At 44.0% G+C, this 144179-nt stretch overlaps 2 protein-coding genes across 3 annotated transcripts in view; one reads left to right on the top strand and one right to left on the bottom strand.

Annotated features, from left to right (window-relative positions):
- Positions 1–39397, top strand: part of CD3E (CD3 epsilon subunit of T-cell receptor complex) — a 53097-nt gene extending 13700 nt beyond the window's left edge. The window contains exons 2-7 of the mRNA XM_077456890.1: positions 8659–8685; positions 10109–10135; positions 14617–14814; positions 18249–18404; positions 29451–29494; positions 36051–39397. Coding sequence (XP_077313016.1) covers positions 8659–8685; positions 10109–10135; positions 14617–14814; positions 18249–18404; positions 29451–29494; positions 36051–36107 — 509 coding nt within the window. The 3' untranslated portion in view covers positions 36108–39397. The remainder of the gene's footprint in view (positions 1–8658; positions 8686–10108; positions 10136–14616; positions 14815–18248; positions 18405–29450; positions 29495–36050) is intronic.
- A 29695-nt stretch (positions 39398–69092) lies between these two features.
- On the bottom strand, positions 69093–135377 carry LOC143933825 (T-cell surface glycoprotein CD3 gamma chain-like). Of its 2 annotated transcripts, XM_077456888.1 has the most exons (7): positions 135209–135377; positions 128675–128689; positions 121866–121880; positions 103840–104046; positions 102355–102486; positions 75095–75138; positions 69093–69322 (listed from the first exon to the last, which is right to left on the bottom strand). In XM_077456888.1, exons 1-7 carry the CDS (start codon positions 135276–135278, stop codon positions 69257–69259), a joined length of 549 nt encoding a protein of 182 aa, XP_077313014.1. In that variant the 5' UTR covers positions 135279–135377; the 3' UTR covers positions 69093–69256. The 2 variants fall into 2 exon arrangements, with proteins under 2 accessions (XP_077313014.1, XP_077313015.1); XM_077456889.1 differs by lacking the exon at positions 128675–128689 and having other exon boundaries at positions 135209–135376.
- Between the last annotated feature and the right edge of the window lie 8802 nt (positions 135378–144179).

Genomic DNA, 144179 nt, shown 5'->3' with positions numbered 1-144179 from the left:
TCATCCTCCTGTCCTAGATTCTTACATTCTGAAGCCTGTTTAATTCATAGAAGTTGTAGTATAGTTTCCATGAATGGAGTAGCTTGGTAGAAAGGGTGCACATTGGCTGTTTTGAAGATTATGGAAAATGGAGTGTATGTGTGTGGCAAGGGAGGGCAGCTTCATTGAATGCCTGGCAAATTGTTATCTGCAAGTAAAAGCAGGTTTAGTGCCACTTGATAAAAACATGTGTTGCTTCAAAATCTACCTTAAAAGAATTGTTGTTTTTAAGTGGTATGATTCAAATAATACTACATTGGGGGGCTGCTTCTCTCTATCAGACAAGTTGATTGTAAATAAAAGAAAAATATCAGCTGTCAAGGCACACTGTCACTATGTCTGTCCCTGAAAATGCTGTTCCATAGCATCCTTATATTCAAAAAATTGAGAAATTGTTTGAAACAAAATTACATCTTTTATAGAAAAAAAAAAAAAGTAAAAAAAAAATCACAATCTCACAAGTAAAGAATGGCCTTGGGGCATCTGGAACAGAATCTTGATTTAATGAAACCTGCTAAAAAAAAAAGGCATAAAGTTGGTTCTGATGGACAGAGATAAGTATGACTTTGTTGCAGAACAATACAAATTACTGTGTTTTGGAAGAAGATCCCACAAGAAGGCGCGGTTTGGAATTAGAAGGTTCCTAATAAAAGCCATGGGTTTAAAAATAATATTAAAAGAGGAATTCAAATGCTTGTCAAATAGGAATACAAAAATAGTGACATTTTATGCTCTACCCAAGTTGACTAAAAATCAGGAAACACCACTATGTTGCCCTACCTATAGTATCTCAAAATCAAAATTTTATGTAGAATACTGATAAATACAAAGACACAATTCTTTGACTATTTGTGAAAACTGTACTATCGTATGTAGACTTCAGTGGTTCTGTAAAGAGGTTATCTATAAGGGAATATTATTTTTTGGCAAGCCTAAATGTAGAGGTGTTATATCAGAATTATTGAACACAAACTGGGTCTAAAGCTGGCCATACACTGACCGAAATTTGGCTAGTCCAGCAGGGACCAGCTGAAATTCAATCAGCATGTGGGCTTTCCCACTTGACAGAAGTAGTTTTTTTAATTGACTTCTGTGGAACGGACATGTTGGAAAAATTTCCATCGATCAGAGCGCAGGCTCTAATCACTGTATTCTGACTGTCAGAATACTTTGATCAGAGCCTGCGCTCTGAGCGATTGAAATTTTTCCAACATGTCCCTTCCACAGAAGTCAATTAAAAAATGACTTCTGTGGGTAGGGTAGGTGTGTGCCACTGTAGGATGCCCTGTTTGGCTGGGGGAAAAAAAAAATATAACAGTGTATGGCCAACTTTAAAGAGGTCTTCTGCCCTCCTCTTCAAAAATTTTAAGTCCGCAGCTAAAAATACTGTAACTGCTGACTTTTAATAGGACACTTACTTGTCCAGTGTTCCTTTGATGTCGGCACCCCAGCCGATTTTGGCTTCACAGCCGGCTCCCTACTGTGCACTGCACTTTCCAATTGGCCCGGTGGCATAGGAAGGAGGGGGCGAACATCCGAGGGACAGCGCGGTGGTGCCGTCTCCTGAAAGTGGGGAAGGGTACCTGTCAAAAACAGGTAACTGTCCTCCCCTCCCCCCTGAAAGGTGCCAAATGTTGCACCAGAGGGGGGGGGACAGATAAGCAGAAGTTCCACTTTTGGGTAGAACGCCACTTTAAAGATGACTCCAGCAATTGTTGTGACATGAGTGTGATGACATGCATGGGCGTTGTGATGTGACACACACAATAACGTAATGACATACGTAATATGAAAACATAACATGCACATAACATAATAACTTAGTGGTACATATGAGGCTCCTTCAACACTCTCTTATTATGTGGAGAATTGTGAGCTCTTGTTGTCAGTAAATAGTTAGTAAATAAAAGTGTGAAATGCAAATGGTACACAGTGTCAAATACAAGAATTCTTTTTTTTAAATATATAATATAGGGTTAATATTGGTTTTAACTTTGATGGGGATAGACACGCATAAGAGTAATGTGTGTCATACCCCACGTACAGAGAAATAAAAATATATTGCTGCTACCAATATACAAACTAGGCAGGCGCCTAGGGTGCACTGCCGCCTAGGGCGCAGCTGGGTTTCTCTACTCACTATAGTAGATATAATAACCTCTGATGGGTGCTACTGGCTGGGATGAAGCATGCACATCAAGGGGGTACAGGGGATGCCACTGCTGCATGTAACTCAGGCAGGTGGCAGCAGCTCCTTAGGCACAGCACTGATATGTCCAGACGGAATGGAAGCAAATATGCCCTGCGTGCCTCTATCAGTATGGTGTGATTAAATCCCCATATTTTTTGAAAATGTTCAGTAATATTTTGTTCTGTTTATATGGTCTTATGGCTGTACCATCTTTAACCAGTTCCCGACCAGTGCACGCCGGTGTACGTCTGCAGAATGGCACGGGCAGGCATATTGGCGTACAGATACGTCCAATCTTTAATGCCGCCCTGCCATCGCGAGCACGCTGCGGCCGGCTGCTCGGGCCCCCGGTGAGTCCGGTCGCGGGTCCCGCGGACTCGATCGCTGCAGACATACCCGCGATCTTCTCACGGGGCGGCTGAACGGAGAGATGCTGTTGTAAACAGGTGTAAAACATGTGATTGGAGCAGGGATCAGTGTTCACTAAATGAAAGCCCAGCCCCCAACAGTTAGTAACACACCCCTAGGAACACTTAACCCCTACACTGCCACCCACTGGTTATCCCCTACACTGCCACCCACTGGTTAACCCCTTCACTGCCAGTGTCATTTACACAGGAATCACTGCATTTATATAGCAGTGATTGCTGTATAAATGACAATGGTCCCAAAAATGTCCAATGTGTCCGCCATAATGTCGCAGTCACAATAAAAATAGCTGATCGCCGCCATTACTAGTAAAAAATATATATTTTTACCAAAAATATGTAGAAGAATACGTATTGGCCTAAACTGAGGGAAAAAAATGTTTTTTTTTATATATTATTGGGGGATATTTATTATAACAAAAAGTAAAAAAAAATATTTTTTTTCAAAATTGTCGCTCTATTTTTGTTTATAGCGCAAAAAATAAAAACCGTCGAGGTGATCAAATACCACCAAAAGAAAGCTCTATTTGTGGGAAAAAAAGGACATCAATTTTGTTTGGGAGCCACGTCACATGACCTCGCAATTGTCAGTTAAATCCGCGCAGTGCCAAATCGCAAAAAGTGGTCTGGTCTTTGCCCAGCAAAATGGTCCGGGGCTGAAGTGGTTAATGCATCTTTAGGGTGTACCCCCCAAATCTTTGCTTGTCTATCAGTAACCTGTCTCTCCCTGGTGATCGACCCAGTACAGCCAGCAGCCTCCTGTGTCACAGGCCGTGCTCCCTCCCAACCTGCCCTGTACAGCAGCAGCATGATCTAGTCTATTGGAGTAGTGGGCACTCTCGGGTCGGTGCCTGGTGACAGCTGGAGGTGGGGTTTGTTCCTGGCAGTGTCGTCCAATGCAGCAGAGTAGAGAGTGAGTGAGTGAAGAACATTGACATATATATTGTATAGTATCTGATCTGTCCTCACATGTATGATGTCATCATACCGAGTACATGGTCTCCTCTTCCCCTTCCCCCTCCTCTTCCCCTTTTCCTCCTCTCCTCCCTTCTCCCCGCTCCTCCCTTCCTCTCCCACCCACCTCCTCCTCCCGCTTTCCCCCGCCTCCCCTCTCTCCACTCCTCCCTTTCTCTCCCCCCTCCTCTTCCCCCTCTACCCCTCTCCGCTTCCTGTTCTCCCCCTCTCCTCTTCCTCCTTTCTTCCCTTCTGCCCACTCCTCCCTTCCTCTCCCCTCCCCCCTCTTCTTTTCCTCCCCCTCTCCTCCCCTCCTCTCCCTCCTCTTCCTCTCTTCTACCCTCTCCTCTCCCACCACTTCCTCTCCTCTCCCTCCTCCTCCTCTCACTCCCTACCTCCTCCTCCCCATCAGTACATAGCGCACCCCGCACTCTTTATGCAGCACACCCCACAACCCTGCACTCTGTACCTAGCACACCCCGCAACCCTGCACTCTTTATGCAGTGCACCCCTCAGCCCTGCACTTTGTACATGGCATACCCCGCAACTCAGTACTCAGTACTTAGTGCACCCTGCAACCCTGCACTTAGTATGTAGCGCATCCTGCACTCTTTATATAGTAAAAGAACGTCATAAAAAAAATGCAGACCCCTGCAGAGACAGAGGGGTGATGGTGGATGTGGTATACTTGGATTTTGCAAAAGCGTTTGACATAGTTCCCCACACAGGGCTCATGTGTAAGATAAAGTCTACAGGCTTGGAAAGATCAGTTTGTAAATGGATAGAAAACTGGCTAAAAGACAGAATTCGGAGAGTAGTGGTTAGTGATTCTTATCTGAATGGTCTATGGTTATCAGCGGTGTACCCCAAGGTTCAGTACTGGGACCCTTACTTTTTAATATCTTTATAAAAGATACTGGTTCTGGGATTAAAAGGTAACATTTCTACCTTTGCAGATGAAACTATGCAGTGGAATAAGGTCCTTACAGGATGTCTCCAATTTACAAGCCAGCCTCAAAGCTCTGTCTAATTGGACGACTATGTGGCAGATGAGGTTTTATGTTCATAAATGTAAAGTTATGCACTTGGGGGCTAAGAATATGCATGCATCGTACATACTAGGGGGAGCACAACAGGAGCAATCCATTGTGGAGAAGGATCTGGGGGTTTCGGTAGATCATAAGCTCAATAATAGCATGCAATGCCAAGCTGCGGTTTCCAAAGCAAGCAAAGTCTTTTCTTGTATTAAGAGAGGTATGGACTCCAGAGAGGGAGATATCATTTTGCCCCTGTTCAAATCATTAGTCACCCACCTGGAATTTTCAGTTCAGTTTTGGGAACCAGTTCTCAAAAAGGATATTGGGGAACTGGAAAAAGTGCAGAGAAGGACAACCAAACTGATAAGAGGCATGGAGAAGCTCAGCTATGAGGAAAGATTAGAGGAACTGAATTTATTCACTCTTGAGAAGAGGAGAATAAGGGGGGATATGATCAACATGTACAAATATATAAGGGGTCCATATAGTGAACTTGGTGTTGAGTTATTCACTTTATGGTTAACACTAAGGGGAAAGGGGGTACTCTTAATGTCTAGAGTAAAAGAGATTTCATCTCCAAATAAGGAAAGGCTTCTTCACAGTAAGAGCTGTGAAAATGTGGAATAGATTCCCTTCAGAGTTGGTTCTGGCCAGCTCAGCAGATTGCTTTAAGAAAGGCCTCGATTCTTTCCTAAATGAACATAATTGTCAGGGCTGGCTTAACCCTTCCTTCTCTGGGCTGGCTGCTCAGCTGTCGGCTAATTGCCAGCTCTCATCTCTCTCCACAGTTACACATCTGTTCCTGATCTTGCTCGTCTGACCTGCCTACTTAAAGCTGTCCAGCTCACTTCATCTCTGCCTTTGGCTTGGTCACATCACAAGAAACCATCTCCTGAGTAAAGACTGGCTTGCTGGCATGCCTTCTGGCTCCTTATCCTGTTTGCTGTTGCTCCACTTGGATCCCTGACTTCTGACCTGGCTGATTATCCAATCTGGTTATTGAACTCTGGACTGGCTGACTCTGGCTATGCTTTGACTACACTTACTCTACTTACCTTTTTATTTTTTATTAATAAACAAGTGTGATTTATTTGTACTTCTGTCTCGGTCTGATTCATGGTTTCTGACAGTAGGCGAAGGCCATGAATTCAGAAGATACAGTCAATCCACTCGTTGGTAATATTTTTTCCAGATTGGATGAGCAAGATCCTTCCAAGTCGGAGTCGGTTCCGGTTCCTATGATTCCTCCTGATTGTATCTTGGCTACGGTTCGCACCAGTCTTACTTTTCCTTTGGGTGACAAAATTCTTGCTGCGCAGGTCCATGCTCCTCCTGAGAAACCTTGTGACCGCTGCTTTGTTCCAGAGAGTCTCTGTACTGCCGTGCTCCAGACTTGCCATTCTCCCAAGGCAGCTGGCCATCCTGGGAAGAATCAACTCATTTGGGCCATTTCCCAACAATTCTGGTGGCCTGGTCTAAGGGCTGATGTTACTGCCTTTGTAGCTGCCTGTTCCGTGTGTGCTCAGAGTAAGACTCCACGACACCTTCCAGTGGGCCTCCTACAACCCATACCCAATGGAGAGAGGCCCTGGACCCACCTGTCAATGGATTTCATTGTGGAGTTGCCCAACTCCTAAGGCAACACTGTTATCCTTATGGTGGTTGACTGGTTCTCAAAGATGTGTCATTGTAATCCACTTAAGAAATTGCCTACCACAAAAGAACTGGCTTCCATTTTTGCTTGGGAAATCTTTCGCTTACATGGGCTGCCCAAGGTAATTGTCTTGGGCAGGAGCAGTCAGTTTGTCTCCTGGTTCTGGCGAGCCTTTAGTGCACAGTTGGGAATCCAGCTTGCTTTCTCTTCTGCGTATCACCCGCAGTCTAATGGGGCTGCAGAGCGAGCCAATCAGTCCTGGGAGCAATTCCTATGTTGCTATATTTCTGACCACCATAACAACTGGTCAGACCTATTATCTTGGGCAGAGTTTGCTCACAACAGTGCCTTGAATTCTCCCTCCCGATTGTCTTCATTTATGGCGAATTATGGTTTCCAACCTTCCATGTTGTCTGACTTGTTTGTTCCGCAGAGTATTCCTGCATTAGAGGAGCATCTCCGTGGTCTTTGTTCCACTTGGGTACAAGTCAAGGAGGCTTTGCGTCTTGCTAATGATAGGTACACACTCCATGCTGACCGCAGACGCCTGCCTGCGCCTTCCTACCAGATTGGGGACAGGGTCTGGCTGTCATCTCGCAACCTCCGGCTTTGTGTTTCCTCACTGAAGTTTGCAACTCGGTTTATTGGGCCTTTCCGTATCCTTCGCAGGATTAAACCAGTGGCTTACGCGTTGGACCTTCCTCCTAGTATGCGCATCTCAAATGTGGATTTACCACCTTGGTGACACATCCTCACCCTATTCAGATTGAGAACCATGAGGAGTATGAGGTACAATCCATTGTTAACTCCCGTAGGTTCCGTGGTCAATTGCAGTACCTGGTGTATTGGAAAGAGTACGGTCCGGAGGAACGCTCCTGGGTTTCATCCTCGGACGTACATGCCCCTGTCCTCCTCCACATGTTCCTTAGACGTTTTCCCCTCAAGCCCGGTGGCCCTCCAAAGGAGAGGGGTCTTTAAGGAGGGGGTACTGTCAGGGCTGGCTTAGCCCTTCCTTCTCTGGGCTGGCTGCTCAGCTGTCGGCTAATTGCCAGCTCTCATCTCTCTCCACAGTTACACATCTGTTCCTGATCTTGCTCGTCTGACCTGCCTACTTAAAGCTGTCCAGCTCACGTCATCTCTGCCTTCGGCTTGGTCACATCACAAGAAACCATCTCCTGAGTAAAGACTGGCTTGCTGGCATGCCTTATGGCTCCTTATCCTGTTTGCTGTTGCTCCACTTGGATCCCTGACTTCTGGCCTGGCTGATTACCCAATCTGGTTATTGAACTCTGGACTGGCTGACTACTCGATCTGGTTACTGGACTCTGGGTATGCTTTGACTACACTTACTCTATTCACCTTTTTATTTTTTATTAATAAACAAGTGTGATTTAATTGTACTTCTGTCTCGGTCTGATTCGTGGTTTCTGTCAATAATTTAACTTGGTACTAACATTTATAGGTAAAGTTGATCCAGGGAAAATCCGACTTCCTCTCGGGGGATCAGGAAGGAACTTTTTCCTCTGCTGTAACAAATTGGATCTTTCTTTTCTGTTTTTTTTTTGCCTTCCTCTGGATAAACTGTTGGTATAGGATTGGGTATATAGGATTGTATGATATATTTTTTTTTTTATGGTTGATGGACTTGTGTCTTTTTTCAACCTAACTATGTAACTATATAACATGTCTGCAGTTTCTGACAGTCTCTTTGGAGCATGTCTGCAGTCTCTGACCTTCTCTTGGAGCATGTCTGCAGTCTCTGACCATCTTTTGTATGATATCTGCAGTTTCTGACCATCTCTTGTATCATGTCTGTAGTCTCTGATCATCTCCTGTATTAGATCCATTCCTCTGCAGTCCCCCTCTGATGAAATACACACCCCATTACAGCAACTGCTGCCCCCCCCCCCCCCCAGAGAAAAAAAACACAAACACATAGAGGTCAAGCCATCTTCCCCCCAGCCCCTCAGAGATGCAGAGACCCCAAGGGTAGCACTAACATAGCTCTACTGACATGTCACATGTGCAGCTCTAGTAGGCAGGCTGGAGTGATCTCCTCCAAGGCTCCTTCATGTCTGCCTGCTCCCGGAGTCCTGCCCAATTACTGTTGCGAGCCGTGCATCCCCCAGTGAGAGAAACATATTGAAATAAGCTTTACTTTTTCTACTATTTTGAATTGTCATTTCTCTATTCTGTTCTGGAAAACTCACAAATGTATTTTTTTGTGTGCTTTATGTAACCCATTTTATTTCAGTAAAAATAAAAAGGTAAATGTGAAAATATGAAAATAAAACAACTGAATGTCAATGTGTTTGCATTGGAAATAAACAAATACATTTTTTGTCCATGTTTCAGATATGTCAGCTGCAGAAGATAATTCAGGTAAGGTGAAATTATATATATATATTCTTTTTTTCTATTTACATTTTTTTAATTATATATCAAAAAATATGCTTTTCCTGGCTTTTTTATTTAATTTTGGATAGAATAAGGGATTTCTTTTGCTATCTGTGTCAAATTGGAGCGAGTTCTCTTCACTTCTTGTCCCATAGTCAAAAAAGGAAATGAGAGGTAGATCACTCAAAAGTAAGAGAATCCCTGTTGTCACCAGGGCCACCAGAACTAGTGTCCCCATTGAAAGATTTGCCCTTTATTCCTGTTCTGGTGACAACCCAAAATGTGAGATGAGAGAGGGAGAATCTCCCCAACGCTCCAATTAAAGTGGTATTAAAGGCTAAGTTCACCTTTTTGGGCAGAAATTGTGCAGAGCTTATAAGATCAGATTGCATAGTGTATGTCCATCTTTATACAAGTGCATAGGATGGAGTAAATAGATACACTCAGCTGTCAGGCTCCATCCAAATCTCCACATAGCGGGCGCTCACATTTCCACATGCATTTTTTTGGGGCTTTTTTGGAGAGCTTCAGCTTGTCATGCATAGGGCAGCCATTCACTTGAATAGGCTGCCCTACATGTGGCAATTGCCCCAAAAACGCTCCAGAATTTGTTTGAGTGGAGAGTGGTGTGTTGGGAGGTATGTAAGAGCACTTTAGTTATGGGGCTACAGAAATACTAAAGTAAACAAGAAATGATGCAGTGTATTGCAGAAAAAAATGTCAGAATTATAGAGTGTATGGTATGTAGCAGCAGGGCGCTCTTTGAGCAGTATGTCAGTGCAGGCAGTCAGTGCAGGGCAGTATGTCAGTGCAGGGCAGTATGTCAGTGCAGGGCTGTCAATGCAGGGTAGTATGTCAGTGCAGGGCTGTCAATGCCGGGCAGTATGTCAGTGCAGGGCAGTCAGCCCCCCCTCCGATGAAATACACACCCCATTGCAGCAACTGCTGCCCCCCCCCCCCCCCCCCCCGAGAAAAAAAACACAAACACATAGAGGTCAAGCCATATTCCCCCCAGCCCCTCAGAGATGCAGAGACCCCAAGGGTAGCACTAACATAGCTCTACTGACATGTCACATGTGCAGCTGCAGTAGGCAGGCTGGAGTGATCTCCTCCAAGGCTCCTTCACGTCTGCCTGCTCCCGGAGTCCTGCCCAATTACTGTTGCGAGCCGTGCATCCCCCAGTGAGAGAAACATATTGAAATAAGCTTTACTTTTTCTACTATCTTGAATTGTCATTTCTCTATTCTGTTCTGGAAAACTCACAAATGTATTTTTTTGTGTGCTTTATGTAACCCATTTTATTTCAGTAAAAATAAAAAGGTAAATGTGAAAATATGAAAATAAAACAACTGAATGTCAATGTGTTTGCATTGGAAATAAACAAATACATTTTTTGTCCATGTTTCAGATATGTCAGCTGCAGAAGATAATTCAGGTAAGGTGAAATTATATATATATATTCTTTTTTTCTATTTACATTTTTTTAATTATATATCAAAAAATATGCTTTTCCTGGCTTTTTTATTTAATTTTGGATAGAATAAGGGATTTCTTTTGCTATCTGTGTCAAATTGGAGCGAGTTCTCTTCACTTCTTGTCCCATAGTCAAAAAAGGAAATGAGAGGTAGATCACTCAAAAGTAAGAGAATCCCTGTTGTCACCAGGGCCACCAGAACTAGTGTCCCCATTGAAAGATTTGCCCTTTATTCCTGTTCTGGTGACAACCCAAAATGTGAGATGAGAGAGGGAGAATCTCCCTAACGCTCCAATTAAAATGGTATTAAAGGCTAAGTTCACCTTTTTGGGCAGAAATTGTGCAGAGCTTATAAGATCAGATTGCATAGTGTATGTCCATCTTTATACAAGTGCATAGGATGGAGTATATAGAGACACTCAGCTGTCAGGCTCCATCCAAATCTCCACATAGCGGGTGCTCACATTTCCACATGCATTTTTTTGTGGCGTTTTTGGAGCGCTTCAGCTTGTCATGCATAGGGCAGCCATTCACTTGAATAGGCTGCCCTACATGTGGCAATTAGCCCCAAAGAAGCTCCAGAGTTTGTATGAGTGGAGAGCGGTGTGTTTTTACTGACGTTTTTGTTGCATTTGCAGCACATTTTTTGCACAGCAAACGCATGCTTGCTACCCGTGCTTGGGGTGCCTTTAACATTTAATGATAACACAAGCAAGATGCGCATTTACAGCACGTTTCTGAAACACATGTTTTCTGTGCAGTTTGCCATGCGTTCGGAAACACACAAATGTAAATGGAGCCTCATTGTTCTTGTGTAAACACACCAATTTCACTTTCGGGCCCCATTCACGCCAAGCGTAGTGGGAGTGCATGTTTTTTGGCACGTTTTTCCCGTGACACGCATAGTGCAGCTCATCGATTTCAATGGGCTGCCCTACACGTGGCAAAGTAGCTCATGGGACATTTTGCCATGTTAAAGTCTACATGTTTTTTACTGAGAGTCTGCGGCATTTGTTGCTAGTTTTTTCACGTACCAAAATGTGTGTTTGCTTCTGTGTTTGGTGTGCTGTTAAAGAGTTACTAAACCCACAACAGTAAAATCAGTCTGTATATGCAGTAATGCATGCTTGTTATACTCACTGTGGAACCAAAGGGGTTAATCATCTGCATTGTGTATAAAGGCCGTTTGATCCTGTCTTCTCTGATCCTCCTCTTATTTAACTGACTCCAACCCATCTACTGGTAGAACAGAGCGTTAGGAGTCTGGAGTCAGGCTGCACATGCTCAGTTTGGTGTGCATTGCTAGAGAGTTTTTTTATTTCTTGGGAGAGTGCATGTAATCAGCACAGGGCCAATCCTCACTTTCCAGACAGAGGATCAGGGGAGAATAAAAACTCCTCTTACAAGCCTTAAGCAGATACTGATACAAGTCACAAGAATTCTCTAATTGCCGATAATAAAAAGGTATTTAGCAGTTTATATTTACTAAAACTATTGCATTTCCATGTTCTGTGTACTGTGGAGGACCAGATATAGTGAATGCAGGGTCCTGGGTTTAGTAACACTTTAAGAATTAATGGCACTGAAAGTACAACTAGGTCATTTTAGGTGTATAAATGTGGTCATACACTATACAATTTGATTGTACAATTTCTGTGCTATCTCCTTTAGATTTACCAAAATGATATAATAGGAGGACACACCATCTATCCAATTACTCTGTATCCAATTAGGCAGGCTCTTGCACTACATAGCTTATGGCAGATCTAAAGGGGATTGTGCAATCAGATTGTATAGTGTATGGGGAGCTTTACAGACTTCCAGGACACACTTCTGTTTTTAATACTACAGCTCTGCTCCACGCAAGCAGTGATCGCTCAGCTCCTGAACACTCTATCAAATGAGCGATTGGCGCAAGAATACTGTAAGGTGCAAAACGAGGAAGACCCTGGAAGACCCTGGCTGTGCATATAGTGAGTCTGCATAGGTGTTAGGAAGGGGACATTTTTAATACTTTAACGTGGAGCTAGAGGGAAACAAAAGCTGAAAGTTTATTACTATTTTAAAGCCTTCCATACATGGATCAAAATTTGGCCAGTTCAGCAGGTACTAGTCAAATTTCAGTCCATGTATGGGTACCCAATCTACTGATCGACTTTTGTACAACCATCCTGTCGGATTTTTGCTGCTCAAGCTGGCTATAGCCGGCAGAGCTGATCAGAGTATTCTGATGGTGGGGAAGCCTCCCTGCTGTCAGACTACAATAGCTCAGCGGGAGGATTTCCCCATCTACATGAGTGTGTGGATGGGAGAATTTTTTTTTTGTTCCTCTCCCCGGTTGACTCATCTATATGGGCTGCTTTCGTTTCAGCACCCTGTGCCCCAAGGCCAACCTTTCCCGATTTTTTTTTCAACACAGAGGACCCTTGAAATAACTTTCCAGTCTCAGGGAACCTCAACTAAACCCCTACTAAAAATGTCTATATCTACAACTCATGATACATTAGTGTGATGGTCAGATGGAAGAATGTTCTGTATACTTGTGGTCACTGGGAAGAATTACCCCCTTACAGATAGCTAAAAGATCAGTGGTGTCAGAGGGAACTTATCTAAGAGGCAGAAATTGCTCATAGCTCAAGGGACCCCTAGCCACCTCTGGAGGAACCCGAGTTCTTTGGAATCCTGTTTGAGAAACCCTGTTGTAGGCTAAAATTCTAATTCACAGTCCCAATGCACCTATCGTGGCTGCTTTACCAGTCGATGACCGGACTTCACATTTTGTGTGTAGCACGCTGATGTTTAGGCAGGGTTGCTATTATGTTTATTTGCCAAGTTATAGTTGCCTTGGCCAACAGTTAGGAGGCCAATAGATTTCACCCTAATTCTGGAATTGCTGCACTTCTCTTTTCTGTCGCTAGATGGCCAGGTATATGGTGACATTGGATAAGACAAGGGCATTGCAAGGACAGATTAGGAATGAATGGGGTGTCCTAGCCAATGGGCAGGGACTTTATTGGGTCCCTTAGCCTGCCGGGAGAACCTATTTATTTGGGTGGAGTCAGGTGATCGGGGTTCTGTGCCACCCAGACGGCTGTCTGGGTGGACGTGTGTTGTATTGCCCCGGGCTGCTAGGCCAGAAACCTAAGGCCTATCCTGGGAACATCTGCCTGCTAGGCTGTCTGAGGGCCTATCCAGAAGCAGGAAAGCAGCGTAGGGTTGGGACTGCGGGCTTGTAGTCCAACCAGAAGTAATGGTTCTGCAGACTGGGGGAACTAGTCATGGTCGGAGGTAGAAGGAAAGCTGTTGCCAATAAGGGACCATCCACCTTGCTACCAGAGACCATTGTGAGTAAGTTGAGGCCAGTACCAGAGTAGGCTTCTCGCCAGCCGGAGACGGCGAAGAAGTGAGAAAACTTTAGCATGTGCCTAGTCAGGGACCCAGCGGGACAGCAGAGGTGATGCTTGTGGAGTTCCAAGCCAGGGATCTAATTTGTCAGCAGGGGTGAAGCTTGAAGAGTTCCTGTGAGTGCCAAGCCAGTGACCCAGCAGCGAGGCAGGGGGGACGCTTGAGGAAGATACCGAGTGCTACAGTGAAAGAACTCAGGGATACAGTGGCTAGTGGATCTGAAGTCTAGTGAGGGAGACTGGGAGCTCATTGAGTGAAGACCCGCCGTGAGTGAGTGTGGGGTAAAGACAACTTTTCGTGTTGCAGATAGTTGGATACCTTTACCGTTAGTAACAGCTACAAGATTGTTGCCATACAAGCTTCAAGATTGTTGCCATAGGAGACAGCGGTCCTACCTATACAGAAGTGGTGTCCAGCTGGATGCCTTCACCTGTACAGCTGTCTACCTATAGAAGTCTTGGAGTCTGCTAATTATCTTTGCATCTACCTAAGGGTGTCCTGGCCCTAACCCTCTCTCCCACAGTTCTGTTTAAGAGACAATAAATCTCTTTGCATTCAAAAAGTGTCTGGCGCCCACCTGTTCATCTTGCACCCACCATGCCTTGTAACCCACTCTACACTAAAGGATGTCAGCTCTCCCTTACTATGGAGGTAACCATTAAGACAAAGGAGACCCGAGACAATGCTATATGTGGAACATATAAAATAGCTTTGCTCATCTTAGTTTTGGAGGACAAATTAGACTCGCCATATCCCTGTATCCCTTCATGGGACATGGAAGAGAAATACTAAAGTCTGCAGTAAAAAGGAAGTATCCACGACTGGATACTTCCCAATCTTAAACTGATGAAAAATGTTGATCCCCACAAAATACTTTGAAGTTGTACAAATGCTTATATGTCATACAATAATTACAAATACCCTATGTGCAAACTATGTCAGTTGTGTCATATCATTCTACTGAACATGCTTCCATATTGTTCTTAGTCTATATTAATTCCAATCTGCCATTTTGCAAACTCTTGTTTATATTATAGATAAATATAAATTTACGGTGGAAATCTCTGGGCCTTCGGTTAAGATCATTTGCCCTGAACATAATGGCAAGGTGACAAAAAAGGGAAAATCTGGAGACCTTTCTACTAATGGAGAATATACAAAGAACCCATTTTCAGCAGATGATAATGGGGAGTATTACTGTGATGACAACAAGCATCTCTACCTTAAGGCATATGGTGAGTATCAAAAGGTTTTTAAATATGTCCCTTCCAGCTTTCCTGCCTTCCTATATTTTATAACATTAGAATTCTTGCTCAGAGAAAGCCAAAGACACTTGACTCCAGCTATGTATCCCAGAGCTAAGCCATCTATCTAGCGCAAAGCCCTGATCCAAGTTAAAAAAAAAAAAAGATGCCCCAGGATGTGCAAAATCAAAAAGTGGCTTTGGATGGACTGGACTGTTGAACAGCTGAATCTTCAAAACGTACCCTGTCAACTCTCGAACTGGACTGTTGGTAAAATTTTGTTTAATCAGCGCTGCAGCCATTAGAGTCCCCGCTGTCAGAATACAATAGCACAGCGGGGAGGATTCCTCCTTAAACTTGCTTGTGTGGATGGGGAAATCAGCTTAAGTTTTTTTTTTTCAATCAACCAACCAACAGAGTCCACTATGGCCAGCTTTAGGCTGCATGGACACTGGGCCTAAAAATACTCCAGTTCCCTTGGCAGAAAGAAAATGCTCATATAGAGCATTTTTGTACAGGAGTTTAGGAGAGCTTAGGAGAATTTTCTGCTTGAAAGCTCAAATCAAAATGCAAACCAGAAGTTTTTTTTTTTCTTCTGCCTCTAAACGCTGAGATTAAAATATGCCTCTAATCATCCTAATGTGCACGGATAAGGATAGGATAACACTGATCTGCTTCTACAGGCAAAACACAAAACTCCCGAAGAAGCAGTGATTTTTAAAGTAGTTGTAAACCCTTAGGCCACGTACACACGGGTGGATTGTCTGCCCAACTAAGTTCGGCAGACAATCCGACAGACAGTCCGTTCAAAATTAGCATGAACGGACTTGACCACACACGATGAGCAGACAGTCCGCTGAAAGCGTGCGTGATGACGTGTACAGCATGTACGACGGGGCTAGAAAAACGACGTCCTATACACTGCAATGCAACCTTCGGCCGCGTAAACCCTTTCTGAGCATGCGCCATACTTAGTCCGTCCAACTTGCCTACACACGAGCGGACTGTCCGCTGAAACCAAGTTTGGACGGACAAAACCAAGTTTGAACGGACTGTCTTACGGAAATTCCGTAAGACTTTGTTCGTCAGACTGTCCGCTGAAAAAGTCCGCTGAAGCCCACACACGAGCGGACTGTCCGCTGAAACACTGTTCAGCGGACTAAGTTGGGCAGACAGTCCGCCCGTGTGTACGCGGCCTCACACACCACTTTTCCCTACAGGTATAATAAGGCTTACCTGTAGGTACAGGAAATGTCTTCTAAACCTGCGCGGTTTAGGCGATATTTACCATATATGCTTGCACCAACGTCATTGTGTCCTTTCTAAAGGGCCCATGGCGTGACTGTCGGCTCCCGCACACATGCGCGGGAGTGACATAACGTGACTCTGGTCAGTCACAGAGCCGGAGTCCACGGCCCCGAAAGGAAGAGGGGTGAAGATGGACGTAGCCACCAGCGGGGATATTGCGGGGCTTTGTTTGCAGGTAAGTGCAACATAATGGGCTAGTATGCGATGCATACTAGCCCATTATGCTTTTACTTTGCAGGGAAAAGAAGCCAGTGTACATGGAGCCTTAGATTAGACAAAGTGTGGCTTAAACGTGTAAGCATGGTTGACCTACAAGATGCTTGATCTTAAAAATGAAATGTCATACAAAGTGTAGTGCAGAGCACTGATAATTGCATTTCTTTTGGCACAAGCAACATATTATATTATATGAGTGAGGTGCAGCGCTTGTATAGAAGTCCACAAGAAATAAATCAAGGAGACGTTGTTCAACACAGTTCACAAGTTGGTCAGCAGAAGGTGAAACATAGAGGAAACCATCACCGGCACCCAATCGCACTGCTGCTTAAGCTCCTTATTGGACCCCAGTGTTGCCAACCACCAGTATTTCTACTGGTAGCCAGTAAAATATGGGCACTTTTCTCCTACCAGTAAATGCCAGGCAAATAAAAAGGTTGACAGTAAAAAAATATGGCTGTGACACTTGGCCGAGAACCATCCGGGTGCCTGCTACACTGTGTTCGCACTGTGCCTGCAGTGTGACACGTGAAGTCATGGTGCAAGGAAACAGAGCAGCCGGAGCCTCATGTGCAGGTCTACAGAACGGGAGGAAGACAAGCCAGGAGTGGACTGAAGGGACCACCTGGCGTGCAGAGAGACTGTCACTGTGACTCAGAAGGTGACGTATCATGTTGGTGAGGTGCCATCATCATCTGTGCTGCTGCACACTGCTGTCAGTGTCACTATGAGAGTCAATTTCATGTGTGTGTGTGCGCCTGCCCATTTTAATTTCTTGCCCTCTCGATTCCTGTCCCTGAGCTACTTATTTGCTAAATCGAAAATAAAATAAGAAATATGCTTTTGCCTTAATATCTACCTTACTTTGCTAATTGCATATTGTACTTGTTTGTAGCCTAAAAACTGAAATTTGCAGTTAAAACTGCCATTTTGTAACTTTTGGATATGCCAGTGTAAACGTGGCTGTGCCAGTAAATTTTGGGTGCCGTGTCAGTAAATTTAAGTCTTGTAGGTTGGCAACACTGGTGGACCCTCATTACAAGGGCCACATAAGTATGTAAATGAAACAGGAAGCCCATCAATCTCCACACATACTGATCTTGGGACAGCTCACCGGAATATGGATACACCAGCTCCAGGTAACAGCTTTCCTTTTCCAACATTCCAATAGTGGTCACCACAAGTAATTCATCCCATGTAGATAAAAGGAGATAAACCTCATGGTGCAGTATATCAACCAACGTTTTATTGTAAGTAAAACAGGAGATAAACTCACATGCTCCAAGTAAAAAAAAAACTTGTGTTTGCATAAGCATCCAGCAGTCTCACCAACAAGATAGCCACCATGTCCCAGCATACAGCATCGTCACATTGCCAATTTCTCTCTACGTCCTTTTGTCGTAGAATTACATAGTCAGGAGCGAAACTACGTAGGGAGGAGTCGGTGTGTGGCGCTGCTGTATGCTGGGATGTGGCGACCATCTTGCAAGTCAAGCTGCTCCAGAGCTTAGTAAATGAGCAGAAGCTCTGCTGACTTCAATCATCCATTCATGTGCAAGCAAAAATGCTGTTTTTTTTTTCCCCTGCATGTGATTGGGTATTCTTTGCAAAGTGAAGCTTTACCTCATTTATTAAGCTCTGGAGCAACTGCACGTGGAGAGTGCAACTGCACTTTGCAAAGTGCACAGCCTATTTGCCTTTAGTATATCAACCCCAAAGTGTTGCCTATAAAGAATACCCTGTCGGGAGCTCAAGTCTTGCACTTTAATACATGTTGAGTTTGTGTCAGGGATTGTTATCCAGTCTTTTCTAATCTACATGTGGACTTTCCAAATTATGGAAATTGTGGCAGGGTTGGCAGTGTAACCTATCCTGAACTAACGTTCTCCATTTCCTTGCAGTATGTGAAAACTGCATAGAGGTCTCCATTCTTCTGCTAGCTGGTATCCTGATAGCTGATTGCCTGGTGACACTTGGTGCAGCTTTTTTCATTTATTTTGGATTCAAGAGAAAATCTGTTAGAAGCAGCGAGATGGCACCCGGAGGCCGAAACAGAGGTATAATATACCAATATGCTAATGGTTGACTTTGGTAACATCGTCAATGTATAGAAGTTTTTATCTTTTTCTGGTAAATTTACTTTTTTTTTATTTATTTTTTATTGTATTTGTTTAATTTAGAACACTGCAAGTTTAGAAGGATTTTATGTAACAAAGCTAATGCATATGTATTTGTTTATGTACAGTATCTCACCTTAGGAAGCAGTGCTTATATAATTCAAAACTGTAAAATTCCAGAATATTGTACAAAATGAATGACACAATACCAGGAGAATATAAAGATCTTGGGGGCGTGTCTGAGATGGCAAAGGGAGCAGACGTGTCTGTCTGAGCTCCCTGAGACCGGCATATTAATCCTGTTCTTTTGGAGGTGCAGGATACTGGAGGCAGGCACCTGATTATCCCACCGGGCCGAGGCTCTGCAGGGGGAATTTGGCCGGCTGGAGATCCTTGAAACGAATGGCGGCGGGCCTCGCTGACTAGGTCGAAGCCGTGGGCTCGCCTGGGAATCCATGACCGCAGCCTCACGGGGGCCAGCGCGGAACCTGTTTGAACGCCTGGAGCGAGCAAGGGACGATTCCTTCCGGCCCTCATCTGCTCCTGCTGCCCTTAAGAATATCCGAGAGGGGGATTAAGTCGCCTGGGACCCGAGGAAGGACGGCGGGGCTGGGCCTTGCAGACTAGGCCCGTGGACTTGCCTGAAATCCCTGCCCGCAGCCTTGCAGAGTCAGTACGGATCCCGCCTGCACACCTGTGAAAAAAGAAGGGCAAGTATATTGAACTACTTCTTACTGCCCCATCCTGCTCCTGCTGCCCTTCAGGGTGATTGAGGCGGAATACGCAGGTGGAGACCCCGGGGAGAGGCAGCGGTACCGGGCCTGGTGTACTGGGCCGTAGCCACGAACCCCCCCTGTAAATCTGCCTGTGATCTTGTGGGGTGGCCTGGGGGACCCCTGGAACGTCTGATAGGGTGTATTTAGCGGGTGCCCCCTGCCCCTCTCTACTCCTGATACCCTTCCTGGGGTATGCAAAAGAGGAAGAGCCAGGCCCGGTCCAGGAAAAAGGCTGGGAAGCGCGTCAATTTTTTTAACAGGGCCCACCCACGGCTTTGCCTAGGACTCCTGCCCGGATGGAGAACCAGGCTGAAGATCCCGATAAAATGCCTGCCACAGCGGCCGATTTTAAGGCAGTTCTGCAGGCCATAACCACCCTTTATTAGGAAGCCATGGTTTATTAGGAAGGACTTTGATGCCTTTCGTGGTAGAATGACTGAGGTGGAGCAGAGGGTCTCCAAGGCGGAGAATACAGTACGTAACCATGGGGCCGACATATGCGCACTTAAGGCCAGGGTTAAGACGCTTGAATCCCGTGCAAAAGATGCAGAAAACCGCAACAGAAGGAATTATTTGCATATCCTGGGACTCCCGGAGGGGACGGAGGGCACAAACCCTATGGCTTTTGCTGAACACTTATTACAACAGCTACTCCCTACGGCCCGTTTCTCTCAATTTTTTACTGTGGAAAGGGCCCATTGCATACCCACCACCAGGGGACCTCAGGGAGCAACACCCCGCACCTTTATCTTTAAACTTCTTCATATCCGGGACAGAGATATTGTGATGAGAGAATCCAGGGCACAGGGTAAACTCCGCTTTGAAAATGCTAAAATTCTAATCTTCCTGGATTACTCGTTGTAAACCCAGAAGCAACGGAAATCTTTTGATGCTGTTAGAGTGAGGCTTCGATCCCACCATATTAAATACAGCATGCTCTTCCCAGCCAGGCTGAGAGTGGAGGATGGGGAGTCCACGCGGTTCTTCACTTCCCCAGAGGAAGCCTCCGGATGGATCGACACTCTTCCGCTCAGATAAGTGGCCTGCTGGATGGCCCGGATGAATGGACTACTGTCCTACACCCTTTTTTCTTTATCTTGCACGTGCCTTTTTTTTCCCCCTTTCTTGGCCTGGGCCCTTATACTGGGTCCGGATACCCCCCACATATTGCAGCTTTCCGCTTCTGAATCCAGAAGGCCGGGAGGCTAAGCTTTGGATTATCCTTTGAGACCCTACTGCTGGAAAGATGGTTCCTGGGACACATTCTGGTTCTTTCCTCCTCCCTTACCTTTCCCCATCCGGGACCCAGACCCCTCTCCCTGGCCCAGGGGGTCAGCACCTACTTGGAAAATACTACTACTACTACTACTATGTTGGGTAACTCGGCTTATAACTGCCAAAGCTGTTGATGGCCCTAGAGACGTGCCTCTATTATATATTAGCCTGAGTGGGGCCCTTTGGCCCAGATCATCCACTGAGTACCGCTACATGCCTACACTTCTGGCCACCCTATCTTCTCTCCCTTGGTAGTGGTTGAAATGATCTGACCTATTCTGCAACGTTAACGTTTAAGACTGTACCCCCAGCAACTGCTGGGAGCCTGCGCCCGTTTTTCTTTTTTCTAATCAGGTCTTCAGCAAGAGACTAGATGTAACATCTACCTGCTGGACTGTAGATGCCGTTTTGTCCCCCGTGACAGGCGTGATCGCCTTGGTTCTAAGTTGGGATCCTAAGCCTCCCCAAGGTTTGGGCTGGGGGTGGCGGAATGGGGGGTGGGGGTGTTACTACAAGAAACCCACTTGACGGGCAGTAAACTTCTGAGCCTTAGGCCCTGAGTGGGACATCAATACCATTCCACATATACTAATTACTCTAGAGGGGTCAGCATCCTTGTTCTTAAATCCCTGCCATTTAGGCTGTTGGCATTGGAATTAGACCTGGAGGGTCGATTTGTTATACTCCATGCCATGGTAGATCGATTGGAGTTGGTGGTGGTGGGATTATACCTGCCCCCGCCAGCCTCCATGAGGTTACTTAATCAGATTATCTCTAGGATCGCCACTTACGCTACGTATAATGTTGTGATAATGGGATATTTTAATCTGGCCCCGGATCCTGGGCTGGACTGACTCTCGCCTGGAGCAGGCTCATCTTCGATGCTGCCCGTCTGGGTGGAAGCCTCTAACCTTACTGATGTCTAGAGATGGCGTAACCCCTCTGGAAGGGCATATACATGCCACTCAGCCTCACACAAAACCCTCTCGAGCATAGACCTTGCCTACGCGGGGGGGGGGGGGGGTCTGTCTTGCCCAGGGTCAGGGATATAGCCATTTTCCCCCGTGGCACTTCCAATCATGCCGCGCTTGCTTTGCAGCTGGCCATATCCAATGCACTGGGGGGAGAGTTTGTGGAGATTGTCCAGGTTCTGGTTGTCTGATTCCAGAATATCTGAGCCGTATAGGTATGAGGCGATAAAGTATTGGCGGGAGTTGGATCAGTCGATATTTCCAATCACATCCTGGGATGCTTTTAAGGCCTTTAGTAGGGGTAGCTTGCAGTCCCATATATGTAAGATCCGTTGGGATCTAAGGGAGGAGACCTGAAAGGCAGAGGAAAGAGTGACAGCACTGGAGGAGGAGTATTCCGGGTCTGGGGCTCCGAGAGCGTACTCTAATTTCCAGACAGCGCCGAGGGATGTCATGTTGTTGCGAACATCTGCCACAAAAACTAAATTCCTACATCACTCCCAAAGAATCTTTGAGCACGGGGAAAAGACCCCTGTGCTGGCATGACTGGCGAGGGGAAAGCTCCTCCTGGTGACTATCTCGAGTATATGCGATTCGGATGGTATGACGCTGACAGATCCCTCCTACATTAATGGTAGATTTGCGGAGTTTTACCGTGACCTATATGGTTCCCGACTGAGGTGCACAGACGAAGAACTGACGACATACCTTGACAGGGGGAGCTTCCCTGCTTAACCTCCACATTTAGAGAGGCTTTAGATGGCCCTATACGACTGGAGGAGTTACAGAAGGCAGTGGCCTCCCTACAAAATAGCAAAACGCCAGGCCCAGATGGCATACCTGCTGAATTCTTTAAAACTTATGTGGAGGAAATACTACCATTGTTTAAATTAGTGCTGCAAAAAGCTATGGAGGGGGAGCTGCTGCCCCCTACAATGGCTGAGGCAGTTATACTGGTCATCCTTAAACCTGGAAAGCCCCCTGAGCAGTGTTCCTCGTACCGCCCAATCTCCCTCGTTAACGTAGATGTCAAGCTGTTGGCTAAGGTGTTGGCCAGTCGATTGAACACTGTGATCACGGGGCTGGTCCACGCAGATCATTTATGCCAGGCAGAGGGACCGACATAAACATTCGGCATCTTCTTACACATCTCGCCAGAGTGAGTGGGGGCAGCTTGGAGGTTAACTCCTCTCTAGATGCCGAAAAGGCTTTTGACTCGGTTGAGTGGCGCTACCTCGGGGCAGTCCTACACAAATTCAGGTTTGGCCCTCGTTATATCAGCTGGGTCCAGATGCTATACCGCAATCCCACTGCCCGTATACGAACTAGTAATACATTGTCTGTGCCGTTTCCGCTGTCCAGGGGTACCAGACAGGGCTGCCCACTATCCCCTGGACTATTTGCTCTAGCCATTGAACCCATGGCAGTCCACATTAGATCCGCCCCTTTAGTCAAGGGAATCCAAGTTGGGGTGATAACAGATAAAATATCCATATATGCCGATGATATCCTCCTCTTTCTTCAGGACATCTTCTCCCTCCTGCCAGCGCTCCAAATCATAGATGAATTCGGAGCATTTTCGGGCATTAAAGTTAACTGGGGGAAATCAATTCTTTTCTCACTACATGCATCGGGTCATCAACCGCCAACAGGTACTCCTTTAAACTGGGCATTTGAGTTTAAGTATCTAGGAATTAGGATTGGGACCCCACTATCCTCATACTATGAGTTGAATCTTGAACCCCTGCTAAAAAGCTTCTCACAGAAATGTGTGGCCTGGAGGACACTCCCCCTCTCCCCAGTGGGTAGGGTAAACTTAGTTAAGATGGTCTATCTCCCCAAATTCCTATACCTTTTTTCGCAAGATCCCCCCGGCCTCATTCTTCGCCAGAATAAAAAGTATAATATCTTCCTTTGTTTGGAATGGAAGACTCCCGCGGCTGGCTATTGCCACCTTCCGGTGCCGGTTAGCCAGGGAGGCCTGACCCTGCTGGACTTTCAGATCTACTTCTGGGCGGCCGTTCTGGTGACGGTCAGATGGTGGTTCTCGCAGCCACGGGACAACCCAGCAGTGACCTTGGAGTCAGCCATAATGGGCTCCTAGTCCTCCCTCTGCAACGTGGTATTCAGGGGATCAAGGTCTCACCCTGGCATCACAGAGCTGATGTGCACAACCATTAAAGTATGAAATAAAGCCAGGGTGCGCTTTGGTTCCCCCCGGAAACATTCTCTCCCCACATCCCTCTCTGGGACAACCTATCACACATGAATACAGTTCCGGATCCCCAGATCTGGGCAAAGAAGGGTAGAACCAAGTTGAAACGTATAGTTTCGGGGGGTAAGCTGAGAACCTTTTCCGATCTTAAAAGTGCACACTCACTGCCGGGGTGGATGCTATTTCGTTATTATCAGCTTCTCCATGCATATAGGGAACAGTTCCCGACACAGCTTATATTGAAATTGGACTTGGTGGAGGGACTACTTACTGCCAGGATCATAGAGAAACCCCTCTCCTCCCTATATTTCCACTTATCTACAGCCCCACAGAAGAAACTTGAAAAAACCCTGGTAAAGTGGAAGCTAGGTATAACAGACCTGACAGAGGAGGAGTGGGAGTCATGTGTATCTTCCTTTGTCACTAACATGATCTCGGCCAGAGACCGATTTATGCAGGTTAAGTTCCTTCACGGAGCCTATTACACTCCTAGGAGGTTGACAATCATGAACCCTAGCAACTCAGTGGTCTGCTCTAGATGTGATTGTGGCTCCGCCTCATTCTTGCATATGACATGGTCATGTCCCTGCCTTAGGGAATATTGGTCAGAGATAGCTGATACCCTGGATCGGGTTACCGCCCTGGAACTGGAAACAGACCCCAAAATTATGCTTCTAAATGTTTTTGATTCCAGAGTAAGGGGTAAATATACTAGGTTGTTTCTGAGCTACGCTACCTTTTATGCCTGCAGAGAGATATTCCTACATTGGAAGGACACTGTGCCTCCCAGGGTGTCCTCATGGCGCCTAACACTGAATTCGGTGTTGCCACTGTATAAGCTTCCCTATGCCAATCGAAACTGCCCTGGCAAATTTAACAAAATATGGTCAGGATGGATAGATGCCTGGGGCACAGAACTGGTGGGTAGGGATGAGTTTGGTGTTCGAGTCGAACGCATGTTCGACTCGAACACCGTCTGTTCACCCGTTCGGCGAATACCGAGACTTATGGGCCGTTCACGCCAAATTCGTGTGGGGCTCACGGCCCACAATGCACTGCGCCATTGCAGTGCATTGCTGGCTCATGATTGGCCAATCATGCACTCTGAACCCGCATGCTTGGCCAATCACAGCGCCGGCAGCGAAGAGAGCCATAATTGGCCACAGGCAGGATGCCTGTGGCCAATTATAGCTCAGGGAGGTTTAGTACACGCCCCACACTATATTAGGCTGCCAGCACGGTGGCCTTGTGTAGTGTGTTTCGGCATACAGGGAGAGAAGGATAGTCAGGGACAGTGTGTTCCTTTCTCAGGCATCTGCAGCAGTTAAAGTGGGTGTTGTATGCCTCCAGCACAGTATACACCTGTATCTACCGTTTATTGCTGGTGTTCTCTAATACAGGCATCTGCAGGAGTTAGTGGGTGTTGTGTGCCTCCAGCACAGTATACACCTGTATCTATCCTTTTTTCTGTGTTCTCTAATACAGGCATCTGCAGGAGTTAGTGGGTGTTGTGTGCCTCCAGCACAGTATACACCTGTATCTATCCTTTTTTCTGTGTTCTCTAATACAGGCATCTGCAGGAGTTAAAGTGGGTGTTGTGTGCCTCCAGCACAGTATACACCTGTATCTACCTTTATTGCTGGTGTTCTCTAATAGAGGCATCTGCAGGAGTTAGTGGGTGTTGTGTGCCTCTAGCACAGTATACACCTGTATCTACCCTTTATTGCTGGTGTTCTCTAATACAGGCATCTGCAGGAGTTAGTGGGTGTTGTGTGCCTCCAGCACAGTATACACCTGTAGCTACCCTTTATTGTTGGTGTTCTCTAATACAGGCATCTGCAGCCTTTACTGCCTTTAGCCTTTGTTGTGTGCCTCCAGCACAATATACACTACCCAATTGCTGGTTTTCCCATTTCCCTGCAGGCCGTTACTATGTCTGGAAGGCCAACAAGGAGAGGCAGACAGTCGCGAGCCAATAAAAGCAGGCTCTGTGTCTAGAGACAACAGTGCTGGTCATGGACGCGGTGCATCGTCATCAGCACGTGGCCATGGGACACGCTTGTCCTTATTTTCAGCAGCTGGACGTGTTGAGCCGCATCATGCCTTCCCTAGACCCACCATATCCTCCTGAGGAGTCCCCCGAACTGTTTGAGCACAGTGTTGGGTACATGCTCTATCAGGATGCCCAGCGTTTTGAAGGCTCTGATGATGATACCCAGCTAGAGGAAGGCAGTAGCGTGAGCGCAGAGAGAGGGGATGCTCAAGAAGGACAGCAATCTGGCAGTCATGTTCCACCAGCTGCAGCATAGTGGCAGGTTTGCTCCAGTGATGAAGGCAGGATGCCTTTTGGAGGCCAGCTTAAGGGCAGCACACCGACTAAATCACACCGCAGAGCTCCACCTGTGCAGGGCGCTGCCTCTGCACGTTATTCCAAAAGTTCTTTGGTGTGGGCCTTTTTTTGAGACCAGTACATCAGATCGCACCGCTGCTATTTGCAACATATGTCTCAAGCATATCTCGTCACAGCCAAGTACTTGCAGGCACTCTGCTAGCAGTACACCCACATCCGATTGTAGCAGGCAAATTTCCCTGCCCCAGCTGCTGGACCGTCGAAAGAAGTTCACTCCCAGCCATCCACATGCCCAGCAGTTGAATGCTAGCTTGGTCAAATTGCTAGCACTTCAACTGCTGCCTTTTCAGTTGGTAGACTCGGCCCCCTTCTGTGAGTTTGTCCAATATGCGGTTCCTCAGTGGTAGGTCCCCAAACGCCACTTTTTCTCACGGAAGGCGATTCCGGCTCTCTACCGGCATGTGGAAGGCAATGTCCATGCCTCGCTGGACAGGGAGGTCAGTGGTAAGGTGCATATTACTGCTGACTCATGGTCCAGCAGGCATGGACAGGGACGTTACCTATCTTTCACGGCCCATTGGGTCACTCTTCTGGCAGCTGGGAAGGATGCAGGACAAGGTGCAGTAGTGTTGGAGGTTGTTCCGCCACCACGCCTCCAAAATGCTACTACTGGTTGTGACACACCTCTCTCCTCCACCCCCTCCTCTTCTTTTTCCTCCATGGCCTCTTCCAGTGCTCTGTCCTCGGAACCAGCGGTGCTCCGTAGGCGTTCAAGGGGCTACGCAAGTACGCAGGCAAAAAGATGCCATGCCGTGCTTGCGCTAGTTTGTTTGTGTGACAGGAGCCACACTGAGGCAGATATTTTGTCAGCTCTGCAGGGGCAGGCCGAGAGGTGGTTGATACCACGCCAGCTTAAGCCAGGAATGGTGGTTTGCGACAATGGCACCAACCTCCTCTCCGCCCTCCGACAGGGACAACTGACCCATGTGCCCTGTGTGGCTTACGTCCTTAACCTGGTGGTGCAGCGGTTCTTGGGCAGGTACCCGGGCTTACAGGATGTCCTGATTTACAGTCCCAAGAAACCCGTGCACTTCTACGTGGCTGGGAGGAGGTGGCTGCGGATCATGTTGTCCTTAGTGACCCAGGGGACGCCAGACCGAATGCCTCAGCTAACCTACGCTGCATGGCTGGTGGCTTTGTAACCGATCACAGGGTGCACCTGTCCAGCGACTCGGTTGAACGACTGACCTTCATAAAGATGAATCAGTCTTGGATCACCACCAGCTACCAAGTACCTGAAGCTGATGTAACCGATTAATTGGTAAAAGACTGCCTATGCCGATGCTGAGTGACTGTCCTGTTATGCTGACTAACTATCCTCTTGCTCCTCAATGATCCTGCGAATATCTTGGAAGAACATTTTTGGTTCTGGGTGATGCCACCAACCCATTTTTTCAGCCCCTGTTTAACAGGGGCGTGTAATTAAAATTTTTGATGCAATGCTTTGCAGCAGGGCTCATTCCTGCACTCCAACTAGAGTATATGGGAGAGGTTGCAGTGTCGTGGCACCAGCACCAGTACCTAAGGCCCAATTTTTCAGCCCCTGTTTAACAGAGGCATGTAATTACAATTTTTGATGCAATGCTTTGCAGCAGGGCTCATTCCTGCACTCCAACTAGAGTATCTGGGAGAGGTTGCAGTGTCGTGGCACCAGCAAGCAGTGCCTAAGGCCCAATTTTTCAGCCCCTGTTTAACAGGGGCATGTAATTACAATTCTTGATATAATATTTCACAGCAGGGCCCGTTCCTGCGCCCACCGAGAGTAACTGTGAGGACTTATAGTGTTGTGGCACCAGCACCACCACCACAACCACCAAAATCCCAATTTTTCTACCACTGTTCAACAATAGCATGTAATTACAATTCTTGATATAATCGTTCACAGCAGGGCATTCCAGCGCCCACCAAGAGTCACTTTGAGGGCTTACAGTGTTGTGGCAACACCAACACCTTAGGCCCCCATTTCTGCAGAGCATATAGGGCAGGCACCTACTTTCAAACATCCAACTTACAAACGTCTCTTACTTGCAAACGGAAGGAGACAACAGGAAGTGAGATGAAAAAAGACGGACGGCAAAAAAAATTATACAGGGGTGATAACCCTTCCCTATGTTTTCCAAAAAGCTGAAAAAAATATTTTTGGACTGGAGCTACACTTTAAAAATTTGCCAGTTCAAAATTACAAACAGATTCTACTTAACACAACAAACCTACACAGTCCCTGTCTTGTTTGCACTGCCTGTATACTGTTGTTCTGAGTATATAGGGCCAGGGGGCCCCACGCCTTTCCTATTTTTAATTTGGGTACAAGTTCCCCTTGATATCTGTACAAGACCCAAACAGGCTGGTAATGGGCAGGGGGGCTACCCATGCCATTTTCCTCAATGATTTTCATCTGTATTGCTGGAAGCAGATATTACATTAAAACCGCAAGCAGTTTTAAATTACTCTTTTTCTGTTAAATGTCATTTTGTGCAGGGACTGTTCTAAACACTGGAAACACATGGCACTTCACAGGCATACTATAGACACCCCCAGGCACCATATTTAAAGGAATATTTCACTTTTTTTTTTCACGTTAATCGTCATTAAAATCAGTGCTCCTTAAATTTTTGGCATTGGCCCATGTCCCCTGGGGCAGGAGCCGGGTCCCCAAACCCTTTTTAGGACAATATCTTGCATATTAGCCATTAAAATTAGCACTTTTTATTTTGAACGTTTGAGTCCCATAGACTTCAACGGGGTTCTAAAGTTTGCACAAATTTTAAGTCCGTTCGAAAGTTCTGGTGCAAACCGAACCGGGGGGGGGGTGTTTGGCTCATCCCTACTGGTGGGTAATCATTAAAATGTTACTGCTGGTCCTACCTCGAAATAGGACACCACTGATACGATTTATTGAGTGCATACTCACTGTTTATGGTATGTGAACTTCATACAGCATATGTGGCCCCGCCTTTGCTCCCCTCCCCCCCTCCCCCCTTTTTCCCTGCGTCCCACCCCTTCCTTCTTTCAACCCATATCCTGTCCTCACTATACCCCCCCCCTTTTTCCCTTGAATCTCCTTCCTTGGTACTGCTGAAATCGAATGTCTCCAACCCATATCCTACTGTATTGTAACTTAAAAGCTGGCACATCTTTCTCCGGCCTAAATGTGCAGCCCATCCACCATGTGGCAATTCATGTAACAATCTTCTGTGAAAAACTGTGTATATGCATCGCTTGTACTGTAAAAATTAATAAAAATTATTCTTGTAAAAAAATAAAATAATATAAAGCTCTTGCAACATCAGATCTTATATTGAAAATAACACAACTTTGTTTCTTTTTGCTGTTTATCAGGGAATAAAGAGCGCCCCCCACCTGTTCCTCACCCTGATTATGAGGTAAGTTGTGTTGGGGGTATTTGACAACTAATTGTCAAGAAGACAGCAGGTGGATCAAGCCTGCTTTTTTTTTTTTTATTACTCGATGCTTGGATCTAGCCTGCATTTTTTTACTGTGCACTATTAGAACCTTGGGCACCGTGCAGGCCAGCTGCTGGTATCAACTGATGAAATTATAGGCTGATAAGGGGGGCATTGGGCACCTGAGGACGTCCTTGTGTACCCCTCCTCAGTCCCTCTCCCTCACTGAGTTCACATTGCCTGAATGAGGGAGATAAACTAAGGGAGAAAAGAAATACTAGAATACTAGTATGCACTAATGTGCAAAGGTACAATGCATTCATAAAGTATTCAGACCCCCTTCACTTTTTTCAGTTTTGTTATGTTGCAGCCTTATGCTACAGTTGTTTATTTTTATTTTATTATATTATTAATCTACACTCAGTACCCCATAATGACAAAGTGAAAACAGAATTGATAGAAATGTTTGCAAATGTATGAAAGAAGAAAAAATGAAATATCACATTGGCATAAATATTCAGACCCTTTGCAACAACACTTGAAATTTAGCTCAGATGCCTCTCATTTCTCTTGATCATTGCGGAGATGTTTCTACACCTTAATTGGAGTCCACCTGTGGTAAAACACTTATATTTATTGGACATGATTTGGAAAGGCACACGCCTCTCTATAAAAGGCCTCATAACTTATAATGCACAGTAGCTTCCATAATTCTCAAATGGAAGAATTTTGGCACAACCAGGACTCTTCCAAGAGCTAGTCGTCCGGCCAAACTGACAAATCGGTGGGAAAATGGCCTTAGTAAAAGAGGTGACCAAGAACCTGATGGTCACTCTGACTAAGCTCCAGAGATCCTGTGTGGAGATGGGACAAAGTTTCAGAAAGACAACGATTACTGCAGCCCTCCATCGATTTGGACTTTATAGCAGAGTCTCTCTGTCTCATAGACAGAAGCCTCTCCTCAGTGCAAAACACATGAAAGCCTGCTTGAAGTTTGCAAAAAAGAACCTGAAGTTCTCTCAGATCCCTCAGATTGAATTGTTTGGCCTTAATTCTAAATGTTATATCTGGAGGAAACCAGGCACCGCTCATCACATGCCCAATATTATTCCAACAGTGAAGCATTGTGGTGGTAGTATCATGCTGTGGGGGTGTTTTGCAGCAGCTGGGACTGGAAGACAAGTCAGGTTTGAGGGAAAGCTGAATGGAGCAAAGTACAGAGATATCCTCAATGAAAACCTGTTCCACAGCTCTCAGGACATCAGACTGGGCTGAAGGTTCATCTTCTAACATAACAACAATCCTAAGCACATAGCCAAGACAACACAGGAGACAACACAGGAGTGGTTTAGGGACAACTCTGTGAGGCCCTTTCATACTGCAATTTTCTTCTTTAAGCTTGTAGCTCCAATACGCTCAGGAAGCCAAATTCAATTCATTTCAATAATCTCTGTTCAAATATGAGCATTCTGTCGCCTTAAGCAAAACGCCTGTCTCTCAAAAAAGTACATGAGCTTCTTTTTGGTAGATTAGATTACATTTTGGGCCCCATAGACTTCAATAGAAAGGTCTGAAAATGAGGTTTGTCAAGCATTTTCTGCTCAAACAGCAGTTCTCCACCCCTACTCCCCCCTCTCCTCCCTGCTTTCTATTGGCTGAACAAAAAATGCCTGAAGCTGTAAAATGCTTGTATTACACTTCCAACACTGCTCAAAAACTCTCAAATAAAAACACCAGAAAGTCCCTCAGGTGTGAACAGAGCCTGATTGTCTTAGAGTGGCCCAGCCAGAGCCCTCAGTTGAACCCCACTGAACATCTCTAGCCAACCTAACTGAGCTTGAGAGGATTTGCAAAGAAGAATGGCAGAAAATCCCCCAATTTAGGTGTGTAAAACTTGTTGCGTCATACCTAATAAGACTTGAGGATAGAATTGCTCCCAAATGTACAGTTGCAATAAAAAGTATGTGAACCCTTTTGGAATGATATGGATTTCTGCACAAATTGGTCATAAAATGTGATCTGATCTTCATCTAAGTCACAAGAATAGACAATCACAGTCTGCTTAAACTGTTGCAACTGTACTTCAAAATGGTACTGAGTAAAGGGTTTGAATACTTAAATAAAATGTGTTTTTCAGTTTTTTCTTTTTAATAAATTCAGACATTTCTAAAATTCTGTTTCCACATAACGTAACAAAACAGGTAAGTATAACATGTTTATTTAAAAAAAAAAAAAAACGAGACTTTACAATAACTTTAAACTTTTTATAAAGGTTTTCCTTGCATAAAGTGATTGTAAAGGCTTATTTAAAAAATAAATAAACATATAAACATGTTAAACTTCCCTCCTCCGTGCAGTTGGTTTTGCACAGAGCAGCCTGGATCCTCCTCTTCTCAGGTCCCTCTTACCTGCTCCTGGCCCCTCCCTCCTATTGAGTGCCCCCCATAGTCAGCAGCTTCCTATGGGGGCACTGAAGCCAAGCCACAGCTCCGTGTCCATTCAGACTTGATCCAGCCCAGCCCCTCTCTTCCCTGTTTAGCTGACTGGCTTTGATTGACAGCCGCAGGAGCCAATAGCACCGCTGCCGTTTCTCAGCCAATCAGGAGGAGTGTCCTGGACAGCTTTGACATTCATCAACATCGCTAGAGAGAGATGGGGCTCAGGTAAGTAAATAGAGGGTGCTGGGGAGGTTGCTACACACAAAAGGTTTTTTATATTAATGTATCCCCCGCCCCCTTACACTTACCTGAGTTTTCATTCGATCCAACACTGTGGCTGCAGCCGCTCTCCCCTCACTTCCTGGTCTCAACGTTTGCTGAGGCAATGGGGGCCACTGGCTGCTGTCAATCAATAAGTTCACTGAGCACTATGATAAACCGCATGCAAGTATGGAAAAACTGTCAGCAGCATAGGATCTGACCACATGCCTATATTTACTCATTGGAGATAAGAGACAAGGCAAAAAACAGGCTTCTTTATTTATTCAACCTAGGTAGATAAAAAAGACAAAGGACACACACAGCTTCAGGACAGACAGTAAATGTCTTTCACACAGTGACGGCCTGTCCATAAGGCATCCCTCTAATCCATGTCTCCAGCCCCTAATCTACATGCAGGGCACCGGATGCATGGATTCCAATGTTTTCTTTTTGTTTAATATTCACTATTGTCTTCCTGATTCTCCTCTTGGCCAATCGGGTAGCGGATCCTGAGACCCGATTAGCCGAGAGGAGAAGCTATCGTATTGGCTGCCAAGGAGGAGGAGGAGAGGCAGGGGAAACCGCAGTGAAGCTTAGGAGGAGGAGACACAGGGGGAAGCCGATGAGGAGGAATTGCTGCCCGTGACCTAGATGGGGTAAGTGTAGTACTGTTGGGCTGGTGATCGAGCAACGGTGGGGTGCGACCAACCAACCAGGTGGGGGGGTTGGTGATCAGTTTTGTCCCCCCCCCAAAAAATGGAGCACCAGCTGCTACTGGTTTCACACATCAGCGCTTAATCATTATCCTTTCACTGATAAGAACAGTGTACCGCTGTTCAGGGCCATCTTTAATATTGACTGGACCCGGGGAAAACATTTTCTTGGGCCCCCTCTTACATGCAATTTTTGCTCTGAGACATACAATAAATAGCAGCTAGACTCCAAATCAGTTTACTGATTCAGGCCAGGCAGTGATTGCGATTGGTTGCCAGAGGTTACAGTGTATCATTACCGCTCACTGACTGGCTGCTAGATGTTACAGCACACATTATGGCTCACTGTTATTTTCTAGAGGTTACAGCACATGACTTCTGCTTGTTTATTGGTTGCTAGAGATTACTGTACATCAATACTGCTCACTGATTGATTGCTAAAAGTTACTAAACATCTATACCACTCACTAATTGGTTGTTAGAGGTTACTGCACATTATTACTGCTCACTGATTGGTTGCAAGAGGTTAGTGCACAGCATTACTGCTCACTGATTGGTTGATAATGGTTACAGCACATCATCTCCTGGCTGCCTGCCTGCGTATTCACATGCACCAAAATTCAGGGTGCAATGGCACCATGTTATTTTGAAGAAGGGTTCCACCTCCAATTTGCTTACTTTTACAGGCAGATGTTAGGCTTAATGACCACGATTGTAGGCAGGACTTTCAAGCATGATCCTTTACTTCTCCAGTGGGCAGCATTCACCAGAACTAATGGTGGATGTGACCTCAGGGGGGCATGATTTACATATGAATGCCTCCTCTATTTACATATGAATGCCGCAACTCACGACTATTTACATGTGAACACAGGGTCTGCAGGAGAGTCATATGTACATGGCAATAGGGCAGAGCTGGGCAGCAGCAGCAGAAGTTTACACTGAGACATCGGGACACAGCACGGGACTAAAACTTCAGGGGATAAGGGGATTTAAACTGGGATAGTTGGAAAGTATAAGGCAGCTGCTTTGGGCCCCACTACAATGAAGGGGCACAGGGCAGCTGCCCCTTTTTCCCTGCCTTAAAAACGGCCCTGCCGCTGTTTCTCCTCCTCCAGCTCTTATGCAGGGGGAATGCGATCACTTATTTAAGAAAAAGAGAGAAAAGTGTTAATAATTTTTTTCTTTTATATCTATACACAAATGTTTTGCCTTTTATTTCTATTTTAAACAGAATGGGTTGTTTCAAGGTGAGAGTTTACATAACCTTCAACAGAGATAATTTAACTTCCTTTTTATTTTCACTTTTTTTTTATTTAAATGTTTTTAATGGCTGTTTTATATCTTTTTAATATTTATATAAAGTCTTTATAATACAAATAAATATTATAGTACATAAGGTGCATACAACATACTGGTTTTGTACAGCATTCTGTTTTTATTTAAAATGGTCCTCACATGAAAATTACACTTATTTCCCACCACTGAATAAAAAACGCTGGTTAAAACCTTAAAAAAGCTGCCTTCTGAGAAAGCTGAGGATTCCACATCACATAAACCCTGACAAAGGTTCTAATGTTCCTTATGTAGCACCCTCTGGTGTGCTGCTAGCATTAGTGCAGGCAAATTTAAGTTATGACTCATGGTTAGTTTGCGAGTCAGAAACTGGGACAGGGTTACTGCAGGTCAGGTGGATAGCTCCACGGAGTCAGCTCTATTGTACCTCCCCCTGGATCTAGAAGTTTAGAGAAGCTTCTAGAAGTTAGTAGACAGAGGCAAAGAGGGCTAATCTGCATACTTGGCCAATCCCTAAGCAGAATGTCCTGGTAGGGTGGCTGAGTCAGTCCTTAAATACAGTGGAGCCTGGCCAGCAGGAGATTCAGGTGAAAGATGGAGTGTTGAGAAGACTGTCGGTGGCCTATGAGGGACCCTTAGATCTGGCAGGGGGGGGGGGATTTCTGCTTCCAGCCTGGGGCTCGGGCTGGCTTGGGAAGATTCTGACAGCATTACGGTTTGGAAGGGAATCTTGCCTAAGAATCAGCAGGCAGCAAAGAGGACAGAGTGCGTGCATCGGCACACCCAGGGATTTACAAGGGGAGGGACTGCAACATGCAGCAAGCTTTCAGAAAGACAGCACTGTGCTTAACCCTTTCTACCCCTTGCCCTGGGAAATCTTCAGAGCAGTCAGGTGGGCTGGTGGACAAGCAACCAAGAGGGATGCTAGTTCCTGCAGGCAGTAGAGATGGGAGCTGTTCTAAAGTGGAGAGGTGATACACCTGTATGCAGATTGTCACATTCTGTGCTATTTCCAAAAAGGGGCTGAGAGCTCCTAGTCCTCAAGGGACTTTTGCTTTTTTGATCACTAAAGACTGTTGGCTTCCAGGAAGGAGAACAGTCCAGGATTTTGTACTTAGGCCGCGTACACACGGGCGGACTGTTCGCCCAACTTTGTCCGCTGAACAGTGTTTCAGCGGACAGTCCGCTCGTGTGTGGGCTTCAGCGGACAGTTTCAGCGGACAGTCTGACGAACAAAGTTTTTCGGAATTTCCGTAAGACAGTCCGCTGAAACTTGGTTTCAGCGGACAGTCCGCTCGTGTGTAGGCTTGTTCGACAAACTAAGTTTCGCGCATGCTCAGAAAGGATTTACACGGCGAAGGTTGCATTGCAGTGTATTGGACGTCGTATTTCTCGTCCCGTCGTACGTGCCGTTCACGTCATCGCGCACGCTTTCAGCGGACTGTCGTTCATCGTGTGTGGTCAAGTCCGTTCATGCAAATTTTGAGCGGACTGTTTGTCGGATTGTTTGACGAACAAAGTTGGGCGAACAGTCCGCCCGTGTGTACGCGGCCTTAGGAAGGAAGTTGAACCTATTCATTGTTCCCATCAAGTTGGGCATCCCATACCCCTTTACCCCATCCAAGTTATTACCAGTAATAAAACAACAAAAATAAGCTCAGAGATTGTATTCATGTGGCTGGATGCAAGTGAAAATGCTGCTGTCTGGCTGTGCAGGAGTAGAACAACCAGATGCTATTAGTCCTACTATCCAAAACAAAATATTTTTTTGCTTAAGGTGCACTTAAGTACAGTTAGAATGAACATTCTGTTTTTTTTTTCTTGCAGCCTTTACAAAAAAGAGGACAAGTGGTATATGATGGGCTGAACAAAAATTTCAAATAAGTGTACAGTACAGTACTATACACAATCTTGCAAAAATCCTTGAACTGTCTTTTTACATAGAGTTAAGTTAACAGAACATTATGTTAGATATTCTTAACAAGGAATGACAATGACAAGTGTGGTATTCATGCTAAATGAAAAAAAAAAAAAGATTTTTATATTTATTATATAATCAGTTTACAGATTTGCTTTTAAACAAGTATATGTATCCATAAAAAGTAAGAAAGAAAAAAAAATATGCTAGTGTGTAAAAGAAATGAATATATTTTCTGCTAATATGTTTTTTGCTGTACATCTTTTCTAAAATATGCAGTAGTGTCTTTGTGCGCCCATACCTAGGTCACTCATACACCGTACCTAGAATCCCCCTTCCCTGATCCCATCCCGGCTCAGTAATGTAGTGCCCCTGCAAACATTATTCCCTACTATCCCCAGACAATGGCTTTCCACCATTGGCCATCTTTGTTATTCTTGACACTGTTTCTTGAATAGGCCTGGAAGTATTTCTAATTAGTTTCCGCTACATCATATCGCAGGACAGCTGTTTCCATGGATGTGTTGTTGCCAATTACTTTAATCTAAGGGCAGAGTGCAGGGACACTACCAAATTACCACCATATTTGTTAAGGGCATGCATCAGCCACCTAGGGGAATCAATCTCATTGCCAAATTGTACACTTCCATATTATAGAAGGGTGATGATAAAGACTTCTACTCTATTTTCTCAAAACTAACCATAACTAACTAAGGCCAACTTTGGGAAATATCTGTTCAGTGCAAATTTAAAAGTTGGAATGCAAAGGAAGAAATCCAAATACATCCTCTTAAAATCCCACCACCTATACACCATGTATAGGTAAAGAACAGTCAGTCTCAAAGGGGGACTCTGGGCTAGTATAAAATGTACCTGTGTAGTGCCCCACTCTTCCATTCCTACATATATTATATAATACAGTATGTATCATAAATAAGGTTTTTCTCCAATTCAACATGAGACTAAGACGTTCTATAGTAAGATATATATACACTGAGCAAAGTGAAACTCAACACTTTTGTGTTTGCCCCTATTTATCATGAGCTGAACTAAAAGAGCTACAACTTTTTCTATGTACACAAAAGGCCTATTTCTTTCAAATATATTTACAAATCTGTCTAATTCTGTGTTAGTAAGCACTTCGCCTTTGCCGAGATAATCTATCCACCTCACATGTATGGCATATCAAGATGCTGATTAGACAGCATTATTATTGCACAGGTGTGCCTTAGGTTGGCCACAATAACCATGCTGTCTAATCAGCATCTTGATATGACACACCTGTGAGGTGGATGGATTATTCCAGTAAATGAGAAGTGCTCACTAAAACAGCTTAAGGGTCCTTTCACAGGGATGATCTGTTCAGGTCCGCCTGTCAGTCTTTCAGGCGGACCTGAACGGATGCTCCATAGAGCTGTATGGAGCGTCGGATGTCAGCGGTTACATGTCTGCTGACATCCGAGCCGCTCCGACCCGAAAAAGTGTGACGGAGGAAAAAGCTATTTTTCCATCCGTCATCAGATCGGGTGATGATGGACACTGTGGTCCGTCGTCACCCGATCTCCCATAGGGGAGAGTGGCGCTGTGACAGGTCCGTCCCTGCGCAGTGTGCAGAGAAGGACCTGTCCTCTGCCTGCTCAGCATAGATTGCTCCGGCGATCCCCGATGTGCAAGCGGATATCCACGGGGCGGGTCAGTGATGAAAGGATCCTTAGACAGATTTGTGAACAATATTTGAGAGAAATATGCCGTTTCTGTACAAAGAAAAAGTCATAGATCTTTGCGTTCAGCTCATGATAAATAGGGGCAAACACAAAAGTGTTTAGTTTATAATTATAGTATTGTGACGGTCCGGGGTGATTAGGTTCAAGTGGTGCATGCAGTTTTCCATAAACGTGCCACTCCAGACTTGCGTTTTTAGGTCATGGAAGCCCACTTTTATTTAAGGCCGGGTTCACACCGCTGCGATGCGGGAACGCCGCGAATCCGCGGTGTTTTCCCGCATCGCACGACTCCCGCCGGCAGTTCACACTGCCCTATGCGAACGGCTGGGAGTGTCAATGATATGTTAATGACACCCCCAGATCCGATCGCATATCGCAGTGCGATCTGCCGACTCGCACAGGAATCGGATCGCATGGTGTGAACGCCCATGCGATCCGATTCTGCTGCGGACCAAAAAAAGGGTCCTGTGCGAGTTTGCTGCGGGAGCGATGCGAATTCAGCCATACTATGTGTATGGCTGAACTCGCATCGCTACGGAGATCCGACGTGATTTGCACTGCAGTGCGGTGCGAATTACGTCCGGATCTCCCGTTCGCAGTGGTGTGAACCCGGCCTAAAGGAAATGAAAAAGTTCAAACAAACAGTAATCTTCCCTCGCAGGGGGTTCCACCATCACTGTATAAACAAACGATAGCTTCCTGGCTTAATCACTGTCAGCTTCGTGCTGCTTTAGTCACAGGCTACACCTGCCTGCTTCAGACATACACACAGACTCATCTGCAGTCTTTCCACAACCAAATCCGTCGAATTTTGCCCGTCGGATTTTGTCCGTCGTATCTTGTCTGAAACTGTTGCATACACACGGTCGGACTAAGTTGTCGAAAAATCCGATCATTCAGAACGTGATGACGTAATTTCGTTACGATGGGACTACGTTCAGGCTAGTAGCCAATAGCTTTGATGTAGGAATTTGATCTGAGCATGCGTGGCACTTAGTCCGATCAAAATTCTCTACACATGATCGGAGTATGTCCGATCGAACCAGTTGGTCGGGAAATATTTCCAACATGTTGGAAAATTGGGTCCGACGGATATTCCGACGGAATCAGTCCGATGCATACCACACATAGTCGGATTATCCGACGACAAGGTCCGATAGGACACATTCCGACGGATTCTTCGACCGTGTGTACAAGGGCTTAGACTCCGAGACCTCCTATTTCTTTCTTCTGGAGCCGTCTCCTACTGGAACCCTCCTGGCCAGACTTCCTGTCTGCTGGGCGGAACTGTCTCCAAGTTTGAGCACTGACTTCTTTTCCTGGCATGTTTATGAACCAAACCCACAGGTGTGCAATTAGTATTCCTGCCAAAATCAGGCATATACTGCTTATATGCACCTGTGACATGGGGTCGTATCTCCACAGTATGTATGTTTTTTTTCTATTTTTGTCTCTTTTCTTTGTCTATAGATATCTTGTATTTGTAATATGCTTTTGAAAATATAAAATAAAGATTTATAAATATAAAAAAATGTGCTTCCTAATATTTGCTTGTAAAGCATATCATGTCTTCTTTATTTCAAATTTGTGCCTTCTTTGTTTGCTGACCTGCTTAAGAAAGAAAGAAACTTGAGGGCCCCTGTAAAACATCTGCAAAACTTTCTAAATCACATACTAGCACTAAAACTCTTAAAGTAGAACAATGGCCTATCGGTTAAAAAAAAAAAAATGTGCTGCAGCAATTAATTATAGGTTCATCTGAATTTAGGGCTGGTTCACACTATGAATCACACAGGATCACAAAGTTATTGTTTAGACCAGGGGTCGGCAAACTTTGAGAGGTGGAGATCTACCATGACAACATGGAAGACAGCAAAGATCACCAGGGTGACACAGTTATTTTTTTTAAGTCGACTAGCAAGTCCTCAGAAGTCAGTAGTTGGCAGGGCAGTATACAGAGGTCATTTGTAGGTAAGATAGTAGTGTACAGCGGTCAGTAGTATGTAGGGCAGTCAGTGTACAGAGGTCAGTAGTATGTAGAGCAGTGTACAGAGATCAGTAGGACACATGACAGGAGTGAGCAGGACAGGAGTTAGCAGAGCAGAGAACAGGGCGGAGGACAAGGGGTAAGCAAGGCAGTGTTAAGGAAGGGGGGTGTCAGGAAGGCACAGTACAGAGGGGTCAGGAAGGCCTGGTACAGAGAGGTTTCAGAAGAGCCCAGTTCTTGGGTGTCTGGAGGGCATAGCGCAGGGGGGTCTGTAGGGTATGGAACTGGGGAGTCAGGAGGTCTAGGGGGTCAGGAGGGCACAGTACTGGAGGGTCAGGTAGGCACAGTACTGGGGAGTCAGGAGAGCATGGTACTGGAGGGTCAGGGTTTAAGAGGGCACAGAACTTGAGATTAAGAAGGTACAGTCCTGGGGGGGTCCAGAGGGGTGACTTGGAGAGCATAGTACAGGGGGGCCATAAGGGCATGGGACTGGGGGGTCTGGAGGGCACACTACAGGGGGTTCTGCAGGGCATGGTATAGGGGGTCTGGAGGGTATGGAACAGGGGCTTCAGGAGGGCATGGTACTGGGGGGTCTGGAGGGCACACCATAGAGGTGTCAGGAGGGTACACTACAGAGGTGTCAGGAGAACATGGTACTGGGGTCAGGAGGGTACACAGAGGGGTCAGCAAGGCATGGTACTGGGGGTCAAGTGGGTCAAACAAGTGTTTTTTTTAAGGCAGAGCAGTGCAGGGAAGCTGCTGTGGCAGAGCTATCTGTTTTGGTGAGCTCATTCCTGCCAGTCCTCCTCTCTCGGTAGATGTCACCCACAAGCATTGGTCACACCATATGGGAGTTTGGTCACACCATATGGCCATACAGTGCCCCTGTTATATGGGTCCTGACCAGACCCCTTGGAATGGTGCACCCCCTCATCCCACTCCAGTACTTCTAATCTGTGTCCACCTGTGTTATAGGAGTCCTTTTAGTTTTCCCATAAATAGGAGTGTATTTCTCCCATGGTTAAGAAGTGGGATCTTCCATTCTATGGTTAGTGTAGGACCCACTGTAAATGGGGTATTTTGACGCAGTAGTGGGCTTAAGCACTGTATGGCCATATGGTCTGACCAAATCCCCATATTTGCTTATGTAGCACTGACCCCCAAAGGAGCTACTAATTTTAATTCTTTTAGGTCTACCGTTACCTCACTGTTCCACCTTGTCCGTCACATTGGTCCCATTGGAAAGTTGTTCACAGATGTCAGCTTCAAACACTTAGTCTTTTTCTTCCAAGGCTTTTATTAACAAAATCAAATAAAGGGATGGAGGGTTAGGGGAGATTCAGGTACCTTGCATTGCGGATCACAGGTACTTCTTTGATCCAGAGGACAACTTCCACAAACTGGATCTAGCAACCACCGAATAGGCCTCTCTCACTGACCTAGCAGCCAGTGCGATGCTCGGTCATAGTCTCTGCCACAGACTTGAAGAGTACAGTAGAATCGTTGCACAATCCTCTGCCACAGGATTGTGTAACCAATAACTTTTGCAAAGTCAAAATACAGTCACACAGTATCAGTTTCTTTCAGCCAAGCCGGCAATACTGTGAGGTAGATGACCCGGGATGCGTCCTCCAATTGTGTCTTCAGGCTCTTCTTGAGATACCAGCCTTGTTGCTCAGTCCTTTCCAAAAAAAGTCCTCCCCTGGTTTCTCCAATTGCTCGGCTTCTCCCCACAGGCAAGACAGCACAGGACCACCCCTGGACCAGTAGGCCCCATAACTCCTGGGTCTACCTTCAGTGATGAGGCCTCGGGCCAGCCAGCCCCCGAGACAATAGAACTGCTATGGCACACCTTAGGCCAGGAGGGCCATCAGGTCGGAGAACCCTGGACAACGGTGTCTGTCCCTTAAGTACCCTCTCCTAGAATGCACAGCAGGTAAACCACTCCCACTGGGCTGTTTTCCGGACAAAGAGGTACGCATTACACCCAGCCCGCTGCATTTCCAACACTGACCGATGATGAGAGCGCCACCCACGGCCAAGTGGAAAACTACACAACCCAGCTGGACTGGAACAGAAAACAGAAATTTACAGCTCAGACAAACCTAAATTTACACCTATAGTGTCTGCCCATTAGGAGCAGGGCGCTACACTTATTATGCTCAGGTGCTTTAAATAGCATTGTAGAATTTTAAATTAAATTTTTGTATGTGTATGCTGTAATCTTTTGTTCTGTATGCTGTGGACAGGGCACATAGAAAACCATTTTTTTTTTGCCTCTTTTCCCCAATATAATATTGCAAGGTTGTTCCGCTCCCTCACTTTAAGGGAGGTGAGCATTGTCAACAGAACTAATAAATACAGGGAGGGGCCGATGCTAGACTATTTTGTGTCCTAGGCAAGACTAGCTATTTGCCCCCCCCCCCCCAAAAAAAGAAAACTTCAAAATTCATTCAATAATTCTAGCACCAGAACTCCTGCTTAACACTAAACCGATGACCTGTAGGGACTTTGCGTATATGTGCTCATGAAACTTTGAAAAACTTTGATACCCTATATTCTTTTACAGGCAACTCTTCCAAAGCCACTACAGAACATCAGGTTAGCATTAATGATGTGTGGCAGTAGGACCCTGTGCTACCTGGAGGATTGCTGGTTTATGCCAGATTTTGGAGAGAAAGGCACGCTGATTGCACAGCTGTGTGCTGGGCTATTTCGTTTTGACCTGGCTATGGCTCAGTGTTGCACCCCAACAGACAGTGCATGGGAGTCAGGTAGACTCCCATTCCTCTGAGAGGAGTCAGAGGCTGCATGGGTGTAGCAAGAGCATGCATGTCTGCAGGAGGCAGACGTACTTGGTGACAGAGCAGCAAGACGCTGATCAGGAGTGAGCTAGGAGAAAGCTTAACTCTAGGAAACTCTTTTGGGTCTGAGGAGCAGACCTAAGTCCTAGGCTAAAGGCCTGAATCAGCCGTATGGGAAGAATGTAAGCCAGGAGGCTAAAGTATTGAGTGTGCAAGATACAGTAATGGTGGAACCCCCCTGCGTGGGTACTGATTTGTGAACTTTTCTGTGCTTTTCAATAAAAATGGGCTACCAGGCCCTTAAAAATACAGTTTTGTACTGGTGTACTCACAGGAAAACGCACCTACCGTTTGAGTCTGATAACCCCAATCTTACAGATGCTAGAATTTGGCTCTCACTGCGGTGTGCACGGTGATACATAACATGTGTAGGGAAATCGCAGGTGTCAAAGTGCATGTATTTTTGTATATGTGTGGGGGAAGGGGGTGAACAGTACACAGGTGGGGGGCAGGAGGTGTACAGTATACATGTGGGGGGCAGGAGGTGTACAGTACACAGGTGGGGGCAGGAGGTGTACAGTACACAGGTGAGGGGTGGCACGGGGGGTGTACAATACACCCCCTTGGGCACAGTTGGTATGCAGACAGCTGTGTAGGGAGATAATGGGGATGCCAGGATCTACCCCAGATTTAAATGTAAACTATTTTAGATAATGCTTATACTCTCATTTACAAATTTTTGTGAATGCAGTTCGTGTGAACCAAATCGCATAAACCAAAAAACTGTAGAAAAAAAGAGATATCTCCAAAAGTAGGTCACTAACGAACACCGGCGTTGGTGCAAAATCAATTTTATTACAAAAAAAAAAACACTATTTTAATTATTACAACACCATATGAAAAAAGGTTTTACAAATATCACAAACTTGTTTAAAAATATTGACAACGTTGTCAAATATATTAAAAACATACAAGCGGGGCCGTGGCTGCATGCAATCCACTCATATACCACAGTCACCCTACCAAACAAAATACCACTGACTATTCAATAGGTGGAGACAGTCAAAAGATTTAAGGAGAACCAATCAGAAAACTATTTAAAAATCATAAGAAATTGATGATAACATTTTTAAATAGAAAGTGGGATATTTCTTCCCTAAAGTCACATATTTCTAATAAAATCATTCCCAGAGGACTTAGGGAACGAGTGACCCCAGCTGAACACTTACTTACTGCTAGATTTCTAAAGGTATGGAAAGTGGAATGGTTGAATAGAGGATTGACATTCATGAAAATGATTGTGACAGAGGAAGAGTTTCAACTGCAGGAAATCCGTAATGAATTAGAGACCAGTGCCAACACTTTGGAACCATTTAAAGAGGACCCAAATTTCATTAAACATAATGAGTTTATTAAAAAGGAAGTAGAATATTTTTTAAAACATCTAAAGTACACTAAACAGGAAAAATTTAGACAAAATGTGGCTGATTGGGAGATTGGGGATGTGTTCAATCCAACTATACTAAACAGAATGTGCACACGGAGTTTGGAGGTAAGGGACTTTTACGGTACCAAAAGGTCAAAGACAAAAACAATATAATGAAAAAATATAAATTTATTTAACAATTACCAAAATTCCACATACATATAAAACCTTATTGCAACTCCCTATGGTCCATAACAGAAACCTGATATAAGGAAACAGGTAACATTCTATTATGAACCAACATGATCCCCATCCCAAAGTGTTCTACATGTTTCGCCTTGATCGGCTTCCTCAGGAACAAGGGACTAGGAGTATCCAATTCACAGAAAAGCAATATGTTACTATCTAAATGTGCATAAAAAGTAAAAGAAGAGAGAAATAAATAACAATATCATACATATCATTGTAATTCAAATAGCATAACAATATATGCAGAAAATATGACATAGCATATAACATAATGTTTCAGATCAAAGATTGCAAATGTGTGGGGGAGAGAGAGAAGAAAAAAAAAAAATATATATATACAGTATATAATTCAAAAGGTGGGGGGGGAGAGCCCCTTATGCATAGCCAAAGTGTTGGGTAATCCCCTTACCTCCAAAACAAGGGGAGAGACGCCAGCACACAAAGGGGTTAATTCTCATCTAAAGCAATTCCCTTCATCAACACTGCAAATGATGCCGGACAGCTTCCAGATATGGCCAGAAAGCCTGTAGAGAGGGTTGTAATTGCTACATGTGTCTCTGAAAAATATATGCGGTAATATCTGAATGAATAATTACAGAAAACTCCTCTCAAATTCAGTAAGTATAAAGGTAGAGGGAGATGAGGAACCCACCCAGGTTTACATTGAAGGGACTGCACCCAACTACCTCACATATAGTTTAAACAGAGTTGTTATGAATCAAGGAGCTCGGGTTTAGGACTTGAGCCTTCCAAAAAGAGAATATCCACAAGATCTAATGGAAAGAGAAATAACAAGCATATATATGTCCCTCTCAGAATTATTATGGTAATGCACCCCACAAAGAAAAACAAAAAGTGAAAAAACGCACAAAAACTCACAAAGACGCATCACTGAACTCAAGACACAAAGTCTCTCACCTCTTAACAATTCTGGGCTGTTGATGCTTAACTTCTCCAATTGCCCCAAGGTTGAAAAGGTGGAGAAGAGGGAAAGAGGAAAGGGGTAAAAAGAAAAACCCTCATCCCCAAACGCAACAATCCCACAATGCCCAAACAAAACCAAGTCCAATCCATACTGCTATCTATATGTCTAAAATAAAACAATAATACAAGGTACAGCCCATGAGAAGTGTAAAACTACACATCAACTACTCAAGCACATGGCCAAAAAGCTAATTTTTACCTGTCAGGTGTCCACACAACAACGTCCCGAGCTCCCAAACACTCCCAGCTTAACACATGGTAGACCGGGTTTAAATAGCCCTCTCCATGGCTCCAAAACGGTGACATGTGACATCACAGCGACATGGCGCCAAGCGAACACAAAAATGGATGCCCCAGGCCACTAGGCTGCCGCCGGAACCAGAAATTAGCATAATTTCCGGTGCACCTAACCTGTCAACAGGAAGAGAAAGTACTCTCCCTGCTGACACCTCCTGGACAAAGAGTATAAGGGTCCAGAGGTCTCCGGAGGATGGTGTCCCTTAAAGGGACGTCCCAAACGGGTCCCTAGGAGAGCACATTAACCCCAAAAATGGGAACACGTGCCCCCCAAGAAATTCAGCATCCTTGGGCGTCCATACAGGCTTCTAATGGCCAATAGGGGCCTCACTGTGGACCCATTGGCAGGGTCCACAGTGAAGAATGGTGGAAAAAAATATATTTTTTTTAATTCAAATATTTGATTGTATACATCCACACATGTGCATCACATAGACTGAGGTCCAAAAGGTATGATATTCAATACCTACAGTCAAGAAATGCTCCTGTCACCAAAGCCGAATCACACGGACATCACAAGCCCTCCAACAACAATACAAAACGTAAAAATAATTACAATATCCATACACTAAAATAAAGGCACCAAACGTTTGAGGCTTACCCAACAGGTACGACCCCCCACCCACCCGGATTCTAGGAGTCAGAGATCAAATTAAGATATGCCCATCTTGGCTGAGCCACTTCACTACAGGAATGGCTTAAAGCTAATCTCCTCATTGAGGCCAGGAAAGCGAGTCGCCTGTAGGGAATAAATCCACCTTGTTTCAAGCTGTAGTAATTTCTTTTATCCAAGTCACCTCCCCGACCATGTGGAGGAAGATGTTCCAGGCTGAAGAAACCGAAAGATTTAAGATCGAAATTATGATAGAGCCCCACATGACGGCTTATGGGGGTCTCCATCTTTCATTTCGATATTAAAGAGACATGGTCCCTTATATGGCAAAATAGGGGGCGTTTTGTTTTGCACACATAGAAAGCATTTCATAAGATAAACTGATCCTATTGACTGGCAATTGGTCCTTTGTTTGGATGTCCACACATTACCATCCGGAAGAGTTACACTCCTCCCCTCCAAGATGAACCGACAGAAATCACACTTGCCACACCGGTAAGTACCCGTCGTGGTGACTTTCGTGGTTTCATCACACCCATAGCAGCTTGAAACTAGACTCTCCCTTAGGGAGCGTGACCTTTTGTAATGTAATTGTGTAAATGTAGTTGCACAAATTTTGAAATCCTCTCTGCTGTGAGAAGATGCCAGAATTTTTCATAAATATTACCAACTTTTCTGTGCTGTCTATTAAACTTTGTAATAACCCGTGTTGAGGTATACACCCTCCTTTGTCTAGGCTTATACAAAATAGATTGCCGGTCCAAATCTCTAACTAGGGATGGCTGAACAGTTCGCCCGGCAGTCGTTTCGCGGCGAATTTCGGTTGTTCGCGGTCCGCCATTTCGGCGGACTATTGGCGCCGTTCGCCCGGCGGACTTCCGTGTTTTTACTGTGTAAAGGAACTTTGACCTGATGACACATCCATCATGGGGTACAGGACAGCCAATTGAGACATGACAGCACATGGACACTTGGACATTCCCCCTAACTTATAAATACACCCGATCCGGCGGCCATTTTACATTCTTTCTTCTGTCACTATAGGGAAAGGTTGCTGTGTGGAGTAGGGAGAGATAAAACGCTAGCTATTTGGTACACAAAAGTTGTTTTCAGGACTGGTAGAGGTGTTAGGTGTATATAGGTTTGCTGTGCTACTGATTGTTGCAGCAGCCTGAGTGTCTTTTGTCAGTTTAGATAAAGGGGCAGAGCGCTGTGTGCTGCTATTTTAGGGACAGCCAGATTAGTCATCATCATCATCATTAGCTGTTACTATCAGGTCCACAAAAGTGCTATTCGAGTAACCAGTTATTGTTCCAGTCTCCTCTGTTTTGCCAGTTTGTATAGGGACAGGAAGGAAGCAGTGTGTCAGGCAGTGAGGGTCAGTTTAAACAGTAGCTGTTACTATTAGTTCCACAAAGGTTCTTTTCAGGACTGGTATCAGTGGTATGGTAATAGGCTTGTACACGTATAATATTCTTTCTTGCAAATATAGAAAGAATATTATACTTGACTGCTGCCCTTCTGCTGCCCTTCTGCTAATCATTCACAACTCACTTGTTCCACAAAGCTCTTTATCAGGACTGGTAACTTGGTCTGTGTAGGGTGCTACAGTACATAGGGTTGAGTGAGGTACAGTCTGCCGTTCTGTAAGGACTGGTATCGGTCCACAATACATAGGGTTGAGGTGCACTACTGCTGACCGCTGCCCTATACTGCAGCAGTCCTTCAGCAGTATAGGGACTGACGTACAGTCTGCTAATCAGTCACACACAACCTACTTGGTCCACAAAGGTCCTTATAAGGACTGGTAAGGTCCAGGGTGCTACAGTACATAGGGTTGAGTGAGGTACAGTCTGCTGTTCTGTAAGGACCGGTATCGGTCCACAATACATAGGGTTGAGGTGCACCACTGCTGACCGCTGCCCTATACTGCAGCAGTCCTTCAGCAGTATAGGGACTGACGTACAGTCTGCTAATCAGTCACACACAACCTACTTGGTCCACAAAGGTCCTTATAAGGACTGGTAATAACCTGGTGTAGGGTGCTATAGTACATAGGGTTGAGTGAGGTACAGTCTGCTTTTCTGTAAGGACCGGTATCGGTCCACAATACATAGGGTTGAGGTGCACCACTGCTGACCGCTGCCCTATACTGCAGCAGTCCTTCAGCAGTATAGGGACTGACGTACAGTCTGCTTATCAGTCACACACAACCTACTTGGTCCACAAAGGTCCTTATAAGGACTGGTAAGGTCCAGGGTGCTACAGTACATAGGGTTGAGTGAGGTACAGTCTGCTTTTCTGTAAGGACCGGTATCGGTCCACAATACATAGGGTTGAGGTGCACCACTGCTGACCGCTGCCCTATACTGCAGCAGTCCTTCAGCAGTATAGGGACTGACGTACAGTCTGCTAATCAGTCACACACAACCTACTTGGTCCACAAAGGTCCTTATAAGGACTGGTAACTTGGTGTAGGGTGCTACAGTACATAGGGTTGAGTGAGGTACAGTCTGCTGTTCTGTAAGGACCGGTATCGGTCCACAATACATAGGGTTGAGGTGCACCACTGCTGACCGCTGCCCTATACTGCAGCAGTCCTTCATCGGTATAGGGACTAAGAGTTTTGTCACAGGGTGATTTAAAAAATGACAGGCAGAGGAAGAGGCAGGCCCTTCCGCAGTGGTGGTAGGGGTAGGGCAGGAGCACCAGCCTTGAGCCAAAAAGGGAAGTTGCAGAAGGTGCGTTCAATTACTTTAAAGGACGCACCAGACTTGGTTGAGTGGCTCACTCAGCCTTACTCTTCTGCACCCTCCTCATCCTCTCGATCTGCACCCTCTTCTTCACTCTCTGCTATGTGCACCCCCAAAGACACTACCACCAACAACACCACCACCACCACATACCTTCCACTTGAGTCACAGGAATTATTTTCCGATCCATATCAAGAGGACATTTCTGATGCGCAGCCACTCTTGGTATTGGATCAGGAAGAGGAGGTAGCAACAACCGCTACTCAGCAGTCTGACGACAGTACCCAGATCAGCCCAAGGAGGAGGTTGGTCCCCGGTGTTGCTGCCTACTCCGAGATCTCTACTTATAGCGGTGGGGAAGGTGACGTTGATGATGACGTGTCTAGTGATGTCACGTGGGTGCCCACAAGAGAGGAAGAGGAGGGGAGTTCAGAGGGAGATATGGACCAGCAGATAGGGAGGAGAAGCAGGAATAACTTACATTGCACAGGAGGGACAAAGCAGACTGCAAATGTATCAGGAGCGAGTCATCGACCATGTACGGTCACATCTGGTGCTCCCAGGACACCGGCACATGGCTCCGCAGTGTGGGCTTTTTTTAACGTGTCCGCTGCTGACAATATCGTTGCCATCTGCAATCTTTGCAGTCAACGCATTAGTCGCGGTAAGCCCAACACTCACCTAGGGACGACCGCCTTAAGAAGGCACATGGGCAGCCATCACCGAGCCCAGTGGGAGCAATGGAACACACAAAGCCACACTGCAGGCTTTCACCGTCCAGCCTCGTCTTCTACTTCTCCTTCTCCTCTCTCCTCACAATTGTCCTCCACTCCACCTTCCATCACGCCAAGCTCACGTTTTTCTGCAAAAAGGCAGGCTTCCGTGGGCCTAATGTTCGAGCGTCAAAAAATGATGACGCCGGATAACCCTCTTGCCCAACGATTGACGGCTGGCTTGTCAGAACTCATAGCCCCCCAACTACTGCCATATAAACTGGTGGACTCGGAGGCCTTTCGCAAATTTGTGGCCATTGGAACACCACAATGGAAGGTCCCAGGAAGGAAGTATTTCTCAGAGAAGGGCATCCCAGAGCTATATGGCCATGTTCAGCGGCAAGTGAATGTATCTCTGGCACACAGTGTCGGTGCCAAGATACATCTGACCACAGACACGTGGTCTAGCAAACACGGGCAGGGAAGGTATATCACTTTTACTGCCCACTGGGTGAACCTTCTGACGGCCGTCAAGCACCCGTGTAGATTTGGTTTTACCACCATGGATTGCATGCAGGCCTGACTCTTCTTCTCCTCCTCCTCCTACTCCATCCTCCTCCCTCTCCTCCTCAGCTGACTCCTCCTTTTCCGCTGCTAGTGTCTCTTCCTCTGCACCGCCCAAGCTCCCCAGAACCTATTCCACATGCCAGGTGAGACGTTGCCATGCCGTGCTGCGTCTGTTGTGCCTGGAAGCCAAGAGCCACACTGGCCCGGCACTCCTTTCAGCTTTGCGTTCACAGGCAGATCAGTGGCTAACACCGCTCAATTTGACAGTTAGTAAAGTGGTGTGTGACAACGGTGCCAATCTGCTTAGCGCATTGAAACAGGGCAAAATCACGCACGTGCCATGCATGGCACACGTCTTAAACTTGGTCGTGCAGCGATTCGTTGTCAAATACCCTGGGGTCCAGGACATCTTGCGGCAGGCAAGGAAAATCTCGCCCCATTTCAGAAGATCTTACGCGGCCATGGCTCGCCTTGCTGACATTCAGCGGCGACACAATCTGCCGGTCAGACGTCTTATTTGCGATTGCCCGACGCGATGGAACTCAACCTTCTATATGCTTGATAGGCTGCTCCAGCAGAAACGTGCAGTTAACGTGCAGTTAACGTCTACCTGTATGAACTCTGCGGCAGAAACGGTTCTGGGGAGCTGGGGGTTTTTTCACCGCTCCAGTGGCTGCTCATGCGCGACGCATGCAGACTTCTGCGGCCATTTGAGGAGATCACCAAACTGGTCAGTCGCAGCCATGGTGCCATCAGTGACATGGTACCTTATGCCTTCTTTATGGAGCGTGCATTGCGTCGTGTCATTGATCAAGCTGTGGAGGAGCAGGAGCGGGAAGATGAGGAAGTCGCAATGCTGGATGAATTCCCAGGGGGGGCTACTCTATCTGAGACAAGTCAACAACAGGAGTCTGAAGAGGAGTCAGAGGAGGATGGTGCCAGGGCGGATGAGGAGGAGCAAGAAGAGCGTGCTTTAAACCTTTCTGGGATCCCTGTTGTGCGTGGATGGGGAGAGGAGAATGAAGAGGACGACATTATCCTGGATGATGAGCAGGAGCCAGGCCACCACACCGCTTCCACTTTAGTGCAAATGGGGGCCTTCATGCTCCAGTGTTTTAATAGGGACCCCCGTATAAAAAGCATAAGGGTCAAGGACCAGTACTGGGTGGCAACGTACTTAGACCCCCGGTACAAACACAAAATGGCGGAAATGTTACCGCCGTCGCAGAGGGCTGTCAGAATGCAGCACTTCCAGGCCTTGCTTCGAGAAATGCTGCATTTTGCTTTTGCGTGCGCTGGCAGAGGAGCAATTCCCACTCCCAGAGAAGGAGTTGCGGGTACCAATCCAACAGCGCCTGCAAGAAGAGGCCGGTTTGAAGATCTGTTGGTGACTTCGGATATGAGGTCATTCTTTCAGCCGACCCATCGACAGGTGTCATCCGGATCATGCATCAGGGAACGCCTAGACCATCAGGTGTTCGACTACATCGGGTTAACGGCCGATGTGGACGCTCTGAGGAGTGATGAACCCCTGGACTACTGGGTGGGCAGGCTTGACCTCTGGCCAGAGCTTGCCCAATTTGCAATCGAACTGTTGGCTTGCCCCTCATCCAGTGTCCTGTCCGAAAGGACGTTCAGCGCAGCAGGGGGGATCGTGACCGATAAGCGTACTCGCATAGCTCACGACAGTGTTAACTACCTCACATTTCTAAAAATGAATGAGGCATGGATCTCGGAGGAATTCAACACATGTGACCAGTAGACCATGTATATGTCTATAAACAATTTTTTTAATCAAGCACACAGACCTTCTTTCTTCATTTGGCTCACTTCCTTGTCCCAAAAAAGCACACCGTACTATATACCCCTACCCTCCTCTTTGAAGAGGTTGAGCGGTGTCATATTTCTACTGGGGCTGCTTATGAGGGGATCACACCATCCCTGTGCTGTGCTGACTTCCTCCTGGGGGTTCTTATTATGAGGGGATCACACCATCCCTGTGCTGTGCTGATTTTCTCCTGGGCCTGCTTATTATGAGGGGATCACACCATCCCTGTGCTGTGATGACTTACTCCTGGGGGTTCTTATTATGAGGGGATCACACCATCCCTGTCCTGTGCTGATTTACTCCTGGAGGTTCTTATTATGAGGGGATCACACCATCCCTGTGCTGTGCTGATTTTCTCCTGGGCCTGCTTATTTTGAGGGGATCCCACCATCCCTGTGCTGTGCTGACTTCCTCCTGGGGGTTTCCTATTATGAGGGGATCACACCATCCCTGTGCTGTGTTGATTTTCTCCTGGGCCTGCTTATTATGAGGGGATCACACCATCCCTGTGCTGTGCTGACTTACTCCTGGGGGTTCTTATTATGAGGGGATCACACCATCCCTGTCCTGTGCTGATTTACTCCTGGGGGTTCTTATTATGAGGGGATCACACCATCCCTGTGCTGTGCTGATTTTCTCCCGGGCCTGCTTATTATGAGGGGATCACACCATCCCTGTGCTGTGCTGACTTCCTCCTGGGGGTTCTTATTATGAGGGGATCACACCATCCCTGTGCTGTGCTGATTTTCTCCTGGGCCTGCTTATTATGACGGGATCACACCATCCATGTGCTGTGCTGACTTACTCCTGGGGGTTCTTATTATGAGGGGATCACACCATCCCTGTCCTGTGCTGATTTACTCCTGGGCCTGCTTATTATGAGGGGATCACACCATCCCTGTGCTGTGCTGATTTTCTCCTGGGCCTGCTTATTATGAGGGGATCACACCATCCCTGTGCTGTGCTGACTTCCTCCTGGGGGTTCTTATTATGAGGGGATCACACCATCCCTGTGCTGTGCTGATTTTCTCCTGGGCCTGCTTATTATGAGGGGATCACACCATCCCTGTGCTGTGCTGACTTACTCCTGGGGGTTCTTATTATGAGGGGATCACACCATCCCTGTCCTGTGCTGACTTACTCCTGGGGGTTCTTATTATGAGGGGATCACACCATGCCTGTGCTGTGCTGAATTCCTCCTGGGGCTGCTTACGGTGCTGCTGTCAGTGCTGTATATCACGGTGCTGGTGTGAGTGCTTAATGTCACACTGCTGATGTCAGTGCTCTCTATCACGGTGCTGCTGTCAGTGCTGTATATCACGGTGCTGATGTCAGTGCTGTATGTCACGCTTCTGATGTCAGTGCTCTCTGTCACGGTGCTGCTGTCAGTGCTGTATATCACGGTGCTGGTGTGAGTGATTTATGTCACGCTGCTGATGTCAGTGCTCTCTATCACGGTGCTGTTGTCAGATGACTCTATCACGGTGCAGGTGTCATTGCTGTATGTCACGCTGCTGATGTCAGTGCTCTGTATCACGGTGCTGCTGTCAGATGACTCTATCACGGTGCAGGTGTCATTGCTGTATGTCACGCTGTTGGTGATCATCTCCTGCACCCTCTTCTTTGCCTACCCTCCATTGCCTTCATGCGCTCCACAGTCCTGAATTGTCAGAACAATTTCCCATATAAAAAAAGAATGCTTGTAGTTGTCGATCCCAGATTCACCTCATACATGTGTTATGTCATTGGCCATGTGGTGGGACTATGTTTGCACAGCTAATAATTATTTTGTGGCTGCAAATTTGACCTATAGGTTTGCGAAGTTCGCCTCCCATTGAAGTCAATGGGGCCCGCGTTCGTGAAACGTCCCGTCGGAAGTTCGTCCATCACTATCTCTAACCCTATTATAGGCTTTTTTCAACCCCGTCCTACTATAACCTCTCTGCAGAAGTCTACCCCGCAGGGATTTGGCTTCTCTTTGAAAGTCCTCTTCACGTGTACAGTTGCATTTAATACGCAGGAATTGGCTGTAAGGAATACTTTTGACTAAACTACTTGGATGTGAGTTGTTAGAGTGCAAGAGATTGTTACCCGCTGAGCTCTTCCTATACAGGGTGGAGCACAGCACCCATCTCTCATCCACAAACAGCTCCACATCAAGGAAAGTAATTATTTTACAGTCAAAGCTATAGGTGAACTTCAAATTATACAAATTCATCTGGAGGCCCTCCAAGAAGGCCATCAGCTCCTCCCTCGATCCTATCCAAATCATCAAGACATCATCAATATAGCAATTGCATGAAATTACATGGGACAGATATCCCATCCTTGACTCATCCGAGAACAGATCCCTTTCCCACCCCCCAGGTACAGGTTCGCATATGAGGGCGCACATTTCGCCCCCATTGCAACCCCTGCACCTGGAGGTAGTGGGATCCTTTAAATATAAATATGTTGTGTGTTAGCACAAAGCTAAGCATTTCAAGGACAAATTCACTGTATTTCCAAGAATCCAGATCTCGCTCTTTCAAAAACTCTCGGATCGTCTCCACACCCTTTGTATGCTGTATTGAATTATACAGTGCCTCAATGTCTATCGCAACCAACCAGGCATTTTCAGGTATTTGCAGGCCATCGGTAATCTTTAATAGTTCAATCGTATCCTTTACGTAAGAGGACAACCCCTTAATGTGTGGATATAGATATTCATCGATAAGTTCACTTTCGTTTTCCATTAATGAGCCACACCTCGATATTATGGGGCTCCCCGGAGGGCAAACCAGACTCTTATGCACTTTAGGAAGTGCATAAAAGGTCGGGTAGTGAACTCATTCATGTCAAGATACTCAAATGTTTTTTCATCAATAATGCCCTTTGAATGTGCTGTTGCTAGAATACTTTTATATTTGTGTAGATAGTAATTAACATGAGACGCTGGAACTGGTCTGTATTATGTTCTATTGAGAATAATATCATAGCACATTTTTTCATATTGATCAACATCCAATAGTACCAAATTCCCACCCTTATCTGATGGTTTGATAATAACTTGTTTATTAGAGCTCAATTTATGGAGTGCCTCCCTGTGGGCTCTTGATAAATTTGATTGTTGTCAGCTATGCCAGTTTGTTGACTCTATTTCCCTGGTAATCTGAATCACGAATGTCCAGATATTGGAATTTCCTTGAAGGACCGGAAATTACTTAAACTTTGGCTTGTAAACCTTTGGAGTATCGAAAGTGGGTCTGCATGACCCGGTGGAGCAGGGACCCCAGGGGGCGGATGCCTATCATCCTGTCAGGAACAGTGTTGTTGCTGGGATCGCCTGCTGGTGTCACTGTTTCTTTTGCCATCAAAGGTTGCAGTTCTGGTGGTCACCAGCGGGTGTCTCCCAGCAAATAGACACTCTAATAATCCAGCTGCACATGTAGTGGTATGGCTTGGAAGTATATAAGCCCGCCCTTCACTGAGGCTCATTGCTTCAGAATCCTTCCTGCAAGCCTTGTCCCTGCCTGACCTGAGCCATTGCCTGATACCTGTTCCTGATACCTGTTCCTGATACCTGTTCCTGATACCTGTTCCTGATACCTGTTCCTGATACCTGTTCCTGATTTTCTTCCTGTCCTGGACTCTGTTCCCTATACCTGAGACTTCCCCTGATTCCTGCCTTGGCTCCCCTTGCTTCCGCTTCCTCCACCTGGCCTCCTGTTCCCCTTGTCTCTCATCCCTGCCTTGTTATGTATGTGTTCCCTTTCCATGTATATATATATTTAGTTAGTTAGTTAGTTTAGGGGTTTTTGGGGTTTGCTGTGTATTATTTGTGTTCTTGCTTGTTTATGGTTTGCTGTGGTTGGTTTGCACGCGTGTCTTTTTCCTTAATAAATATTTATATTTTCACTTACCTTTCGAGCCTTATTCCTTAGTGCAGCCCATTGATCTATTTACTTTGTGCTGGATGCCTGTGTTAGGCATCCCTTCCGTGACACATCCATTCTATCCTTTGGATAGGGACTCCATCCTTCTTCCTCTGGATTGCTCTCGTCCCATAGTTCCATCAGGTCATGCAGAGCCCGCAGATCCTCAAAGCTCACCCCCTCCAAATTTGAACCAATTGGTTCCATATTTTGATAATTGGTTCCATACAATACTTTATACATCAAGCGTCTAGCAAATAGATGTAAATCCTTAACCAGCGCAAACTTGTTGGCATTTTCATCCGGACAAAATGTTAGTCCTAACTGTAAAACTTCCGTCTCACTCTCTGATAGAGGATACGAGGAAAGATTGATAATGTCAAAGACACCCTGACTCCCGATATTATCGGGGCCGGGACCAATTACTTTAAAGATTGAGATGTTTTCTTTGAAGGAATAGGTGTATTTATTAGGGTATTTATTAGGGTCCTCTTAGAGTCATTGGCATTAGAAGCGAAAATGGGTGCTGTTCACAGGTCCGTAGACGGGCCTGCTCCTGAAGGACCTTGTGAGTGAGAATTTCTTTAAATATACTAAACAGAAATAGATCTTCTTCTAGAAAATCTAGGCAAATGCAAAGAAGTAAAAAAAAACAGAGCGGGTAGCGGGCTCTTCCTCTGATAGTGACCCAGAAAATCCAAACTCATTGAAATCAGTCACTTTTTTAGAGGAACTCGGGGCAAGACTTCTACAGAGGATCTAACACACAGGATGGACAAAAAATAAGGAAAGGAGGGCGGCAAAGGAAACATAGAAGGAAAAGGTCAAACAAGAGAGTCAGGTCAAACCTGGAGGAGCGGGAGATTGAGGAGCCAGAGGAGAAGGTGATTGAAAGTACAGAGTTTACCCCCCCCCCTTGACTTTACAGTTGTTAATCTGTCAGATTTCCAGCTCAATGATAACCATATTAAGTTGCTTAAAAGGGGTCTCACCTTCTCTCCTACTTCCCCAATGAACGATTTTGACGTGTATAAGGATGTTAGCCTCTTTTTAAGAAAGGTACATATAAACTTTGGCACTCCAAAAATTTGGGGAATGAAGAAAGTACAGCAGTCAGTTTAGATAAAGATGAAAAAGAAGCTATAGAAAATCTCATAGCTCTACTTGACGAAAATGAGGATGATGATGTTGATGAGGAAATGGTTATGTACTGATAAGGGAATCTAACATTAGAATTAGATCTACTAAGATGCCATCCCTTTCCAAATACAAATGGCTGCAGGTCTTTTTGGATCGCATCAAACAAGATCTAAGTAAGGTAAATTGGAAATGGATGGGACCAAACACCTTATCTGGGGTAGAAAGGAAAGCTCTATACAAACTTGAAAAAGCGTCAGATTTGATAATAAAAAGAAGTGACAAGGTGGAAAATGTGGTCCTTATGAGCAAAAAAATATATTAGGAGGAAGCACTGAGTCTATTAGATGATAAGTCTACTTATCAAAAACTCGCTGGGACACCATTTCCACCCTTGATAGAAATTTTGAACAGGAAGCTTAAAGGGTTTGTAAAGGTTCGTTTTTTATTTTCTAAATAGGTTCCTTTAAGCTAGTGCATTGTTGGTTCACTTATCTTTTCCTTCAATTTGCCTTCTAAATGTTTTTTTTCTTTGTTTTCTTTGTCTGAATTTCTCACTTCCTGTTCCTCCTCAGTAAGCTGTTCAGTAAGCTGTTCTGGCTGACTAACCACCAGCTCAGATGATGGTGTGAAGTTTACTGAGGAGAAACAGGAAGTGAGATATTCAGACAAAGAAAAAAAACATTTAGAAGGGAAATCGAAGGAAAAGGTAAGTGAACCAACAATGCACTAGCTTAGAGGAACCTATGTAGAAAATAAAAAGCGAACCTTTACAACCCCTTTAAACTAGCCCTGGAAACTGGCCTAATCACAAAGAAGGAATATTTGTACTTGAGGGTGGAGGAGATCAATATCCCTACATTCTATATAATCCCAAAACTACATAAGTCAATAACGCACCTGCAAGGTAGACCAATAGTCTCTGCCATTAAGGGACCTCTGGGAAGAATTGCCAAGTTTATAGATTCGCTAATTAAAGTACTAGTTAGTTCATTCCCATCTTATGTTAGCGACAGTAGGGATGTTCTTTCCAGACTCGTATCTTTTCTATTCCCTACAGGGGCTCTAATGGTGGGCATCGACGTGGAAAGTTTGTGTCAGGTCACCTTGAGGCGAGGTGACAGATGCACACCTTAGGGATCAGGAGTGCACCGCAAGGTTGTGGACCCTACGGCTGACTGCTGCGGACAGGAGACAGGTCCCACCGGGGTTAGAGCGTAAGATTCCCTGGGGCGCGGAGTCTAAGAGCCAGCAGGTGTTCACCAGAACCTCGAGTGGTGAGGATGGACTTGGCTGAAACTGGCTCCAGGTCACAACCCCCAGGGTCCCCCAGCTCACACCCACAGTAGGCAACAGGAGGATAGGGATGGTGAGGGACAAAGCCAAGGTCGGGGCCACAAGCAGACAGAATAGTCAGGGACACGCCAAAAGGTCAGGATCACAGGCAAACAGGGATAGTCAAAGACACGCCAAAGTCGGTAACGGAACAACAGACGAGCACACGGCAGGTAACAGGAAGCCAAACACACAAAGGAATACACAATGGTTGATCAGCACTGATGGCCTGCAGTGCACAGGTTAATATAGGGCTCCCTGATAGGGCCTGGGGTGGAGCCATGCTTAGAGGAGAGGTTATAAAAACCACCAAGTGGAAGTGGCTGGCCTCTTAGTCTGAACACATGAGGGGAGGTAAGCAAACACAGGAAGATCACTGCATAACCATGACAGTTTGTATACGTCGATCCCCCATCAGTGGGGCCTAAAAGCCACAGAACATTTTTTAGATCAACACTTTCCCTTACTGGGTGCCCATAACGAGTTTGTGGTTGAATTACTAGAATTTATGTTAAACAACAATTACTTTCTATTTATGGGCAAATATTATCAACAAGTGAGGGGCACTAGCATGGGAGCACCATGGGCTCCCTCGTATGCGTGCCTCCAGCTTGGGCTTTGGGAGGAGGAGGTTGTTTATAAGTCCTCAATAGGGATGAGCCGAACACCCCCCGGTTCGGTTCGCACCAGAACTTTCGAACGGACCCCACGTTCGTTACGAACGTTAGAACCCCATTGAAGTCTATGGGACTCGAACGTTCGAAATGGAAAGTGCTAATTTTAACGGCTAATATGCAAGATACTGTCCTAAAAAGGGTTTGGGGACCTGACTCCTGCCTCAGGGGACATAGGTCAATGCAAAAAAAGTTTTAAAAACGGCCGTTTTGGCGGGAGCACTGATTTTAATGACGATTAAAGTGAAAAAAAAAGTGAAATATTAATTTAAATATGGTGCCTGGGGGGTGTCTGTAGTATGCCTGTGAAGTGCCACGTGTTTCCCGTGTTTAGAACAGTCCCTGCACAAAATGACATTAAACGGAAATAACACCATTTAAAACTGCTTGCGGTTTTAATGTTTTATCTGGTTCCTGCAATATGGTTGAAAATCATTCAGAAAAATGGCATGGGTAGCCCTCCCTGCCCATTACCAGCCTATTTGGGTCTTGTACGCATATTAAGGGGAACCCTGTACCCATATTAAAAAAAGGAAATGCGTGTGGCCCCCAGGCCCTATATACTCAGAACAGCAGTATACAGGCGGTGCAAACAAGACAGGGACTGTGTAGGTTTGTTGTGTTAAGTTGTTCTGTAATTTTCAACTGGTACATTTTTAAAGTGTAGCTCCAGTCAAAAAAACTATTTTTAAGCTTTTTGGAAAACATAGGGAAGGGTTATCACCCCTGTATAATTTGTTTTGTCGTCCATCTTTTTTCATCTCACTTGCTGCTGTCTCCTTGCGTTTGCAAGTAGGAGATGTTTGTAAGTTGGATGTTTGAAAGTAGGGGCCTGCCCTATATGCTCTGCAGAAATGGCGGAACAAGGTGTTGGTTTTGCCACAACATTGTAAGCCCTCAAAGTGACTCTTGGTGGGCGCTGGAGCGCCCTGCTGTGAACGATTATATCAAGAATTGTAATTACATGCCATTGTTGAACAGTGGTAGAAAAATTGACCTTTGGTGGTTGTGGTGCTGGTGCCACAACACTATAAGTCCTCACCGTTACTCTGGGTGGGCACAGGAAGGGGCCCTCCTGTGAAATATTATATCAAGAATTGTAATTACATGTCCCTGTTAAACAGGGGCAGAAACATTTGGCCTTAGGCACTGCTGCTGGTGCCACCACACTGCAACCTCTTCCATATACTCTAGTTTTATTGCAGGAATTAGCCCTGCTGCAAAGCATTGCATCAAAAATTGTACTTAAACGCCCCTGTTAAACAGGGGCAGAAAAATTGGGCCTTAGGCACTGGTGCTGGTGCCACCACACTGCAACCTCTGCCATATACTCTAGTTTTATTGCAGGAATTAGCCCTGCTGCAAAGCATTGCATCAAAAATTGTACTTAAACGCCCCTGTTAAACAGGGGCAGAAAAATTGGGCCTTAGGCTGAGGTGAATATCGCGGTGTATACTGCGGTCAGGGCATGCAGACAATAACCAGAAAACAGCAGAGATAAAGGGGTATATACAGATGTATACTGTGCTGTGCTGGAGGCACACACAACTTCCAATAACTCCTGCAGATGGCAATTGGGCTCAAATAGAGAACAGCTATGTAGGTGGATTATAGCGGTATGTACTGGGTACAGAGCACGCAGACAGCACGCACTATCTCCTAACACTACTGACTGCAAGCTCTATTATTAAAGATGGACCACTAGCTATATAGGTGAGGTGAATATCACGGTGTATACTGCGGTCAGGGCACGCAGACAATAACCAGAAAACAGCAGAGATAAAGGGGTATATACAGATGTATACTGTGCTGTGCTGGAGGCACACACAACTTCCAATAACTCCTGCAGATGGCAATTGGGCTCAAATAGAGAACAGCTATGTAGGTGGATTATAGCGGTATGTACTGGGTACAGAGCACGCAGACAGCACGCACTATCTCCTAACACTACTGACTGCAAGCTCTATTATTAAAGATGGACCACTAGCTATATAGGTGAGGTGAATATCACGGTGTATACTGCGGTCAGGGCACGCAGACAATAACCAGAAAACAGCAGAGATAAAGGGGTATATACAGATGTATACTGTGCTGTGCTGGAGGCACACACAACTTCCAATAACTCCTGCAGATGGCAATTGGACTCAAATAGAGAACAGCTATGTAGGTGGATTATAGTGGTATGTACTGGGTACAGAGCACGCAGACAGCACGCACTATCTCCTAACACTACTGACTGCAAGCTCTATTATTAAAGATGGACCACTAGCTATATAGGTGAGGTGAATATCACGGTGTATACTGCGGTCAGGGCACGCAGACAATAACCAGAAAACAGCAGAGATAAAGGGGTATATACAGATGTATACTGTGCTGTGCTGGAGGCACACACAACTTCCAATAACTCCTGCAGATGGCAATTGGACTCAAATAGAGAACAGCTATGTAGGTGGATTATAGTGGTATGTACTGGGTACAGAGCACGCAGACAGCAAGCACTATCTCCTAACACTACTGACTGCAAGCTCTATTATTAAAGATAGATCACTAGCTATATAGGTGAGGTGAATATAGTGGTGTATACTGCGGTCAGGGCACAGACAATAACCACTACACAACAGCAAGATAGGAAATCAGCCAAAAATGATCGGTGTGTACTGTGTTGAAGGTACACAGAACACCCACTGCTTCAGATGCCAACACACTACAAAGGCGGCCTTATATAGTGTGGGGCGTGCACTACACAGCCTGAGCTATGATTGGCCACAGGCAGGATGCCTGTGGCCAATCATGGCTCTCCTCGCTGCTGGCGCTGCGATTGGCCAAGCATGCGGGGTCACAGTGCATGCTTGGCCAATCATGAGCCAGCAATGCACTGCGCCATCGCAGTGCGTTGTGGGCCGTGCGCGCCACACGAATTTTGACGCGAACGGACCAAGAGTTCGGATTTCGCCGAACGGACGAACAGCCAATGTTCGAGTCGAACGTATGTTCGACTCGAACACGAAGCTCATCCCTAGTCCTCAATGTACTTCAGCCACTGTTCATTGTGGCTGAGGTACATTGATGACGTGTTAATGATATGGGCAGAGCAATTGGAGGAATTTATGTCACAATGAAATCTAAATGACAGAAATATTCGCCTGACATTTACATATCATACTGAAACACTTCCATTTTTGGATTTACAACTAAGGAGACATATGGAGGAAATAGTAATCAGTACGTTCCGGAAGGAGACGGCTGCAAACACCCTCCTCCTGGCCCAGAGCCACCACCCAAAACCGCTCATTAATTGCATCCTGACAGGACAGTTTCTTCGTATTAGAAGAAACTGTTCAGAGGATGAACAATTTAGGAGTGAGGCACGTGACTTGTACCAACGTTTTAGACAAAGAGGGTATTCTCATAATGTTCTCAAAAAAGCTAGAAGTAGAGCACAAAATAAAAAACGTGCGGATCTCCTGGTTAAAACATCAAAAGAACTGTCATCAAACACAGTAGACATAGGACAAAGTTACCCTAGGATTATCACTCGATTTGGTTCCCAGTGGGCAGAGGTCCAAAGAATCTTGGCTAAGAATCGGCACATACTTAGCTCAGCACCATTACTGGCGAATATAGTGGGTCTCAGACCTCTCCTCACTGCCAGAAGGGCTAGAAACCTGGGTGATTCCCTGGTACATTCTGAATATGTAAAAAGCACAAGTGATAACTGGCTTACTAGAATAAAAGCTCCAAATGGAATGTATGCATGTGGTCACTGTAACATATGCAAATATGTTCACCAAACTGGTGTTTTTACTAATCCCCAAGGTGGAAATAATTATAAAATCAAAAAGTTTATAAACTGTTCTACCGCTCGTGGTTATATACATGTTAACGTGTCTGTGTGACAAGATTTACATAGGAAAGACCAAGCGACAACTCCGGGTCAGGATTGCTGAGCACATCAATAGTATCGGTAAGAAGGATGATGATCGTCCGATTCCCTTGCATTTTGCAAAATTTCATAATGGTAACCCCAAGGGCCTTTCTGTAAAGGGCATTTATGTCCTAAACTTACCTACACGAAGGGAAGATTTTGACAATATACTTTTACGTAAAGAAAAAATGTGGACATAATACTTAGATTCCCTGGCACCTAAAGGGTTAAATACTGAATGTAGTCTGCAGCCATTTCTAGAAAAATAAAAATAACTGTTGAAGTAAATAGAGATTATCGGCCATAACCTTGATCTCTCTCTAGGTAAGCTCTGTGCTGTAAAAAATCCATTACGAAAGATATCAAGATAATTATAACAGCTTAAGTGGACTGTGTAAATACCGTATTTATCGGCGTATAACACGCACCCCAAGTTTAGCAGGGAATTTTGTGGAAAAAACTTTTAGGAGGGAAATTTAAGGAAAAAAAAACGTACATTTAAATGCCCATCAATGCAGCCTTATCAGTGTCCATCTGAAGCCTCGTCAGCGTCATTTGCAGCCTTGTCATGCAGCCTGTCCGCATTGCAGCGTTGTCATGCACCCTGTCCTCATTGTAGCCTTGTCATGCAGCCTGTCCTCATTGCAGCCTGTCCTCATTGCAGCTTGTCTGTCTTAGTGCATTGAGCGCTTATGTTTTTAAAAATGGCGCTGCCGAGATGTCTCGTGTATCTTGGCGGCACCCGGAAGTTCTTGGCGGCTTTCGGCTGCTCTCGGACCTTCTCTGCGGCTTTCGGCCGCTCTCGGAACTTCTCGGCGGCTTTCGGCTGCTCTTGGACCTTCTCTGCGGCTTTCGGCCGCTCTCGGAACTTCTCGGCGGCTTTCGGCCGCTCTTGGACCTCGGCAGCTTTCGAAGGTCCGAGAACGGCCTAAAGCCGCCGAGAAGTTCCGAGAGCGGCCGAAAGCCGCGAGAAGGGCTCTGGGCAGCTGAAAGCCGCCCAGAGCACAAAAAATTGTGCTGAAATCGCGGAGTATCGGCGTATAACACGCACCCGCGATTTTCCCCTGATTTTAAGGGGAAAAAAGTGCGTGTTATACGCCGATAAATACAATAAATAAAAAGCCTTTTATTTATATAAGGTTACCTCTATTCTGCTGTTCTGTTACTTTGTATTTGTTACTATAAAAGTTTACCCTTTACTAAGTCCCACCTTTACTAATAATTATGACATGTTGCAAACAAGTAACTATGCTGAATGTTTGGAGTTTGAATGTTGGTAGAGAGGACACCCAGTGGACAAAGATGGTAATTGCAGTGTCGAAGGCCTATTTATACTAGTTAATGCTAACTCCTCCTTGCTCTGAAGGAACCGACGGTAATTGGTCGGTGAAACGCATCAGCAGTGATGTCAGCACGCTACAGCGGGACCGCACGCTGCTTGAGTTGAAGCTCTCTGCACACAGCAATGCCGGCGTTTGGCTTGGAAACTTCCAGATAAAGATCGTGGACATGCACAGACATCGAAAAAGTGCCTACAGTGTGCGATCTGAAGACAACCCAAATCTCAGTATTTGGTTTCATTGGGAGACATTATGGGGTAGAGGAATCAGTCTGTTGGACAGAAGCATAATACAGCGGGGATGGTGAGAGTATCATAAGCTGTGGTCTATACCATTTGAAATGAAAAAATACCTTTTGCTTCAAGTATTCCCCCGACAACATGAATTATTTGTTGATTCTCCAGTGCTCTGTGCATGTCATTATCTACTAAAAGAAGTTATCGCCTATGCTATGAACACTAGCTGTGTACTAAAAGTGTGGTGAAGCAGAGATCATCCATCGCATTGGATAAAATACATTTACTTGTTCACCTACCCAGTATACCCGCTATACCATCTGTTATTGAGTGAATTTACTGGCAGAATATCTCTATGGACTTTTGAATAGTCAGTGGTATTTTGTTTGGTAGGGTGACTGTGGTATGAATGGATTGTATGCAGCCGCGTCCCTGCTTGTATGTTTTTAATATATTTGACAACGTTGTCAATATTTTTAAACAAGTTTATGATATTTGTAAGGCCCCTTTCACAGGGGACGGATCAGTAATGATCCGCCCCGTGATGATCCGATTGCTCAGCGGGGATCGCTCTGTTTGTCCCCGCTGAGCCGGCGGATAACAGGGCGGTCCCTGCATACTGTGCAAGGACCGCCCTGTCAGCTCTCCGTTCTCCTCTATGGGGGATCGGATGAACATGGACCATCTGTCAGTGTTCATCCGATCCACTCTGCAGACGGATAGAAAAATTGGATCTTCCTCCTTCTGCAGAATCGGACAATAGCGAAGGCGGACGATATCAGGTGTCTGCAGATGTTCATCTGCAGACACCCGCTATCCCATAGGAATGCATGTATGTCCGTATTTCATCTGCAAACGGATGGATGAAATACGAACATACTGTCTGCATGTGTGAAAGGGGCCTAAAACCTTTTTTCATATGGTGTTGTAATAATTAAAATAGTGGGGTTTTTTTGTAATAAAATTGATTTTGCACTAACTCCGGTGTTCGTTAGTGACCTACTTTTGGAGATATCTCTTTTTTCTCCAGTTTTTTAGCTGTGCAGGGAGGTTGGTGTCCCCCTGGCAGTAGGTCCAACTGGTACACTTGGAATCTGGTGCAGCTGTGCATGGTAGCCAATCATCTGCTAATATCAGCTTACAAACAAGTGGCCACTACCCCCACCTATAATTAAAATATAAATGCGACAGCGCTGCATCAATACATAACAAATCCACCATGAATATTAATACTGTGCAGAACTAATTGTGCTGAAATAAAAGTCCAATAATAAAGTGATGATTTCCTCTGTTAACACGCAGGGAGAGGTGCAAAGTATTTCTTTACTTCACACAACCTCTATGTGCATAGCGCTCCCGCCACCACATGCAATAATAGCTCCAGGAAAAAAACTCCACTGCTCCTTGATGACTTCTTTTTAGACTTTCAAGACCCAGATAATGGTACAGAACTGATAAGGATTCCTGCCATTGTACTAGTTCAAACGGACAATGCTGTCTCTCTGGACCCACAGGAAGTCAGTTGAATGACATTCTTCAATCCAGAAAAAGAAATGGTGACAATCACTGAATTGGTGAGTCTCATAAGATTTCAATCCAGGTGCCCCAGAACTGAGCAATATTTCTGTAGTCCGTGAGCTTAAACTTGTAACCACAACTCCTTTTTGCAGAATGTAGTTTCAGTTTGTAGTTTGCAGATCTCTGTTCCAGTGTGCTTGCTAATATCAGCTTACAAACAAGTGGCCACTACACCCACCCATGACTGGGCTATTGCAGCAAGGAGCACTGCAAGGGCAATGCACAGTGGTGGTGTGTCCATTAGGGTGACCACATTTCCAAATTGCCATTCAGGGACAATTTTGCCAAGGACCGGGGTGGGGGGTTTGGGGTGATGTTGAATGTAGTCTGGAGGTTGACGGGGATTTCAGGGGCGAGTGATTGTTATGGATGATATGTTTCTTTAAATGCAACTCTATGGTGCATCCCTGTTGTATTTTTGTTGTACTTCTTCCTGTGTGGTGTTTGCTGTTCCTGCTGGGTCTTTCAGTAAACAAGGCTTCTGTACAGTAATGGCGTGTGCTGTCTCTCTACATATATCACATCAAACATGGTGTCAGAAGATTTCTGGATTCATGCTCTTTCTACACATTTGATACTGAGAGCCTGCCAGCCTTGATGTGAGTGTTCTTGGAATTGATTGTGCCTCCTGACAATTGCAGTCCTGTCCTGGATGCTGAATATTTACAGCAAGGAAAAAAAGCATCATGGCAGCTAACAGCATTCCACTGCCTGAGGCAATGAGGGTGAATGGAAATGTCAGCAGTAACTGGGACAATTTCAGGGCTGAGTTTGAGGACTATTCCCTAGCCACGGGGTTAAATGAGAAGCTTCCAGCAGTGCAAGCAGCCACACTGAGAAGGGTGATGAGCAATGAATGCCTCCATGTTTACAAGTATAATCTGAACCTCACAGAGGAGCAAAAGAGTGACATCAAAACCATTCTGGATGTGTTAGAAGCTTTATTCAGAACCTCTAAAAATGTCATATATGAAAGATATATATTTGGCTGCTGTAAGCAAGAAGAATTAATAGACAGGTTTGTCACACGGCTAAGAGAAAAAGCTGCAAGCTGTGAGTATGGCTCTCTGAGAGATGAACTTATTCGTGATAAAATAGTTTTGGGTATCACCAGTGAAAGCACACGCCGCCACATGTTGAGGAAACATGATTTAGATCTACAAACATCAATTGAGATATGTCGCACTGCAGAACTTACTGACAAACATATGCAAGATGTGGAGCAGGATAAACTGATTGACAATATCAATGCAGCCTCTAAACAACAGCAAAGCTTCAAAAACCACCAGCATAAGTTTCAGCACAGGGGTCACCTACACAACTCACCTGGGAGGAAGCCTGCATCATGCAAGTATTGCGGCAATGTGCATGTACAAGAGAAAGAAAAGTGTCCTGCATATGGGAAAATCTGTAATGCATATGGTAAACCAAATCACTTTGCAAGAGTGTGTCTCTCCAGTAAAATGGAAACAAGGAAGCTGCACACAATTGAGCAAACGTCAGATCCAGAGGATGCACACCTGCTTAGCACTGATATGGTTTACTCCTCAGAATGCATTGGTGCTGTAAACACAAAGGGCAAAAAATGGTTTGTAAACCTCAGATTACACAGTATAATCCAACCCTGCCAGCTGGACTCGGGTGCAACGTGTGATGTCATGAGTAAGGATGAGCCGAACACTCCCCGGTTTGGTTCGCACCAGAATCTGCGAACAGGCCTAAACTTCGTGTGAACTTTAGAACCTTGATCTAGGCTTGCCTGTAGGTTAAAGTGGTTGTAAGGGATTTACAACTACTTTAACATAACTCCACCAAAGCAGGAATTATGGATTACGTATAGTTTGGCTTCTGTAGAAAAACCCAGACTATAGATATGTATTTGCTCAGACCATTCAACAGACTTTTTTTTTATGACAGTGCCATTTGGAGTCAAACCCCAGACCCAGGATGTGTATTTGTTCAAATCATTCAACAGACTGTTTTAACAGGTTTGTGAACAGAGCCATTCAGAGTCTCTGGCCTAAAGTGGTTGTAAACCTTACATATACTCTTTGAAGTGATTGGCCTCAGGTGATACATAGAGATTAAACAAATCTTCCTACATGCATTGTACCAGGTCTGCAGCCATCTCTTCTTTATGTCCGTTCAAAGTGCAGACTTTTTACAGCTTGTCTGAGCTTCCAGATAGCATGGGGTGGAAAGCTGATGTTACACTCTGCAGAACTCAGTAATTTCTGATTGGAGGAAAGGGCCCCCCCCCCCCCCCTTCACACAGAAACAGAGCTGAGGCTTTCAATCAGCTGGAGGTCCCTCCCCTGTCACCTTTTTCTACTGGTGTCAGGAAAACTTGCCAGAAGTGACTCATGCTGATAGCAGAGGAGCAAAGCAGCAGACAGAAATGATATGAAGTGCACTGGATTGAGACAAGTACACACGATAGGAGGATATGCTTTGTTCATATTTCATGTATGAGGTTTACAACCACTTTAATTAAGTTTTTATGACTTTCTGTCCAGATGATTTGCCTTGTGTAAATGGGTTTTAAGCCGGGTTCTTTTTTCAAATTCATTACTTCCCATGCATGCCTAATATAAACATGAGATTTAACTGTCAACTAGCGAATTTTGGAGAAATGAGAGTGCCAATGTGTTGCATTGAAACTCTTCCATTTCATCCACTAATTTTGGACTCTTCAGACCTTTTTTTAGCCTCACAGTAACTTCTACCTTCCATGCTGCTTTTATTACTGACTTCAACTTTTGTACCATAAAATTGTTTCTTTTTATTTCCATACTAATTCATCCTGCTACAATTATTAGTGGTAAACCCCATTACTCTCTTCTTAAGAAATTATGTTACTGGAAAACTGCTTTTTCAACAATTTTATTAGTTCATACCAAATTCATAACATGTTCCATATGTATACCTCTAGAATGTGCAGAGCTTAACATTTCCCCTGGTGACATTACAGCAAAAAGATTTTCCAGCTCAAGTGCTAAACAGAATATTAACTTTTTCCATTGTTATTTGATCAAATAGCATTTCTTGTACGCATGACTGGCATACTGTATTCGTCATTCCGACGTGGCCCTAGTGACTGAGAAGAGAAAAAAAGCTTTCAAATAAGGCAATAAAATCAATGAGAGATAATCAAGCATAAATTAATGGTACCTCCCTCCCCCCAGCGCTCATGAAACAATAATGTCAGTTCAACCAAACAACATAAGCAGCCACTATAAATATAAACAGATAATCTCAAAAGTATGCTAGAGTGAAGTTATAACATTAGCGGCGCTAAGAAATCAAAACAAAAACTATAGAGATTGTATCCCAATTCTAATGCATATGTCATAATTCCATCAGGTAAAGTTCATATGGGGTTTGAATGCAGCTGAATCCCGTCACCACACCGCATGTGAGAAATCCCCTAAGGTAATGAACTTACCAGATAGATCTATCTGGTAAGTTCATTACCTTAGGGGATTTCTCAAATGCTGTGTGGTGACGGGATTCAGCTGGATTCAAACCCCATATGAACTTTATCTTATGGATTTATGAAATATGCATTAGAATTGGGATACAATCTCTATAGTTTTTGTTTTGATTTTTTAGCGCCGCTAATTTTATAGATTCACGGTAGCATACTTTTGAAATAAGGCAATAAACTTTCATCAAAAATTACAGAAATGTTAATTTCAAGATACTGTATACATTATCTAAGCAAAAAAACAAAACAGCGCCAACCTAAGTGCAGTATTGAAGTCCACAAGTATTTATTTAAAATGTAGTACACTCACTCTGTATAGGAGTAAATCAGGCACATCATGGGTGTAAGGGAAAAGTTCCAGGGTTCATCACAGGACTCCCAGGGGAAGGTGATCCTCTTGTGCTGCAGAGTCTCGTCCAGTGGCACCGGTGGTTCCCAGCGTCTCTGGCTCGATGTCGTACAGCATCACGGAGGTCAGCTGGTGAGGTATCAGCTGGCACCGGCGCCACCGGACAAGACTCTGCAGCACAAGAGGATCACCTTCCCCTGGGAGTCCTGTGATGAACCCTGGAACTTTTCCCTTACACCCATGATGTGCCTGAATTACTCCTATACAGAGTGAGTGTACCACATTTTAAATACTTGTGGACTTCAATACTAGACATGTGCATTCAATTTCGTTCTGAATCGAAATTGGGACGAATTTTCATTATTCAGGCATTCGGATGCATCCGAATTACCGAATTACAATGCTAACGAATTCAAACGAAATTCGAATCAAATTCTAAAAATGACATTTTGTGACACGAATTTGGGGCCACGTATCTCGGGGCCACTTATAGCTAGAAACCCCAAATTTGGTATGCAAACACAGTAGATCTAGTACTACAACATTTCCAAATTTGGGGTTTCTAGCACCAAGTGACCCCGAGTTACGGGGCCCCAAAGTCGGGTCGCAAAATGTCAAGCACTTTTCTGCAGCAGAGAATGACATTTTGCAACCCGATTTTGGGGCCACTTATCTCGGGGTCACTTATAGCTAGAAACACCAAATTTGGTATGCAAACACAATTGAACTAGCACTACAACATCTCCAATCTCCCATTTGGGGTTTCTAGCACCAAGTGACCCCGAGATACATGGCCCTAAATTCGGGTCACAAAATATTTTCGAATCCGGTTGAAATAGTTTCAAATGCGGTTGAAATAATTTCAAATCATATTGAAATCATTTAGAATCCGGTAGAAATATTTTCGAATTTGGTTGAAATAACCCCAAATAGCTAGCTACAAGTGGCCCCGAGATACGTGGCCCCAAAGTCGAGTCGCAAAAGTCATTCTCTTCTGCAGAAAAGTACTTGACATATTGTCCATATCTTGGGTCACTTGGTGCTAGGAACCCCACAACTTGTGGCAGGTGACGTGGCAAGTGGACAATCCACAACTTAGTCATGTGGCACTCGTAGCAGATCACGTGGCACTCATGGCCAGTCACGTGGCACTCGTGGAAGGTGTCATGGCAAGTGGACAATACACAACTTGTGGCAGGTGATGTGGCAAGTGGACAATACACAACTTGTGGCAGTCGACGTGGCAAGTGGACAATGACATACAGCATATGTACTTGCCTTGCGATCGACATCCGTGACTTCTTCAATCAGGCATGCTGACAACTTCATTGATGTGATAAATATAAATTAAATAAATAATAGTCTCCTGCAGACTATTAGCATCTATTTCATATTTTTGCAAATCTTCTGCAGACTATTAGTATCTATTTCATTTTCTCACCAGATCTCCTGCAGACTATTAACATCTATTTCTTTTTTTTAGCAGATCTCCTGTAGACTATTAACAGCCATTTCACTTCTTTTTTTTGCAGATCTCCTACAGACTGTTAGAATCAATTTCATTTTTTTTTTGCAGATTACTATTTATTTCCATCAGATCTCCTGCAGTATATTAGCATCTATTTCATTTTTTTGCAGATCTCCTGCAGACTATTAGCATCTATTTCATTTTTCTTTTCTTATTTTGCATTAGAGCAGCCATTTCCTTTATTTCAGCAGATCTCCTGCAGACTATTAGCATCTATTTCATTTATGAATGGAGGAACGGAATGAGGAAGAGACAACAAGAAAGACATCACCGCTTATATCTCTATACACAGGGAAATGGCTGCTAATAGTCTGCAGGAGACCAGCAAAAATGAAATATATGCTTATAGTCTGCAGATCTGATGAGAAAATTAAATAGATACTAATAGTCTGCAGGAGATCTGCAAAAAAAATTATATACATGCTAATAGTCTGCAGGAGATCTGCTGAACTAAAGGAATTGGCTGTTCTAATGCAAAAAAATAAAAATAAAAATTAAATAGATGCTAATAGTCTGCAGGAGATCTGCAAAAAAATGAAATAGATGTTAATATACTGCAGGAGATCTGATGCAAATAAATAGTAATCTGCAAAAAAGAAAAATGAAATGACAAAAAACAGTCTGCAGGAGATCTGCAAAAAAAAAGAAGTGAATGGCTGTTAATAGTCTACAGGAGATCTGCTAAAAAAGAAATAGATGCTAATAGTCTGCAGGAGATCTGGTGAGAAAACAAAATAGATACTAATAGTCTGCAGGAGAGCTGCAAAAAAATGAAATAAATGCTAATAGTCTGCAGGAGATCTGGTGAAAAAACGAAATAGATACTAATAGTCTGCAGGAGATCTGAAAACATGAAATAGATGCTAATAGTCTGCAGGAGATCTTATTAAAATTAATGGTAATCTGCAATTTTTTTTTTAATGAAATAGATATTATCTATATTCTATTCTGTTCTATTGTTCTAGTCTATTCTCTATTTCTATTCTAATCTTTTCTATTCAAATTCGAATTCATTCTATACGAAATTCGAATGTCGGAAAGAAATTTATATATATATATCTATATATATATATATATATATATATATATATATATATATATATATATATATATATATATATATATATATAACCATCTTCCGAAATTCGAATTTAGTATATAATGATTTCGATTTTAATAGAAGAGATTTTAATAGAATATAAAAGAATAGACTAGAAAAACAATAGAACAGAATAAAATATAATATATTCTATGCTGTTCTGTTCTATGGTTTTTCTAGTCTATTTTCTATTTTATTATAATCTTTTCTATCCAAATTTAAAATTAATTAAATTAAAAATTTGAATTCCTACTATTCGAAATTCAAATTCGAATTTCAGAAGATGGTTGTATATTCTTTCTATTTTATTCTATTCAATTATATATTTTTTCTATTCTGTTCTAATTTTTTATATTTGAATTAGAAATTTTGGAAGATGGTTAGTTACTTATATATATCTGTCACATCAACTTTTCATACTTGCAGTGTACCAGTGCAAAAAAAACACACACATCTTATTTCATTTATATTTATGGTATCAATGAATTTGTTAGCATGCCTGATTGAAGAAGTCACGGATGTCGATCGCAAGGCAAGTGCATATGCTGTATGTCATTGTCCACTTGCCACAAGTTGTGTATTGTATTTGTCCACTTGCCACGTCACCTGCCACAAGTTGTGTATTGTCCACTTGCCACGTCACCTGCCACACGTTGTGTATTGTCCACTTGCCATGACACCTGCCACGAGTGCCACGTGACCTGCCACGAGTGCCACATGGCCGGCCACGAGTGCCACGTGGCCAAGTTGTGGATTGTCCACTTGCCACAGCACCTGCCACCAAGTGACCCCAGATATGGGCAATATGCCAAGTACTTTTCTGCTCTAGCACCAAGTGACCCCGAGTTACGTTGCCCCAAAGTCGGATCGCAAAATGTCAAGCACTTTTCTGCAGCAGAGAATGACATTTTGGAACCCGACTTTGGGGCCACATATCTCGGGGTCCCTTATAGCTAGAAAAACCAAATTTGGTATGCAAACACAAATGAACTAGCACTACAACATCTCCAAATTTGGGGTTTCTAGTACCAAGTGACCCCGAGATACATGGCCCTAAATTCGGGTCGCAAAATATTTTCGAATCCGGTTGAAATAGTTTCAAATGCAGTTGAAATAATTTTGAATCATGTTGAAATCATTTCGAATCCGGTAGAAATATTTTCGAATTTGGTTGAAATATTTTCAAATGCGACCGATTTTTCCAATTCAGTAGAAAACGAAACGAAATCCGAAAACGAATTTAACGAATTTAACAAATATAACTAAACGAAATTAATTAACGAATTAAAACGAAACGAAACTAAACACATTTTTTCCTTTTGCACATGTCTATTCAATACTGCACTTAGGTTGGCACTGTTTTGTTTTTTTGCTTGTATATCTTTTAAAGGTGTCTTCTACCCTTCAACATGCTGCCTCCCTGCTTGTGCTACGATATCTCCTTTTTTCCAGTGACTACAGACTATTATTGTCCAATAAAAACTGCTGAATTGTTTGGACCTGTTTTCAAAAAAACAATATTGGAAGTCCATACATTGCTCTATACCACAGTCATAGTATACCCCCTATCTCCCCATCCTATTCCCTTCCCCCACCCCTGATATATATAACCCAGCAGCGCAACAAAAAAAACCTGTCTTTCTTACTGTATACATTATCTTAAAGCCCAACCTATTTTTTTATACTGGATAGGGCTGTGAAGGGTTAAAATCCTTGTAAATTGCTTATACATAATAAAATATTTTTATGCTTTAAAATCAAAATGGTTTTGTGTCAGCCCCAGGGGAGACTTTGCTCCACTTCTTATGCGCATTTCAAACTCACCAAAGTGAATTAAATCACCTATTAGACAATTGTCACCATAAAAGGTATGGAAAATTTGGGATTTTACACCATTGTCTACCCTGGTGACAATGGGCTGAAAAGTCATAAAAAACAACAAAAACGTTGAAGTAATTGGTATGGTATGGGACACGAGAACCCACACACTCTACTTATTGATTTCCAGTAACATGATGTTTGCTATAGATTGTCAGTACTTATTGTGAATTTATTGTAAAGTGCATCACATCATCAAGAAAAATGCTATCACATAAAAGAAAAAATGTTACTGACTATAATAGTGTAAATGCATGTGTGTGGTATAACATTTAAAGCGCATACTATCATCTTCTCATTTTTATTTTCCCCCTAGAATCTGTGTGCATTTCCCTAAAGGTACAGACTAGAGGAGACACCTGGTGACTGCAAAGACAGTTTCATTTCATTGTAAGAAGCTGAGTGCAGGAAGTGGCCAAACAGTAGAAAAGACAGCTGCTATCAATGCTACATATACAGAATCTGACATGAAAATCTGTCTCCGCTAATATTATATTATTAATAATAAATGTCACAAATTACACTTACCTGATAGTCTTCGTCTCCTTGAATTAAATTCTGCTTGTCAGAAGCTGCATTAAAAAAACACAAATAAGGAATAAAAGAAAAAGGGATATAGAGAAGAATCCTGCAGAGATGCCACTATAAATGTTTCATAAATGACAATGCTGTGCCTTTGTCATAGCTCCCAACTGTCTCTGATTTCGAGGGACTGTCCCTGATTTCCTCTTTCCCCCTCATTTGTCCCTCATTTTGGTCTGATCTAGATAGTTGTATATAAATTACACTTTTGATCTTTCAAAAAGTGTTTCCCAGTGCTAAACCTTTCATCCAAATTCTAAATTGCTGCATTTGTAAATTTTAAAAGCCAATATAAAGGAATAGTAGTGGTAAAAAAACAACCCTTGTGGATTTAATTAACCTTTATTTGAGGTTAATTCTCCTTTAAGGGGGTGTGGCAGGGGGCGTGTCCTATGCCTGCACACATTTCCTAGTAGGTGTTCTTCATTCTCATCTCAAAATGTTGGGAGGTATGCCTTTGTACATCTGACCCACTTTCTTTTACTCATGGCTCCCCATAAGTGTAGGTTTTAAGCAGGGGATAGAAGGAAACGTGTCTCAATTTTTTTAGTTGTGTGGGTAAGAGAACATCATATAATTTATATGGGTAATTCAGCCAACACCATTTTGGGGGTTAGGAGCAGAGGATAAAAAAACATATTTACTAAAACTGGTGCATGCAGACTCTGGTGCACCTGTGCATAGTAACCAATCAGGTTTTAACTTCTACTTGTTGAATAATCAGTTTTTCAGGCGGACTTGATCGTAGACATGTGCTGTTCGCTTCGTTCCAAATTAAAATTCGGACAAATTTTCATTATTGGGAAATTCAGATGTACCCGAATTTCCAAATTAGAATAGTACCGAATTTAAACAAATCCGAAATAACAAAAAAAAATTCAGACGAATTTCTAATGCCCCGTACACACGAGAGGGATTAAGTCTGACAGACTTCCGACGGAGTTCTAGCGGAGTTCCGCCGGAGTTCTGGCGGACTTTTCGACCGAACGGACTTGACCACACACCATCACACCAAACTCCGACGGAGTCGAACGTGATGACGTACGACTGGATTCGACGTAGGAAGTTCATAGACAGTAGCCAATAGCTGCCCTAGCGTCGGTTTTAGTCCGTCGGAGTAGCACACACACGAGCGAATTTTTCGAAGGGGACCGGGTCCGGCGGAGTTCCGTCGGGAAAATTTGAAGCATGCTTCATTTCTAAAGTCCGTCAGACTTTTGCGAAGCTAAAGTCCGTTGCAGCCCACACACGAGCGGATAGTCCGCCGGACTCAGTCCGTCGGAGTTTGGATGTCGAAAAGTCCGCTCGTGTGTACGGGGCATAATTCAAATAGTTTTCAAATACTTTTCAAATTCGAATTCAAAAACTTTTTGAATTTGAATACTTTTCAAATTCGAATTTGAAAACCTTTTCGAATTCAAATAGTTTTCCAATTTACAAAGAGAATAAAATAGAATAGAAAATAAAGGAACAGAATAGAAACTATTCTAAATCAATTCACAAAATTTTTCGAATCGATTCGAAAACGAAGAAAATAAATTCCGAAAACGAATTAAACAAATTTAACTAAGTGAATTTATGTAAATAATGAATTGAAACACAACAAATGTTTTTGTTCTGCACATGTCTACTTGATCAGACCTTGCAGTCTCCTCTATGGAGTGGCTCTGGACCACTAACATCTGTCACTATCCGATCCAATCCTGTCTGCAAAATCCAGAACCACGGTATAGTGGTCCTATTTTGCCATTACAGTCCATTCTACCCGATTTTCCAGTAGAGGAGAGTGGGACAGGGTCTGTGTCCGCTCTGCACAGCGGAGCGATCCCCCCACTAAACAAGTGGAATCTGTTCCACGGAGGAGCCTGTGTGAATGGGGCTTCAAGCATTGACAATAGAATCTAGAGGCTGATTGGTTACTATGCACATCTGCACTAGATTCTGTGTGCACCAGTTTTAGAAAATATCCCCTGGTGAGTTCTATATTTTAAAATGTAATCTTCCCCGTTTTACAAATTTGACTGGAAGAAGACACAAACAAATAAAATTTCTTCACTAAAGTAAACCTGTACTGAAAACATATTGAAACGGAACATCTTCTGAGAATGCTAGTTATCTGGGATCTCCAATGATTTTATGCTTTCTGAAACACAGACCTTGAACTAGTATGCAGAACAGAGGTAGGACATGCATGCTATGCACAATCAGTTTGGTTTTATACTGTAATGTTGAAGACATCTACATGAACCCAATACATTCTTTAAAAGAAAAAAAAAAAAAAAGAAACTATATATATATAAATATAAATATAAATATATATATATATATATATATATATATATATATATATATATATATATATATATATATATATATATATAGACCAAAGTGCCAAAAGAATTAGTAGCAATATAAATCACCTCATGTATGTGTTAATATCATGGATAAAAATAAAAATTACCACATGATTTGAGCAGCTGCACTGTGAAATTGGTGTAAACAATTGATAATGGAAAATAAATATACCGCTCTAAATGCTATATGCAATATATTGCTACATACAGAAAAATACATGTAAAATACTGAAAACAATCAATAAATAAAACAGTCCGCAGTGCAAAGTGCTGGTGCTTGTGGCACAATGATGAAGAACTCATATACAGTGCTGTTACTTGATAAGTAGTTCCGTGCTCCTTATGTGCTTAAATAGGATGCCTCCCTAGTAGATGTGCACTCACCCTTGGGATTGGACCAACTATCGCTAGTTAGGTCAAATGTGTGGGGAAATCCCTGTAGATAACCTCTGGACCATTGGTTGACTATGATGAATGTTCCTCATATAGATGGATACAAGATAGATAGAGAAAACCTCATTGCGCAGTACCGTTTAAAAATAACTTTTATTCCAAAAAATTAAAAGATATTCAACTCACATGTATGAGTGCCTGATATGCTGGCACCTGGAGTGAACAGCAGGTAAAAATATCATTCGTGCAGGTTTGGAAACGGTTGCCGTTTCAAACACGAGTACTCCGGTTGGGGGGGGGGGGGCAGTCACACACTGTCTTGATGTTTTAAACAAGGACAACTTGACAACAAGAAAAACTCTACATCCATGCTGACACAATCCTCCTCCTCCTTCTCTTTCTTCCTGTGTGCCCGCAGGAATGCTATCTGGATAAAGGGAGCCTTGAGAGGAAGTCCTCCTCTTCCTCCCGTTGTTCTGCTTCAAGTGCCCTGTCCATGATTCCACGAAGTGTGTGCTCCAACAGGAAGACTAGCGAGACAGTGTCACTGATGCATGCATTGTTTCTGCTCACCATTCTTGTGGCCTCCTGAAATGGTGACAGGACAGAGCATGCATCCTTGATCAGTAGCCACTGGCGTGGCGACAAGAAGCCAAGCTCCCCTGACCCTGTCCTGGTGCCATGCTCACACAGGTACTCATTGATGGCCCTCTGCTGTGTGTGCAGCCGCTGCAGCATTGCCAACATAGAGTTCCACCTGGTGGGCATTTTACAAATGAGCCGGTTGGTGGGCAGGTTGCATTCCCTTTGAATGTCAGCCAGACGAGCACTGCCATTGTATGCCCGGCAGAAATGACCACAGACTTTTCTGGCCTACCTCAGGAGATCCTGTAAGCCTGGGTACCTGCTCAAGAACCACTGCACCACCAAATTCAGGATGTGTGCCAAACATGGAACATGGGTCAAGTGTCCGTGTTGGAGGGCGGAGACAAGGTTGGTGTCATTGTCGTATTCAACCATTCCTGGTGGAAGCTGGCGTGGCGTCAATCACCTCTGATCCTGCCCCTGCAGAGCTGACATAATCTCTGCCCCAGTGAGACTCCTGTCCCCTAGGCAGACCAACTCAAGCACAGCATGGCATCTTTTAGCCTGTCTGCAGATGAGGCCATAGAGGAAGAAGAAGAGGGGGTGGAGGAGAAAGCTGTGGCAGAATCACCACTAGCATTTTGGAGGCGTGGTGGCGGAAAAAAGCTCCAACAACACTGAACCATGTCCTGCATCCTTCCCAGCTGCCAGCAGAGTTACCCAGTGCACCATGAAGGAAAGGTAATGTCCCTGCCCATGCCTGCTGGACCATGAGTCAGAGGTAATATGAACCTTCCACATGCTGGTAGAGAGCCGGAATGGCCTTCCATGAAAAAAAATGGCATTTTGAAACCTGCCATTGAAGTACAGCACATTCCACAAATTCACAAAAGGGGGTGGAGTCTATCAGCTGAAAAGGCAGCAGTTGCAGTGCTAGTAATTTGGTCAAGCTAGCATTTAGACACTGAGCATGTGGATGGCTAAGACCGAATTTCTTTTTACGGTTCAGCAACTGCGGTAAGGAAATTTGCCTGCTAAAATCAGATGGTGGTGTACTGCTAGCAGATTGGTACTTGGGGCACCTATTGCTATACTGTCATTCCTCTCAGTGCAGGTTTTTGAGAGGACTGGAGGTATAGTAGGGTTGGAGATCCCAGATGAGTAGCAAGGAGAAGTCCGCCTTTTTTTTTTATGTAGATCTTTCAAGTGCTGTTGCTAACGGACTGCATGGCAGGTCGTCATATGTCTAGTCAAGCATGTGGTGCCCAAGAGGCTGCTGTTCTGCTCACGCTTGATCCACTTCAGATATAAGTTGCAAACAGCAACCGTGCAATCTGCTGCACAGGTGTTGAAAAAGTCCCACACCAAGAAACTTTTAAAAGTCAGCGGGGAGTCAGCAATGCCCTGCACCTGCGGAGCTCTGTGGTGTGATGCAATAGGGTGGCTGCCCTTAAGCTGCCTCCTAGAGTACATCCTGCCTTGTTGGAGAAGTGCCTCCTCCTCTCTTCTCTCAGGCACCCAGGTACAGTCAGTGACCTCATTATCCCCTCCATCCTCATCACTGGAGCAAACTTGGCAGTGTGCTGCGGCTGGGGGAACATGACTGCCAGTTTCTTGTCCTTCTGTGGCACCCCCTCTCTCTAGGCTCACGTTAGTCCCTTCCTCAACCTAGGAACCAACATGGGAGCCTTTAGCAGCATGTACCCGACACTGTGGTTGAATAATTATGGGGACTCCTCCGTGCATGAAAAAGTGACTGTGGACAAGGAGCCGGTGGAATAGGCCGCTTTGGCAGCTGCGTTGGAAGGAAAACTGCTCTGAGCCTGGGTGACAGAGGATGAGGAGGATGAGGATGGCTTTGTTATCCACTCCACCAACTCTTCTGCATGTTGTGGCTCAATAACACGGCCAGCAGCAGAAAAAAGGACAAGCGTGCCCTGCGGCCACCTGTAGAGGAAGCACCATGTCCATGACCACCACTGTTGACTGCTTGCCCTCTTTTAGTGGCCTGTGAGCATTTGACTCTCCTTGGTGGCCTTCCAGACATGATGTATTTGTTGTTTTCCAACACCACACTACACTGTATTAGATACTGTGTACACCGCCTGACATGTATTAGAAACTGTACACACTGTATTAGATACTGTGTACAACACCTGCACTGTATTAGAAACTGTACTACAGCTGCACTGTATTGTGTACTGTGTACATGACTAGAAGTGTAGTAGAACCTGTACACACTGTATTAGATACTGTGTACACCGCCTGCACTTTAATAGAAACTGTACTATGGCTACACTGTATTGTGTACTGTGTGCACCACCAGAAGTGTAGTAGAAACTGCACACATTGTATCAGATACTGTGTGTACACCGCCTGCACTGTATTAGAAACTGTACTACTGCTGCACTGTATTGTGTACTGTGTACACTCACAGAAGTGTAGTAGAAACTGTACACACTGTATTATATACTGTGTACACCGCCTTTACTTTATTGGAAGCTGTACTACAGCTGCACTGTATTGTGTACAGTGTACACCACCAGAAGTATAGTAGAAGCTGTACACACTGTAGTAAATACTGTGTACACCACCAGAAAAGTAGTAGAAACTGTACTACAGCTGTACTGTATTGTGTACACCACCATAAGTGTAGTAGAAACTGTACACACTGTATTAGATACTGTGTACATCGCCAACACTTTATTAGAAACTGTACTATGGCTGCACTGTATTGTGTACTGTGTGCACCAGGGATGAGCTCAGGCGTGTTCGCATGGAACACGTGCGGAGCCCGCCAGGAAGTCAGCGCAGAGCTGCGCTAATCACAGGAAGTGAGACATTGCCCCAATGTGCGGCTGCAGAGATCGGGCAATGACTCACTGCCTGTAATTAGCGCAGTGCTGCGCCAACTTCCTGGCGGGCTCTGCACGTGTTCCATGCGAACACACCTGAGTTCATCCTTAGTATACACCACCAGAAGTGTAGTAGAAACTATACACACTGTATTAGATATTGTGTACACCACCAGAAAAGTAGTAGAAACTGTACTACGGCTGCACTGTATTGTGTACTGTGTACACCACCAGAAGTGCAGTAGAAACTGTACACACTGTATTAGATACCGTGTACACCGGCTGCACTGTATTAAAACCCATACACACTATCAGATTTTCTGCTGATTTTTGTCTTCAGATTTACCAAAACCATGCAGTGCAAGGGCCTGCCTGATTGCATACAAATTGCAACTCCTAAGGTTTGACCTTATATTATATGGTTTTGGTAAATCTGAAGGAAAAAATCAGCAGAAAATCTAATAGTGTGTATGGGTCTTAAGAAACTGTGCTATGGCTGCACTGTATTTTATACTGTCTATACCACCAAAAGTGTAGTAGAAACTGTACACACTGTATTAGATACTGTGTACACCGCCTGACGTGTATTAGAAACAGTACACCACCGAATGCACTGTAGATATAGGCTTCACTGGATGCAGAGAATATATATATATATATATATATATATATATATATATATTATATTATATATACTGTAATATATACATATACACGAGACTGTATATATCTATTAATACACCGCCTGAAGTGTATTAGAAACAGTACACCATAGAATGCACTGTAGATGTAGACTACACTGAATGCAGAATATATATATATATATATATATATATATATATATATATATATATATATATATATATATACACTACCGTTCAAAAGTTTGGGGTCACATTGAAATGTCCTTATTTTTGAAGGAAAAGCACTGTACTTTTCAATGAAGCTAACTTTAAACTAGTCCTAACTTTAAACAAATATACTCTATACATTGCTAATGTGGTAAATGACTATTCTAACTGCAAATGTCTAGTTTTTGGTGCAATATCTACATAGGTGTATAGAGGCCCATTTCCAGCAACTATCACTCCAGTGTTCTAATGGTACAATGTGTTTGCTCATTGGCTCAGAAGGCTAATTGATGATTAGAAAACCCTTGTGCAATCATGTTCACACATCTAAAAACAGTCTAGCTCCTTCCAGAAGCTACAAAACTGACCTTCCTGTGAGCAGATTGAGTTTCTGGAGCATCACATTTGTGGGGTCAATTAAACGCTCAAAATGGCCAGAAAAAGAGAACTTTCATCTGAAACTCGACAGTCTATTCTTGTTCTTAGAAATGAAGGCTATTCCATGCGAGAAATTGCAAAGAAATTGAAGATTTCCTACAACGGTGTGTACTACTCCCTTCAGAGGACAGCACAAACAGGCTCTAACCAGAGTAGAAAAAGAAGTGGGAGGCCGCGTTGCACAACTAAGCAAGAAGATAAGCACATTAGAGTCTCTAGTTTGAGAAACAGACGCCTCACAGATCCCCAACTGGCATCTTCATTAAATAGTACCCGCAAAACACCAGTGTCAACATCTACAGTGAAGAGGCGGCTGCGGGATTTTGGGCTTCAGGGCAGAGCGGCAAAGAAAAAGCCATATCTGAGACTGGCCAATAAAAGAAAAAGATTAAGATGGGCAAAAGAACACAGACATTGGACAGAGGAAGACTGGAAAAAAGTGTTGTGGACGGATGAATCCAAGTTTGAGGTGTTTGGATCACAAAGAAGAACGTTTGTGAGACGCAGAACAAATGAAAAGATGCTGGAAGAATGCCTGACGCCATCTGTTAAGCATGGTGGAGGTAATGTGATGGTCTGGGGTTGCTTTGGTGCTGGTAAGGTGGGAGCTTTGTACAGGGTAAAAAGGATTCTGAATAAGGAAGGCTATCACTCCATTTTGCAACGCCATGCCATACCCAGTGGACAGCGCTTGATTGGAGCCAATTTCATCCTACAACAGGACAATGACCCTAAACACATCTCCAAATTGTGCAAGAACTATTTACAGCAGAAGCAGGCAGCTGGTATTCTATCGGTAATGGAGTGGCCAGCACAGTCACCAGATCTGAACCCCATTGAGCTGTTGTGGGAGCAGCTTGACCGTATGGTACGCCAGAAGTGCCCATCCAACCAATCCAACTTGTGGGAGCTGCTTCTAGAAGCGTGGGGTGCAATTTCTCCAGCTTACCTCAATAAATTAACAGCTAGAATGCCAAAGGTGTGCAATGCTGTAATTGCTGCAAAAGGAGGATTCTTTGACGAAAGCAAAGTTTGATGTAAAAACAATGTTATTTCAAATACAAATCATTATTTCTAACCTTGTCAATGTCTTGACTCTATTTTCTATTCATTTCACAACGTATGGTGGTGAATAAGTGTGACTTTTCATGGAAAACACAAAATTGTTTGGGTGACCCCAAACTTTTGAACGGTAGTGTGTATATATATATATTAATACACCACCTGATATGTATTAGAAACAGTACACCACAGAATGCACTGTAGATATACTCTACACTTGATGCAGAGCATATACACTGAGCAAAATTATAAACGCAACACTTTTGTGTTTGCCCCTATTTATCATGAGCTGAACGCAAAAATCTATGACTTTTTTTATGTACACCAAAGGCCTATTTCTCTCAAATATTGTTCACAAATCTGTCTAAATCTGTGTTAGTGAGCACTTCTCCTTTGCCGAGATAATCCATCCACCTCACAGGTGTGGAATATCCAGCTGCTGATTAGACAGCATGATTATTACACAAGTGTGCCTTAGGCTGGCCACAATAAAAGGCCACTCTGAAATGTGCAGTTTTACTGTATTGCACCATTAGTGGGCTGCAGCAACAGTCGATTTTCATGCGGCCATCGAATTTGAAAAATCAGACATGTTGGATTTTTTTTTTAAAACTAACGATTTTCTAATCAATGATGGGAGAATCGTGCCGGAAATGTAATCAAAAAAGAAATGCACATGTGCAAGAAAATAAAATTCTCAGAAAGAAATATATATATATATATATATATATATTAATATTAATACAGCGCCTGAAGTGTATTAGAACGGATTGCACTGTAGATATAGGCTACACTGGCTGCAGAGTATGTATATATATATATATATATATATATATATATATATATATATATATATATATATATATATATATATATATATACATACATACACTGCCACTAAATAACCTGCCTGCTTAAGCTATCTCTCTGTCCATGCCAACAACACTCCAGACGGTCGCCGTGTAAGCAGCTTTTTATTGTGTGGGGCGTGGACTTAGTTCCCCTGTGCCATGATTGGCTAAAGGCCTTTGGCAAATTATGTCTCTCGTAGGAAAGCGCGCTGTGATTGGCCAAAGCATGCAGGTCAATCTTTTACACATGCGAGATCTTTTACACTTGAGAAAGGAGCGCGCTGGCTCTGTACGAGTCCTGCGCATGCTCAGAAATGCATTGTGTTCCACTTGCATCTGACGTCACACGCCGTCTCCTCAAGCCGCTCCGAAGTCCACCAGACGTGAGACCCAGCCGGGCTCTCCCCCAGCATTCCGCAGTCATATTCACGGACTCTATTGGCACTCCTGGATACGCCGATGACTACAATATTTACTCCTGTGTGTGCCCAAATTTCTGCATGTCAGATGTAAGTGACAGATATATGTTTTATTATGGATTAAAACACCTTTTACTGAGTGATGCTTTACTATTTGTTTTTTTTTGGGTTTTTTCGGTAGAAAACTAGGATGAGGGCGTAACACCACTCTATCCTTGTGCATTATCAGATACGGTTCTTTACAAGAGAGGACCGCTAATTCTGATACTCTTCTGGCAGAAGAAATGGCCACCAGAAAAATTAAATTTTCTTGACAACAGAACTAAGGCCGCGTACACACGCGGGGACTGTTCGCTCAACTTTGTCCGCTGAACAGTGTTTCGGCGGACAGTCCGCTCGTGTGTGGGCTTTCAGCGGACAGTTTCAGCGGACAGTCTGCTGAACAAAGTTTTTCGGAAATTCCGAAGAACTGTCCGCTGAAACTTTGTTTCAGCGAACAGTCCCCTCGTGTGTAGGCTTGTTCGTCAAACTAAGTTCCGCGCATGCTCAGAAAGGATTTACACGCCGAAGTTTGCATTGCAGTGTATAGGACGTCGTTTTCTAGTCCCGTCGTACGTGCCGTTCACGTCATCGCGCACGGTTTCAGCGGACTGTTCGTTCGTCGTGTGTGGCCAAGTCCGTCCATGCTAATTTTGAGCGGACTGTCCGCTGAAACTGTTTGACGAACAAAGTTGAGCGAACAGTCCCCGCGTGTGTACGCGGCCTTAGGGAATTTGATGTATCGGTTCAAAAGGCTGCTTCTGTAAAGCTGACAGAACCAAATTAAAATCCCAGGGGTTCAGAGCCACCCTAACTGGAGGATTAAGGCACGTTACCCCTTGTATAAAGCTTCGGACTAAAGAATGCAAAGCAAGTGGATGTTGAAACAGAACTGATAAGGCCGAGACTTGGCCCTTGATGGTAATCAAGGCCAGTTTAATCTCTAACCCATTTTGCAGAAATTCGAGGATTCTGCTTATGACATATTTTCTGGGCTGCCAACCCCTGGATTCACACCAGGAGAAATATGCTTTCCAGACTCTGTGATAAATCTTCTGGAAGCTGGCTTTCTTGCATTAATCAAGGTAGATATCACAGGGCCCGAAAGCCCACGATTCTTCAGAATGTGGGTTTCAATAGTCAAACCGTTAAATTTAGTGTTTGAAGGTAGGATGGAATACTGGTCCCTGGGATAGCAGGTCTGGACGGGAAAGTAGGCTCCAAGGAGAGCCTATTTCTGCATACCAAGCTCTTCTGGGCCACGCTGGGGCCACCAGAAGCACCGACTTCTTCTCCTGCCTGATCCTGCAAAGAAGTCTTGGCAGTGGCAGAATAGGAGAGAATGCATAAATCAGACAGAACTGATGCCATGGAGTTACCAACGCATCTGTCCCGCATGCAAGAGGATCCCTCATTCTTGACACAAAGTTGTCGACCTTGTTGTTGAACCTGGACGCAAAGAGATCTACATCCGGAACCCCCCATCTCTGGCATATGGCCAAGAAGATGTTGGGGTGAAGAGACCATTCCCCTGGGACTAACTGCTGGCGGCTCAATTAGTCCGCCTGCCAGTTCTCTACCCCCGGAATGAAGACTACCGATATGCATGGCACATGTGTTTCTGCCCAGATTAAGATCTGGTTTACTTGTCCCTGAGCTGCACGACTCTTGGTGCCCCCTTGGTGATTGATATAAGCCACTGCTGTGGCATTGTCGGACTGGATCCTGACAGGGCAACCCTGCAACCTGAGTGTCCAGGCTTTTAGGGCTAGATACGCTGCACGGATCTCCAGAATGTTGATGGGTAAGGCCCTCTCGGTCTTGGACCATCTCCCTTGGACAGTCGACTGTTCCAGGACTGCCCCCCAACCGGAAAGACTGGCATCTGTTGTTACCACTGTCCAGGTAAAAAAGCATTTTCCTTTCTGCAGATTTTTGGGTATCAACCACCAGCTGAGGCTCCAACGCGTTGCAGGGGAAAGATGCATCGGAAAACCTAATGCCTGACCCTTCTTGTTCCAGGCCGATTGGATACTGTTTTGCAGTAGCCTTGAATGAGACTCAGCGTAGGGAACTGCTTTGAATGAAGCCACCATCTTCCCCAACAACCTCATACAAAGATGAATAGAAGGATCCTTCTTTGCCCTGACTAGCTGAATCAGTTCTCTTATAGCACTGATCTTTGCTTGGGTAGGAATACCCTCTGCTGTATCTACTATGACCAGACCCAAATACTCTAGTCTTCTTACTGGTTTTAAAGAAGACTTCTCTAAGTTGAGGACCCAACCTAGGCATTCCAGGTAGTTGATTGTGGTGACCAAATTTTGGTCCAGGCGGGCTACCGACCAGTCTATCAAGAGTGAACTTTAAAGCCTGTGTAGCCTAGTGCTCCGCCCCCTCTCCTCTGACCACTTATGCCCCCCACCCCCGCTCGCTTTTTAAAAACGAGCGTTTCCTGCGTGAGCAGAGGCTCTAACCCTGCTGGCAAGCATGGAGGAGAGGCTGGGGCAGAGGAGAGGGAAGGGCCGGTGGATATGAAGCCGCTGTAATGGCAGCGGTGGATGGCGGCGGGTGGTGCGGTATGTTACCACTCTCTGCCCAGGCCTGTCTCAGTCCCCTAATCCATGGAGGGAGAATCCCAGAAGGAAAAAACCCCCTTACCTTCATCCTTCCTGGAGCATGGCTGGAGGAGCATAGAGCGTGGACACCAAGCAAACAGTCAGGCATAAAAGATATGTGCTCTTGGTAGCCCCCGGTGGCGACTATAGGCATAGCATACATTTACTTAAAAGGAGAAAACCTACTAGAATTAGAAAAATTCTTGAGGAGTCTCTCTTACCTTATCCAGCTGCAGGGTCTGAATAACAGACCCAATCTTCACCTCTAACGGTGGGCTCCATTAGGAAAAAAACCTTCAGAGACAGGGGCCCCCTTGAATAGGGGGATCCGCAGTTCTAGGCCCGTAAAGCACCCTGCCAGGAATATGGCTGAAAAAAACAAATACTGGGTCTCAGGGTCCAGCTCTCTAAAAAGAGAAGCGTTACAGGCAAAACCTCGCTTCTTCGAACATGAGGCCCGGGTACCATCCAATTTGGCCTGGAAAAGACACTTTGAATGGATCCGGTTGCATAGCTGGCCCCAGTAAGGATATTCCAGCGGAGCTCAGCACAGCACATCTTTACTTGTGACCAACACCTAAGACACTGGCGAAAAAACTGAGGTACCTCCAGTAGGGGGAGGGATTGTCTAGGGTGTGCCAGTGTCCAATCACCTAGTGATACCCTATAACCCATCAGTATTTACTGAGTCTCTGTGTCCCATGATGTATGAGAAAGAAACATCAATTGCAGCCTCACTGTGCCCATCAAACACAGCCACTGTACTTATCAATTGCAGCCACTGTGCCATCAAATGCAGCCACTGTGCCCATCAAACGCTGCCACTGTGCCCATCAAACACTGCCACTGTGCCCATCAAATGCTGCCACTGTGCCCATCAAATGCTGCCACTGTGCCCATCAAATGCAGCCACTGTGCCCATCGAATGCTGCCACTGTGCCCCCCCCCAGTGTTCTCCATGCGTCTCCTCCCGTCTTCTCCTCCTGATAGATGTCCAATCACAGCGCCTGTCATTTCAGCCAATCAGGTGACGGGTAACAGACCCGAGCACCTGATTGGCGGAGAGGCTAATATTGAATATTCATTCACTTTTCTAACACGCCTGGGTGGACTGCGAGCGTCAAGCATATCGCTCGCAGGTCACCTTTTTTGATGCCTATTAGAGCCTAAGGCTCTAATCAGGTGATTCAAAACCACCCCCTGCCGCTGTAATTCAAGCGCCTCGTGCCCGAAAAGGGGCCTGGCGCCTGAATAGGGGGTAGTAGCGGATAGATTCATGCAATGCATGAATCTATCCATTGGTCATAGAGGGGGTGGCTGGAGAGAGAGGGCGGCGCTCTTGCGCCCTTATGGATGTACCGCCATTGCCTGCCTGTTAATGTTACAAAACTGACTGTGAGATGTAATTCGATCTCACACTAATAAAATATAAATTTCCAAATATTAGCATGCCTTCAGCAACCTGATTCTAGTATGTCTATCCATCTAGATTTTTTATATATATATATATATATATATATATATATATATATATATATATATATATATAAAATTTCTTTTTTTTTCTTATTATATGGTGTGTGTGATCTGACATTTTAACTACCTCTTCTGCATACATTTAATTGTAGCACTTGCTGAGGAATGAGTCACTTTCAACAATGTTGACTTAGGACAAATAATGGAAACATTTACACTGCCCCGATCATCTCTTGCAAAGACAACACGCAGCATGAAGGTGGAAACATCGTGGACTCCAGTCTGCATACCTATTTTTCCTCTCTACTCCAGAACTCCAGAACACCATGGCTGATGCTAACGCTAAGTGTTAGATTACTACAGCAGGTTAACACTGTGATGGGCAGATCATACGGTGAACGTTTTTTTAATTGACTTACATGTTAGGCCTCATTCCCAGGAGGTGGATCCACTCAGCAGAGTCCACCAGCTCAGCAGGAGATATCTCCGATATCTCCGGGCCTGTCAGAGCGCCGTCAATTCCTATGGAGGGATCGGACGAAAACGGACAGCATGTCCATTTTCATCAGATCTCATCCAATCCGATCCGCTAGGACGGATGTGAACGCATCGCCATACGTTTGATTTTTGCGGATCGGATGTCAGCAGACATGGTCACAGCTGACATCTGTCGCTCCATAGATCTGCATGGAGCGTCCGTTCAGGTCCGCCTAAAAAACTGACAGGCAGACCTGAATGGTCCGTCCATGTGAAAGCGGCCTTAGTGATAAATAAAATAAAAAAAATTAAGGATTAAATGTATACTCAGCAGGGAAGGGTGCAAGTGCTTTTTTTTGTCTGCCTACAAGGTGCAGTCTGCCCATAATTAAAGAATCAACCGGCTGGTAAAGAAGAACATAGTCATTTCCAGCTGACAAACCCCCCTCCCCCCCAGTGTGGTCTGCGGCGCAGGATAGAGAATGCCCCGGCCCATCGGGCAGCCAGCAGTAAGGCATCTGCCAGTTTCAGGGCTGAGGCTGGGGCTGTGGTCTCCTCTCCTCTCGTCGGGTGAAGGCAGTGGTTCCGGTGTCCCACGTCTCCTTTCTACTCTTCAAAACGCTGGCCATCCAATAGGATAGCCTGATGCTTTGGCTAATCGGGAAACAGGTCTCACAGACCTGCCTCCTGATTGGCGGGAAGGAACGTTAATGTAAAAATAGCAAATATGAATTTCTTATTGTCACACAACAGGGTGGGATTGGGACACAGTGCTCTGCGCCCCGATCCCACCCTATTTTGAAGCCTATTAGAGCCTCTGGCTCCAATCACATGCTTCAAAATATACACCCCCGCCTATCTCCGCTATAGTAATTCATGTGCCCGGCATCCTGAAAGGGGCTGGGCACATGGATAGGCAGGGCGGTGAAGGAGTTGGGGGAGCAGCGCCCGTGCACCCCCAATACACGGGCCGACACTAGTAGTAGGGAACACCAGGTAAAATGGATGCAGCTCCTTTCAAATTAGGTCTTGAAATCCTAATGCACATAGAAGTTGCAAACATAACAGGATGCCTCCATCTAGGTGCAGCGATTTATTAACCACTTGGCGCCCATGCTACGTCTATTGACCTCATGGGCTTTCGGTGGTTATATCTGAATGATGCCTGAGGCCACAGACATCATTCAGATATTGCCGTTTTCAGCCGGCGATTCCCTGCACCATAAGAACGATCATAGCGGCTGTTCCGCCGCTTGATCGTTCTTACGGGCGCCCCCCCCTCCCGGCGCCCTTCGGTGCTTGTACCGACTCACCGCTTCCATCGGTGAGTGGGTCACAGGATCCGCCGGCCCCAGCATGTTACCATAGAGATTTCCGGCGGACCAGATCGTCCCCGGAGTCTCTATGATCGTTCGGAGGCCGGGCGCGATGTTATGACGTCACACCCGGCCTCTGTATTCAAATTAACGGCGCCGATCTGGCTAGGAAGCCCATATCTCACTGTAAATATGTCCGATCGTGCCATATTCCTATTACAAGGGATGTTTACATTCCTTGTAATAGGAATAAATTTTTTTTTTAAGTTTAAACTAAAAAAAAATATATAAAATTAACAATAAAAAAAAAAAAATGTAAAGCGCCCCTGTCCCCGTGAGCTCGTACACAGAAGCGAACGCATACGTAGTCCCGCCCACATATGAAAACGGTGTTCAAACCACACATGTGAGGTATCGCCGCGAACGTTAGAGCGAGAGCAATAATTTTAGCTCTAGAACTCCTCTGTAACCAGTAAAAAAATTTAAAGCGTCGCCTATGGGGATTTTTAAATACCAAAGTTTGGCGCCATTCCACGAGCGCGTGCAATTTTGAAACGTGACATGTTGGCTATCTATTTACTCGGCGTATCCTCCTCTTTCACATTATGCAAAAAAATTGGGCTAACTTTACTGTTTTTTTTTTGTTTTTTTTAAGCATGAAACTGTTTTTTTTTCTGAAAAAAACGTGTTTGAAAAATTGCTGCGCAAATACCGTGCGAGATAAAAACGCAACGAGCGCCATTGTATTCTCTAGGGTCTTTGCTAAAAAAATATATATAATGTTTGGGGGTTCTATGTAATTTTCTAGCAAAAAAATTTGGAATTTTACATGTAGGAGAGAAATGTCAGAATTGGCCTGGGCGCGAAGTGGTTAAAAAAAAAAAAAAGACAATAAAAATGCATTCACTAGATAAAAGTAGATCAAGGCTTGTCATAGATCCATATAGACCTCCATAGGATCACCGTGAGGTTGCAGAGCTCAGCAAACATGTGGCTAGATAGTAGATAGTGGGATAGGGGGCGCTATAATAAAGTGCTAGCAAAAAAATGATAATGAGCTAGTATTATTCACACTAACAAATAATTAGTTGAATGTAATAAAAGGAAAATTATATATGATAATAAACACCAATGGTAACTCTATGTGCAAAATTAAATTGACCACCTAATTAACATGGTGAAATATATAAATGAATAAAATCCCAACAAAATGGCAATTGGTAATCAAAAGTTCATAAAAATCCACCAACAAAATTCTTCCAACTGTGATGATATCTTTCAATAAAATAACAAGTGATGCCTTCATCAAAACTAGGAACTCGACACCCAAACGTGAATGGATATGTAATCTGCTTACCAGAAGAAATTGAAAGATAGTCAAACAGCGCTTATGCAGGATAGTGCCTGCTCACATGGATCTGATATGGGAATGTGTAAGAACCTTCCTCCTCATGGGTATATGCTTCCTGAAGACGTAATTAACGAAACATATGTCGAAACGGCATGCACATAACATTGCTTCAGTGCGCATGTGCCAATGACATGTGCACATACAGATACAGGGAATATTTCCTAAACCGTGCAGGTCTGGGAGATATTCGGGGTAGCTGCAGGTAAGCCTTATTATAGGCTTACCTGTAGCAAAAAGTGGATTGTAAGGGTTTACAACCACTTTAAGTAGTTGCGATAATAGCAACGCACAGTTTTACTAACACAAGTCAAAGTTGCAATACTGTGTGTAGCAGAATCTCTAACCTCTTCCAGTCTAATAAGAACCTTTGAGGCCACATAAGGCTGACATCCTTCAAAATGTAGTGGGTTGTGAGGCATAGTGGGTGCAAAGGTGGTAAACAGGGCAGGACTTAGGGTGCTGGGGGCCCCTGGGCTTGAGTCACTTTCGGGCCCTACCTTCTATATTAATTTGTCGCCATCTGGTGCCGTAACAATATAATCGATCCAATCGTTATTTGAAGTGCCAAGCTACTTTTAAAAGGTGACTGGTACCATAGACAGCGTAAAATGCTAAAAAAAAGTAATAATCGATTACCGATTGAAGCTTGAAAAGCTTTTTTCCAATAAATAAATAATGATGAAAAAAGTTCAAAGTGATCAAGTGTTTATTGCAATGCACAAATGTCTTGGTCAGAATGAGAACATAAAACACTTATTTACCTGGAAAAAATATTGAAAAACTTGAATCAACTACCTTGTAAGGTTGCAATCATAACAAATCAATTGCAAGAATATAACAAAATAACATTGAACTTATATGTGGCACTGGGGACAGATGGCACTGAGGACAGGTGGCACTTATACATGGCAGTGGCACTGGGGACAGGTGGCACTGATGACGGATGGCACTTAAACGTGGCACTGGGGACAGATGGCACTGATGACAGATGGCACTTATATGTGGCACTGGGGACAGGTGGCATTGGGGAAAGATGGCACTTATACGTGGCACTGGGGACAGGTGGCACTGATGAAAGATGGCACTTATACGTGGCACTGGGGACAGATGGCACTGATGACAGATGGCACTTATACGTGGCACTGGGGACAGGTGGCACTGATGACGGATGGCACTTATATGTGGCACTGGGGACAGGTGGCATTGGGGACAGATGGCACTTATATGTGGCACTGGGGACAGGTGGCATTGGGGACAGATGGCACTGATGACAGATGGCACTTATATGTGGCACTGGGGACAGGTGGCATTGGGGACAGATGGCACTTATACGTGGCACTGGGGACAGGTGGCACTGATGAAAGATGGCACTTATACGTGGCACTGGGGACAGGTGGCACTGATGACAGATGGCACTTATACGTGGCACTGGGGACAGGTGGCACTGATGACAGATGGCACTAAGTACAGATGGCACTTATACGTGGCACTGGGGACAGGTGGCACTGGGGACAGATGGCACTGGGGACAGGTGGCACTGGGGACAGATGGGACAGATGGCACTGGGGACAGGTGGCACTTATACATGGCAGTGGCACTGGGGACAGGTGGCACTGATGACAGATGGCACTAAGTACAGATGGCACTTATATGTGGCACTGGGGACAGGTGGCACTGGGGACAGATGGCACTGGGGACAGGTGGGACAGATGGCACTGGGGACAGGTGGCACTTATACATGGCAGTGGCACTGGGGACAGGTGGCACTGATGACAGATGGCACTAAGTACAGATGGCACTTATATGTGGCACTGGGGACAGGTGGCACTGGGGACAGATGGCACTGGGGACAGGTGGCACTGGGGACAGATGGGACAGATGGCACTGGGGACAGGTGGCACTTATACATGGCAGTGGCACTGGGGACAGGTGGCACTGATGACAGATGGCACTAAGTACAGATGGCACTTATATGTGGCACTGGGGACAGGTGGCACTGGGGACAGATGGCACTGGGGACAGGTGGCACTGGGGACAGATGGGACAGATGGCACTGGGGACAGGTGGCACTGGGGACAGATGGGACAGATGGCACTGGGGACAGATGGGACAGGTGGCACTGGGGACAGATGGGACAGGTGGCACTGGGGACAGATGGGACAGGTGGCACTGGGGACAGATGGGACAGGTGGCACTGGGGACAGATGGGACAGGTGGCACTGGGGACAGCACTTTACACTGTTTTTTTTTATTTTTTTTACTCACAGTGAAATGCACGTCGCTCTCCCTCCTCACAGGCTGTCTCTGTGAGGGGGAGAGCCGGCGATGAGAGATGATCTCATGATATCATCTCTCATTGCCATTGGACACTCAGATCAGTGCTAAATGGCCGCTGTGATTGGCCATTTAGCATGATCTGTGATTGGCTGTTTGGCTGTGTCCAAGGGACACTGCCGAGTCGACACAGTACTTCCCCGATGCGCGCCCGCGGCACGCATCAGGGGAAGTAAACGAGAGGAGGACGTCCAGGGACGTTATAGCGCGGACGCCTCGTGTATGGGCTGGCGGGGCTCGCGGGGCCCCCTATTGGACGGGGCCCATGGGCTTGAGCCCCGTCAAGCCCTATTGAAAGTCCGGCCCTGGTGGTAAAGTCATTGGGCACCAGAAACTTTGTGGATGCAAAAGAGGTTTTATTTCTTTTAACAGTCGTTTTTATATTTTGCAAGGGAAAGAGGTTTAGGGCCAGGAAACCCTAAAGCAGTTGCAATTTAAATAGGCAGACACCGAGACTTCAATAGGAGGACAGCCGTACTACAGGGAAAGGCCCCAGCAAGGTGCCACTTCTGCATGTGCAGGTTTGCATTCTCCTATGGCAGGGGTAATGAATTAAAAGGTCCGAATCTCAAGTCTGTGCTATGACTCAGAAAGATTGTAGTCACTGTATATCTATCAAAAACATGAGAAATGTACAATTTCCTTAGCATTTCAACAATATTTATTGTCAAGTTTCAGTTACAATATTAAACATGTGGACAGTTAGAACTAGGATAGCTTTACATTTGCTCTTTACATCAGGTGTCCTCATCACAGTGCCCCTTTACACCGGGTGTCCCTATCACAGTGCCCCTTTACACCGGGTGTCTCCATCACAGTGCCCCTTTACACCGGGTGTCTCCATCACTGTGCCCCTTTACATCGGGTGTCCCCATCACAGTGCCCCTTTACATCGGGTGTCCCCATCACAGTGCCCTTTTACATCGGGTGTCCCCATCACAGTGCCCTTTACATCGGGTGTCCCCATCCCAGTGCCCCTTTACATCAGGTGCCCCCATCACAGTGCCCCTTTACATCAGTCGTCCCCATCATAGTGCCCCTTTACATCAGATGTCACCATCACAGTGCTTCTTTAAATCAGGTGTCCCCATCACAGTGCCCCTTTACATCAGTCGTCCCCATCATAGTGCCCCTTTACATCAGATGTCCCCATCACAGTGCTTCTTTAAATCAGGTGTCCCCATCACAGTGCCCCTTTACATCGGGTGTCCCAATCATAGTGCCCCTTTACATTGGGTGTCCCCATCACAGTGCCCCTTTACATCGGGTGTCCCCATCACAGTGCCCCTTTACATTGGGTGTCCCCATCACAGTGCCCCTTTACATCGGGTGTCCCCATCACAGTGCCCCTTTACATCGGGTATCCCCATCACAGTGCCCCTTTACATCGGGTGTCCCCATCACAGTGCCCCTTTACATTGGGTGTCCCCATCACAGTGCCCCTTTACATCGGGTGTCCCCATCACAGTGCCCCTTTACATCGGGTGTCCCCATCACAGTGCCCCTTTACATCGGGTGTCCCCATCACAGTGCCCCTTTATATCGGGTATCCCCAGCCCAGTGTCCCTTTACATCGGGTGTCCCCATCACAGTGTCCCTTTACATTGGGTGTCCCCATCACATTGCCCCTTTACATCGGGTGTCCCCATCACAGTGCCCCTTTACATCATTGGGTGTCCCCATCACAGTGCCCCTTAACAAAATGTGCACATCAGGGTATCCCTTAACATAAAATAAGGGTCATGCTGATGGGCACATTTTATATTAAGGGGCACTCTGATGGACAACAAAATGTGCCCCTTAACTTAAAATGTGCCCATCAAAGTGCCCCTTTTAATATAAAATGTACCCATCAGTGTTGCTCTTAAAATAAAATATGCCCATCAGCATGCCCCTTAACATGAAATAAGGGTCACATTGATGGGCGCCTATTATGTTAGGAGGCACTCTGATGGACAAATTTTATTTTAAGGGGCATGCTGGTGGGTATATTTTTAATGTGCACATCAATGGGCATATTTTGTAGGGCACATTTTGTTGTGCCCCTTAACAAAATATGCCCATCGATGTGCACATTAAAAATATACCCATCAGTGTGCCCCGTAAAATTAAATTTGTCCATCAGAGTACCCCTTAACATAAAAGGTGCCCATCAGCGTGACCCTTATTTTATGCTAAAGGGCACTCTGATGAACACATTTTATTTTAAGGGGCATGCTGATGGGTATATTTGTAATTTGCACAATGCTGGGCTTTTTTTGTAAGGGGCATGCTGATGGGTATATTTGTAATTTGCACAATGCTGGGCTTTTTTTGTAAGGGGCATGCTGATGGGTATATTTTTAAGTGCACACTGATGGGCATATTTTGTTAAGGCGCACCTTAACAAAACATGCAAATCAGTGTGCACATAAAAAATATACCCATCAGCATACCCCTTACAAAAAAAGCCCAGCATTGTGCAAATTACAAATATACCCATCAGCATGCCCCTTACAAAAAAAGCCCAGCATTGTGCAAATTACAAATATACCCATCAGCATGCCCCTTACAAAAAAGCCCAGCATTGTGCAAATTACAAATATACCTAACAGTGTGCATGATCACTAATGTGCCCACATACCTCAACTACAGGAGGAAGGGCACAACTGAAGCTGCCTCAAGGAGTCGGAGAGCCAAGACCCGGGAATTCGGAACCGCGGACAGCATGGGGGGCGGGGCGCGCACGTGACGTCACACCCCCTACTGCCTGCGTGAATGTCTTCAGCTCCGAGACGCGGCCAGGAGCAGGGGGCGGGCGCATGCGCACAGCGTCACTGGTTGCTAGGGAAACCCGCGGTCCCAGCAAACCAGTGATTGCTGTCATTTACTACGCAGGCGGCATAGCGGTCCGGGCGGAAGCCCCGCTCGGTCCGGACTCGGACCGCGGGCCGCCATTTAATGATGGCTGTCCTATGGCAACAGTATTTAACAGTTCCTAATACAAAGTTCAACAGTTCTCTCAGCTTCACTATAATGTCCACTTGTAGCTCTCCAGCCTGTTGAGCTCCTTGTCTCTCACTTGACTCTCTGATTCACTGATTTTGAATCCCATGAGCTCCTCAAGGCTCCCTCAAGTGTCACCCACGCTTCCCTGCTGCATAGCTCCCAAAAAAAGTCCTTGTGGATTTAATTCTCCTTTAAGGGTGAGTGGCAGGGGGTGTGTCATATGCCTACATACTTTTGTTAGTAGATGTCCCTCATTCTCGTCTCAAAATGTTTGAGGTATTCCTGCTGGGTCCCCAGCTTGGCACTGCAGATACCTTTCAAGCTTCACCCCTGCTGACAGGCTTGGTCCCCGGCTTGACACACAAGGCTGCTCTGCAAGTGTCACCTCTGCTGGTTGGGTCCCTGACTTGATCACCACCGGAAGTTTCCCGATTCTCCACCATGCCCGTTCGGTGATAATATTTCTCCATTACTTGCTTCAGTTACTCACTGTGGACCCTGGTAAAGGTGGTTGGTCCCATAGTGGCGACAGCTTCCATTTTATCTCCAACCACGACAGGTCCTCCGGCCGGCAGAACCGTCACTTTTTGTTGAACTGCAACCCTGCGCTGTCCTCTTAGTTTTGGATAGGCCCTCACACAGCCTGGCAGCCAAATGCAGTGGTGTCTCCAGCTTTCATATTTAGGGGGGGCACATGGGGTTACAGGGACAAAAGTAGAGGGGCCAACAATAAAACGCAATTTATATATATATATATATATATATATATATATATATATATATATATAGTAAGTTTCTATCTCCTGATGATGGGTATCAAATGCATACAAATATACAATATTAATCACTGTACTCCTGCAACACTGCCCCAATACATACAATGGATGTTTTTTAGTATCTTTTTAAATCATTTAAATAAATGGATGTTTTTTAGTATCGCTCCAGTGGCCATTAAAGTGTAAGCTCACCTGCCCCTCTCATCCTGTCCTTCCTCTGCCTCATGGTGGAACTCAACTTTCTCCCAGGCAGCCCCTGCTTTGTGAATCCCCTCGCAGGGGAGCATGCTGGGCTCTGTAGTTCCATGCCCCATAGGAGGCTGTGTGGGGCTGCTTTAGTTGGGGACTACATGTCCCAGAATACTGTGCTGCTGGTGGAGTCCTTCCTTCCTGAAAGTCACTTGCCTCCCTGCCAATGAGGATTCAGGGGAAGGGAGCAGATCGGGCACACCCATGTATACTTACAACTCTTCTATATACTGACACCTACCCCCTATCTACTGACACCCCAATATACTGACACCCTTTCTATATACTAACACCCCCAATATATTGACACCCCCAATATACTGACACCTTTTCTATATACTGACACCTCCTCTATATACTAACACCCCCAATATACTAACACCCCCTCTATATACTAACACCTAATATACTGGCACTTCTATATACTGACACTCCTTCTATATACTGAAAACCCCTCTATATACTGACACCTTCTCTATATACTAACACCCCCAATATACTGACATCCCTTTTATATACTGACACCCATTCTATATACTGACACCCCCAATACACTGACACTCCTTTTATATACTGACACCCCCTCTATATACTAATACCCCCAATATACTGGCACCCCTTCTATATATTGACACCCCCTCTATATACTAACACCCCCAATACACTGACACTCCTTTTATATACTGACGCTCTTCTATATACTGCTCCCCCATTATAGTGACACCCCTCAATAGCACCCTCTATCAACTGACCCCACCATCACCATATACTGCACCTGTGCTGAAAGAAAATAGAGCAGTCACCCCTCCCCCAGCTTGTACAGAGCTTAATGTAACATAATACAGTGCCCCCCTCCCTCCCCCGGGGATGATACATAAGTGCAGAGGACTTGTGTGGAGTGCAGAGCTGTGATGACAGCAATGATGTAGAGCTCCATCCTGTGTGATCCCTGATCCTCTATAGTCTGGAGGCCGTGGCTGTGCAAGCTCGGCTTCCATTATGCAGAGTGTCAGTGTGGAGGGGGGGCGGATCTTCTGCAGGAGTGACAGGACGCTCTCCTTCTCAGGAGAGCCTGTGTTATTCTGATGGTAGCCTGAGCATGATGCGGGCCGCGGGACACCCGTTGCAACAAAAGGCATTTTAATTGAGGGGGCACAGCATAATGTTGGGGGCCCCCCCTTTGGCCCCACCTTAGTGATTCCACTGGCACAATGCCCCTGGGATAGGCCCAATCTCCTGCCTAGCGATCCAGGGCAGACGACACACATCCACCCAGACGGCAGTCCGAGTGGCACATTACATCACTTGACTCCTCCTGAATATATAGGCTCTCTCAACAGGCCAAGGAAGCCCATGAGATATCCCATATACCCATAACTTGACCCTGAAATGTCCTTTTCACATCTAATGCCACCTAGTGGCAGAAGAGAAAAGTACAACAAGGCCAAACTTGGGGAGAAATCAATGGATCTCTAACAACTATCTACGTAGCTACTCCTGACAAGGAATTTGGTGAGGAGCTCCCTGACTAAATCCCAGGGTGCTACATCTATTTAGGTGTTAAGTCTATTTTTATCTTCATCATGAATGGGTTAATGAATGGAAAAATCAAATGTCTGCTATTTTACACAGTACAGTGCCTTGAAAAAGTTTTCATACTCCCTGAAATTTTTGGCACATTTTGTCATGTTACAACTAAAAATGTAAATGTAAACACAAAGTGGAACATAATTGTGAAGTGGAAGGAAAATGATAAATGGTTTCTCAAATTTTTTACAAATATGTGTGTGAAAAGTGTGGCATGCATTTGTATTCAGCCACCCCCCCCCCCCCCGTCAATACTTTGTATGTAGAACCACCTTTCATTGCAATTACAGCTGCAAGTCTTTTTGGGGATGTCTCTACCAGCTTTGCACAGCTAGAGAGTGACATTTTTTCCCATTCCTTGCAAAATAGCTCAGGCTCTGTCAGATTGGATGGAGAGCGTCTGTGAACAGCAATTGTCAAGTCTTGCCACAGATTCTCAATTGGATTTAGGTCTGGACTTTGACTGGGCCATTCTAAAGCCGCGTACACACGGGCGGACTGTCTGTCCAACTTAGTCCGCCGAAACACATTTCAGCGGACAGTCCGCTCGTGTGTGGGCTTCAGCGGACTTTTTCAGCGTGCAGTCTGGCGGACTAAGTATTTCGGAATTTCCGTAATATTGTCCGTCCAACTTTGGTTTCAGCAGACAGTCCGCTCGTGAGTAGGCTAGTTGGACGGACTAAGTATGGCGCATGCTCAGAAAGGATTTACACGGCGAAAGGTTGCATTGCTGTGTATTGGACGTCCTATTTCTAGTCCCGTCGTATGTGCTGTACACGTCATCGCGCAAGCTTTCAGCGGACTGTTTGTTCATCGTGTGTGGTGAAGTCCGTTCATTCGAAAGTAGGACGGACTGTCCGTCGGATTGTCTGACGGACTTAGTTGGCCAGACAGTCCGCCCGTGTGTACGCGGCTTAACACATGAATATGCTTTGATCCAAACCATTCCATTGTAGCTTTGGCTGTATGTTTAGGGTCGTTGCCCTGCTGGAAGGTGAACCTCCTCCCCAGTCTGAAGTCTTTTGCAGACTCAAACAGGTTTTATTCTAAGATTGCCCTGTATTTGGCTCCATCCATCTTTTCATCAACTCTGACCAGCTTTCCTGTCCCTGCTAAAGAAAAGCATCCCCACAACATAATGATGCCACCACCATGTTTCACGGTGGGCATGGTGTATTCAGGGTGATGTGCAGTGTTAGTTTTCTGCCACACATAGCACTTTGTTTTTAGGTCAAAAAATAACATTTTGGATTCATCTGGCCAGAGCACCTTCTTTCACGTGTTTGCTGTGTCCCCCCACGTATTTTTTTCACAAACTGCAAACGGGACTTCTAATGGCTTTCTTTCAACAATGGCTTTCTTCTTGCCACTCTTCCATAAAGGCCAGATTTGTGGAGTACACGACTAATAGTTGTCCTGTGGACAGATTCTCCCACTTGAGATGTGAATCTCTGCAGCTCCTCCAGAGTTACCACTGCTTCTCTGATTATTGTTCTCCTTGCCCGGCCTGTCAGTTTAGGTGGACGGCCATGTCTTGGTAGTTTTGCAGTTGTGCCATACTCTTTCCATTTTCAGAAGATGGATTGAACAGTGCTCCGTTCGATGATCACAGCTTGTTTTTTTTTATTTTTTTTATATAACCTAACACTGCTTTAAACTTCTCCACGACTTTATCCCTGACCTGTCTGCAGTGTTCCTTGATGATGCTGTTTTTTCACTAAGGTTCTCTAACAAACCTCTGAGGGCTTCCCAGAATAGCTATATTTATACTGAGATTAAATTAAGCACAGGTGGACTCTATTTACTAATTAGGTGACTTCTGAGTGCAATTGGTGCCACTTGATTTTAGTTAGGGGTATCAGAGTAAATACAAATCCACACAACACTTTTCACATATTTATTTGTAAAAAAAATTAAAACAATTTATCATTTTCTTCCACTTTACAGTTATGTGCCACTTTGTGTTGATCTATTACATAAAATCCCAATAAAAAATGTTTTTGGTTGTAACATGACAAAATGTGGACAATTTTAAGGGGTATGAATACTTTATTAAGGCACTGTATATGACTATATAACATGTATCCTACATAGCACAATACATTATGCAATTACAAGTCAACTAACCTCTTCCAGGTCTTCGGGTCTCTGAGCCAGAAACAAAATACACAGCCGCGGAAATAAGGCCAATCATGATTAAATCAGCAATTATAAATCCGGAGATTGTTCCAGCATCCAGTTCTATGCAGTTCTGACACTCTAACAAAATATAAAGTAAAAGTCCGTATACAGTTTATGTATTTGTTTACCGGTAGTTCTTCAGGTACTATGCATGGGAAAGAAGGCAACAAATGACTTCATCATTCATTATAATAACTAATAGGTAAATAGATCTGAATGCTCAGTATAATTATAGTGCATGTCTGGTCAATTTTTTTTGTTTTGCATGAAGTGAGGACCAGTTGCAACCCCTGTTGGGCTTTTACTATTAACTGGGGATTTACCTTTACTTTCTGCACTGGTGACAACATTTCATCAATCAGGAAATGTTTAAAAATATAGAAAAAGAACACAGGCAACCAGGTGTATGTAAATCCTAACAATGAACTGAAATTTACCCCCCCCCCCCCCCCCCCCCCACACACACACACACTCTGGTACAATTCTAGCGTGATTATGGCCCCAAAGAATATACAAACCACATCCAAGTAGCACTACAAAATTACACTGAAAATCTGATCAGAATTGGACTGCAGCAATGTTAAGCAGTCCTAATGTTTTTGTGCCTGCCATTCTTCTCTATTACCTGGTTGACCCTGCCAGTTCCCCTGCTTTCTCATAGTAAACTTTAAGCATGGTGGCCAATCCGTTGTAATGTGGTCAGTTTACATCCTTTGTCATCCTGCAGTTAGATGCAAGCATGCTGTACAATCACACAGTGAGCCTGTACCTTTAGTGGTCAATGAAAACCCATGACCCCTGCCCATCCCTCCGGCCTTGGCTGACAGTGGCCTCCCCAGCCAGCCACTCCTCCTCTCCTCTTTGCAGAGCTGCCATGTCTCCCTTTACACAAGCCTACCAGCAGGTCCCGGAATCGCTCAGGAATCAACAGCAATCATGTAACGTGGGAACGCAGTTGCGGCACCTTCAGCACTGAATGCATTCTATGGCAAGGTGTGCTGGAGGGTCAATTGATGCTGACTGCTGGGGAATCTATTGTCACTGGGGATCTATTTTTTTGTGGGGGTCTATTGTTGCTGGGGTGGTATTTTGTTGCGGGGGAGTCCATTTTTGCTGGGGGAGGTCTGCCGTTGTATGTCAGGGGATCTATTGTTGCTGTGGTGGGGTCTGTTGCTGCTTGGGTGCGGTCTATCAAATTCCATACAATTTAGTAGCACAAAATGATACTTGGTTCTGTAGTCTCTAAAAGGAGCGGTACTGGGAGGTGGGTAGGGGGTGGAGCCAGGAGACAGTGCTCGGAGGTGGGTAGGGGGGAGAGATGAAGGGTGACTCATAAGGGGGTAGTTCCTGCACCTATTCTCTGAGAAAAAAAGCCCTGCTTATTGTACTGGGCTTTTTTCATCTAAAAACAGTAGAATAGTACATACTTACTTCTCACATACACATCAATATATTTAACGTTTTTGGGATCGTTGCTGTCAGCCTCCTGGCATGAGTAGATTCCACGAGGATCATTCCACACAGAACCTAAATTCAATGAGCAATCCATAGATGTCAATTTATTGCCATTTTCTTCCCATGTACAGTTGGTCTTCTTAGAAGGACAATTCAAGTATAGTACATCATTGATTTCTTTAACTGAAGAAAATAAAACAAAGATGATACTTCTTTATTGCAAGTACTTAGGAAGACAAATACAACTGAGAGAATTACAAAACTCTTTCAATGTTACATTTAACAAACCAAAAAATGGACTAGACAGGAGAAATTGATTGTTTGGGTTTGCATATACTTTAATACTGCAAGCCATTAGCAGTAGGGATTGGCTAAATGGACCCCTGTTCGGTTTACACTGGAACTTTTGAACACAGAGAAAATTTGGACCCGAATAACGAACCTGATTAAAGTCAATAGGACTCGAATGTCAAAAATCAATTGTGCCCATTTTGAAGGCTTATATGCAAGTAATTGGGCATACAGTGGTTATAGGGGTCTGGGTCCTGCCTTGGGGGACATGTATCAATAATTTTTTTGGGGGGGGGAAAAGCGTACATTTTTAAATGAGCAGTGATTTTTTTTATTTTTAAAGTGAAAGCAAAATAATGAAAAATTCCAATATAGTGCCTGGGGGGTCTCCTTAGTCTAGCTGTAAAGTGTCAGGTCTGTACCATGTCTAGAATCTGCTGAAGCAATAACTGCATTTATAAAGCCAAAAAAATATGACATTTTCCCTGCAAGCTGCCTTTATTTTGCTCAGCAACAGCTGGGGAGCCAGTGTGTATGATGAGGCCACAATATAGTGCACTGGGAAAAAGATTAGAGATTTTTTGGATACATTCTGGTGTCACTTGGACTTTGGATAGAAGTAACGGGTGCAGAAAAATTGGTCTTTGGGTGTCAGTGGGGACTTCCCACCGTAACCCTATAGAGGTACTCTTGATGAAAGTAAGAATTGGCCCTGCTGTAAAAAATTGCAATGATATGCACCTGTCAAACAGGTGCTGAAAAAGTGGTCTTTGGGTTAATTGTGCCCATGAAACCTATATACGAAAAATATTCTTCCAGATGAAATGATTGAACACCCTCAAAGCTAGGCAGCCTCGAAGTCCTGCAGAGATTCCACATCCCAAAAAGACTTAATCATTGACATCGGCATCAGGGGCTTCATAGCTGGTAATACAGGACTGATTCATTTTTATAAAAGTCAAATGGTCTACGGAGTCTGTGGACAGACGCCTTCTATGATCGGTAATGAAACCTCCTGCAGGACTGAAAGCCCGTTCTGAAAGCACGCTGGATGTAGGGCAGCCCAACAACTCACTAGCATACTGGGAAAGTTCTGGCCAGTGGTCTATTCTCATGATACACTAAGTCAGTGGATCATCAGTTGGAAATCTCTCCATCTCTGTTTTGGCCCCAAGGTTATCATCCACCATGTGATGCAGATGCTGCCGGTGGGATGTGGAAGCTGACAGCCCTGGGCAGCAAGGACTAAAAAAAAAAATCTGAAATGCCTTACTTAGGCGGACTCCTCCAATGCTACTCTTTTGACCAACAGAAGACTCAAAACTAAGTTTTCCACAACACTGTAACCTACTGGAGGCAGGAAAAATGTTCAATAAAATCCTCTTTAAAGTGTCCTCAAGAAATTTTAATCTTCTACGCTCTCTGTGGGGACGGGATGAGTTCTGAAACCTTCCCCTTATAACGGTGGTCATGGAGAGTTGTCAACCAGTAATCATCCTTCTCTTTTATGTCATGAAGCATAGTTCACCTTTACCAAAGAACAGCCTAGGCAGGTTAAGGCACTTGCAGGTAAAAACAAACTGTGTGTTTTATTGCCGCCATGCAAACCTTAGCAAGTAAATCTGGAGTTCCAACGATTGTGCAAATGAAACAGCAAAATAGCATGGTATTCATTTAATGAGAAATTATCAGCTATTCTACATGATAAACGTAAACAATTCAAAAATATATGACCCCCCTTTTAGATATCCAAATGCTTAGAAGGAGACCTTGAAGACTCAGTTTGGTTTACTTTAGTCTGTTTAGATGTGTATTTACCAGTAGGGCAACTACTCTGGATGGGGGAATGTCACGCTTACCCCTAACACAGGTGGTCAGGCACTATGGCTAGCTTCTGTGTTCTTCACCTATAGCAACCCCCTTTCCCATAAGGCATGCAGGCCTACCGATATTCAGTTGACCCCGCGTCTTATACATAATGCTATAGTACCTGCCCATCAGGATGGGCCAGGTGCGAAGTGAGCAAAGCAAACAAGTATTTACGGTTGGCAGACAGGCAGAGTGGTTCAATAACAATCCAGGTACAAGGCAGGAAATGTTCAGAATAGTCAGGGTCAAATCCATATTCAAAAAGGCAGGCAGAGTTCAGAGAGTAGTCAATATCTGATCCGCGATCATGAACAGGGAAATCCAATCAGCAGAGCAGACAAAAAAATTTACTTGGAGCACGTGTTATAAATGTAATATCACAAGCATGAGACTGCAGGCTTGGCTGGCTTAAATCAGGTTTGGTCTCCACTCAGAGACTGGCCACATCACCACTTTCAGGTGAACAGACAGACAAGGAGAATGCCCCAGCCAAAACCAGGATGCTGGAATGAGGAGCAGGAGTGCTACACGCTTCTGATAGGGAGCCTGTTCAGGACTATCTCCAACCCTTTCCCCTCCCTTTTCCTTCTTTTTTCCACCTTTGCCCTTTTTGTTTCCTTTCTTTCCTTATTGATTTTCTGTCTAGCTTCTCTTCTTTTTTCTTCCCCTATTTATGATTTTTTGTGCAATTTTCCTTCTCACAGTTGGTACATTTTTTTGGGAGTTCTGCTACCGTTACTCCAGATTTGTATACATGCTTTCCCTGTAACCCTGTGGGGCTCTAAAATGTCATACACACCTTTAGTGGGGTGCATTCTATAATTTATTATGTTTATTTTACCTGGGGCCCAGTATCCACCAGCCTATTTGATAAGGGCACCTTGTAGATTCTATAGTGCCTTGAAAAAGTATTCATACCCCTTGAAAAATTTTACACATTTTGTCATGTTACAACCAAAAACTTAAATGTATTTTATGGGGATTTTATGTTATAGACCAGGGATATGTAATTAGCGGACCTCCAGCTGTTGCAGAACTACAATTCCCATGAGGCATAGCGAGACTCTGACAACCACAAGCATGACACCCAGAGGCAGAGGCATGATGGGACTTGCAGTTTGGAAACAGCTGGAGGTCTGCTAATTGCATATGCCTGTTATAGACCAACACAAAGTGGCACATAATTGTGAAGTGGAAGGAAAATGAAAATTGATTTTCCAATTTTTTTATAAATAAATATTTGAAAAGTGTGGCGTGCATTTGTATTCAGCCCCCTTTAGAGCCCTCTCACACTGGCTTTCTGAACAGGTCCGCCTGTCAGTTTTTCAGGCGGACCTGATCGGACGCTCCATTCACTCCTATGGAAAAGTTGCAAGAAGAAAGCCATTGTTGAAAGAAAGCCAAAAGAAGTCCTGTTTTCAGTTTTCGAGAAGCCATTCGCGAGACCTTGCAAACATGTGCAAGAAGGTGCTCTGGTCAGATGAGACCAGAATTGAACTTTTCGGCCTAAAAGCAAACACTATGTGTAGCAGAAAACGAACACTGCACATCACCCTAAACCCACCATCCACACCATGTAACATGGTGGTGGCAGCATCATGTTGTGGGAATGCTTTTCTTCAGCAGGGACAAGGAAGCTGGTCAGAAATGATGGGATGATGGATAGAGCCAAATACAGGGCAATCTTAGAAGAAAACTTGTTAGAGTCTGCAAAAGACTTGAGACTGGGGCAGAGGTTCACCTTCCAACAGGACAAAAATCCTAAACATACAGCCAGAGCTACAATGGAATGGTTTAGATCAAAGCATATTCATGTGTTTACAATGGGTCAGTTAAGGTCCAGACCTAAATCCAATCAAGAATATGTGGCAAGACTTGAAAATTGCTGTTCACAGACTCTCCATCCAATCTGACAGAGCTTGAGCTATTTTTCAAAGAAGAATGGGCAGAAACTTCACTCTCCAGATGTGTAAAGCTGGTAGAGACATCCCCAAAAAGACTTGCAGCTGTAATTGCAGTGAAAGGTGGTTCTACAAAGTATTGACTCAGGAGTGCTGAATACAAACGCACACCACACTTTTCAGATATATTTTTTTTAGTTGAAAAATATTTATTATTTTCAGTCAACTTCACAATTATGTGGCACTTTGTTTTGGTCTATCACATAAAATCCCAATAAAATACATTGTATTGGCAGGGCCGCCTTTAATATTGATTGGACCCTGGGCAAAAATTTTCTTGGGGCCCCTCCATGCAATTTCTACCTGCTCTGAGACATACAATAGCAGCTAGACTTAAAATCAGTTTACTGTATCAGATCAGGCAGCAATTGTGATTGGTTGCCAGTGGTTACAGCATATAATTACTGCTTAATGACTGGTTGATAGAGGTTTACAGCACACATTACGGCTCACTGATTAGTTGCTAGAGGTTACAGCAAATGATTTCTGCTTGTTAATTGGTTGCTAGAAATTACTGTATAGTAATAGTGCTCACTGATTGGTTGCTAGAAATTACAGTACATCATCTCCTCACTGCAGGGGAGCATGATACACATATGAATGCCACCTTTATTTACATATCAGTGCCGCCGGCCACAGCTATTTATTAGTAACGCTGCCACTATTTACATATGAATGCCAGTTATTTACATGTAAACACAGGGCCTGCAGGTGAGTCATCTGTACACAACATTAGGGCAGAGCTGGGCAGAATTAGTAGCAGCACTTCACACTGAGATATCGGGACACAGCACAGGACTAAAACTTCAAGGGACAAGGGAATTTAAACTGGGATAGTTAGCAAGTATGAAGCAGCTGCTTTGGACCCCACAACAATGACAGGGCTACGGGCAGCTGCCCCTTTTGCCCTGCCTTAAAGACGGCCCTGTGTATTGGTTGTAACATGACAAAATGTGGAAAATTTCAAGGGGTATGAATATTATTTCAAGGCACTGCATAGGCCTTTAGCAGTCAATTTCTGCCCTTGCTACAGGTGTATGCCATTTATTTTATATACCTTCTGAAACCTGACTGAGAGAGCGCATCACCCTTGCCTTGTTGCTAGGACATTGCTAAGACTTCTAGCTCTTACAGTTCACCTCCACCATCACAGGAGCAAGCTCGTCCTTTGATTCAAACCCCCTCACATGCTCTTTCTCTCCCTGACACTGTAGCTCTGAGCTCAGCGTTTGAGAGCACGCTCCTGTGATGGTGGGGGTGAACTGAACACAAACTGCTGGATATGTCTTAGCAACATCCTAGTAGCATGGCAAGGTGGGATGATACGATCCCTGGGAGTTTCTTAGTCAGGCTTCAGAAGGTGCGTAAATGACCTACACTAGCAAGGGCATTATTCAACTTTGGTCAAAGCTGCACAGTTTGTTTTTACCTACAGATGGCCGTTACTTGCATAGGCAGTTTTGGCAAAGGTGAACTATGCTCTTAACTTTGTGGTGAAAGAAGGAAGTAAAGTATTTTACTTAGCAGTAAAGATCAGCATGTACATATTTTCAAACATGGCACTAATCATCATGTGCCAGTCTGTGCTTTTATTTGCATTCTCATGTGCGCTATTCATTTGCAGCAGCTGTATCCTTGGACTATTGAATGTATCTATTACATCTTGAATGGTGTAGGGCAGGGGTTCCCAACCTTTTGAGGAGCGAGGGCCACTTAAGCGACTTGATAACTGGTCGTGGGCCACAATGAGTGGACTCTGCTTATGCAGAGTGGACAATGACACAGCCAAATCTACTCTATGGGCCCTCCAATCCGATCTGCTCAGATGGAAGGGAATGGATCCCCTTTTTTTTTCTGATCAGATTGGAATTAGGCAGATGTAAACAAACAGTAGTTTGTTTACATCTGCCACTCCATAGAGGTGAATAGAGGATCTAATTGGGTCAGATTGATTGTGTGAAAGGGGTCTAAGGCTGCTTTCAAGCTGATGCGCTAGGGTTTACCACAGCGCAGTGCACCTGTGACTTTCCTGTGGGTTAGCTTCACTTTGCCATAGGCTTCTATTATATCCTGCAGTTAAGTTCACTTTCTGAAAGCTCACCAAACTGGCAGGTAATAACAGACGTCTATGGCTCAGTGCAGGTAACCTGCAGGTGCACTGCGCTGCACCTGCAAATCAGTTTTGAAAGCAGCTCAGTAATCACTGAAGAACAGATATGCCCACATATACATTGTGATTTTAGTAATAAACTTACCTATAATAACAGTCTTCCATTCAGGTATCGCCGACTGTTTCTGTCCCAGGCAGAGTGCATTTGGTATCACTCCACCTGCGACAGGAGGTGGCGCTTCACAGGAAGCAGCGCCTTATGCCTCTCTGCTTTGCCTTGCGTCCCCTACCATCGCCTTCATATACAACACTGATGCTCTGAGATTGCCACATCAGAGGGCTCCATGGGCCACTGGTTGGGCACCCCTGGTGTAGGGTCTGTGTACAAGTTATTGCGTTTTTTGAAAAGCATGTTGTCTGGTAAGCCCATATAAGCAGTTTCGGCATATTGGGGGGACATTGCTAACAACCACTTCTCATAAATTAAATCCAACTTTTTGGAGTATTTTTTAAAGCTGAACTCCAGGATAAACAAATATTGTCTAAATACAAGGTATGTAGATTTTTTTAATCTTGATGTGCTGTTTTTATATATTTTTTCCAGATCTATGCAGTAAGGCAGCATGAAAACGGAAAATTTATATCAAATACTTACCGTAATTTTCCTTTCCTGATGGACTCCATGGCAGCCTATGTATGGGTTAATCCCGCCCCCTCATACCTCATAGAACCCCACTCCCATAAATCTTTGCTCTGGCTCGTGTTCCATAATTTAGCCTACTCCAGCCACTGGGAGGAAACTCCTGCTGCCATGGAGTCCATCAGGAAAGGAAAATTACGGTAAGTATTTGATATAAATTTTCCGTTTTCCTGACAGACTCCATGGCAGCCTATGTATGGGAAATAACTAGCCATACACACCCGGGTGGGCAGAGTGCTGGACAAAAGAAAAAGGTTTAATAGGCACCAGATAAGATACGTAAACCAAACTTAAGAGAAGATAACAAGGCTGGCTCTATGCAATAGTGTGCTATGAACGTGTTAATTGAAGACCACAAGGCCGCCTTGCAAATAACTTCTGGAGCCACGTGATGTGATGCCGCCCATGAAGAAGACACACTTCAAGTTGAGTGAGCAGTCACCGCTTCTGGAGGCGCTAAGCCCTTGGCTTTGTAAGCCCACTGAATGGCCTGAACAATCCATGCTGCAATAGATCTGGAAGAGGCACGCATTCCCTTATTCTTCCCATGAAAAGAACAAACAGGTGGTCAGTCTGACAGAAAGAAGCTGTAGGCTCAAGATACTGACTCAGAGCTCTTCCAACAACTAAGGGATGAACACTGGAATCCTTGGTAGATCTGAATGATGGAAGAGCAATCTCTTAATTGTCATGAAACACAGATGCCACTTTAGGGTTTGGACCCAACATAGGAATTAAAACTACCCGATCAGGAAAAAGAAAGAAAAGAAATCCCAGAGAGCTGATTTCAGAGATCCTCTTGGCCGATGTTATAGCCAACAAGAAAGCAACTGTTAGAGAGATTCATTTGATAGAGGATTGATCTTCATGTTCCAACTCTCTACCTGAGAAAAGAAAACCAGGACAAGATCCCAATTAGAGAATCTTGGCTTTTTCTGAGGTCTGAGCCTTATTGCTCCCCTTAAAAACTACTGAGTAAGAGGGTGTCTAACCCAGGAAACACCTATAAAAAAAAGGCAGAAATTGCAGACACTTGGACTTGCAGCGAGCTGACTGACAATGAGAGATCCAAGCCTGATTGTAGAAAGCCCAGGATATCATGTATCTTTGGGTTATTGCAAGAACCTGCAGTAGAAGAGGTGTAGTGTACATACTTTTTTCAAATCCTCTGGTAGACCCTGTTGGTGCCTGCTCTTCTGGCATTTAATAATGTGGAGATGGCCCTACTTGGACAGCCTAGGGCCTCCAACCTTCCCCTCTCAAGAACTAGATCAGATGTAGATGGTCTGGGCATAGATGTAGAATTGCCTCTTGTGATAGGAGATATGTTTTGGAGGGTAGAGGACCTTGGTTGGAGTTGCATCAGCAGTGGAAACCATGGCCTGTCTGCAAAGTACAGGACCATCTCCACTTCTTCCATCCTGAGCCTCGACAGAAACCAGAGAATGACAGGAACTGGGGGAAAGGCATAGGCTCTGTGGAACCGCCAATGGTCTGTCAGAGCATCTATCTGAAAGCCTGGGGACACCGAGACCTCATGTAGTATCTCTTTAGTCTGAAGTTGCACGGGGAGACAAACAAGTCTACTTCCACAATGACTCCCAACGAGAGAAGTCCCGAACCCACCTGAAGACTTCGGAGGGGATAGTCCACTCGTTGTCCAGAGAAAAACTCTTGACAGAAAATCTGCCTAAACGTTCTGGACTCCAGGGAGATAGATAGTTGTCAGGTCAGCCAGGTTTTTCTAGGCCCAAATCATGATGGGCTCTGCTCCCTTTGACAGGGAAAAACTTCGACTACCCCCGTCTCTTGATGTATGCAACTGCTGTCGTGTTGTCTAGTCTTAGGAGGACTGAGGCTCTGGTTGTTAAGTGGTAAAAGGACTTCAGAGTGCAGAACGCTGCCCGGAGTTCCAGAACATTGGAGACTATGCTGTGAGAGGGAAAATTCCATACGTCTTGGGCTACTTCTGTCAGGCAGAACGCTGCCCGGAGTTCCAGAACATTGGAGACTATGCTGTGAGAGGGAAAATTCCATATGTCTTGGGCTACTTCTGTCAGGCAGAGAGTGCCCCAGCCCCTGTTGCTGGCATCTATAGTGATGGTGACCCAAGACAAAGGTGCGATGGAGTGACAATTAAGGAAGGTTCCTCTGTTGTAGCCACCAAGGAAGGCTCTCCCGCATGGATGAGGTTATTCGGATAGCGTGATCCCGAAGCCCTGGGTCCCACTGCTGGAGGAAGCCCTTCTTAAAAGGGCTACATTTTCCACCGAGCCCACTTTACCATGGGTGTTGTTGCCACCATGGTGCCGACGATCTATAGGCATTGAGAGGCTCGGAGATGAGAGGATGACATTGCAAGCCAAACTCTGTCCTAGGTTACTGGAATTTTTCCAGGGGTAACGAGATGGTGCTCTTGATAGTGTTGAAGTGTGCCCCGAGGAACACCAGGGACTGTGTAGGATCCAGATGGCTCTTTTCCAAATTCAGAAGCCAACTGAACTCGAGTAGAGTGGAGATGACCTGGGATCAGCAACTGCTCCCTGTTCCGAGATAACAACAGGTCGTCTAGATGGTGATACTGACAGATACCTCTGGAGCTGATCAGAGCCACGACAGCCAACAATAGTTTTGAAAACACACAAGGCGATGTCATAGGCCCGAAGGGGACACAGGTGAACTGCAGATGGATTTTATTGATAGTAAAGCGAAGGTATTTCTGGAATTCTGATGCTATCAGAACATGGAAGTAGGCATCCTTCAGGTCTATAGACACAAGCCAATTGCTTGGCTGGATTGCTTGACTGATTGTGAGTAGTGTCTCCATCTTGAACTTCTCCTTCTTGATAAAAGAATTCAAGTGGATTCCGTCTATAACTGGCCTCCAGGAGCTGTTTTTTTATTTATTTATTTTTTATTTATTTATTTATTTATTTTTAATTCTACAGCATGAAGAGGGGCGAGTAGACCCCTTAAAACCTTTACTCGGCTGGAACTGGAATTGCAGTGCCTTGAGCCACAAGGGAGTCTGCATAGGACAGGAGAATGAGCTTTAGAGGCAAGCATGCCGACTCGCTCTGTCTGGGCAGGCACAATATCATAAAGACTTAGGGGCTACTTGTCCACCGGAAGATGCACCTTTAAAAATGTTTGGCCTGAAGGCTGTGTTTTTTTTTGTTTTTTTTCAGGTCTTCCTGAACTCCTGGCCATGCCTATAGCGGCGAGCGTCCCTTGCTCTATCTGAACCTTGCCTGAGCTGTGTTCTCTTCTGGCCACAAGGCACGTATAGCCGTGACAGATGGCAGCATGATCCAAGCCACCAGGTAAATTATGTCTAGGGAAGCCTCACCCAGAAAAGCCGCCGCCAACCTTAGCTCATGAATAGGTGAGCTCCTGGCCACTTCTTCCGAGATGCTCTTCAGAGACGCATCTACGTTGTCCGTCCAGACTTCCAACGCTTTAGAAAGAGTTGCACGAGCTAGAGCTGGTTTGCAGGTCATACCTGCTGTAATGTAGATCCGTATCAATTTTTCTCTCCAGGCCAACCCTAAAGGAAATAGTATCCTCCAATGGAAGTGTGACGTGCCTCACCAAGCTCAATAGGGCTGCATCAATGAGAGGAGCCGACTCCAGGTGTTTTAAATCCTTGCTTTTAAATGGATACATTTTTGATACCTTCGTTAATAGGCAATTCTTCCTTTCAACATCACCCCATTCATCATTAATTATTGTGCCAAGTACACCCAAAAAGGGGAAATTGGGGCGTCTTTTTTTGAGGTGTTTAAAATATTTCCTCTGTTTGGAGGATGCCTCCACTGGCTCTTCCCATCTCAAAGTTTCTTTGGCAGCTTTGACCAGCTGTGGTACTAGGGCAAATTCAAAACCTGCACCAGGGTCATCTACCTCCACCTCATGGTCTGAGGCTTCAATTGAGGGATGGCTCGGCTATGAGGGGCCTGGAGCCTCTAAATCATCCCTAATAGGGATTGACATAGTGTCACCATCAGGGTTATGGGTATGACCAGAATCCGCTTTACTCAGTGTCTCACGGACCACCTTTCTGACCAGTGTTTCCACTTGATGGTTTCCACCTTCTCTCTTTCTCTTGCGGCTTTAGAAAAGCATCACTCGCAGAGGGATTTGCATTCAGGAACCTGGGCCCCGCATACCCAGCAGGCTTTCCTCACAGGAGCGGCTGGAGTGATGGTGAGAGTGTCACCCAGAGGTGGTTTTAGATTCCTCTCTGTGGTACCTAGATCTAAAGGGAGATCTATGACATCTGGAGCTTGAAGAGGAGTGACGACTGAGACCTAGAATGGTCTTTGCCATGGTTTGGTGTTCAGACCTAGAAGGGCTGAGTGAAAAAGAAAGGGTTAAGAGCTCCTGAATGAGTGAACCCAAGCCTCACAGGCAGAAAATAACTAAATTCTACCTGCAGTGCTGGGTTGGCCACAGGAGGGCAGTGACAGAGCCATGGCATTGGCAAGGCAGTTTGAAACTAAAATGAACCATTAAAGCCTTATGAGAAACAGGAGTAACAACAGACATGAGAGAGTACTTAACAAATGTAGCCAGTACCAAGGGAGCATGCAGCAAACAATTTACCTTGTAAACCAGAGACCAGTGTCTGGGGAAACCGCCATATAAGCCTGCAAGTCATCCCAAGGAATAGCTGCTTTGACAACTATTTAAATCTGCCGCCATTAACGATGTCACCGCCCCACAGCGCGCCTGCGCCGGAAAAACATCGCCACCTGCTGCCGACCAATCGCTTACACGACCGCCGCTGCCATTTTGGTGAAACCATGCTTGTATAAACCAAGCACAGAATCTTTGTTTGCGGCTTGCGGATGTGCAGACAGGTCCTGCGACTTCCTGAAACGGCGAGCTGGAGCGCAGCTGCGCTCCAGTTGCCATGGCCACTCACTGGAGCTTGATAGAAAAATAAGGACACACACAAAACACAGAGATACGGCTGCCATAAAACTAATATCTTTGTACATTACCACCACCACGGCATGATCCGGACCAGAACCTGGGACTGGGGAGCTGTTCGCTCGACCCACCGCACGATCGGGCGTTTACAAGGCCTCCCGCTAGTAGCTGGGACGTTTGGCCATATTACCGCTTGCCTGCCAATGGCCAGGTTAGTAAGCTCTTCATGGTATTGCATCATATCGCCCATGTCCACCTGCTAATAGCTAGGATTGCTGGACTCCAGAGAGGCTCACCGCTAACCACCAACGTATCGCTGTGCACACCGCCAGGCCTGGATTACAGAAAACTTCATGAAAAGGTAAGACTTCATCTTGGTCCTAGGAGGAGGACAAAAAAGGAACACGGCCTCTGGGCCAGAGCAAAGATTTATGGAAGTGGGGTCCTATGAGGTATGAGGGGGCGGGATTAACCCATACGTAGACTGCCATGGAGTCTGTCAGGAAATCTTTTTACAGGAGCTTGCTGTGATAAAGGCCAGTCAGTGGTGTTCTCTCTCTTTGTACATGGTGACTGGTCTTGTCTCCCCCCCTCCTGTAGTTTTCTGCAGGCATTGTGTAGTGGGAGGACCTGTTATGTACAGCTTTACTATTAGTTGACCAGCCGCCGCAGTTGTACTGCAGTAGGTTGGCATGGCTGCGCGAATCGCTGTCATTGTATGTCGGGCGCTTTAACCACTTAAGGACCGCCGTATTGCCATTGTACGTCATTACAATGGCACAGGCAGGCACAAGCACGTACATGTACGTGCCTGCCTTCCAGCGGGTGATGGGTCCGATCAGACCCCCTCCCGCTGGATACGGCGGTCCGGTTCGCTGCAGGAGCGATCCGTGATGAGGGGATGGCCATTGGTTTCTGGCCATCCCCTCTCGATCACTCCTGGCCAATGACAAGCTTCCTCCCACTGTGTATTGTATACACAGGAAGGAGGAAGTGATGTCATTCTCCTCGGGGTGGTCTTTTTGACCGGACTACGAGGAGAAGACAAAAAGTAAGTGTGCACCAACACTACACTGACATGTAGGTACACACAGGCACACAAACCCCCCCCCCCCCCGATCTGATCGCTGCATTAGTGTCGCTATTGTCGCTAGGTAGCTAGTTATTTTTTTAGGTTCACCGCCAGGTTTTTATAGCGCTAGGTACCCCGATATACTACCCAATAATGGTTTTAACCCCCTGATTGCCCCTAGTTAACCCTTTCACCCCCTTTTGCCAGTGTCGCTAAGCGATCATTTTTCTGATGGCTGCATTAGTGTCGCTATTGTCGCTAGGTAGCTAGTTATTTTTTTAGGTTCACCGCCAGGTTTTTATAGCGCTAGGTACCCCGATATACTACCCAATAATGGTTTTAACTCCCTAATTGCCCCTAGAGTTAACCCTTTCACCCCCTTTTGCCAGTGTCACTAAGCGATCATTTTTCTGATCGCTGCATTAGTGTCGCTATTGTCGCTAGGTAGCTAGTTATTTTTTTAGGTTCACCGCCAGGTTTTTATAGCGCTAGGTACCCCGATATACTACCCAATAATGGTTTTAACCCCCTGATTGCCCCTAGAGTTAACCTTTTCACCCCCTTTTGCCAGTGTCACTAAGCGATCATTTTTCTGATCGCTGCATTAGTGTCGCTAGGTAGCTAGTTATTTTTTTAGGTTCACCGGCAGGTTTTTATAGCGCTAGGTACCCCGATATACTACCCAATAATGGTTTTAACCCCCTGATTGCCCCTAGTTAACCCTTTCACCAGTGATCACCGTATAAGTGTTATAGCATCAGGGCACCCACCATTTATTACCCAATAAAGGTTTAACCCCCCGATCACCCGGCGGGTGATATCAATTAGGTTTTAGGGTCAGGGTCTGCGTCGCCCCAGGCAGTGCTAGGTTAGTGCCAGTACCGCTAACACCCACACGCAAAGCATAAACCTCCCGTAGTGGTATAGAATCTGAACAGATCAATATCTGATCTGATCAGATCTATACTAGCGTCCCCAGCAGTTTAGGGTTCCAAAAAAACGCATTGAGCGGGATCAGCCCAGATACCTGCTAGCACCTGCGTTTTGCCCCTCTGCCCAGCCCACCCAAGTGCAGTATCGATCGATCACTGTCACTTACAAAACACTAAACACATAACTGCAGCGATCGCAGAGTCAGGCCTGATCCCTGCGATCGCTAAGTTTTTTTGGTAGCATTTTATATTTAAATCCGGAAGGCAGTGCTTGGGTTTTCGGGGTCCCGTACGTGGCTAGGCTCCCAAAAAGTCCCCCACATGTGGTATCCCCGTACTCGGGAGAAGCAGCAGAATTTATTTTGGGGTGTCATTTCACATATGCCCATAGCATGTGTGAGCAATATATCATTTAGTGACAACTTTGTGCAAAAAGAAAAGTTTGTAATATTCCCGCAACTTGTGGCAAAATATAAAATATTCCATGGACTCAACATGCATCTCAGTAAATAGCTTGGGGTGTCTTCTTTCCAAAATGGGATCATTTTGGGGGGTTTTGTGCTATTTTGGCATTTTATGGCCTTCGAAACTGTGATAGGTAGTGAGGAGTGAAATCAAAAATTTGCACCCTTAGAAATCCTGAAGGTGGTGATTGGTTTTCGGGGTGCCATGCGCGACTAGACTCCCAAAAAGTCCCACACATGTGGTATCCCCATACTCGGGAGAAGTAGCGGAATATATTTTGGGGTGCAATTCCACATATAACCATGGCATGTGTGAGCAATATATCATTTAGTGACAACTTTTTGTAAAAAAAAAAAAGAATTTTATTTTTTGTCATTATTCAATCCCTTGGGACAAAAAAAAATAATCAATGGTCTCAACATGCCCCTCAGCAAATAGCTTGGGGTATCTACTTTCCAAAATGCGGTCATTTGGGGGGGGTTTTGTGCCATCTTGGCATTTTATGGCCTTCAAAACTGTGATAGGTAGTGATAGGTAGTGAGGAGTAAAATAAAAAATGTATGCCCTTAGAAATTCTGAAGGCGGTGCTTGGATTTCGGGGTCCCGTACGCGGCTAGGCTCCCAAAAAGTCCCATACATATGGTATCCCTGTACTCAGGAGAAGCAGCAGAATGTATTTTGGGGTGTCATTTCACATATGCCCATAGCATGTGTGAGCAATATATCATTTAGTGACAACTTTGTGCAAAAAGAAAAGTTTGTAATATTCCCGCAACTTGTGGCAAAATATAAAATATTCCATGGACTCAACATGCCTCTCAGTAAATAGCTTGGGGTGTCTTCTTTCCAAAATGGGATAATTTTGGGGGGTTTTGTGCTATTTTGGCATTTTATGGCCTTCGAAACTGTGATAGGTAGTGAGGAGTGAAATCCAAAATTTGCACCCTTAGAAATCCTGAAGGTGGTGATTGGTTTTCGGGGTGCCATGCGCGACTAGACTCCCAAAAAGTCCCACACATGTGGTATCCCCATACTCGGGAGAAGTAGCGGAATATATTTTGGGGTGCAATTCCACATATAACCATGGCATGTGTGAGCAATATATCATTTAGTGACAACTTTTTGTAAAAAAAAAAAAGAATTTTATTTTTTGTCATTATTCAATCCCTTGGGACAAAAAAAAATAATCAATGGTCTCAACATGCCCCTCAGCAAATAGCTTGGGGTATCTACTTTCCAAAATGGGGTCATTTGGGGGGGGTTTTGTGCCATCTTGGCATTTTATGGCCTTCAAAACTGTGATAGGTAGTGATAGGTAGTGAGGAGTAAAATAAAAAATGTATGCCCTTAGAAATCCTGAAGGCGGTGCTTGGATTTCGGGGTCCCGTACGCGGCTAGGCTCCCAAAAAGTCCCATACATATGGTATCCCTGTACTCAGGAGAAGCAGCAGAATGTATTTTGGGGTGTCATTTCACATATGCCCATAGCATGTGTGAGCAATATATCATTTAGTGACAACTTTGTGCAAAAAGAAAAGTTTGTAATATTCCCGCAACTTGTGGCAAAATATAAAATATTCCATGGACTCAACATGCCTCTCAGTAAATAGCTTGGGGTGTCTTCTTTCCAAAATGGGATAATTTTGGGGGGTTTTGTGCTATTTTGGCATTTTATGGCCTTCGAAACTGTGATAGGTAGTGAGGAGTGAAATCCAAAATTTGCACCCTTAGAAATCCTGAAGGTGGTGATTGGTTTTCGGGGTGCCGTGCGCGACTAGACTCCCAAAAAGTCCCACACATGTGGTATCCCCATACTCGGGAGAAGTAGCGGAATATATTTTGGGGTGCAATTCCATATATAACCATGGCATGTGTGAGCAATATATCATTTAGTGACAACTTTTTGTAAATTGTTTTTTTTTTTTGTCATTATTCAATCCCTTAGGACAAAAAAAATAAATATTCAATGGGCTCAACATACCCATCAGCAATTTCCTTGGGGTGTCTACTTTCCAAAATGGGGTCATTTGGGGGGGGGGGTTTGTACTGCCCTGCCATTTTAGCACCTCAAGAAATGAGATAGGCAGTCATAAATTAAAAGTTGTGTAAATTCCAGAAAATGTACTCTAGTTTGTAGACGTTATAACTTTTGCGCAAACCAAAAAATATACGCTTATTGACATTTTTTTTTACTAAAGACATGTGGCTGAATACATTTTGCCCTCAATGTATGACTTAAATTTAGTTTATTCGATTTTTCTTATAACAAAAAGAAGAAAATATCTTTTTTTTTCAAAATTTTCGCTCTTTTTCCATTTATATCGCAAAAAATAAAAATCACAGAGGCAATCAAATACCATCAAAAGAAAGCTCTATTTGTGGGAAGAAAAGGACGCAAATTTCGTTTGGGTGCAATATTGCATGACCGCGCAATTACCAGTTAAAGCAGCGCAGTGCGAAATTGGAAAAAGACCTCTGGTCCTTAAGGTGTTTATTGGTCCGGGGCTGAAGTGGTTAAGAGGCTATAGGGGGTGGGCACACCTGCGGCGCTTTGTCCCCATCTCCAGATATTCATCTGTACCTCTCCTGAGGAAGCAAGTTTTTATCTCGTTAAACGCGTACAGAAAATCAGTACAGATCATCCTACTCATGGAAATGTAGTTCTATTCTGACTGATTTAATGCTGGCTATTCATGTACTTATTCTGTTGGTAACTGTGTATGACAGTATGTTTTTAAATGTATGTAATACTTGCTTTCTGGAATAACCATTTTTGTTGTATATTTTATACATTCTTTGGTAGTGTCTCATTAAAGTCCTGTGGGAAATGGTTTCTCTCTGTGTATATATTTCAACAGTGGCTGCTGGTGGTACATTTTTTTGGGGGGGAGGTAAACAGTGCACCCACAGCTACCAGGCCCCCCCTCCCAGTTCAGTCGGTTGGGTCATCAGGAGCACCAGAGCACTGACCCTATCTATGGCTTTGGCAGCTTCCCTTTCCCCTGCTCTCCTCCGCAAGCATCATGGCTGCTTCCGTCTCCTCCCTCCTCCTCGGCGGGCAATCAGATACGCTTCTTTCGGCCAATCTGGAAATGGGTCTCAGATACACTTCCTGATTGGTCGGGAGGAGAATCAGTGTGAAAATAGCAAATATTAATTCGCTATTGTCACATAACTGGGTGGGCTTGGATCACAGTGCTCTGCGCCCCAAGCCCACCCTTTTTTGAAGCCTATTAAAGCCTCGGACTATAATCATGTGCTTAAAAAAAAACACCCCCCCCCCCGCATTGGAATCCATGTGTCCGGCCCCCTGTCTGTAGATCAGGGGGTCGGACACATGGATGGGGGGGCGGTGTCCCTATATAAGTGTTTGTGCCATGAGTTCAGATTTTAAATTACCTATACATATACATTATTTCTCAAATCCAAATTAATAAACTATATTCATATTCACTAACTTTATAAATGCTATAGTAAGATAAATGGATGTCACTTAAACATTCTATAATATTATATATATACCGTATATATATATATATATATATATATTATTCTATAATGGCAAAGATGTTTCTTGATCAAATATATAGCATGCAATATACACTGAAACTTCCAGTCATTAGGTATCAGTTACTTACTAATATAAAATAGTGCAATATTAACTTACCCTCAATTTGTTCCGCTTTAAAAGTTGAGAAATAGATAATCACAGCAGATGAAGGGAGGGAGAGAAAAAATATATTTTATTTGAATGCACATTTTACTACCGAGAGCTCAGAGATGTAATAATTATCTACTGTAGAGATATGTATGTTTGTACAGGTGAGTGGAGAAGGAGTCAGTGGGGTTTGATTTTTGCAACATATGCCAAATGAATTGTTTTTCTTGAAAAAAAGAAATACATTTTGCTAAACACTACTTAATAATAAAAACACCACTTAATATCAAAAATATTCAAAATTCATCTGGTTAAACAGGGGCCAGATACATTTTGATACATGTGTAGCCATTCCTGATTGACAGAAGTCAGTTATTAGATTGAATGCTGTTGAATGGGAAAGTTGGAAAAATGTTTGCCAATCAGCTGCTGCACCCGCTGACCATTGTATACTTACAGTAAGTCCCGCTGTTGGAATACAATATCCCGGCAGGGTAATTCCTCAATCCACGTCACTTGTGTAAATGGAGGAAACTGTTCATTATGTTTTATTCAGCCCGCTGGCTGAAAAAAATTAATTGATTCTAAGACCAGCTTAACACTGTCTGTACCAATGGTGATCAAATGACAACCTTCAGCACACTAGTTTTCCATATGTGACCTTATTACAGATCAAGGGTTTTCACCGCAATAATTTTTATTATATCTCATCACCAATAGGGCATTTTTATAAAGCAGTGAATGTGGCATTCACAAAAAAATTTACTGAAGGAGAATGAATTACTTTACTTTTAAACACACGCACCAAGAAGATTCATCTGCAGTGAATTTTTGATAACTGTCACATTTACTGCTTTAGAAAAATACCCCTAGTGTGAACGTAAGGCCGCGTACACACGGGCGGACTGTCTGCCCAACTTAGTCCGCCGAAACACATTTGAGCGGACAGTCCGCTCGTGTGTGGGCTTCAGCTGACTTTTTCAGCGGACAGTCTGGCGGACTAAGTCTTTCGGAATTTCTGTAAGATTGTCCGTCCAAACTTGGTTTGAGCGGACAGTCCGCCCGTGTGTGTGCCAGTCCGCTGTACTTTCGAAATGAGCGGACTTTTCCCGCCCGGAGAAAAGTCTGCTCATTTCGAGCGGGTATCCAGGTAGGCGGGGCCCGCGACGGAGACATTGCGGGCCCCGCCGCCTGGTATGGACTTAAAGGGGAACCCCCAACGCCGAAAAAAATCGGCGTGGGGGTGCCCCCCAATTCCACAACAGACCCTTGTCCGAGCACGCTACCCGGCCGGCCAGGAAAGGGGGGCGAGCGAGCGCACCCCCCTCCTGAGCCATACCAGGTGGCGGCGGGGACGGCGGCGACAGAAGACCGGGCCACCGCCTGTAAAAGAGCTATAAGAAGGCGCGGTGGCCCGGCAGAAGAGCCGAAGAGGGGGACAAGACCCCCGAAGTCGGGAGAAGAGGCCGGCGGCGGGGAGGAAGAAAGCCGAACTCCTCCGCTAGTAAAAGAGCTACAAGAAGATAGCGGAGGAGTCCGGTGAGAAGACCCCCGGAGCTGTGCAATAAAATATTTTAACCCTGTGTTGTGTTTTTTTTGTACTTTTTTTCACAGGTGAATGGGTAGGGGTACATTGTACCCCATACTCATTCACATAGGGTGGGGGGCCGGTATCCGGGGGCCCCCTTATTAAAGGGGGTTCCCGGATTCCGATAAGCCCCCCGCCCGCAGACCCCGACAACCAACGGCCAGGGTTGTCGGGAAGAGGCCCTTGTCCTCATCAATATGGGGACAAGGTGCTTTGGGGTGGGGGGGCCGCGCGGCCCCCCCTTCCCCAAGGCACCCCTCATGTTGAGGGCACGCGGCCTGGTACGGCTCAGGAGGGGGGGGGCGCTCGCTCGCCCCCCTTTCCTGGCCGGCTGGGTAGCGTGCTCGGACAAGGATCTGCTGTGGACTTGGGGGGCACCCCCACGCTGATTTTTTTCGGCGTTGGGGGTTCCCCTTTAAGTCCATTCCAGGCGGCGGGGCCAGCGATGTCTCCTTCGCGGGCCCCGCCTACCTGGAGACGCGCTCAAAATGAGCGGACTTTCCTCCGCGTGTGTGGGCGAGTCCGTTCATTTCAAAAGTAGAGCGGATTGTATGGCGGACTTAGTCCGCCGTATTAGTCCGCTCAAAAAGTGCCGTGTGTGGGCAAGTCCGTTCATTCAAAAGTTTGGACGGACTGTCTGTCGGATTGTCTGACGAACTTAGTTGGGAAGACAATCCGCCCGTGTGTACGCGGCCTAAAAAGAAAAAATAATCAGACCTTCCAATAGTTATTTATATGCCCTACTTCTGGTGTATTTTTCACTGACTCTATTTAATGCCGGTGATTCACACCGCATTGCTGTGCAGATCACATGCGATGTCTGTGCGATGCAAATTCAGCTATACAAACTGTAGGGCTGAAATCGCATTTGAATCAAAAAGGTGCAGGACCCTTTTTTTGGTCCGCAACCGAAATCAGATCACATGGGTGTTCACACATATGCGATCCGATTCCGATGTCATTAACTTTATATTGACACCCCGAGCGGTTCACAGATGTCAGTGTGAACCAGTGTGCGATTCAGGTACGATGCGGGTTTCCCAGCCTTAAAGTAAACAGTGGGGGAGATTCACTAAAACTGGAGCACTCAGAATCTGTTGCAGTTGTGCATGGTAGCCAATCAGCTTTTAACTTCCACTTGTTCGATTAAGCTTTGACAATAAAACCTGGAATTATATCAATTTGACCATATCTAAGAAACTAGAGCTGATGCAGTCTAGCCAATGCAATTTTCTGAATAAACGCCCAAACACACAAGAACAGGTCTAGAAAGCAAGGCACCAAGAAAATTTTTTTTTTGTTGGGCTGTGTAATCTCTCTTTGTACCGTATTACCAATTTCTGATGCCGAATGACCCTTAACGCAAGCAGGCCTGTGTGTCAAGCTTTTGTTGCACTGGCTCTGTATTTTTTGCCTTGAGAAAACAATAAAAAAATGATTGAACACAAATTCAGAAAAAAACATGTTGCCTGGTAATTTAAACTCTAACGGTGGCCATAGATTGATTGAAATTTGGCCGGTGCAGCAGGGACTTCTTCAGCAGGGATTTCGATCTATGTGTGACCTGACCACTGACGCTCAACAGAAGTCAACCTATTGAGGCCCGAATGAAAAAATCTGAGCCATGTATGGCCAGCTTTAGTCATTAAGGCTAATACAGGGTCTTTTGTACACTTCTTAAAAAAGCGGAGCATGGCAAAATGGTGAGGTTATTTCTTTTCCTCCATATCTCTTCTTTAATGATGGTGTGAAGTACAGGTAAACCATTTTTTTCTTTAAAAAAAGACACCAGATTCTCTAATTCACTTAATGATCTACCTAAGATAAGTTTAAAGAATTATTAAAGGTAGAATGCTGTTGTTAATGGAGTTTTGAGAACTGATATACATGATATAAAAAATCTCAAAAACAAAGTTCAGCAAAGACTAAAGCATGTTTTCCATATTCTGGATGATAGAAACGATTACTGCAAATGCGACCTGGGGCATTTGGTAGAAGAACTGGGGCACTTACTGTTTTTTTTTTTGTGTTAGAATTAGGGTTTTATTTATTATTATTTGTATTATTATTATTAATAATAATAATAATAATAATATTTTTTGAAGGGTTCAGGGGTTAAGGTTAATTGTATATTTATTTATTATTACATCGTTTTCATTTACTGCATTTATTTATGATTATTTTAATTTACTTGTGTATTTATTTTACATTGATTTATTCATGTAGTATTATTATTATTATTATTAGTAGTAGTAGTAGTATTAATACCCTAACCCTAACTAAAATAAATAATATGACAATAAATAAAATATTAACCCCTAACCCAAACCCTAACCCTAACCCTAACCCAAACCCTAACCCCTAACCCTATCCCTAACTTAACCTTAACTCTAACCCCTAACTAACTCTAAAAAATAATAAGTGAATAATAATAATATATATTTTTTTTAAAAGCTGAAAATCCTAGCAACAAATGATGCAACATATGATAGTTTTCTCTATTGGCTAACAAAGAAAACGCTAAAGCTCAAAAACATTGTATAAAAATGCACATAAAAGTATGCCAAAATCGCACATAGAAAACATGTTGAAAAACTTTCAAAGATGCTACGTTTAGGTGTGAATGCAGCTTAATAGTGCATTCATCACAAGTTAAATGATGAAGGGTCTGTGTGAAGGTTGTTGGAGGCATAAATAACCAGATTTATTAAATGTAGTGGGCAAGCCCAGAGCAATAACATTGGCAGTGTTTGTGTGTGTACCTCCAGGGAGAAATCTTTCAAAAGATTTTTTTCATAATGCTTCAAATTCAGAGAAAACTGACAGCCAAGTGTACCGACTCCATGTCTATATTTCATAAAACCTGGGATCTATGGGTTACTAAATTAATGCCATCAGATTTTAACTGGCTACTACTAGACCCGTGGCCTCCTGTGAAGACCTGTGGCCACCCTACTTATCTAATGGTGAAAGTGTTTATTCTAACTTCCCACCATATTCCTCTCATTTTCTGATGCCTCCTCCCTAATCTCTTCCTTTTCCTTCCTTTTTTCTGCCTTCATGTGTCCCTTCTCTCCACATCTGATATTTGTGTATCTGTTGACTTTACACTCAGGTCCTGAGGTCATGCATTGATAACACAGGCCAACACACAATTTGGTGCTTTGAATGTTAGACCTTTTTGACTCATTGATTCCAAAAATGGCACCAATATTTCCCATCAGCTGTAGTTTTTGAGATAAAGCATGAATGTCATATAATACTCTTTACTCTGGTCATCTGTCAAAAAATCTGGATATTTTAATGTAGTGTTTTATTTAATTTCCTTGTAGCATGAAAGAAACATTAAAAAGTAGCCATAACCTCTACAGTCCTCGATCTGCAAAAATTTAACTATATGAGTGGCAATACACACACCTCCTTTACGATCATAAGTATAATACAGCTAAGAACTTACACTTTAGAATCCAATGTTTCCAAAGTAAAATTACAAAAGTACGTAAAAACACTATATCTGTTTACTTACACACAAAAACACAAACTACGTAACAAAAGAACAAGTTGATCAGCAAGATCTTTTTAGAACCTAAAAGACTAAAAATTATATAAATTTGACCGTATTTAAGAAACTAGAGCTGATGCAGTCTAGCCGCCAATGTAATTTTGTGAATAAGTGCCCCACAAAAACACAAGAACAGGTCTAGAAAGCAAGCCATCAAGAAAAAAAGATTTTTTTCTTGTTGGGCTATGTAATCTCTCTTTGTACTGTATTATCAATTTATGATGCTGAATGACCCTTAACCCAGGATAAGCAAATGTTGTCTAAATACAAGGTATGTAGATTTTTTAATCTTGATGTGCTTTTTGTATATTTTTTTTCCAGATCTATGCAGTAAAGCAGCATGAAACCTTTTTACAAGAGCTTGCTGTGATAAAGACCAGTCAGTGGTGTTCTCTCTCTATTTGTACAGGGTGACTGGTCTTGTCTCCACCCCTCCTGTAGTTTTCTGCAGGCATTGTGTAGTGGGAGGACCTGCTATGTACAGCTTAACTACTTGCTGACCAGCCGCCGCAGTTGTACTGCAGCAGGTTGGCATGGCTGCGCGAATCGCTGTAATTGCACGTCGGACGCTTTAAGAGGCTATAGGGGGTGGGTGCACCTGCAGCGCTTTGTCCCCATCTCCAGATATTCATCTGTACCTCTCCTGAGGAAGCAATTTTTTATCTAGTTAAACGCGTACAGAAAATCAGTACAGATCATCCACCTCATGGAAATGTAGTTCTATTCTGACTGATTTAATGCTGGCTATTCATGTACTTATTCTGTTGGTAACTGCGTATGACAGTATGTTTTTAAATGTATGTAATACTTGCTTTCTGGAATAATAATTTTTGTTGTATATTTTATACATTCTTTGGTAGTGTCTCGTTAACTTCCCGTGGGCAATGGTTTCTCTCTGTGTATATATTTCAACAGTGGCTGCTGGTGGTACTTTTTATGGGGGTGAGGCAAACAGTGCACCCACAGCTACCAGGCCCCCCCTCCCAGGAGCACCAGAGCACTGACCCTATCTATGGCTTTGGCAGCTTCCCCTTCCCCTGCTCTCCTCCGCAAGCATCATGGCTGCTTCCGTCTCCTCCTCGGCGGGCAATCGGAAACGCTTCTTTCAGCCAATCTGGAAATGGGTCTCAGATACACTTCCTGATTGGTCGGGAGGAGAATCAGTGTGAAAATAGCAAATATTAATTCGCTATTGTCACACAACTGGGTGGGCTTGGATCACAGTGCTCTGCGCCCAAAGCCCACCCTTTTTTGAAGCCTATTAAAGCCTCGGACTATAATCATGCGCTTAAAAGAAAACGCACCCCCGCATTGGAATCCATGCGTCTGGCCCCCTGTCTGTAGATCAGGGGGTCAGACACATGGATGGGGGGGCGGTGCCCCTATATAAGTGTTTGTGCCTTCAGTTCCGCTTTTAAATTACCTATACATTATTTCTCAAATCCAAATTAATAAACTATATTCATATATCACTAACTTTATAAATGCTAAAGTTAGTATAGTAAGATAAATGGATGTCACTTAAACATTCTATAATATTATATATATAATATTCTATAATGGCAAAGATGTTTCTTGATCAAATATATAGCATGCAATATACACTGAAACTTCCAGTCATTAGGTATCAGTTACTTGAAAATATAAAATAGGGCAATATTGACTTACCCTTAACTTGTTTCTCTTTAAAAGTTGAAAATAGATAATCACAGCAGATGAAGGGAGGGAGAGAAAAAAAATATTTTATCTTAATGCACATTTTACTACCGAGAGCTCAGAGATGTAATAATTATCTACTGTAGAGATATGTATGTTTGTACAGGTGAGTGGAGAAGGAGTCAGTGGGGTTTGATTTTTGCAACATATGCCAAATGAATTGTTTTTCTTGAAAAAAAGAAATACATTTTGCTAAACACTACTTAATAATAAAAACACCACTTAATATAAAAAATATTCAAAATTCAGTTGGTTAAACAGGGGCCAGATACATTTCGATACATGTGTAGCCATTCCTGATTGACAGAAGTCAGTTATTAGATTGAATGCTGTTGAATGGGAAAGTTGGAAAAATGTTTGCCTATCAGCTGCTGCACCCGCTGACCATTGTATACTTACAGTAAGTCCCGCTGTTGGAATATAATATCCCGGCAGGGTAATTCCTCAATCCACGTCACTTGTGTAAATGGAGGAAACTGTTCATTATTTTTTATTCAGCCCGCTGGCTGAAAAAAATAAATTGATTCTAAGGCCAGCCTAACACTGTCTGTACCAATGGTGATCAAATGACAACCTTCAGCACACTAGTTTTTTCATATGTGACCTTATTACAGATCAAGGGTTTTCACCGCAATAATTTTTATTATATCTCATCACCAATAGGGCATTTTTATAAAGCAGTGAATGTGGCATTCACAAAAAAATTTACTGAAGGAGAATGAATTACTTTAATTTTAAAACACACGCACCAAGAAGATTCATCTGCAGTGAATTTTTGATAACTGTCACATTTACTGCTTTAGAAAAATACCCCTAGTGTGAATGTAAAGAGAAAAAATAATCAGACCTTCCAATAGTTATTTATATGCCCTACTTCTGGTGTATTTTTCACTGACTCTATTTAATGCCGGTGATTCACACCACATTGCTGTGCAGATCACATGCGATGTCTGTGCGATGCAAATTCAGCTGTACAAACTGTAGGGCTGAAATCGCAATTGAATCAAAAAGGTGCAGGACCCTTTTTTTGGTCCGCAACCGAAATCAGATCACATGGGTGTTCACACATATGCGATCCGATTCCGATGTCATTAACTTTATATTGACACCCCGAGCAGTTCACAGATGTCAGTGTGAACCAGTGTGCGATTCAGGTATGATGCGGGTTTCCCAGCCTTAAAGTAAACAGTGGGGGAGATTCACTAAAACTGGAGCACTCAGAATCTGTTGCAGTTGTGCATGGTAGCCAATCAGCTTTTAACTTCCACTTGTTCGATTAAGCTTTGACAATAAAACCTGGAATTATATCAATTTGACCATATCTAAGAAACTAGAGCTGATGCAGTCTAGCCAATACAATTTTCTGAATAAACGCCCAAACACACAAGAACAGGTCTAGAAAGCAAGGCACCAAGAAAAAATATTTTTTTTTGTTGGGCTGTGTAATCTCTCTTTGTACCGTATTACCAATTTCTGATGCCGAATGACCCTTAACACAAGCAGGCCTGTGTGTCAAGCTTCTGTCTACTATACCTTGCACTGGCTCTGTATTTTTTCCCATGAGAAAACGATAAAAAAAATGATTGAACACAAATTCAGAAAAAAACATGTTGCCTGGTAATTTAAACTCTAACGGTGGCCATAGATTGATTGAAATTGGGCCGGTGCAGCAAGGACTTCTTCAGCAGGGATTTCGATCTATGTGTGACCTGACCACTGACGCTCAACAGAAGTCAACCTATTGAGGCCCGAATGAAAAAATCGGAGCCATGTATGGCCAGCTTTAGTCATTAAGGCTAATACAGGGGCTTTTGTACACTTCTTAAAAAAGCGGAGCATGCCAAAATGGTGAGGTTATTTCTTTTCCTCCATATCTCTTCTTTAATGATGATGTGAAGTACAGGTAAACCATTAATTTCTTTAAAAAAAGACACCAGAATCTCTAATTCACTTAATGATCTACCTAAGATAAGTTTAAAGAATTATTAAAGGTAGAATGCTGTTGTTAATGGAGTTGTGAGAATGGATATACATGATATAATAAATCTCAAAAACAAAGTTCAGCAAAGACTAAAGCGTGTTTTCCATATTCTGGATGATAGAAACGATTACTGCAAATGCGACCTGGGGCATTTGGTAGAAGAACTGGGGCACTTAGTGTTTTTTTTTTTTGTGTTAGAATTAGGGTTTTATTTATTATTATTATTTGTATTATTACTATTATTATTATTATTATGAATAATAATATTTTTTTGAAGGGTTCGGGGGTTAAGGTTAATTGTATATTTATTTATTATTACATCGTTTTCTTTTACTGCATTTATTTATGATTATTTTAATTTACTTGTGTATTTATTTTACATTTATTTATTTATGTATTATTATTACTATTAGTAGTAGTAGTATTAACACCCTAACCCTAACTAAAATAAATAATAAGACAATAAATAAAATATTAACCCCTAACCCTAACCCCTAACCCTAACTTAACCTTAACTCTAACCCCTAACTAACTCTAACAAATAATAAGTGAATAATAATTTTTTTTTTTTTTTAAAAAGCTGAAAATCCTAGCAACAAATGATGCAACATATGATAGTTTTCTCTATTGGCTAACAAAGAAAACGCCATGGCTCAAAAACATTGTATAAAAATGCACATAAAAACATGCCAAAATCGCACATAGAAAACATGTTGAAAAACTTTCAAAAATGCTACGTTTAGGTGTGAATGAAGCTTAATAGTGCATTCATCACAAGTTAAATGGTGAAGGGTCTGTGTGAAGGTTGTTGGAGGCATAAATAACCCGATTTATTAAATGTAGTGGGCAAGCCCAGAGCAATAACATTGGCAGTGTTCGTGTGTGTACCTCCAGGGAGAAATCTCTTTCAACAGATTTTTTTCATAATGCTTCAAATTCAGAAAAAACTGACAGCCAAGTGTACCGCCTCCATGTCTATATTTCATAGAACCTGGGATCTATGGGTTACTAAATTCATGCCATCAGATTTTAACTGGCTACTACTAGACCTGTGGCCTCCTGTGAAGACCTGTGGCCACCCTACTTATCTAATGGTGAAAGAGTTTATTCTAACTTCCCACGATGTTCCCCTCATTTACTGATGCCTCCTCCCTAATCTATTCCTTTTACTTCCTTTTTTCTGCCTTCTTCATGTGTCCCTTCTCTCCACATCTGATATTTGTGTATCTGTTGACTTTACACTCAGCTCCTGAGGTCATGCATTGATAACACAGGCCAACACACAATTTGGTGCTTTGAATGTTAGACCTTTTCCTGGGTATATTTGACTCATTGATTCCAAAAATGGCACCAATATTTCCTATCAGCTGTAGTTTTTGAGATAAAGCATGAATGTCATATACTACTCGTTACTCTGGTCATCTGTCAAAAAAAATCAGGATATTTTAATGTAGTGTTTTATTTAATTTCCTTGTAGCATGAAAGAGACATTAAAAAGTAGCCATAACCTCTACAGTCCTCGATCTGCAAAAATTTAACTATATGAGCGGCAATACACACACCTCCTTTACGATCATAAGTATACTACAGCTAAGAACTTACACATTAGAATCCAATGTTTCCAAAGTAAAATTACAAAAGTATATAACCACTCTCACTATATCTGTTAACTTATACACAAAAACACAAACTATGTAACAAAAGAACAAGTTGATCAGCAAGATCTTTTCAGAACCTAAAAGACTAAAAATTATATAAATTTGACCATATTTAAGAAACTAGAGCTGATGCAGTCTAGCCGCCAATGCAATTTTGTGAATAAGTGCCCCAAAAAAACACAAGAACAGGTCTAGAAAGCAAGCCATCAAGAAAAAAAGATTTTTTTTTTGTTGGGCTATGTAATCTCTCTTTGTACTGTATTATCAATTTATGATGCGGAATGACCCTTAACCCAAGCAGGCCTGTGTGCCAAGCTTCTGTCTACTATACCTTGCACTGGCTCTGTATTTGTTCCCTTGAAAACAATAAAAAATTATTGAAAACCATGTTTCCTGGTAATTTAAACTCTAAAGGTGGCCATAGATAGATTGAAATTTGTCCGTTGCAGCAGGGACTTCTTCAGCAGAGATTTCGATCCATGTGTGACCACTGATGCTCAACAGAAGTCAACCTCTTGAGGGCTGAATAAAAAAATCTGAGCCATGTATGGCCAGCTTTAGTCATTATGGCTAAAACAGGGGCTTTTCTACACTTCTTAAAAAAGCGGAGCATCCCAAAATGGTGAGGTTATTTATTTTCCTCCATATCTCTTCATAAATGATGGTGTGAAGTACAGGTAAACTATTAATTAGTTTAAAAAAGACACCAGATTCTCTAATTCACTTAATGATCTACCTAATTATTATATTAATTATAGAATTATGAAAGGTAGAATGCTGTTAATGGAGTTGTGAGAACATGATATAAAAAATATCAAAAACAAAGTTCAGCAAAGACTAAAGCATGGCTTCCATACTGTGGGTGATGGAAACGATTACTGCAAAGGCGACCTGGGGCACTTGGTAGAAGAACTGGGGCACTTAGTGTAAAAAGATCTGGGGCACGTGCCATGGATACAAGGATCTAGCAATGCCCTTGGGCTAAAATATTCGATTTCAATAGTTTCAGAGTTGTGGACACATTGGAACAAAGACTATTTTCAATCTTTTCTGAATAATTATTTTTTTAAATCTGTACATTTACAATTTTGTGTTGCATCAAAATGTAGAGCATATGCTAATACTTTTTACTTTTTTTCAAATTTCAACAGTTAGAGGTCTATTTCTTTTTTTTTTTTTTTTTTACAAAAGTATTGCACAACTTTCACCCAGGATTCACATATTTTTCCAATTAAACCTAAGTAGAAAAATGTACAAATCTTGGGGGAAAACTGTGTGAATTCTGGGTGGAATTGGGTATAAATAAACCCCTCAGTGTAGTAAGACAAACTGATGTCAATTCACACAACTTTCACACGGGATTCACATTTTTTCCAATTAAAACCAAGTAGCAAAAATGCACGAATCTTGGGAGGAAACTGTGAATTTTTTGTGGAAGCAGTTATAAATAAACCCCCCCAGTGTAGTAACAGAAATTTATGTCAGTTTAGACAACTTTCACTCAGGATTCACAAATTTTTCCAAATAAACCAAAGTATAAAAATGCATAAATCTTAGGGGAAAACTGTGTCAATCTTTGGTGGAAGCAGTTATATAATAGACCCCCCAGTGTAGTAAAAGAAATTGATGTAATACATTTTAGAATTTTATCTTTTGACTTAAATGATAGGTCACGATCTAGAAGCAGTAGTCTTATACAAAGGATAAGGTTGTTTTTAGATTTGATCATAACAAGCATTTTCTTTTTGTTACCTAAAAATGTATAATAAGATAAAAATCACCTTCCATTTTTAGCTTTGAAAATGGGAATAGAAGTAGAAAACCACAGCAGATGAAGGGAGGGGGAAAATATATTATTTTAATACATATTTTATTTTTAAGATCTCAGGGATATGCGGTTCGGTGCGATGTCTGTCTACGTATGTCTGTTTACTGGGGAATCAGATTGTAATTCTTTAGTAATTGCTTTATTAGGATGTTGCATAAGCTAATGTGCAATTTATTTTGTTTTCTTAAAAGAATTTTAAAAACATGTTTAAGAACAACACAAACATTCATTTTAGCATTGTCTATTCCAGTTGTGCTCACAAGAAAACCTAAAAAGACATTGTTCACCCCTCCAGTCTTTCATACATGACTTCCTAACAGCTCAAGTTTATTACTGACTTTAATATTATTTTATCTCATCTTTAGTGTAAATAGATAAGAGAAAGTAAAAAAAAAAAAAATCAAAAAAAAATCAGACCCTGCCTCCCCATGCACATCTGTATCTATGCAATTGTTATTGAATTGTTTTACAATTACTATTCTGTGCCTTCTATGTGGAGTCATTTGTCACTGCTTCTCCCTTTAAGTGTTTATGCATTTTCTTATAAAAAAAAATTCAATAAAGTGTATTCTTAAAAAAAAAAATAAAAAAAATCAGACCCGGCAATAGTGTTACTATTGCCATATTTGTTACTGTTTCTATGGTATTGCAATTCCCAAACATAATGCTTGCTGAGGTCCCTTAATATTTGTGCTTTAGGTGCTATTATATTTGCATTTTTCTTACACTTAAAACATTTTAAAATTAACTGCAGGTTACTAGCAAAAAAATAAAAAATAAATAAGATCAAATCAAAAAGTATTTCATTATTGAAACCACATTTCGGGTTGTCAGAATTTAATTAGTTAGTATAGTTAAGAAGTTTTTTTATTATAATCTTATTCTCCAGAGCTATTCATTTTATCATCAAACTTCTTCTGGACTTCGGGGATCTATTATACTGTGGCTGTATGCATTGTTTTAAAATATTTATATACTAAGGTAATAAAATTGTATTGTATTGCGGTGTACATACATACCTTGAGAGGCAATGCCTGTAAATCCCAAGGTGAAAATGATCCAGCAAAGTGCAGTCTTAGGGTACACCATTTTTGTTTGGATTGATGAGTTATTTAAGTTTTTAACAGGGCTTGTTTATGGTGTGTATGCACAGAATCAGACTGCAGAGTGTATGGTTAAGTGTCATGACTTCTTTTTTTTCCATTGTATCAAACCACAACCTTCCTGTGCTTTGTTCTTCCGCAGGTTCTTCCGCAAGTATCATCAACAGAGTTGCAGAACAAAATAAATGGCAACCCAGACATCTATACTGTTGGTAGTTATTGGCATCAGTGATTTGCCCTTTATCTGTCATCCTGCCTTTAAGGCTCGGTTCACACAGGGGCGACTTGTCCAGGTGACTTATCCGCCTGACAAGTCGCGCTCCGTTCTGTACTATGGAACCGTTCTAATAGGAGCGACTCAAGTCGCTCCGACTTAGAAAAAAGGTTCCTGTACTACTTTTGGGGCGACTTCAGGTGACTTGCATTGACTTCTATACAGAAGTTGTTTTGCAAGTCGCCGCTGAAGTCGTGTGCAGGTCGCATCTGTGAGTCGCGCTGCAAGTCGTGCCGCCCCTGTGTGAACCGAGCCTAAATATTCTCATTTACTTTTTTTTTACAAATCAGGAGCGCTTTATTAAATAGCAAAACATTATAGGGTAAATAATCACATAATTCTCACTTACTGCACTACTTATAATATTATTTAAAGTGTAACTCCAGCCAAAGTTGTTTTTTTTTGTTTTTTTAAATAGGTACTGTCACCCTTTGTAAGGTATGTATACTTACCTTACCAATGCTACTTTACAGCTAATTAATGTGCGTGTATGAGTGTTATACGCCTGTGCGTGTTATACTAGGTCCTTGCATCCACTCCCACTATCCTCTGACATAGGTGACTTCTTGTATTTATTTATTTATTTGTTTTTTAATCAAGTAACTTTTATTGAAAAAGGGATTACAATACGTAGACAGACGGTCATTCGGCCTTGAACAGCAAGAAATAATACATGTCAATGCATATAAACCCCACACCAAGTTTACAACTGTATGTATAGGGAACAGTTATTGTATCCAATAGATAATATCTCATACTTGTAATACAAAGAACATAAAACAGGTATATAACAAACAACCAAACATCCTGAAATGCAGTAAATCTTACATGAATAGCTAGTGATCTAGCAACATTTACCTTTTGATTCATTATCAAAGCCATTATTTCTTTAAAAGAATAGGTAGAAACAACAGGACTAGTGAAGTATACCCTATGTTTAATGCCGCGTACACACAATCGGACTTTCTGGCAGACTTGGTCCAGCGCACAATTAGATCGTGTGTGGGCTCCAGTGGACTTTTTCTTCCCAAAAGTCCAGCGGACCTAGAAATAAGACTGGCTTCAAATTTTTCACTGGACTCGGCTTTTAGCGGACAATCCGTTCGTCTGTGTGCTAGTCCGACAGAGTACAGCCGACGCTAGGGCAGCTATTGGCTACAGGTTATGGACTTCCTTATTCTACGTCATCATGTTCCAATCCGTCAGACCTTTGGAGTGATCGTGTGTGGCCAAGTCCGTTTGTTTGAAAGTCCAGCAGACCTCAACTGCAAAGTCCGTCGGATTGTCCGCCGGACCAAGTCCGTCAAAGTCCGGTTGTGTGTAAGCAGCATTAGTATAACTATATCTGTAAAAATGTATCAAGAACAAGTTGTGGAGGTGCTACCTTGGTGTGTTTTTCCAACAGTGCCAGATACTCACAAATTTCTTCAGAGAATTCCTGTGATAGTAAGCGTTTCTTTCAGGAATAAGTGTAACAGGAGTGGGATATAACACCTCATTAAGGCTTCTCAGCAAGCACGTCAGTGGATTCACTGTCAATTGAACTTGATAAACACAGTTAATGATTGATGCCACACGGTTCCAATATCTCACTAATTTATTACATTTCCATAGCATATGGATGAAATCCCCAGGGTAAACTTGACATTTAGGGCAAATGGGGGATTCTCTTCTACCACAATTGTGAAGCTGTACTACAGTCCTATATGTTCAATCTAAGATAAACAGATGGGACAATTTTTGAGCCGCTGACACTAACACCAGAGAGCCAGCCTTAAGTAGGCCCAACATTCCTCTCCCATTTTCCTTGACAGGGGAAAAGGGGCCTGTATATAAGTCAGTAAATGTGCATACATCCTAGATATAAGTATCTGCTTTGACTACCAACAGCGTGATCCAGCTGTAAATATTCATAATGGTGATTCCTTAGCAATGGAAATTCTGCCAACAACTGAACATACGATTTCAGCCCGGAATCGTTAAACAGTTGGGATATGTATTTAACTCTGGCATTTATCCACACAGAGTGTCCACTAAGTTTAGCAGACTCCGTGTAAAATCAGTTACACCAAATAGGCATGCTGGGAAGGAACCCTGTTTTTTTTTTTTGTTTAATAAATGTTTATTAAAGATAAACAACAAACATATACTGTTAAATCCACATACAGCACCCAGTCCCATACACCAGGGGGAAGGAACCCTGTTAAACCCAGTCTCTGTTTATTTATTTTCCATAGTTTGATCAAGAATTGAACTGTGGGACAGTGGGAAGGGATAGTGACAGAAGATGAGGAGGATGAGAACAGCTTTGTTATCCACTCTACCAACTCTTCTGCATGTTGTGGCTCAATAACATGGCCAGCAGCAGAAAAAAAGGACAAGCGTGCCCCACAGTCATCTGCAGAGGATGCACCACATCCATGACCGCCACTGTTGACTGTAGACACAGAGGGGGTTATTTACTAAAGGCAAATCCACGTTGCACTGCAAGTGCACTGAAAGTGCACTTGGAAGTAAAGTTGCTGGCTGTAGATCCAAGGGGGACATGCAAGGAAAATAAAAAACAGCATTTTAGCTTGCACATGATTGGATGATAAAATCAGCAGAGCTTCCACTCATTTCAGATCTACCCATAGATTTAGAGTGACTGCACTTTCAAGTGCACTTGCAGTGCAAAGTGGATTTGCCTTTCGTAAATAACCCCCAGAGGCTGCTTGCTCTCTTTTAGTGCCTCTCCTTGGTGGCCTTCCAGACATGATGTTCTTTTTTTTTTTTGGTAATACTGCACTACACTGTATTATATACTGTGTACACTACCTGAAGTGTATTAGAAACAGTACGGTGAAGAATCACCAACAAGTGGGACACAATTGTGAAGTGGAACGAAATCTATTGGATTTTTTAAACTTTTTTAACTAATAAAAAAATGAAAAGTGGGGCGTGCAAAATTATTCGGCCCCCTTGCGTTAATACTTTGTAGAGCCACCTTTTGCTGTGATTACAGCTGCAAGTCGCTTGCGGTATGTCTCTATCAGTTTTGCACATTGAGAGACTGAAATTCTTGCCCATTCTTCCTTGCAAAACAGCTCGAGCTCAGTGAGGTTGGATGGAGAGCGTTTGTGAACAGCAGTTTTCAGCTCTTTCCACAGATTCTCGATTGGATTCAGGTCTGGACTTTGACTTGGCCATTCTAACACCTGGAAACATTTATTTGTGAACCATTCCTTTGTAGATTTTTCTGTATGTTTGGGATCATTGTCTTGTTGGAAGATAAATCTCCGCCCCAGTTTAAGGTCTTTTGCAGACTCCAACAGGTTTTCATCCAGAATGGTCCTGTATTTGGCTGCATCCATCTTCCCCTCAATTTTAACCATCTTCCCTGTCCCTGCTGAAGAAAAGCAGGCCCAAACCATGATGCTGCCACCACCATGTTTGACAGTGGGGATGGTGTGTTGAGGGTGATGAGCTGTGTTGCTTTTACGCCAAACATATCGTTTTGCATTGTGGGCAAAAAGTTCGATTTTGGTTTCATCTGACCAGAGCACCTTCTTCCACATGTTTGGTGTGTCTCCCAGGTGGCTTGTGGCAAACTTTGGACGAGACTTTTTATGGATATCTTTGAGAAATGGCTTTCTTCTTGCCACTCTTCCATAAAGGCCAGATTTGTGCAGTGTACGACTGATTGTTGTCCTATGGACAGACTCTCCCACCTCAGCTGTAGTTCTCTGCAGTTCATCCAGAGTGATCATGGGCCTCTTGGCTGCATCTCTGATCAGTCTTCTCCTTGTCTGAGCTGAAAGTTTAGAGGGACGGCCAGGTCTTTGTAGATTTGCAGTGGTCTGATACTCCTTCCATTTCAAAATGATCGCTTGCACAGTGCTCCTTGGGATGTTTAACCACTTCAATACCGGGCACTTAAACACCTTCCTGCCCAGACCAATTTTGAGCTTTCAGCGCTGTCGCACTTTGAATGACAATTGCGCGGTCATGCTACACTGCACCCAAATGAAATTTTTATAATTTTTTTCCCACAAATAGAGCTTTCTTTTGGTGGTATTTGATCACCTCTGTGGTTTTTATTTTTTGCTAAACAAATAAAAAAATACCGAAAATTTTGAAAAAAAAATGTTTTTTTTTTGTTTCAGTTTCAAAACTTAGCAAATAAGTAAGTTTTCTCCTTCACTGATGGGCACTGATGGGGTTACACTGATGGGCAATGATAAGGCGGCACTGATGGGCACCGATGAGGTGGCACCAATGAAGTGGCACTGATGAGGTGGCATTGATGGACACCGATATGTGGCACTGATAGGCGGCACTGATGGGTGGCACTGATGGGCGACACGGATGGGCACTGATAGGTGGCACAAATTGGCACGGATTGGCACGGATGGGCATGGATAGGTAGCACAGGTGGGCATGGGTTAGGCGGCACAGGTGGGCATGGGTAGGCGGCACAGGTGGGCATGGGTAGGTGGCACAGGTGGGCATGGGTAGGTGGCACAGGTGGGCATGGGTAGGCACTGATAGGCGGCACAGATGGGAACTGATAGGCGGCATTGTATTATAATATATTGTACTAATGGATGCCAATCAGTGCCAATCAATAATGCATGCCAATCAGTGATGCCCATTGTGGGCACTGATTGGCATCCATTATGGGCACTGATTGACATCCATTGTGGCACTGACTGGAATCCCTGGTGGTCTAGGGTGGCATACCTTGTCCTTGGCATCCCTGGTGGTCTGGTGGCGTCCCTGGTGGTCCAGTGTGGGCATCCTCGGGGGGGCTGTGCTGATAATCGATCAGCACAGACCCCCCCTGTCAGAGGAGCAGCCAATCGGCTCTCCTCTACTCGCGTCTGACAGACGCGAGTGAGGAAAAGCCGATCACCGGCTTTTCCTATTTACACTGTGATCAGCCGTGATTGGACACGGCTGATCACGTGGTAAAGAGTCTCCGTCGGAGACTCTTTACCGAGATCGTAGTTGCCGGGTGTCAGAGTGACACCCCGCAACAACGATCGCCGCGATGCGCGCCCCCGGGGGCGCGCAGCGGCTCATAATCCTGATCACATCATATGACGTCCGGTCAGGATTATGCAACCACTTTGCCGCCGTCTATTTGCTATAGGGCGGGCGGCAAGTGGTTAAAGCTTGGGAAATCTTTTTGTATCCAAATCGGGCTTTAAACTTCTCCACAACAGTATTACGGACCTGCCTGGTGTGTTCTTTGGTCTGCATGATGCTCTCTGCGCTTTCAACAGAACCCTGAGACTATCACAGAGCAGGTGCATTTATACAGAGACTTAATTACACACAGGTGGATTCTATTTATCACCATCAGTCATTTAGGACAACATTGGATCATTCAGAGATCCTCGCTGAACTTCTGGAGTGAGTTTGCTGCACTGAAAGTAAAGGGGCCGAATAATTTTGCGCGCACCACTTTTCAGTTTTTTATTTGCTAAAAAAGTTTAAATTATCCAATAGATTTCGTTCCACTTCACAATTGTGTCCCACTTGTTGGTGATTCTTCACAAAAAATTAAAATTTTATATCTTTATGTTTGAAGCCTGAAATGTGGCAAAAGGTTGAAAAGTTCAAGGGGGCCGAATACTTTCGCAAGGCACTGTACATACATATACATACATACCCCAGTTTTAAGTACACAACGGGGTTTATTTACTAAAGCTGGAAAGTGCAAAATCAGGCTCACTTCTGCATAGAAACCAATGAGCTTTCAGGTTTTATTACCAATGCTTAATTGAACAAGCTGGGGTTAGAAGCTCATTGCTTTCTATGCAGAAGTGAGCTTGATTTTGCACTTTCCAGCTTTAGTAAATTAACCCCATTGTGTACTTAAAACTGGGGTATGTATGTATATGTTTAGAAAAAATATATAATAGCCACGCTTAGGAAGCAGAATATTTTTAGGTTGCCACCCTCTAAGCCCCCGTACACACGGTCAGACTTTGTCCGACGGATTTTGTCCGACGGATTTAGTCCGAAACTGTGGCATACACACGATCGGGCCAAGTTGTCGGATTTTGCGGTTGCTAAGAACGCGGTGACGTAAGCCGTGTATGGCGGGACTAGAAAAGGGAAGTTCAGCACCACTTCCGGCACCCTTTGGGCTCCTTCTGCTGATCTCGTGTTAGTAGAAGTTTGGGGAGAGACGATTCGCGCTTTTCACATTAGTGATTCTGATCGCTTACTGCTCTTCGGTTTCTGCTTGTCTTTGCGTATCTGATAATCAGTGCGTGCAGTCATTAAGTATTTTTCTCATTGTGGACTATATCTTGGTATAGTACGCTTTGAAAGGCATGTTTTTATTGTCTGCTTGCTTCTGCTATTCAGTTCGTTCTTTCAGGCCTTGCTGTTTATCGGTGCTTTCTGGTGTCCGTTCTGACCAGCCGACTGTTTTCAAACCATGTTTCGTCTACATACTCATCGTACAGTTTGTGCTGTGCAGGGGCTTCATGTTGGGGTTCTTACTTTGACACAAGCCCGATCCATGAACAGGGAGGGGAGGCGTTTGTGGACCAAGAATTGGTTGCGCCAGCGTGACCAGTTCTCGCATATGCCTTTGCTCCGTGAGATCCGCGAGAATAATCCTGATGATTTCAGGAATTATCTCCGGATGACGGACCCTGTTTTTCACCATCTGCTGGCTTTGCTGACCACTTATATCACCAGGCAGCAAGCCATCACTCCGGAGCAGAAGCTCATCGCCACGTTGCGCTACTTGGCGACAGGGAGAAGCCTTCAGGACCTCAAGTTCTCTACAGGCATCTCCCCCCAGGCTCTGGGGATCATTATTCCAGAGACCTGTTATGCCATCATTCAGGTCCTGCAGAAGGACTATATAAAGCTAAGTTTTATCCTTAAACATCACATTCTATGTATTTCACGCTTGCTAATGTCTTGCATTTCTTTCCTCATTCCCTACTTACCATCATTGCAATATGCTATAATTCATATACTCTGCCCCTTTGTCCTCATGCAGATTTGCCTCACTAACTTCCCCACCCACCATGCTCTTCTTGGCCCATAAAACTATAGTCTAGTCACTTACCAATGTCTTTTGTCAGCTCCATAGTATTACTTTCCCCTAAACACCCCCTAAAATCTCTACAAATGTTATGTGTGTGCTTCAATTCATGCAGAGTGACTTTTTGGACATTTTGGACATTTTTGGGGTTGTGCCAAACTCATTAGTAACCCCCCTCCCCCCAACTCCCCCCAACTGCTAGCTCAGCTGATAGCAATCCTCTATCTGATGACTTGACCAAACCCAATACACACTATACCTACCTTTTTGATGATCACATTTGGAAGATGCACACAGTGTGTCAACATGTGCTATCTCCCATCACGGGGGATCAATGTTCATGCTTTGGGGCTGCAACCCCTTCATCTCAGACACTTTACACAAAACACGTACATTGATCCCCCATGATGGGAGATAGCGCATGTTTACACACTCTGTGCATCTTCCAAATTTGGAATTTCGATAACTACAACATTTTTTGTTTCAAATATCAAAAATAAAACCCTATCTAGTTTTTTGTGTTTCACACTCTCCCCAAAACATCAATGATGTTCTTCATTTTATTTTTAACATCATTGATGTTTTGCTGTATATTTTCCAAATCCTGATTACACCCCATTATCTCCCCAATCAGGATCTGGGCACTTTCACTGGTAAAACAGGAATCTTCTTCCACATCACCTACAAAATAAAGCAAAAACACACACCATGTAATCAAAATATGGTGACATACATTGATGAGCTTACCGGAAGCTGTGTTCTCCAACACTCACCTGTTGTGGTGACAATTTGCCCAACCTCCACGATCTCTCCTTCCTCCTCCTCCTCCTGCTTCTGCTCCTCTGTTTCTGCTTTTGGAAGTTGGCCTTCTTTGGGAGGGGTGTGGTCCCTGGTGTCCTCATACTTGCCGAGTCTTCTCTCCCCTATGAGAATGTAAAAAAAGAATAATTAGCATACAAAGGGCAGAAATAGGAATCTGAAACATTGCTTGGAAGTGTTGTACAATTGTGTTTTTTGGCCGAGTTCCAAGGTGAGAACATTATTGTGGACACTTTGTTAAGCTGGAATACTTCCCTGCAGAACGATGTTTCTTATGAACGAATGAAACCATGAACTTGAAAGTGGCCATTTAAAAATGCACAACATTAAATCAAAGCACATGGAGCAGTATGCAAGCAAGAATAATCATATGAACACACGACAACTACTTACTTTTTTTAAGAACACGCTTGATCCTTAGGTACTGCTCGTGCTCCCTCAGTTTCAGGTCTGACCAGCATTTTCTCAGTTGATCCTTGGATCGGCATACCCCAAAATTCTTATGAAGACTCTTCACAACTTTAGACATGATCTTGGCCTTTCTGATATTTGGGTTTGGGTAAGGTTCATACTTTCCATCATAGTCGGGCCTGTTCAATATGTCGACCATATCCAACATCTCTCCAAAAGACATATTTGAGGCCTTAAATCTTGTCTTCCTGGATCGGGACATTTCAGGCTCCGGGCTTTCCTCACCCTCCTCCTAGTTAGTGGAACTATTATTAGTGCGCACCTGCGTT

Source organism: Lithobates pipiens, unplaced genomic scaffold (assembly GCF_037356315.1).
Source record: "Lithobates pipiens isolate NorthernLeopardFrog02 unplaced genomic scaffold, aLitPip1_a1.2 Scaffold_27, whole genome shotgun sequence".
NCBI lineage: Eukaryota > Metazoa > Chordata > Amphibia > Anura > Ranidae > Lithobates > Lithobates pipiens.
This window is presented reverse-complemented; position numbering and strand designations above follow the sequence as displayed.

Excerpts from the sequence above, each read along its gene's own strand:
- LOC143933825 (XM_077456888.1), bottom strand. The coding sequence starts at position 135,278 with ATGGTGTACCCTAAGACTGCACTTTGCTGGATCATTTTCACCTTGGGA. Across the intron at positions 75,139-102,354 it reads GACCCGAAGACCTGGAAGAG|CTTCTGACAAGCAGAATTTA; the intron begins GTTAGTTGACTT and ends TTTTTAATGCAG. Across the intron at positions 69,323-75,094 it reads AAGGAGACGAAGACTATCAG|TCACTAGGGCCACGTCGGAA; the intron begins GTAAGTGTAATT and ends TTCTCTTCTCAG.